Source organism: Gymnodraco acuticeps, unplaced genomic scaffold, assembly GCF_902827175.1.
Source record: "Gymnodraco acuticeps unplaced genomic scaffold, fGymAcu1.1, whole genome shotgun sequence".
In the NCBI taxonomy this organism is placed as follows: domain Eukaryota; kingdom Metazoa; phylum Chordata; class Actinopteri; order Perciformes; family Bathydraconidae; genus Gymnodraco; species Gymnodraco acuticeps.
This window is the reverse complement of record NW_022991632.1, coordinates 1,077,748-1,182,152: the sequence shown is the minus strand read 5'-3', so window position 1 is coordinate 1,182,152 and position 104,405 is coordinate 1,077,748. Positions and strand designations below refer to the sequence as shown.

The following is a 104,405-nucleotide window of genomic DNA, read 5'->3' as shown; positions in this document are numbered from 1 at the left end:
TAACAGATGGGGCTGACCCGATCTAGCTCACCCAAAATAGAAGGACAAATGTAGTATAACATGATATATAGTTCACGGTATGTCTCTGTGCTCATCTGGGGCATTCCCTTCTAAGTTAGAGCTCTGGATCTGGTTCCCTGAAAGTCGCACTTGATATGTCCTGTCCGAGCAGCACAGTATTGAACTCTTCTCCATTAGAGGAATCAGTAAGCTACTCAGCACTTAATCTTCCTCTGAATCTAAAAAAAAGATGTGATACAAGTCGCTACAACACTCAGCTAAAGAAGAAATACACAGGCGGTAACACATTTTTATCATATGTTGTGTCTGATTTAGATCCACATTCAGGAGCATGCATGTTAAAAAGGCTTATCAAGAAGAGGAGGATGTTATCATGAAACTAACCTCTAAAGATTACATGTTTATTTTGGCAGCTCTATAACGTACTCCACGTGTAGCGGCTTGTAACGGCAGTTACTTAACTCACATGAGCTGCTGCGTATTGATGACTCAGCAGAAACACCTGATACTTGCCCTACTGTACAGCACCTGTCTGTGCCTTTGTCTCTAATACTGTCACCTGACATCAAGCATGAGAAAGGATTGAATGTGTTTCGTAAAGCTTATAATGCCAGATGGTCTTGAGGTTGAGTTAAAAGATATTCACTGGTAATGTACTCTGTGAATTAAGTATCACTCTAGTGCTGATTCATTTAAAACCATCAATTTCATATTTCTGGACTGAATGCTTAATTGTCTATGTTGCTGTAGGTCTGTCATGGTCATGTTTTGTTTAAGTGTTTGCCTCTTAGTAAACTGATCTCATTATATTTTAAATACCGTTTCATAAAAATGTGTAATTGGGACTTTTTTTAAATGCCTGTATTAGATATTTGGCAGAAGAGAGAGATGGATGTAGACAGGCAATAAAGGTTCCTGTCTGGACATGTTCCGGGGATGTTGCCTTACATGGTTGGCCCCTAAAGCTCTTGGTCACCTCACATTTTATGATACTTGAAAGATAAATGTACTCTTTCCATTATTGGACATTTTATTTAAACAAAAAAATCCAGGTGGTCAAGAATGTTAAGTTAACAATTACCAATGTGAATACAAATAGCATTGATTTAATATTTTAGGTGTTTAGATGTATTTATTAAGAGGAAGTTGTATGGCAGCAAAACATTGTATATTAGTGTATAGCAGAATTTAACCTCGTTTGTGAGTCCATTTGGCATTATGTTTTCAAGCTGAATAACAGTGTTCAGCGGGATTTACCTTTTTTTTAATTAAATGCTATGCTGCCACCCAGTGTCCATAAATGAACACCACAATTCCTTATATATAAGAGCTAAACAAAAGGGAGGATGTTTTTCTGAATTATTTGTATTACAACCAGATTGGAATGAAATTAAGATGGGGATTTCAAATGTGTCACTCAAAGGTGGTTACATGATTAAGTGTCATGGCATCGTCTGATGACTCATTACTAGCAGAACGTGTTTTCATACATCAGTACGGTAACATTGCATCAGCCTATAAATTCATCCGACATTTCTGTTCAGGCGTCGGACAAGACAAATCCACATGCTCTGTTAAAAAGAAACTTAATAGAGTATATTAATAAAGACACTTTTGTCCATCCAACCAAAGCAGGTATAAAGTCGCCAGCTGTTAAAAGATTAATCATTGAAGTGTTCTTCTCATTATATCATAAAAAGGGAGTCGAGCTTATCGCACTTCGTTTTATTTATTGATCCGTTTCCATGACCACAGATGTACAATACAGTTGACTTGTAGGCAATGACAAAGCAGATTCAAAGTTTGTCCGTGGTGTCTGGTCTCAGTCATAATATAGTTATAAGCGACTGAGTGTGAAGAAACAATAAGTTACACAGGCATATTTACAAGCTGTCCTTCCCTGACTTGGCCCTGACCCTCGCACAAAGGCGCTCCAGCTACCACACTTTCTATACAGTTCAAAACACCTTACAAGTGTCATCCATCAACCCACCAAAACTGTGATCTATTTCATTTTAGCAAAGTTTAAAGTACAATTCGGCAATAGGCCGAGACGTTTTGAAAGGAATGGAGGAATTTCATAAGTTTAATACTAATAATTATAAAAACAACCCTAAAACTCAATAAGGTAAATAGGGGACTGCAATGCATGTATAGAGTGGACAAATGTGTTTTCATTTTATATCAATTTGATGAAAGGAAGAGGAAGGAGGGTGGACACGAACATTTGGTCTCCTTTTTTTTGTTATTCCAACTTTTCCAACATTCCTCTCAGTGAAAAAAAGGCAAAGTAGAGAGCATGAGAGGGACGGCCGGAGAGTTGAACCCCCCTCGGTGCTCTGCAGCCAGCTCATATTTGTCCATGTTCTACACTCTTCTCCTGGACTGGTCTGAACCATGCCGCCATTTATTTGGAGAGCTTCTTCATCCTCTCATCTAGTGCAGAAAAGTTCTCTTCTACAGCCCCCAGATTCTCCTTCATTGTCTGTTGAACCTGGGGGGAGGGGGGAAAAGAGAGTGAAGTTTAAGATCTTCATAGAGCAATGTGGTTCCAGGAGGCTACAGAAAAACACTGCTTCCTACAAAAGAAATGATGTTTTCTGTGAAGCCATGTCACTGATGGATTAAAACGAACCTTCAAAAAGCCAAAGGATGTTTCCCATCAGAATACAATGCAGTGGAAAGAGAGACTATACATCTTCTGACTACAGAAGATTGTAAGTTTCAGCAAAAAGAAGATGAAAGGCTTTACCTGAAAAGGCATCTATCCAGAAACCTTGAACTGTTGGGGCACAGGTTGACTATTGACTGAGGCTTTAGAGAGGTCTCCTTTGTTAGATTATTACTCTTGGCTATGAAAAGCTGCCTCTTATAACACTAAGTTTCATTGGAGGACACTTGATCATTTATTTGTAATAATCCAACCTTTTCAATGTGAAACGGCTTCAGTAGAAAAGCTACTAATCTTTCTAACTCTGAAGATATCGGTTATTTGATTGACTATAGAATGAGATCTGTTCTTGTAATATGAGAGCAATTGAAGACAAAGAGATTGTTTGAAATCTCTGAGTGTGCCCCCAGTGAGACAAGCATGCATTTCTACTGGCCTTGTTCATTTCAAATCGTCCTATTGTTGTAGCACGACGTGAACATTAAACTCTGCTAAAGTAAAATTCCGCACTAAATAGATGAATGTTGTCCCGAAGGTTTAAAGGAACCTGAACGTGTTACCTGTGTTAGCAGAGTGTTATTGTCCTTCAGAGAGTTGTTGATCATCTGCTGAGTGGTGTCCAGGTGGGTCAGCAGCTGGCCAAACTGCATCGCTACGAGACGGTGGGGGAGGAGGGGGAGAATCATGAGGCAAGAGTGAAGAGAAAGAAGATTTACAAATGTGTGGTTAAAAAACTTGCAATGTTGCCTTTGCTTTCAGTGAAGGGGAGTTAAGACAAATGTAACATGAAGCTGATTGCTTAAAAGATTATTTTAGTTTTCCCCCTTCTTCTCTAAAAGGGAACCGGAAAGAAAAAGAAAAATCAGTGCTGCTCGAGTTAAAAACCTTTTTGCTGCAGCCTGTGACAGATTGGTGCGATGAGTCGGGATGATAAATGACTCAGAAAGGAATTATCAATATAATCTATTAATGCCAAGGTTCTGCTTTCATGTGATAAATAATAAAAAGATGATAATGTGATATATAATATCATGCATCTCTTTCTCCCTGAGGGGGTGTTTAATAGTATTACTAGATTTAGTCTAATTCTATTACCATTTTGAGGCTCCCTTCGAGTGTTGCCCTTTGTTAGAATAGAATGCCATGGTTTAGGCTAATTCCATTATCCGTTTGAAACCCAATTTTCGCTTAGTTTTCATCTTTTGTCTCGCACTCAGACGCTCACCATTGCAAATGCAAATCTTCCCGGCCGAGTACTACTTCCCGGCACAGATGCTGTCTGAAATGTGATCGGGTTCACAGCCTGTTATGTTCTGTAGCTACAGTACACCCTACATATTTTGAATCTTTAATGCCATTCCCCACCCCCCACTAACCTACATACATCCTCTCCTTGAACTCTCATGGGTGTCATTCCAAGGTTCTCTTACCCTCACGTAAAATAATAGAAGATAAATTATCAAAGTTTCCATTGTTATGATCCTTATCCGCCCCTAGAGCAACATTGTTACAATGTTGGCAATATGATCCAATTTCTCAAAACCAGTGCATTCATATAATATTATGGGGTAAACTTCAACAAATAGTAGCATCTTGGGTTTTAGAGGATAACACTAGAACACAAAGCAAGTCTTAGGGCTAACACCTTGTTGGTTCTGTGTTACCTTGCTCATGCAGCTCCTTGACAGCGACCAGCCTCTGCACCACCTGAGGGACGGAGGTGGACATGGCGTCCCACTTCTGCACCACGTCGTAAAGCTGCGACACCTGCCAGGTAAACACATCCAGACACATTTAATATAAAGACGAAACCGGCCAGCAACAATAACAAGTCAAGTTATTCATCCATGGTCACAGGTTTGATCTGCTATAACTATTGTACTATAAGTGATACCTTATTTATTGGTATAATAAGAACGAGCAAACTTGACTTTAAAATGCTGTGCTAGCAAATAATAGGAATATCCGTGTTCCTCACACTGCTTGAAAATATCCCTTTTCCAATTCAAGCTGTTTTGTATGGAATGGTAATTGTGGGTCTAATGACTTCAAATACATAATGTCAAGTCATTAAGTCACACATCATATTTACAAAATCACAATAAAGTATAGCAATGTGAAATAACCTTAAGTATCAAGAAGAAACCACCGTGAATGATTTTGTTATTCACTGTGATGATTTAACTAACATGCCCTGCCCTCTACTGGCCTTATAAGTGTACAGCACTCAAGAACATTTACTAACAAGATACACACGTTGCCTGGAAATCATACTGATCTCACAGCAGATTCTCATGAAAAGCTGGAAAAAAGTTTATTTCATTACTAACTGAATTAACAAACTATCAAAAGGACTGTCTGGTGATAAGACTGGTTTAGCGCTGACTGCTTCATGCAATGTAATGCTTCACTGCTCTACAACTCAATGCTACTTTTGAGTACGTCTGACAGGCACTGACAAGTCCTTATAAAATGATTGTCGCTGAGCTGTCTGGATTATTACTATATTATACATTTCTGATAAAAGCTTGTTTTGATTTTAGGCACCTTGCAGCAGGGGGAATTGCTTTGTAAATTGTGTGAAAGCATCTGCGATAATTACTGCCCTTAGTTTGCAGTGATGGATGAGCAGGGATTACAAACCTTGTTTTGTGTCTCAGCGTCTTCAATGGCAGCCTTGTGTTTAGCGATCTCATTCATCTTCCCGAGGACACTCTGAATGGGAAAGGGACAAAAAGTAATCCATTCATTTTGATCGAGAGGTATTGTTTTAGAGGCATGCTGGTACATTACAGGAAAAATACATTTATATGATTAATGCTAATACTGTGACAAATTGACCGTTCCTCCAGAAGGAGCCACAGGTAACCCAACGTTATAGAAATATGGCATAATTTAAAAGTTTAGAAAGTACATTTTCAAAAGTTTAACACCACAAAGCAAATGCAGTGCTCACTTTCTTATCGAGTTTCAATAACTCTCCAGGGTGTGGGGGTGATTGAAAAAGAACAGCACCTTTACGGCCCGTCCACACAGCGGCGTGTGTTGACGCTTGGCGGTGGGCGTGTCTGAAGCTTGGGGATTTTTTGCGAGCAACGCGACCAACAACCAATCACATGAATCTCCCGCCCCCGACATACAAAGCAATAGCAATGTTAAAACGAAGTAAACTGGATATAAAATCCCCAAACAGGCAAAAACCTACCAGTTTCATCCACTGTCTCTGCCTCCTCCCTCCATGCCTGGTTCCTCCGGTTTGTATCCCGGTAGATGAACAGAGACTGATCAAACAGCACCGGGTGATTCACTACCGCTATAATGAATTTTCCCTCCATTTTTTGGAATATGAGGAAATGACCTGCGTAGTCTCTTCCAGCATACACGCGGTTTGATTGGCTAGCGCTTGTACTAGCAGATTTGCATAAACGGGATTTAATTGGCTGACGCCTCCGTCGAGGCGTCAAAAGTTGAACATTGCTCAACTTTTGAAGCCAGCAACGCCAGCAACGCTCCACGTCGCTTCCCAAAATGCAGTTCGGCTAAAAGTGACGTCACCCCATTCAAAGTGAATGGGCAGAAGCGTTGGAAGCTTCAACGCACGCCGCTGTGTGGACGGGCCGTCATAGCTGAAGTCTAAATATTAATAAAAGACTTTCTTGTCAACCTCTTGATTCATTTTAGCTGGCAGGATGCAGTAGGTAACACAAGTCAGAGAAAAGGCTGGTATCTGTCTTTGTTTTTAGATTTGAAAAATTCTTAGATGGATAAAATGCAATCTGATATAAGTTTTCAATAAGCCTCAGAATTGCAGGGACAGCTGTTGCACCTGGATGGCTCATCTCGACTGTACGGAACACAAATAAATGACACCTCGAGTTCATCCTTTTACCCCACCGTAAAAAAGCAAAAAAACTGTTATTTTGGTTTAAACACAATGCAACTGACTTGACTATCTAAATCAAATCCACTCTACTCTACTCTACTCTACTCTACTCGTGCTGGGGTGGGGTGGATTAGTTACCTGCAGTCTGGCCTCCACTTGATCCAGAGTAGCAGAGTCCAGAGCGCTGACCCTCGCCTGCAGCAGCTCTATGGTGTCCTGATCAAAAAGAGCACACGTTCACAGTTTATTTAGAAAGTTAGGAACAAAACTTTGTGTTCTCACTGCTGGCACAGCAACATCAACAAACTTTGAGGAACTGATGTCACTCATCTTTGAAGTATGACCCAGTTCTCTGGCTGCACATCAGATGCACAGAGTTATGAATACAGCCACAGAAAAAGGAGTCTTACCATCAAACTGCCTCCTTGTACGCCAGCACTCAGAGGTCCCTGCAACATAAACACAAAGAGGGAATATCAATGATAAAAGGAAAGAATTAAACCACCCTTATCATTTACATAAATCAAGTGTGAGATTGTATTTCAGTGACATTGAGTGGATGGTTACACGGCAACAGGAGCATGGAAATTCGACTGGTGTGAGTGTGAAAGAGAGGAGGAGATGAACAGAATCAGTGTGAATGAAAGCGAGGTGTGTGTGCAAAGACTGTGTGTACCTGCTTGTCTGATCCTGAGCCAACAGCCATTTCCAGCTCAGCTAGACGCTTCTCCAGTTCCGCCATCTACAAGGCAACACATGGTGGTGAAACAGATCCCACAAGACACGCAAACAAACATCCACGCACACACACTGTGATTTGTCTCCCTTATTTGCCATCAAATATTCTGACATTCCTCTCATGAGAATGAAAACAGAAAAACACGACAGGCTCATTTGTCGAGTGCACTCATCCCAGACACTCGACTCCGCTTCCCTTTCCACTTTACCTTGGCAGACTCATTGAATTTCTCCTGCTCCGGTCTGCTGTGCAGCTCGTACAGAACCACTCCATCTGGGCCCTTCGCTGAGGCCGTGGGCTTGCTGTCTCCTGCAGAGCTGCCACGGCTGCCCTTGGCCACTTCCAGCTGGGTGAGCAGACGCCTGGGGGAAGGGAGGGAAAGGAGACACAAAAGGTGTTTAATATTGTTATTGGCTCCATGTGCTGCTGTGCCCACTGCCTCTCTTTTGTTACAACTCTTTTCAAGCTTTGTTATCAATGGCAAGGTCGAGGTGAGACTGCAAAAACTGCAAATCTAACCAAGTGTAATAATCTTATATTAAGATTCTAAATCTAAATTTGTCTTGATTTGAGTTTAAATAGCTTATCTAGTGCTTTCTAAGGAAGATCTTTTGACTTAATTCAAGTAAATGTTACTTGCCTAGTCTTGATAAGCAACTTTGTCTTTATTTTAGTTATGTTTAACTAGATACAAGGGATCTGTCTATAAAACATCCACTTCAAGGCTATAAAGCCTTATTTTAAGCACTAGTATGGCAAGAAAAAAAAATCGAATTTCAAGCATCAGCTCTGTGGCAAGTCATTTTCCCAGCTGGTATAAAGACAGTAAAACACACAATTCAAACAAGAATAGTGAGGCTTAACATCTCTTTTAATGATAATCACAAAATAATCATCATAACACACTCTCCTAAAGGATATGGACCAGAATAACTGATGATATGCATGACGGTCTCTTATTATCTATGGCATAAGCAATACTGGACAAAGAACAATACATCTTAATTTCTGAGGTTGTGGTGCCTTTCATATATCACACCAAACTTTTTCAAACAATCCATGCCACATTACACATTTAAACATGAACAGCTTAACACACCAAGTATGGCTGAGCGATATGGATAACAAAAATAAATATCACAATATATCTTTGACTCGAGATTGTAGGGGTGACTGTCAGTGCTTTCACACACACCAAGAGACCTTCATTTATCACCAGCATAACAGCTCAATTCCATAACATCATTGAGGTTGTACTTAATTGGAACATATTGGTGGTCTTTAAAAGTAACTGCATAATAAGCTGTAAAATCAACTAGCTTCTCAGCATCAACTACCTCTGTGGCTTGTGCAAGATCAGGGATGTCTACTTCATATGCAAGCAAATCTTTGATGAAGCCCAAAGTGTCATAGGGCTGATATTCAAAGCAGTATAAATAAGTGTTAACCAGCCAGATATCTTTGATTAGCCCAAATACTGGTAGATGCTGGTCATTAAAACCACTGATTATCAATGACTTATGACTCGTATACTTGTTCCCATTAAGGATAAGCCACTTGAATGACACAACAGTTTGCACGTCACTAGTACCAATGTAGTCTCTCAGTTTCGACAGTATATAGTCTGTGTTTACAACTTCAGATGTTGGGCCCAGTTCCTTCTCATTTGAAAAAAATGGGGTGTTGCCTTCCATTCACATTGTGAGAGCATTCAAACCTCTGATTGTGCTGAACTAATGTCTTACAAATGTTCTTACAATTTAATTTTGAAGCCCAGCGCTTAAAAAAACCCTGTTTTGATTCAAATCTCATACACATGTGTCTAATCATAGGACCCAAAGCCATAATTTGTGAAGGAAGATGAAGCAAATGATGTTGTTTTGGTATAATGTTGTTTTCTGGGAAAAGCTGCTGCAGCTTAAATGATTTCAAATGCTGCTCTATCAATTCTTTAAGCCTTGCAACTGTTGTAAGTGAGATGACTGGTGCAAACAGGATCTGTGTTATCTCTACCAATTCAATGATGAACTGCACAAACAAACTCTTTGACGTCATTTAGCAAAAATGGCAATATTTTCAAAAGGATAAGCATTTGTCCTGAAGATTGTTTTAGTCTGTTATCATTTGAGGTCAATGTAGAACCAGTGATGGGACATGGTCTGTCTCTTAGATCATGAGGTGAGTAAGGGAAACAGACCATAGCTGAATTAAATGCATCCAGTTCTATCTGCCCACTAAGAATGAGATGTTTTAGCACACATTTGATCTCCATAGGGGCGACTCCTTCAAGAATAATATGCATAATATCTGTTGGGACTGCTCAATAAGATTGAAGCCAGGAAAATCACACAATCTACTTTTTCTGTTGATCCCATATGTTGTTTTAAATTGTTCTTTACAAAATCTGTGCTGGCCTTCTCAATATCAGAACACTGGCACAGATGTCGCTCTACTGTTCTTTTGTTGAAAAAATTCTCATCAAAGTTATTTTTCATGTCATCTGCATTACACTCACAATGCTTACATTTACAAAGAGCAAAACCAACACCCTCTTTAAAACCTGCAAACTCATGTTGAGCCAATGTATCCCCACAAAGGGAAACCACAGCACCATACATGATCCTCTCACCAACAGCTGTTTGGATTTTAACACCGTGGTACAACACATCTAAATCTTTTTTGATTCTATCTAAAATCACATCCACACCACACTGAGACAGCTCACTTGATTTTGCAATGGCTAGCAATCTAATTGCAGACAGATTTGATCTATACTTAGGATCTATATTTCCTAAAGTGTAATAAACCATTAACAGTTTGTTCTTTCTTGCATGTGCTCCAAGTGGATTGCATATTTCAATTTCGTCAGTATATAAAATTATCTGCAAAGCGGAATGTCTGACGGAGTACAGTGGGTGGTCCCGAAGAAGTTCACCATCAACTATATCTATAAAAAAACCTCTTTACACCTCTTAGGTATGGAGCTTATCATTGTGAATATCCGGGGATCAGAAAACAACTCCTCGAAGCTCTTGAATAATGGCACATAATAAAATGAGTTAGTTTTAATGGTAAGAGCTCTTGAAATTGTTTTCTTAGTTCTATATGCAGTTCGTGATATGACTACCTCCTCAGGCTCAACAGGGTTAAACAAATGCCGAATGCTACTGTCCTGTAGATGCGTAGATGAGAATTTTGAGAAGGGGTCTTTAAAGTCATCAAATACTAATAGGATTTTATTATTTTGTATTATTCTTGCGTAATATCTTCATCATCCATCAAGATTTGAGAGTTCCTAAAAAGTCACTAACTGTAATAAAACAGACTGAAGGGCAGAGTGGGCATTCTTCTAGATTCTAGAGAAAGGTACAATAGGAATTGACTTGCTCAAATGTGCAAAATTACTAACACTGCAGTAGGGGTTCGCTCAGATTTTGAGCTATTATGAGAATTCCAAGAATATAGAGCAGGGGTCGGCATACCCTGGCACGCGTACCAACATTGGCACGCGGCACCGTAACCAGTGGCACACTAGGAATAAGTGGAATAAGTGTGCAAAATATTTAAATTGTATTTTCGGATCCTGAACGAGCCCGCCGCCAGAGCGCGTCTCCCCGTTACCTGCAGAAGGAAGCCATGCACGCAACGCAGCCCCGCTCTCTTTAACTCCCGGTGACTTTCTGCCGCTTTCCTCCGTGGTGCTGATCGTTTCACCACAGAGGAAAGCACTTCACTAATTGCAGTACCCATAAGGAGCTGTACAAATGCCGCAGTTTTTGCGTGGCTGTGTCTTTAGTTGAAAGCCCAGTGGCGATCTGCTCATGGAAATAATATGCTACAAAGGGGCGGACTGGCCATCTGTGTGTTGAACTTTCCTGTTGGCTCCCAGACCGTAGTCGAGGAGGGCAGAGCTTCAGGTTCAATAACCCACTTTAGCTTAAATGACTGGAGAGAGGCGAGCTCTTCTTGGGAGGCCGTTGCATTTATTTAGCTGTTTTTCTGTTTCACAAAATACATCACAGACCTGTTTTTCTGCTTCCTCGTTTCACTTCCAGAAACATACACACGCTCCCTCACTGTCGCTCTACCATCCACACACACACATGCACAAGCCACACCCCTCTCTCTTAAAGGGACAGCGATCTCATCTCACTCTGCATGACCCTAATATCATAACATGTGTGTTCTGGAGAATCACAGAACGGACGATCGTCCTTATTATTATGCCGTTTAAACTAATTATTTAAATGTGTTTGTTAAATTCGGCATCATGTAAGTTGCGCTGACAGGTCCACACACTGCTTCCCCGCAGCGAGGCTCCCCCGCCCTCCTGCTGATAGTTGACGAGCGTCAAGCACCTCAACCCCCCCCCCCCCCCCCCCCCCCGTTGATAATTCTCGATCGTTGGCACGCTGATAACAATTTTTTTTTTTAAATGGCACTTCATATCAAAAAGGTTGCCGACCCCTGGTATAGAGGCATGGGACATTACATCTATGTCTAGTGATAGTCATGCTCATGCTCAATTGTTTGTCCTAAAGCCTTGGATACACTGCACAACTTTTAAAATCTTAACAGATTATGAAAAGACAGGCCATATTACACTAACTGACTGAATTTTGTAGATTTTATTGATTTGATTGTTTACCTGTTTCTGATGAACATTGCTAGTCTAAATGTTAAGCAGAATGGGAGTCTGAAATTGTTTGCTGTTTTCTCTGTATCAAAGTTCTATTGATTTTTACACTCAGGATTTGGACGAGATGGGCTGAATTCTAGAGGCAGGCAACAAGAACTTCACTGACCAGATCAAAGCCAGATGGGAAAGCTTTTGCGAAAATACGCTGTTCTTTGGAGTGTGGAACAAGTCGTTGAAGCCACCAATGGGTCTGGATAAATGTAAGCATAATGCAAATATAGATAACACTGATGTTTTATAGGTTGGGGGTGACCATTTAATGGCTGCATGGGATGTGATTGTGTTATTTTCATTATTTTGATAGGACAGGATCTCCTTTTTGATGACTGAATTATGGCAAAATGGTAGTTATAAGGTAGTAGTGGTCACTAGAGGGTTTAAACACTACTACCTTATGTCATGTATACAGGTGACCCTTATTGTTTTGCTTTCCCTTGTGCAACTGACAAGTGCTTTTTATATCCCCTGCAGTGAAAGTGTCAGGGATATTATAAATTCACCCCGACCGCTGCCCCCCCCACTATCCAGCCAAACGTTCAGTTTGCTGATCCAATAACTGCAATCGTTTTTATTTCACTCTTTCATTTCGCTGTGCACATTCAATATCCCTAGGAGAACCGTTTGATTTTGGTGATCCCACGCTCTCTGTCTTAGCGCAACATTCAGGCCAATTTTGAAAAAGTTTATGTACAATTTCCCAAGGTGACACTAAAATTCATGTTGCTTCAGGGATACAGACATACACTGTCGTTCACCAACAGCATAGTTTTTCCATGATTAGCTTATACTCCCTTGGGCTCTGCACAGAAATATGTTTTTGCTTTTGTGCTTACTTTTCAGTTACACAACACTTAATGTCAAAGTGCCTAATAAAACAAGCACAATGCATTTGATTATGTATCCATATTGTTTTTCAGCTGGACAAGCGATTGCTTTGATGAAGGCACTTCCCTCAATGTTTCCTTCCCCAACTGCCCCACCCAAAAAGCTTGGGTCAGCAAGTGAGGCACTATTCCATGTTCTTGAGGTGAGTCTGAGTCAGTATCAGTTCAACTGAAATAAAACTTGATATGCCCTGAGGTTTAATTTTGTTCTACTTTTTGTCTCTACTTTGTTGCTCTCAGCCATCTGAGGACCCCAATACGTTTCTCCAGAAACGGCCCATCACCAGTCCAGTCATCCTAGACTCTACTAACCTCCTCCTGGCTGTTGGCAAAATACCACTGATGACCCTACCTAGGGAAATGATGCACGAGGCTCCACTCATCCTGATGGGGTGTTTTTCCACCTTCCACCTCACCTACCCCAAATGTGTTGCTACTCTCCTATCCGTCATCCAGACTGAGGTACTGAAGGACAGTATTCACGAGCGTGACCTTACTCATTCATACAAAAAAGCAATGGGCAGAATTCACAAAAAAGTAAAGAACTTGAATTCTGTGTCCAATGTTTGTCAGTTCTCTGAGGATGTATACATGTTGAAGAGCTTTGTTCATTTGAAAAATGATCCTGTTTGTTATGGACTGACTGAATAAAAACGTGTTTTTTGAAAGAATTGTCATGTTTACTTATTTTAAGAGCATGTGTTCTAATTTAGCTCCCCTACAAACAAGAATTTCATTACATGTAACTTGTTATCGCTTTTATCCAAAGTGACTTACATACTCAATATGTGGGCAATCCCCAAAGGAGCACTTTGGGGTGAAGTGTCTTCAGGGACATGCTGACTGCAGTGGGGTTTGAACCTATGCTCCCCTGATCCTAACACCAACGCACTACCCACTGCGCCACACGCCTCCCTAAATTCATAAATCTCATTTTAAGTAATTCGATGCTAAAAGTACCCTAGTTTTGAGTGATAATAGGCTTCTTTTGCATTAAATAGGCTTCACTAGATTGCTTGAAATTAGTCTTTTTAATCTTATTTTAAGATTGTATGTGCTATAATGATAGTCAGACAGCCTGACTTGTTTTAAGACATCTTATCAAGTGAAATTTGCTTACTGCACTGGCAGCCAAATGTGCTTGCTTTAAGTGCAAGCATGCTTATATCTAGAACGTTTGGCCTTACATTTGACAGGGCGTTTTTGCAGTGACCTTTTCATTGCCCTTCTCTCACTGTCTCTTTCTATCTCTACCTTCAGTTGTGGACCGACAGTATCTTTTCAATCTCTCTATGGCCTCTCTCTGCTAATCTCTCACCTGTATTTATGTCCCTTCCTCGATCATCTGTGATTGGTTCTTGTGCTCCCTGGGTAGTGCTACACCAAGATAAGGGGGTTTATGTGAGCAATTGATAGCAGCTGCACTGCCTTGCCCTAGTTGCTCTACGACTCCCTTTAATCTGGGTTACACAAGGCTCATTCAAATCAATTCCCCTTTCTCTTCCCTCCAACCATCTTTTGTTGACTCTCAGGCTTCATTTTTCCCTCTCAGCTCGTTCCATCCATTCCCTGTCTACTACCTTATCTCTCTGTCAGGGTCTCAGGATTCTGACTCCAGATGCTTGTGCCTCTAGCTTTTTTTGTCTTCTCTTGCCCTCTCAGCTCACCTGGCCAGCGCTCCATCAGGGTCAGCCAGGTTGATGTGTGCCTGTGGTCCCAGCAGTGAGTCCAGGTGGGCAGAAACCAGCTGCTGTTTGAGCTGCGCTGCCTGCTGGGCGAGGACCACCGGGGTCAGGCGCTCCTCCGCATTGCTATCCTTTGTGGCAGCCTTTAAACAGACACACACCACGGTCATTGAGTTAATGAGTATTTTCAGTTGCTTTCTTTAAAACAATGCAGAGGCTGATGAAATCGATGGCTGGAAGTCTGTCCAGGCCAGCCAGGTATGTTATTCACAGAGAAAATGTGTTCCATGACAACATCAACAAAAAAGAAATGTATTAATGTAAGCATGCACTTTTGTAAAAGGCATATGAATTCGATTTGTTCTGCTATTTTATTTGAGACAAAAAGCTCTTCCATGTTTCAATATTTTGGGTAAGAATTGGCTTTTCTAGGCAGCTACAATGGTTAACCAAACTAAATAAAAAACAGTTTTCTTCCTTCTTTTACTTTTCAGATTAAGGTGTTTTCTGCATGATAACATAGCACAATATCATCAACCAAATGTCATTTTATTAATTAATCTGGTCTATTTTAGTAAATAACAGTCGACTTTCTCCATTCAATACCCTGACGAATGGCAACACATTATGTGGATAAAGTCATTTATTTCAATTACTCCAATGAGAGCCAATGAAATCTCTTAGAATTTGGTGTTGGGAGCAGAGGACTTTTCTCTGTGCTTATTCAAGTCCATGACACCCAAGGTTGGATAAGTTACTCAGTTAAGGACTCCAAAAAAGTCGGAAAAGCAATACAAAACTAATTTCCAGGGCAAATTTAAGGCTTCGGTGCACACATGATATAAAGCTAACGTCTCAGTAAGAACGGGGGTATACATATTCCACCTTGGTGTGTGTGTGTCAGTTCACCTGAATGGTGTCCACCTCCTGAGTGAGTTCCTGGATCTCGTTGACCAGACGCTGGTACTTCTGCTGAGGTGTCTCCTTCACTCCACAGCCCTCTCCAAGCTTAACAAGGTTGCAGAGAAATGGTATGAATATTACACAACATCAGAAAACACCTCCTAAAAGATTAAAAAGCAAAGTAATGAATTTGTGCTGAACAGAGTGTACTCACAATTTCAAATTCTCCTGACTCATAGCCCACTCTTCTGCTTCTACTGATTCTGTCTGAGAAGTCTGTGAACAGGAGACAAAGGAAAAAATGAAAAAATAAGCAAACTGGTTGTAGGTATCAAGCCAGAGCCAGAAGAAAAATGGGATGGACTTGTTTTCTTGCACCTCCAGCAGAACATCATGAAATAATTTATATTTCTTTATCCATTAAAAGTATTTAAAAGCTTTTCTAGAAAGTTGACAGTATTGTTAAGTTAGTATTAATAATGAACTGGTCACAAGACTGGCATATAAGTCAACCAGAAACAAACAAAAAACACAACGTATTTGTATCTAAAAGCAATGCAGTGTAACAGCAGAGCTTCATAATACCTCCATAATGATTATAAAACATAATAATAAGTAAGTCTTTTTGAAATTGCTTTAAAGAGGTGTTGATTCAATGTTATGATGATTTAGGTGACTGCCATTTGCGGTGCTGTTGAACTGCAATGCATTCTACAGACAAGTATTTCTATTTTTTTGTCCACCACATCTAAATTAAAAAAGGCAGGATAGTTAGAGAAACACCTCTGTAAACCACAATAGTTTAGGAATATGTTTTTATTTGTTGAGTCTCTCAATCTATATGATTAGTAAAGGTGATGGTACCCTTCAAAATCTTTTGACAACAGTAATGTATTTTCCACTATGAACTGACCGAGCCCCTTGGCGTTGACATGCTTGTCCTTGAACTTGTCATAGGCTGCGTTGGGGTTGACCACAATCCTCTCCACACTGTCACTGCAGAGCTCCTCCTGTCATTGAGATACCAGGAAGAACATCAGATCAATATAATGACAATCTTAAAACTGAATGTTATTCTTTACAGACAGAAACGACTTGAAAAATTGCCTTGGCTTACTGAGCCAAAAGTCTCAAAGCCCCAGGTAGACTTGAAATATGTTGACAGGTTGGTAAGATCTGAGAGGAAATGCAATACTTGATCATTGCCCGAAAGTATGATTAAAAAGATGATGAATTATTTGGTTTAGACAATTGTATAATTGCTTACAAAAGTGATATACCCTCAGGAATTAAAGTCATTGTAGCCATGAATCATGAAAATCTGCAAGAGCTTCCGGACAACATTTGAACCAGATTCATTTCAACATAATTTAAAGTACCAGCAGGCAAGAGACAAATGTGAAAATGATATCACAGCTTTACCCAGGCCTGATTGAAGAACTTTAATGTTTGAAAAGGTTTAGCTTTTATAAGAATGTGTCAGCTATACAGTATGGTATAAGTCTACTATGCACTATTAAATCAATGTTATGTGAAAGAAAAGCAGGAAGCCACTAACACCTAATAGACGGTATTTTGATTAGTGGTTCTGGGGAAGAAAAAAACAAACGTGCATCATTTGATCAAAACTTCCTATTGATCAATTACGATGAACTAGAGGCTATGGGCAAGATTAAAACACAACTGACACATACAGGTAGATGACATGAGTCTGGGCTCACACACAGATTTGGATTTTTTTTTTAAAGGCAGACCAACAAAAAACACACACACACACAAGACAGTTTCACAGATGTTAGGAAGAGGAGGAAGAGTGAGGAGGGGGGTTAGTCAGGCTCTTACCAGCTCCTTGGGTTTCCAAAGAGAATTAGAGAAAGTAACGGACGAGCAGAGGGAGAGAAAAAAGTAGGGGGGAGAGAGAGACAACACAGATTAATGTGGTTATCACATGCCATGCACACAGGAACAGTTGGCCAGGGTTCGGGGAAAGATAAGAAAGAAAGCAGTGTTCTGAGAGTTGCTGCTAAAAACCCTGGAGGCACTCTACTCAGACTGCTCTCTCAAGTTCTTTCTCTCTTCCCCGAGTCAGGGTGGTAAGACGGTCCATTTACACAAACAAGCCCCTGTCTCCTTTGATGCCACACTGCACTTTTATATGTAGTGGGATCATATGCCCTTGTGGAGGGCATTGTGGGTCTTTCAACATTAAGCTATCAATGCAGGGGGGTTGGCAGTTTAAAAACAATCCATGATTCAAACTGAAGGGTAACAGGAGGTTGTAGGGTGATTAAAGGGAGTCTAAACAACAGGTCTAAAAAACCCATTCTGTTACACAAATTCTAATCATCAAACATCATTCATCAGGGTGTGTAATTCCTAAAAAAACATGCTAAAGGAATTTGCTAGACTAAGCCAAAGCTGTTAATGAAGTGTATCCAAGTTAAAGTCACAATTACACAGTGTGATTTTAGGGGTGTCCGAGACAAATTGCTATTATTTCTTTGGTCATCAATGCAAGAGGGAGGTCAATGCTGTAAGGTGAGACATGTCTTATCAGCTGATGGTAGACTTAGAACATTGATGAACAAGGAAAGTCTGTGGCAAAGGTCTGAGAGTGTCAAAAATGTGGGAATAAATTCTCTATATGGTTTTGTTAAGATGATACAAGTAAAGTAATAGGCATTATCTAAAAATGTCTTGAATTTGATCATGTACAGTCCAGCACAAATTCTTAATTATTAACATTATAACATTAAACCCCAATATATCCAAGCATGACATGCAAAGAACCTTCAAGATGATATCACACAGTGTATAAGGATCTTTAAAATACCCAGTTAGTCCAAATAATGTGGTTAGGCAGGAAGTGACTGTTAAACATGAAGACAGGTTTAAAAAAAAAAGAATATATCAAACAAAATAGAGAAACACTTTTCTTATTATAGTGCTGCTGAAGACCCATCAAACTAATTATTCCCTTTAAATTGTTTAATTGAAACAACACAAATAAGAGGAAAAGATTCAATTTCCTGTACTTCAAAACAATCAAGAAGTGATGAATTACAAAACAAAAAAGGGCCACCCATGCATACAAAGCATGGCATTAAGCTCACAGAGTAAAATGGAGCCAGTCTTACTTGTACAAGCTAGGCTCCGAGGAGGGGTAGGGAAGAGTCAAAACAAGGGCAAGGGTAAGGGTAAGGGAAGAGCGAATGGGGAAACATGGAAGGGAAAAGGCCAATTAGGAATCAATCTGCTGGACAGTACCGTCCAGACATTTAACAACAATGTTAGGCCAGCCTCCCTTAACTGTTTGCATAGTATTTTAGAAAAGGACTGCTAAAAAATATTTGATCCTAGCAACGCCTCCCTAACTCTGCTTATGTTACAGTTAATGGCAGTGAGAATAGACTTTTCATTGAGTCACAAGACCATCATCATGACATAGTTATAAACCCCCACAGTAGGCCCATGGATGGCATTTATTTTGAGTTTTTCCATCTATTTTATACGTGTCTTCCCTTTGTTACTCACTCATCTTGATGTATAAAAAGGACAGCTATTCTTATATGTATAATATATGGAAGATAAGTAAACTGAACAGGGTAATTGACATTTTTTTATAGAATATTAACAAAATAAACATTTCTCTAGAAACATAGGCTTTTCCTATATATTAGAACGTTTTAATTAAACAAATAAAACCAAAAGCTGATCAAACATGTGATCTTAAAACGTTTAGGATCAGGCTTTATTTTTTTTAATATGCAAACATAAGGATATAGTTTAATTGGAATTTCACAATTATTATATTACGGGTAAGCTGCAATGAGTGCCTTTTCGTGTATTTAGTAATAGTTAGCCAGGCAATTGCGTGTTCAGGTGTTTAATCACAGCAGGGATAATGCAAACCTATCGCAGTAAATGTGTCATATATTTCCGTTATATAAAGTGTCAACACTCGTTAGCTAGTTTGGTTAGCAACGGAAACGTCAACTTACCGACTCAAACTGAGCCTGGTCATCTTCTGGTAGGTCACCGGTCTCGTACACGTCCGGTTCATTAAAGGCCTAATAAAACAGGTAAACAATATTAGGTTAACAATATCAAACGATCAGATATTACGTTTATTGTCAGTAGCTTGGCCAACGCCCCGGCCCATTCAACACCACGTATATGCTAGCCCTTGCTAGGTGGCTTGTATCATTAGACAACACATTAACAATTGTAGCGACTACACATCTACGATAACTAACGCTAGTTAAAAAATGACACGCAGATGAAAGAGTAAACAGCACGGATGTTTGCTAACTCAGGTGTCACAGCTCAGAGCTAGCATTGCTAGTAGCAATCTAGCTAATCTGTCTGCTAGCTGTATCCACTTACAATTCCTGGCAAGTTTGCGTATTTAGGATCAGCCATTGTAAGCGGGATGCAAAGACGAGGTCAACAAACAACTATAGAATGTAATAATTCTACTTAATTATTGTCTATTATAGATTAAACTAATCTAATTGTAACAAAAGCTAGCGATAGATGAGCCAGCAGTCTCTCAGCCGGCGGAGGTTTCCAAGCTGATCTGGTCACTAGCTTGAGATGACAGCGTGTGCGTTTGTTTTCCTGCAGTCGAAGGCGGACGGGCGGGGAAGTACTCGCTATGCCAATAGGAAAGCGCTCACCGGTGTGCAGAAACCAACAAAACAAGCCCTACCAATACATTTGAGCGTTTGTGCAATTGTAGGCTACGTCCTATTGCTGTTGCTTACCATCGTTTTTTTTGTTTGTTTATTATCAAACAAAGAATTGGTTGGGCGCATTCATTTTGCAAAAATGAACTGCCTTCAACAACACTATTCTTTTTTTCAAAATATATTTGGCAGAATTTAGCAAAGTCGTCACATGGTGGCGCTAAAAGTACAGCCAACAACTCAGTCAATGGGCCAAAGACGGTCGATTGTGAAGATGATCACTCTGTCGGTCAAAATTCAAAATTATCTACCTTATCTAAAAGCATTGATAAAGTATGAATGGGTAATGTTGTATGTTACTTTCTTATGTTTAAAATAATAATGATTAAAACACATAGAAAAAAAACGATAGGCTATTGAATAATAATTAAAACACATAGAAAAAAAACTATATTGAAACTACATAATAAGCACTCATAGTCTTCTGTTTCCTGAGACAAATGTGTTAAATGCTATAAAACAGTTGTAATAGTATACATTTGTCGAACTGTGTTTCGTAGTGCATAGCCCTTGTAGCCTATAGCTATTTCAATTCCTATAGCCTAAGTGTTAAACATGTTAGTGTTGAGCACATTTCTTTTTGTATCTGACTTTCTCAGCTCTGATGAATGTGCAGTACATCAATGGAGAACCCTCATTTAATGACAAAAACGATGGAGCCTTTGTTTGGTTCCTACATGACTGCCCATGCAAAACAGCATTGCCATGACTACCAATCTGGTGAAGACGTGGACAAAATTGTTAAATTCTGGACCTAAAAATTACTGGCCACAAAACAAAATCAAAAGATGCAATAAGGAACACCTTCAGCTTGTTGTGCTCAGTGTTCAATTGTTAAAAGTTAACTTCCATGTCAATCCCAGTTAAAATTCAAATTGGCTGAGGAAATAAGTAGCAGAGTTGGAGCTCTCCTCCTCAGTGGTGCTGATGGGAGGATTTGAGTCGCTACTTTCCAAACCCCGCCCCCACTGAGAGAGCAGTGATGACGGAGAGGCATGCTCCCGAGCAGCCTGCAGCCTATCCAGACACTGCCGACCGGACCGGGTTGGAATATACTCACATTTACAACTCTCCATCTGTTCTCCTACGCGAGTTTGGTTTGAGGGCTTTTGAAACTAGAATCACTCCGAACGGGTTGTTTTTGCTTGTGATTTCTTTAATGAATTTGTCTCTAGTAGCTATCTCCCAAAACTAGTGGGTGTCCATTCATCCAAATGTTTCGCCTGCCGGTCTCGCTTTGCATGTAGCCGGTGGTTTCAGCCTGCGCCCAGGTGGTTCACGCGAATTTGCGACGGGGATTTTATTTGTCTTTATATTTGTTGGATAGAGACATCCCTTTTTATTTATTGGAAAGCGTGTACACTATTTTTCCCCAACAATGGCTGATGCTAATGCAGAATGCAATATCAAGGTGTTGTGTAGATTTCGTCCTCTGAACAAGTCCGAAATTATCCGCGGAGATAAATTCATCCCAGTATTTCAGGGAGAAGACACTGTCATCCTGGGGGTGAGTTAATTCTAACCATCTCCTTCCCTTTTTCCTCCTTTCCATGCAGTCGGTGCACGCGAACGCTAGGGGTTACACTTTGCATCTCGTGCACACATTAAATACTGGCCAGACAAGACTAGAGGCTTAACGGCTCCTGCTAGAGATCAAACTAAGTATAGCCCCTATCAATATTCTGACCACCAGCATGTTGCATGCTCAGGTGTGTTGCTGCCATTAATGAGCAACAAGGCAGGCTTAGCCTTGCACAAAAAAAGTCTAGATTAGATTGATTTAGATCGCATGATGTAGTATTGTTAGATGTGCCAAGAGCAAGGACTGTTTTAGGTAAGACAGCTTTTATGTGCGCAGCTCCACTTGCTTGGAACAATCTACAGCAAGAATTGAAACTGAGCAATCTCATTCCTCTGCATGTTTTTAAAGCTAGGCTAAATGAAATGCTCGTTGATACTATGGGCACTTGTAAATGTCTATGACTATGTAAATGTATCCTGTAAATATAATGTATGATGTATTTTATTGTTTTATGTTTCATGTGGAACCTATATACTGCAGGTCTCCCTTGAAAAAGATATCTATGATCTCAATGGGACCAATCTGGTTAAATAAAGGTTTGAAATTAAATGAAAAAAATGAATAGTCATGTCATGCCTTCAGCTAAATTGCCTAAATCATCCTGTTCTTGTTTGAATGAAGCCCACAATCAATACACTCCACAAATCTGAGCTCAGCATTGTGAATAACTCAAATGCATCTGGACCCCACCTTTGGGATCCCACACTGCCTCATTATTTGCTTCTGCTATGGAATTGATCTGCTGGATTTTGGCATTTTTTCTGTCTCAAGAGATCGTGCATGATTGATTGATTGATTGCTTGTTGTTGGTGTTTCTACAATCAGCCTGTAATTCACTGTTGAAGTAAAAGGTGCAATACGTTAATGAGAGTCATAATTAGGCTCCGAGGGCTGTTTCTGTCCAGTAAATGGATTCCTATAGCAGCTGCTATCTCTGCTTTGGAGCTGCAAATGAAAATGGACCAAGCTTTAACACATTTGTCTGATGGATTGTATGAGTCTGAGGTTAACAGCTGGGGATTAAGAGTGCTATAAATGCAAATGTTCTTGTTGATTAAATGTACGGAACATTTGTGCCGAGGTTAACATACACACATATACATAATACACACACACACACACACAAGAAGAGAGAGAGAGATAGAGAGATCCATATCCTTCTGGCCCTAGGGTTGACTTTAAGTGATGATGAAGACAGCAGATGGATGTCTAACTCAAGACAATTCAGTGCCCATTATTCTGATGCTATTGGAGAATAGCAGGCCACCATTACACCAGCTTCAAATCATCCATTCATTCATTCATCTTGGTAACTGTATTTAAGTGTATTCAGGATTTGTTAGAGTGCAGCAGAATAATGAAACATTCATTACGATGTTCTTTCTATAGATTATGAGGCTATTGTCAAGTTCAAATTCTAAATAATTGCTGTCACTCACTACCTATACATTATTTTGTTGATGCTGGTGATTCTGTTCAATTCAGGCTGCAGTGTGTTAGTCAGATGAAATGAAATCCCTTCTTCACAGTACTCTGCATATGATGACAGTTGGGACCATTGTGCAGAAATTGAAATCATGTTACCAAATTAAGGGAACCGTGATCCATCATTATGGTGAAGAAAACCTACGCAGTGCGCTGCTGTAGTTCCCTCTAAGCACTGCTGTATAGCAGCAGGAGCCTACAAAACTGATAATGTCTGGAAACAGATGTGTGCACTGCTTATATTTCCAGTTACTTCATCTATCAACCAAACAGCAGTTTCCTTCTTCTCAGAAAAGTATAACCACAAAAGTATGAACACAGTTTTTTATCCTTCTTAATGAGAATTTAGCTTGGAGGCGTGCAGAATGCCAATGTTTTTTTAAGGTGTGTAATGTATTTATAGTGTCAATTTCCCCTGTGTAGCTTCCTTCTCGTAGCTCTGGAATACTCTAAGAGGAAGTTGTAAAAAACTCTCCTGAGATTTTAAATGTTGCGGCTGTCAGGTTGGATCTGGATGTAAGATATCGGGCGGCAGGTAAGCAGGCTTGCTGCAGCGACAACTGCGTTGTTTGGTAAATGTTTATAAAAGCAATTTACATGCAGGCAGTGCTGATGGCCCCACATTTGTCTGCTCGAGAAAGGCTTCTTATGGAACTTGGTAACTGACAGGGCCAATGATTTGAGCTTCTGAGTGATGGTTTGGCAGCACCTGGGTGGCAGGCAGGAGGAGACTAGGAGAGATTAAAGATCCGGGGAAATGGCATGTTGGTGTGTTCTGAATTGATGAAGGAACGTCTCTGGGGCCTTAAGACATTTCGGGAACAGGTGAAGTCTGAGTGATAAGATATATCACAGTCAAAAAGCAATGACTCCTGAAACATCTTGGATGTGAAATTTGACAACTTTAACTTGCATTTGACCTTGATACATTAACATAGCTATAAGTCCTTTAAGCATCATCCTACATTTTGATAAAAGCATTTGTCAAGCATCTGTTTACAAAGATGTTAGTGTATCTGTGATAAGCTACCATGCAGTGTAACAGGTGCATAATTAGAGAAGACTCTTTAAGATTGCAAACTGTCCTATGAATATTACTTGTGAATTTAAAAGTATATTTGTAAAAGAAAGATTGTGTTATTTCTCCGTCCAAATGTCCATATGTTTTGGTCTCTGCCAACTCCCGGGGAAAATGTCTGGCTCTTTAGCTGCTAAATGCTCCACTATGTTCACCAACGACCTGCTAACTGTGTCCTCCTGCTGTTTTCTGCTGAGCAGTCTGCTTGGCACTGGAAACAGCTCTTATGCAGTTATAAGTAAGGTTTATGAGAGGAGTGAGATTTGAACTGAAAGAAACATTTAAGATGCAGAACATGAAAACTAAAATGCAAGATGCTCAACGCTCCAAAAACTGAGAGAAACTGGAGAGTGTTGTTGCCTGTGAGCAACTTCTGCCAAACATAATGCAGTCATTCAATCCATTGCTAACATAAATCAGATTAGTGTAGCCACTGTACAGTTGGTTACTCAGGCACGCACCTGAGTAATTGGAATATAACTCATTTTGACTAAGACGTTACCACCATGACTTGCATTTCAATCTTAAGTCAGACTTGATATGAGGGTTTTGTGTCTTCACTGCCATAATACAAGATGTACTTATCATGTACTGCATCCTGAGGAATAAGTGCTTTTTCTCTGAGGTGTGGATTAGCAGTGCACAAATAAACGTAAGAGTAGGCTACTGCGAGGGTCTGAAAGCATTAATACAGTGATTGTTGGATCATGAGTTTATACAGAACAGGTTAACCTTTTGCTGCACATCCTGAAGTTAGTCACGTTTCATAGCAGTTTCCACGAAGCACTTTCCAACATTGCAACAGCTTTCTCGCCAAAGTTAATTTGAATGACATTAGCAATATGTCACATCCCCTAATTGTTTGTTTTTTTTGTTTTATTTTGTCTGGTATGCCACCTGTGGAGCCCTTCGGTGCTAAATGGATGTGTGATAGTAATAACCACACTCAAGCTGTACTGCCCCGCGGCTCAGCCTTAGTGTTTGCTTCACAATGGAGTGACACAGCTGTCTCTAGTATTTCACTGTCGGGAATAATGCCACGTCACAGGGGCCAGATTGTCCCTCCTAATCTTCTGGCAGGCGAAAAAGACAGCCCCAATGAATCACGCTTTGGACTCAGTTCTATGAATAAATAAATAACCAATGGATGCCTCAAATGCAGCAAGATATGGAATTTCTCTCTCTTGCTCAGAGGCAGTAACATTTGGTTATCACATGCTAGTGCCATATGTGCTTCACACTGGCTTATTAAAAATGCATTACATGCATACATCATACCAGTGGCCGTATGATGATAAAATATGATTTAGGAGTCTAGATGAAATAACTGCTATTTCAGCCCTGTGCTGTATTCACTCCATGATTGTTTGTTTTCATATCTCTTTATTCTGTGAGAGCTTTAAGGACCTCACTGGTGCTGAAGATACAAAACAGTGTCATTACCATTCCCTTGATGATTAATTTGACTGCTGTTGTGAATATTTGTATCTGCATGCTTGTGCTGAGTTTAATTTAACAGGATGATAGTGTAAAATATAATACAGATTATTTTCCTAAATCCAATCCCAACTATTTGAAACCAGCAAGAAGAAACGCTTAACAGTGAATTTTACGCTGCACTAACTGTAGGTCATGTAGTTGGCTCGGCAAGTTCCTTTCATCATGGAGCATTACTTTCCAACATTAGAGGTACAAGTTTAATGAGCCTGCGTCCTGGAGCAAGGCCAGACTGTTTTAGCTTTTGATCAAAATGCAAAAACAACAGGAAAGTCATTTTGTTCCCAAAACTGTCATCCTGTCAAACTCACTCAACCTTGGATCATGCGTAGCTGTACATGAGTGTTTATGCTGATTTAAAGTTTAAAACAATCATAACCTTTACACCGACCCGCTGTCATTTTCATATTGAACTTGTTCGATTTCTGCCTGTGTTGCCCATGATAGTTATTGAGGAGGCTGAACTTTGCAGTCAAAAGAGCCCCTTGGCACGTGTTAGGGAGTGCAGTTGAAATTAAAATAGCTATTGATTCTCTCTATTTTCTGCACACCATTTATAATTCTATAGATTACTTCTCCCTGGCTGCTGTTCCGTGCCGTTGTTTAATTACAATTGAGAAATACACCTTTTTACATTTTTAGGAAGAATAGAGGATTAGACCAGTCTTGTCAAAAGGTTCACAGAGATGTAGTGTATTATCTACCAAGGCTCACCTTTTATATTTTGGGATTAGCTTAGTTTGAGAAGGCCCTTATTTTCTCCTGGAAGCTTTTTCTGAGGTTGATTAAAAATAAACTAGGTTCCATGGTGATCTGATGCAGAAAATAGGCATGTAATGTTGTTAGACAGTCCCCGATTATTTATGAGCAGAAATTCAAAGATGTCCGTCTGCTTTCTGATGGAGCTGCAGCTCTCTTCCTGTCGAGCTCGGCTGAGTGCTGGTTCTTTTTTCTTCTCCTCTTTCTTTCTTGATTATACACCAAGAAGGAAATCAGCTGCTGTTGAAACAAACTGTTGAAAGTGCATGTCGACGCAGAGTAAAGTCACCTGTTTCGTACATTTTGTATCAAAGTTACATTGCAGCGGTTTTCTCCTTAAGCATATTTGTTTTGCATTGTCTTTCCCTGTCTGCAAACCAAACAGTCGGACATGGAGGTCCAAAGGGCTCCCGCATCCCCACCATGCACGCTTTAGTGCTCTAATTCTATCACTGCAGTGCTCATACCCCATCCAATTAGGAAATGTAATAGGATTGCTGTGTAGGGTCAAGATCAGTGCACATTTCTCCCTTCAGTTGCCTCCTCCTCCAGAGCATCTACCACTTGGGATCAAACCTCATCTTCTCCCCCTTCTCTCTCTCTCTCTCTCTCTCTCTCTCTCTCTCTCTCTCTCTCTCTCTCTCTCTCTCTCTCTCACGCTTCAGTGTATTTGTATCTATCTATAGCTGTGTTTCATGGTGTGATGATTCTGCTGCTTATTTCCTCACGACTCAGCAGCAGTTTTGGAGGATGTGAAGAAAAAGCTCAGCCTCATCTGTCATCTCATTAAGTCAGGAGGAGGTTTCAAGTGTTGAGAGGGAAGCTCCTCAGTCAGGAGTCATATGTTAAAAAATTCTTCCGACTTTGGTGAGTTTATTTCGGCAGTCAGCCGAGAGATGTGAAAACTGACTCACTGAAAGTAATTTTGCTGTATTTCAAGAGTAAAATCAATATTCTAATCTCTACAAGTTTATGGCTAGCTTTTACTTTTAAACTTTAGAGTACCTACTCTATCTACCCATAGCCCATACCGACAAGGGCTAAAAGCTCTCCCTCTCATCTTTTTCATATTAACAACATCAATTTAGTCCGCACAGCCACACTCAGCAACAGCATTTTATAGCTGCCAGTTTCTACAGCTCATCTTTATTGTTATTTAGCCTGCACACATGCTAGGGTTAGATAAGCTTGTGCCAGCCCTTTTCTGTCCCTTAATGACAGAAGTGGGCTGTGACCACCAGGCCTTTAGCTCCGGGGAACATTAATGGAGCATCCTCACCTCATTAGCCATGGCCCTGCCCAGGATGCAGCTTGGTCCCCAAGTCTGCCCTTGGTGTCTGTTGGCAGCACAATGTAACCGGCTGCACATGCTCGCACACGTGTGTGCACATGCCAAGACCCCCGAGCAGTTGGTGCTATATTTGCCTGGACGTAAGACAGGAAGGAAATCCCAGGGATACGATTAGAGGATCCCTGCCTTCTGCAAACCCAGGACTTCTGTTTCCTTATATTGATCACAGTTCAGCTTATTGATCTGACACTGGAGAACAGTGACATCTACCCCGGGTCTCTGTTTATTTATTTTCTCAGAGGAACCAAGCATTCAAGCACATTCTCCTTTACTTTTTTTTAACAAGGTTAATCACATTTTGGTTTTTAGTGAAACTATTACATAACAGAGACTTGAAAATCTTCATAATCTCACAAAGGCTCATTTTAGTCTTTGCTTTGCCCTGGATTGATCTTAACCCAGACTTTTATGCATTTCTTCAGGCTACAATACCAGCTGTTTCTTAGTGTTTGTCAGTAGGTTTAATCAAAACAGTGATTTATTTTGCTCCACCTTTTTTCTATCTTGCAAAGTTTCGAATCTACTCAGTTTTATGCAAATTCCAAAAGTAATAATTCTGGAGGCCTTTTATTATCCAAATGACCTCACTGCACAGATTGGTCATTAGTTGCTGCTGAATAACTAAGAGAATCCCCCGTACCGTGTTGTTGATTTTTAGAGCAAATTCAATTAATTTCTCACTACTGCTCCTTGAATTGTTTTATTTCTACTTAGCTTTTCTTCTACCATCACTAGCTTTAATAATTGTTGTCAGCGTACAGAGGTTGATAGAAATATATGTCAATGTTTCCATACACGACTTCTTCCCTCCTACCCTAATTTATAATTAATTCTCCGCCACATGTGGTCAGCAGCTCTCATACTAATGGTGCAACGTGGCTGGATTTGGTCGATGACTGCATGTGTCTTCCTTTGGAACTATAGGTGCTCTTGAGGATCAGTCACTGTGTGGAGGCACTATAGATTTAATTAGAACTGTGGACCATAACCACAAAAAACTCCATTTCAGTTTGGAGCAGAGCTAGAGATGACAGCATTATATGTTGCCTGCATTATCGTGTCTTTCAGCATCCCTTAATGCCTACATTCAGTCAATACAGTTGCTTGTTTGTGTACTAATTGAATAACTGGTTTGGAGGAATCAATGGCACCTTTTAAGAGCCTTCCTTATTTACATGGCTTTACTTTTAAGAAGAAATGGGCGTCAAGGCAGGTGTTTGTGGAATAATGTTACTCTCTCTCACAAATGTACGATGGCCCTGAAAACAAAATTTCACAAAACATTACAGCATTTCACAAAACACTTAAAGATTTCATAAAACACAACAACATTTCAAAAAACACTACAGCATTTCAGAAAACGCCACAACATTTCAGAAAACGCCACAACATTTCAGAAAATGAAATCTTCTTCTCCAAACACACCCAACTCCACTCCAGGGGGGGCATCAGCCACTCCCAGCAGTTTCACACCCCTAATAATGACCACCGGACAAGTTTAGAATCAGCTCCCGAAGATCAACGTGAGGAAGGCAAGGGGTCCAGACAACACCAACCCCCGAGTGCTCAAGGCGTGTGCCGGTCAATTAGCAGGAGTTTTTCAGCACCTCTTCAGTCTCTCCTTGAAGCTGATGAAGGTGCCGGACATCTGGAAGACGTCTTGCATTGTCCCGGTGCCCAAAAAGACACGCCCCAGCACCCCATGAGACTACAGGCCTGTTGCTCTGACTTCACATGTCATGAAGATCTTTGAGAGACTGATTCTGCAGCACCTCAAACCCCTCGTGTGTGACTCCATGGACCCTCTACAGTTTGCCTACCAGGAAAACATTGGCGTAGAGGATGCTATCACCTACATGCTCCACAGAGCCTACACACAGCTGGAGGAGCTGCACAGCTCACTAAGAATTCTGTTCTTCGACTTCTCCAGCGCCTTCAACACGATCCAGCCATACCTGCTAGCTGAGAAGCTGTCAGTGATGCAGGTGGATCACAGCATGGTGGCCTGGATCACAGACTACCTCACCAGCAGACCTCAGTATGTCAGACTACAGGGCAGCGTGTCTGATGTGCTGCTGAGCAACACTGGAGCCCCCCAAGGAACTGTGCTGTCGCCATTCCTGTTCACCCTCTACACCTCCGACTTCCGCTTCAACTCCGGCTCATGCCACCTACAGAAGTTCTCTGACGACTCCTCCATTGTCAGCTGCATCACAGATGACAATGAGGAGGAGTACAGGGCCCTGGTTGAGAACTTCGTAGGCTGGTGTGACAACAATCACCTCCAGCTCAACATCAGCAAGACTAAGGAGCTGGTGGTGGACTTCAGGCGGAGCAGGAAGAGGCCTCTGACCCCCATCACCATCAGGGGGAAGGATGTGGAGGTGGTGAACAGCTACAAGTTCCTGGGAGTGTACTTAAACAATACACTGGACTGGACAGATAACACTGATGCTCTCTTCAGGAAGGGACAGAGTAAGCTGTTCTTCCTGAGGAGGCTCAGGTCATTCAACGTGTGCACGAGGCTGCTGCAGATGTTCTACCAGTCTGTGGTGGCCAGTGTGCTCTTCTTTGCCGTGGTGTGCTGGGGTGAAAACACAAACACTAGGGACACTGGCAGGCTGAACAAGCTCGTGAGGAAGGCTAGCTCTGTAGTTGGAGTACAACAGGACAATCTGGAGGAGGTGGCAGAGGGAAGGATGAGGAGGAAGCTTGACAGCATCCTAGAGAACCCCTCCCACCCACTCCACGCAGAGCTAGTGAAGATGAAGAGTACGTTCAGCCACAGACTCATCCCTCCACGACAACGCACCAAGCGCCTCGGACAGTCCTTTGCCATCAGGCTACACAATAAGGGGTTAATGATGAAAAATAAATAAAATTAAATCACTGGACATAAATATACACTGTTTCCACAACCCATGCTAGCATATTATTAGTAGTAGACCAAAAAGGTAGATAGATATTATTACATTACATTACATTGCATTTAGCTGACGCTTTTATCCAAAGCGACTTACAATAAGTACATTCGACCAGGAAGACACAACCTTGAAGAAAACAGAATCATATAAGTACATCAGGTTTCATAGAGCCAAAACATTTCAAGTGCTACTCAACTGGCTTTAGATAAGCCAGTCCTTTATTAGTATAAGTGCTTTGTTAATAATTCTATCGCTCGAAGTGGAGTCGAAAGAGATGAGTTTTCAGTCTGCGCCGGAAGATGTGCAAGCTATCTGCTGTCCTGATGTCAATGGGGAGCTCATTCCACCATCTTGGTGCCAGGATAGCAAACCCACATGTTTTTGCTGATGGGAACTTGGGTCCCCCTCGCAGCGAGGGCGCAGCGAGTCGTTTGGCTGATGCAGAGCGTACAGATATGTCACTATGTGTACAGATGTCCATTTTCCCTTTTCACTTGTCACTTTAACTTATTCCGTACTTTATAACTTAGATGACCAAATATGTACATATGCCGACAGTTATTTTACAGTTGCTTACTCTTATTTTTACTCATCTCCTATTTTATAGTCTTTTATTATTATTATCATTTTTGATTTTTTTCTTGATTTTCTTGATTTTTGATTTTATTAATCTGTGTGAATCTTTGCTGTCCTGTTTTTTCACGCTTATCCTGTTGCTGCTTTGTACAACTGAATTTCCCCTCGGGGATTAATAAAGGTTCATCTTATCTTATTTTAGCTTAAAACGCTACAGCATTTCAGAAAACACCACAACATTTCAGAAAACGCTACAGCATTTCAGAAAACGCCACAACATTTCAGAAAACGCCACAGCCTTTCAGAATACGCTACAACATTTCAGAAAACGCCACAACATTTCAGAAAACGCCACAGCCTTTCAGAATACGCTCGGAACTCGGTGCTTATCTTTCTTACAGTGCAGATGCTTTTCTGCTTGCTCCTGCCTCTGCTTACTTTTTATGCTGATTTTCCTATTCTTATTCTCTGAAAACTTCGAGCAGCGGCTCCTGGACATTAACTTATCACTGGGACAGTTCATCTTCGTAAATAGACGGAGGGTCTCAGCCATATTTCAACATTTTTACGACGACGTCAGTCTTACAATAGCGTGGCCTAGCAACAGCTAAAGCCTGGTAGGCTACTGCATGCTATTTAGCTTAAGCTAGTTGGTAGCAAAATGCCTCCGTTCTCTACAGATGACTTCCAGAAACTTATACAGAAGATGGCTGTGTTGGAAATGAAAATGCAACGGTTGGAAGTTAACGTGGAAGTGAATGGACTATGTCGTGGGAATGACACGACTTTACCAGTGTTGCAAAATAATGGAGAAGGGTATGCTAACTCACAGCTAGTTAGCAGCTACAAGGATTCCAAGGAACAGGAGGGCTGTGTACCGGGTAATAAATCTACAAGTGGTAGTCCTCCCTGGAACTCTCTGGGTGCAAAGCCTAAGAGTAAATCATTTCCATGGGATTTGGGAGGACGGATAACAGGCAGAGCCCAGAGCTCCGAAATCTGTGATGCGCCGGCTGGCCTGCATTGTTATCACCCAGGAAGAGCGCCTCTTCAACCCCTATTCATACTAGGAAACAGCAGTGGACAGCTGCTAAAGGGAGAATTACAAACAATCCTCCTAAACCACCAAGTGTGCCAATCCAGAACAGATACGCTCCGCTGACCGAGAACCGGAGATCTGATGACCTGGATAACCTGTCCTCTTCACGCAGCAGGGTAAGGACCAATAGCTACTCTAAAAGTAAAAGGCTAGAGGGAAAGCTAACGACTGGGCCTGAAACTCTGATTGTGGGTGACTCTGCTGTAAGAGATGTAAAAGGTCTGTGTAATAAGAACAACACCAAAGTACTCTGTTTTCCCAAGGATGTGGTCTCTGACTCGGCTGAGAAGATCCTGCATATTGGGGCTGAACATCCGACTGTGAAGAATGTGGTACTGCACATTGGAACAAATTATGTTGTGAAACAACAGTCAGAAGTGCTGAAAGAAGACTTTAAATGTTTGTTGGAAACTGCCAGCTCTCTAAATGCAGAGGTGTTCATCAGTGGCCCTCTACCGCCAGTCAGAAGAGGAGTGGAGAGATTCAGCAGATTGTTTGCACTGAACACCTGGCTTTCAACGGCCTGTACTGACCATTCTGTTCATTTTATTGACCATTTTAACTTTTTCTGGGATCGCAGACATATTTTCAAGGCAAATGGAGTTTGCCTGAACAAGTCAGGAGTGAAATTGTTTATCTCTAACATATTCAACTGCCTGCGTCATCAATCTGTTCCTTCTGCCAAGGACAAGCAGCAAGAGGAATCAAAACAGGAGAAAGACACAACACATCACGCAGAAAACCCTGAAGAATTATCACTGCACCCGCCTGAGGAATGTTCTGATTATGGGAGACCTATGAGACAAATGGAGGAGTCTCCACTGCCCGTCACCCCCCCCCCCCCCCCCCTGTCAACGCCTTTGAGGATACTCCGTTCACCCTTTCACCCTCGCCCACCCTCCTGGAGATCGATGAACACACAAAGGAGATACAGAGGGTTGGCACCGATTCCTTCCTGGAGTTCAAAGACCAAACGAAGGCGATACGCAGGGCTGGCACCATGTCCTTTACCCCCGCTCCTCAACGAAGCCCACCAAAATCACCGCGGAGACGCGCACCATCACCGCGCCTACGTCAACCACCTCCCCCCCCTGGCAGCATGTCCTCTACCCCCGCACCATCTCGCCCGTCTCCATCACCGTGCCTACGTCGACCACCTCCCCTCCCTTCGAGGGGGCATCTGCAGTCTCCGCCTGATAAGGATGTGTGTGTACAAAACACAACAAACTCTTACTGATATGTGATGGGTCCAGGCTCAAGGGCGTATGGCACTCTCAACTCTTTCCAGGACATGTCGGGGCCCTGCCTGCCAGTAGCTTTGCCAATATCTGTGTTGATAGGTAATAGATTAAGAGCGGTGAATCATAGAAACAGGAAGCGCTCAAACGTTTGTGTGAGTGTATCTAATTTAGCAGTGATTCCATGTCAGCCACAGCTTGTTACAAAAAACATGACTGATAGTGTGTTTAACAAACTTAAACTAGCTTTATTAAATGTCAGGTCTTTGGCAGGAAAAACATTTTTAATCAATGATTTTATCACTGAGCACAATCTCGATTTTATGTTTTTAACAGAAACTTGGATTGAACAAAATAACAGTGCAGCTGTTCTTATCGAATCAACCCCTCCCAACTTTAGTTTTATGAGTCAGGAAATAATGCATAAGAAAGGGGGTGGAGTTGCTATTCTGTTCAATGATTCCCTTCAATGCAGGAAGACATCGTATGGAAACTTTGATTCTTTTGAATATGTGGCCCTTCAGCTGAAATGCTCCTCTCGAGCTCTGTTCCTAAATATCTATAGACCACCCAAATACTGTGCAAGCTTTTTTGATGACTTTACTGAACTGCTGTCTATAGTGTGTATTGACTTTGACCGTCTAGTCATTGTTGGTGATTTTAACATCCATGTTGACAACCCCCAGGACAGAGGGGCTAAAGAACTGTTTTGTGTTCTTGATAGCTATGGACTGACTCAGCATGTGACGGAGCCCACGCACAATAAGGGGCACACTCTGGACTTAATTATCTCAAAGGGTCTGAATATCTCTAAGGTTGTGGTGACTGATGTTGCACTCTCTGACCATTCCTGTGTTTTCTTTGAGAGCTCTATTTCTGTTCACAAAAATGTTCAAAAAGAGGTAACCACAAAGCGATATTTAACTGAAAATACTAGGGAAATGTTTACTCAGAATTTCTCTTCCACACTTGCCCCTGCCAACATCTCAGTAAATTAGCTAGTAGATCATTTTAATTCAAAAATTAAAAATGTTATAGATGCCATTGCTCCAACTATGGTAAAGGAAGTGACTGGCAAGAAAATATCTCCATGGAGAAAGGCCATGAGCGTGAAAACAGAAAAAAGAGAATGTCGAAAAGCTGAACGCAGGTGGCGAAAAACAAAACTCCAGGTTCACTTTGAAATCTATAAAGAGAGACTTGGCCTTTATAATTTGGAATTGAAAAAACGCATGACAATCGTTCTTCTCTGACATCATTACCAAAAACAAAAACAACACACGTGCCTTGTTTGCTACCGTCGACAGACTAACTAACCCCCCAGTGTCAGTAGCCTCTGAATTTCTATCCACCAGGGCGTGCAATGATTTTGCCTCCTTCTTCACTGACAAAATTCAGAAAATCAGACAAGCAGTCAGTGCCTCTGCATCAGGAACAGCAAATGTGTTGTCCCTATCTCCACTTAACATCAATTCAGACATCATGACACAATTCCATCAGATTAATGATAAAAACCTAGAGGACATTATACAACTTCTGAAATCCTCCTCCTGCTGCCTTGATATTATTCCAACAGGATTTTTCAAAGATGTTTTGCCTTGCATGGCCTCAGATCTACTTCATATAGTAAACAAATCTCTTCACTCAGGTATTTTTCCACAGGCCCTGAAAACTGCAGTCATTAAACCGCTCTTAAAAAAGAATAATCTAGATGCTTCAGTAATGAACAATTACAGGCCCATATCAAACCTCCCATTTCTAGGTAAAATCATTGAAAAAGTTGTTTTTCAACAGTTGAGTAATTTCTTGCATTTAAATAACTGTTTTGAGGTGTTCCAGTCAGGCTTTCGTCCAAACCACAGCACTGAGACTGCTCTTGTAAAGGTCTTTAATGACATCCACTTAAACACAGACAGTGGCAGAACTTCAGTGTTAGTATTATTAGATCTCAGTGCTGCGTTTGACACTGTTGACCACAGCATATTACTAGACCGACTGGAAAACTGGGTGGGACTTTCGGAAACAGTTCTGAATTGGTTTGAATCCTACTTAAAGGACAGAAATAACTTTGTTTCTATAGGTAAATACACATCTGAGTTGACAAATATGACATGTGGGGTTCCTCAAGGCTCCATCTTGGGGCCTCTTCTCTTTAACATCTACATGCTACCACTGGCTCAGATAATGAAGAACAACAAAATAAGTTACCATAGCTATGCAGATGACACACAAATTTACGTAACAATTTTACCAGGAGACTATGCTCAAATTCAAACACTGAGTAAGTGCATTGAACAAATCAATGACTGGATGTGTCAGAACTTTCTCCAATTAAACAAAGATAAAACTGAGGTAATGGTTTTTGGAGCCAAGGCAGAACGTATCAAAGTTAGCGCTGAGCTTCAGTGTGCAATGTTCAAAACAACAGATACAGCCAGAAATCTAGGTGTAGTCATGGACTCTGACCTGAGTTTCAACAGTCACATTAAAACAGTTACTAAATCAGCCTACTATCACCTAAAGAATATATCTAGGATTAAAAGACTAATGTCACAGCAGGATTTGGAAAAACTTGTCCATGCTTTTATCTTCAGTAGACTCGACTACTGCAATGGTGTCTTCACAGGTCTCACTAAAAAATCTATTAGGAAGCTGCAGCTGATTCAGAACGCCGCTGCTCGAGTCCTCACTAACACTAAGAAAGTGGATCACATCACTCCTGTTCTGAAGTCTTTACACTGGCTTCCTGTGTGTCAAAGAATAGATTTAAAAAATACTGCTGCTGGTTTATAAAGCACTGAATGGTTTAGGCCCAAAATACATTTCTGACCTCCTGCTAAATTATGAACCATCCAGATCTCTCAGGTCTTCAGGGACTGGTCAGCTTTCTGTCCCCAGAGTCAGAACTAAACATGGTAAAGCAGCGTTCAGTTATTATGCTCCAAATATCTGGAACAAACTCCCAGAAACCTGCAGGTCCGCTGCAACTCTGACTACTTTTAAATCCAGGCTGAAGACTTTTCTTTTTGTCGCTGCTTTTAATTGAACTATTCATATCTTAGACTGCACTGTAACTTTTATCCATGTACTTTTTTCTTTTAATGTTTAATTGACTGCCATGTATTTTTTCTTTTAATGTTTCTTTTATTAGCTTTTCTTTTTAATGACTGATTTTAAATGCCATTTTCTTAATCTCTTTCATTTTTTGTAAGGCACTTTGAATTGCCTTGTGTTGAAAAGTGCTATATAAATAAACTTGCCTTGCCTTGCCTTACAGCATTTCAGAAAACGCTACAGCAAAACCCTACAACATTTCAGAAAACACCACAGCATTTCAGAAAACGTTACAGGAAATGGGGGACTCTGATGTAAACAAGACGAAAGTCTTTCTCTGGTCTGCATCCCCTTAACAATTGTATGTTTTGAGCTGTACTGTACTGTACCCAATATGCAAGCTGTTAATAAACTTTTCAATCAATCAATCAATCAATCACAGCAGTTCACATTTTACGGAAAGGGTATTCTTTAGTTTAGGGAGAACACTTCTTGTTTGTGATTGGACAGAGACAGCCAGAGAAGCACTGCTATGATTGGTTGTTTTTGCTGCCAGTCAAGAAATTACGGTTCGTGATTGGTCAGCACCCGGCCAACGGCACCACGTATTTTCTGTTTGGTACTGTTCAGCTGTTTCTTCACGCATTTTAAACTGAGTATGAAAGAATGGAAGAAGAGATGGAAATCTTAAGGGAATATTTTAACGAAGGATATAGGCTACATACGATGTTATCCTCGACATGCTGTCAACCCATCACGACATCAACATGTCCCTTAGAACCAGGGGTGTAGTAGTGCTGCCAGAGCACCGCTCCGGTTGTTAGCATCTGGTTAGCTAGCTATGCTAATGTACATAAGGAGTTGTTTCTACAACAAGGTGGAGGAGAGTCCTCTCCTGTCAGACTGAGAGGATCTTATAACTAGAGCTCAGTGAGCTAAAGGACTATCTGAGTGTTTAGATAGTTAACTTTAGTCTTAAGTTATCTCGGTGGGTCTCAAACGGTTTGGTCACCATTTATGTAAACAAGTATTTCCAAGGCACACCTTTTTTTATGATCATGATAGTTATACAAAGTAAGAGAATAAATGAAAAACAGGTATGAAAGAATTCCAACTCATACTATAGGACAGTAAAACTAAAATACAGTTTAGAAGGGGAGTGATTAGTAAGATATGCTATGCATAAAGAAAAAGTACTTCTGTTTACAGTTTCACATGCTGAGAGATGTATCCATAGTCCCTAACTTTGCTCTCAAAGTGCACCAGATTGATGCATTTAACTTCAACATTTAAAAAGAACGACACCCCTGCTTAGAGACCTGAAAGCGTGGTTTAAAGAGTTAGGACTGAGGAGACCTCACTGAGCTGTAGTTATAAGATCCTCTCAGTCTGACAGGAGAGGACTCTCCTCCACCTTGTTGTAGAAACAACTCCTGATGTACATATAACCAGATGCTAACAACCGGAGCGGCGCTCTGGCAGCACTACACCCCTGGTTCTAAGGGACATGTTGATGTTGTGATGGGTTGACAGCATGTCGAGGATAACTGTTATGACATTTTAACGAAGGATATACATACGATGTTATCATAACATCGTATGTATATCCTTCGTTAAAATATTCCCTTAAGATTTCCATCTCTTCTTCCATTCTTTCCAAATCAGTTTAAAATGTGTGAAGAAACATCTGAACGGCATACATGCCAACCTTTCCAAATCCAAAAGAGGTAGGTTTGCGCGTGGCAAATGTGCACGCCCAAACTATATAATCAGAAGAAATGGAACCCCAGTAATTGCATGTATAAACCATGTAAATATTGCATAATTGTATGCATTTTTCAGAAAAAGTGGTAGTTTGGTAAACAGTGACATCAACGACATGTTTGGTCATAAAATGTCCAAAAGTAAAAGAATGGGAGATAAATATCCCAAAGTCTCCACATTTTATATATTTTCTGTATGTTTCTGGTCCTCTTTCAGTTGAGACAGTGTATGAAGGATGTGTAAGGATGTAGGAAAGCCAGAACTCTTGTGTGAACATTGGATAAAGCCAGGTTCATATTCTTGTTTCATGTTGTTGACAATATTAGTCAAAGGTTTGCACAGAGCGATATATCTTTGTGATGCGCCATAAATGAGAAAATACTGCATTAAAAAAGTCATTTCCTGCATGTTTTTGCAGTGTGATATAAATAATGCACAAGCTTTCAGATTGCTGTAGTTCACTAAACAGAGACATCAACGACATGTTTGGTGTTGAAAATGTCAGAAAAAGTGAAAGAATGGGAGATAAATATCCCCAAATCTCAAAATGGTATTATATATGTTGTGTGTTTGTGGTCCTCTTTCAGTTGAGACACTGTAGGATGCTTCCGGAAAAGACCAAACACTGGATGTCTTTCAGTCGCCAACATGTGTTTTCGAGACACTGATATTAACGGGGAAACCCTGCAGGACTCAAATGACTCATCTCTGTTCCCCTAAACTCATTTGGGAGTGATGACTGATTATTATCAGTCCCGGGGGACTGCGGCAGGCTGGCTTGACTGTGTTTTCCGAAGTGGAGGCTGGCTTGACCGCAGTCCCGGGGGTAACGCTGCCCTTCCTCTGCACGTTGTTTCTCTTTCAGAAACACAGAGGACTGTTTGTATGATGCAATCGGTTTCCGCTAAAAGTCGAGTCCGTGGAGTGTCATTTTTATTTTTTATAATTTGGGAAGAATGACATTCTGGGAAAGCCTGCTAAATCGGTAGGTGGTAGAAACATGTCAAAAGCGGTAGACTACTGCCCAAATTGGTTGGATTGGCAGGTATGGAACAGTACCAAACAGGAAATACGTGGTGCTGTCGACCGGGTGCTGACCAATCACGCAGCGTCATTTATTGACTGGCAGCAAAAACAACCAATCACAGCAGTGCTTCTCTGGCTGTCTCTGTCCAATCACAAACAAGAAGTGTTCTCCCTAAAGGAATACCCTTTTTTCCGTAAAATGTGAAATGCTGTAGCGTTTTCTGAAATGCTGTAGCGTTTTCTGAAATGCTGTAGCGTTTTCTGAAATGCTGTGGCGTTTTCTGAAATGCTGTAGTGTTTTTTAAATATTGTTGTGTTTTAGGAAATGTTGTTGTGTTTTATGAAATGTTGAAGTGTTTTGTGAAATGTTGTTTTTTTACTTGCACTTCAGGGCCACCGTACATTGGGCACAATAGCTGTTTTTTTAAATGGTACTTGTGATGAATTGATGCACTCTTCTTACAGGGTTTGTATGTTTTGATTTGATTATCTTAGCACATAGACACGATGCTATTATAAGGTTAGCTTGCCGGCTGAAAACACGATTTTACTCTGTATTAAATGCTAAATGTTTTTGTCCTTGTTTTTCCGAAGCAGAGCAGAGCAGACAGAGACAAAGCTGCTGGCAGGAGTAATCCTGTACCTTGTGTGAATTAATTCTGACTAGATTAGTTTATATGCAGTTTTAGCTGAAAGCAAATGGCTGTTGGCTGAAATACAGCGGTAATGACTTACAAGACCTCAGATATTTCCTTTGATATCACATATGCCCTTTGAGAGCAGCTAATACCATCTCAGGTTGTGATTAAAGCTCTGTGCTCCAAGCTGAGGTCGTTGGTCCCTTTTCATCTTAAACAACTTGTTTCTTTGTCAAGGACCATTTCTGTTTTCTGTAACATTTCTATAAATCCATGACGTAAATAACTGGAAGGATGTGAAGGGTGGAGGCCCAATCAATCGTGATGCTAGACGAGGACAGGACAGTGAAAGTGTCAGTTAAATAATGAGGCGTCTTCGTCATCTCTGACATGTGTTTTCCTTCTCTTTGCTCTTTCCTTCACTCTTTCGCTCTTTTTCACTCTATGTTGTACTCTCAGTCTCGGTAGTATCTGCAGTGCAAGCCTATTTGGGTGGACTTTCAGTCTGCCTTTCTGGTACTGGTTGTCTTTGGCTCTCCAATTTGTGCTTTAGCTTTTTTTTTCCAGAAATAAAGACAGCAGTGCTGTATTATTTTAAATATTGGGATTATAATGGAACAAGACACCATTATAATGCACCATTGCTAAAGTTTATACCAAAATGACATTTCACTTGTTACCTCATGAGGAAAGGTACAAGCACTTGTTTCTTTAGAATCTTCCTTACTTATTCAAGAATATTAGCCAGAGTTCTTAAACTATTCCTGTATTTTTTACATAAGTTTTTGAACAATAACTTATTCGAAGTTAAACTATTGAGATTTGTCAAAATAACGTCATAGTCCACTTAATCATTTAATCACACAATCTTCATCAGTAGAAGGAATTTGCTCAGTTATTATGGAATTGTAAATGTTAAAATTCCCTTTTTCTCTTTGCACTTTAAAGGAATACGTTGTATCACTTTCTGCCTTTCTGCCATTCCCTCACATCACATTCCCACTTCCTCAATCATAATCCTTGCCTTTCTCTATCGGTCCCCCTGTAGTTCTCCTGTCCTGTCACCTCACCCCACATTCAGCCACTCCCTCTTGCCCTGCAGTAACCCCTCTCCCTAAGGTCCCAGTCACCTGACCTTCCCCGCTCACCTGTGCCCACTTTCTTCCTCAGCCCGGCAGATATTTAGGGAAAAACGTCCTTACAAAGAGTTAAATGAATGTGAAGATTGATAGCACTTATGTATATATGTCTGTATGATAAATATGCAGCTCATATTTAGAGGTAACAACATCTCTTTATCAGCCCCACTTTAGCTCTAATTAACACATTATATCTTGCCTGGCAACCTTACAGTGATGACAAAAAGACTCAAGGAAGTCACAGCTTGTAACCTGCTATATTTTGTATGATAAGGTATCAAATGACAACATAAAAACAGTGTGAAAATATGTGGTTGCTAATAGTGATGAACCTGTACATTATCGCCTACATCTGCATGATTTCCACCTTGGTTTCACTGCAACTTTACTATTTTAGTTCCCTCAAAGATGTCATAGTGTTGTTACAGATGCAGCAGCAGGCCTTTGCTTTCAGCTAAACGCTCTAGCTTCTATATACCATGCTTCATATGTCAGTCAAAATAAATAACTTATTGCCGTTTTTAGGACCTAAAGGTTCCGTTTTTAGAATGTTTTTGAAGAAATTAAATGTAATAGTAATACAAAAATAGTTTTCTTTAGTGTACTTTAATCTGCAAATGGTTGTTCTTTACATAGTGAGTGGATCCATGTATACCAAAGTCCACTGTGTTGCTCTACCATTTTACAGACAAGAAAAATACAAACCAAACCCTAGCTATAGAGAGGGCTTTTCAATTTTAGGTATTTAGCTATTTCACAATCTACAGCCTCATTGCTAGATGACACTAAATCCTACTGGAGCTTTTATTGCCAGAATTGACCCTGAGGTGAGATTGTAATGTCAACTGCTGTCTCAAAGGTCAAGAATACACTTTGAAATTCATCTCTGTCAGAATTGTAATCCATAATAACTAAACAAGATAATGATCATGCCAGATTTCAGGATTTAACTGTCACACTCCTAGGTTTATGTACTTGCGTACCATGCTGCGAATGGATCTGGCCCTTCCTACATCCAGGACATGGTTAAACCGTACACCCCAGCACGTGCACTCCGCTCTGCATCAACCAAACGGCTCGCTGCACCCTCGCTGCGAGGGGGACCCAAGTTCCCATCAGCAAAAACACGTGGGTTTGCTATCCTGGCTCCAAAATGGTGGAATGAGCTCCCCATTGACATCAGGACAGCAGAAAGCTTGCACACCTTCCAGCGCAGACTGAAAACTCATCTCTTTCGACTCCACTTTGAGCGATAGAACTATTAACAAAGCACTTATATAAATAAAGGGCTGGCTTATCTAAAGCCAGTTGAGTAGCACTTGAAATGTTTGGCTCTATGAAACCTGATGTACTTATATGATTCTGTTTTCTTCAAGGTTGTGTCTTCCTGGTCGAATGTACTTATTGTAAGTCGCTTTGGATAAAAGCGTCAGCTAAATGCAATGTAATGTAATGTAATGCTCTATGAAGCCTGATGTACTTATATGATTCTGTTTTCTTCAAGTTTGTATTTTGTTGGTCGAACGCACTTATTGTAAGTCGCTTTGGATAAAAGCGTCAGCTAAATGCAATGTAATGTAATGTAATGTTTATGTCACGGTTTTGTAAGTCTGTTTTGTCTTCCTCCTTGTGTTTTGTCTGGTCCTCCTCCCTGTCGTTAGTTTCCCTGGTGTGTCTGATTGTCTCATTGTGTTCACCTGTTGCCCTTGTGTTTCTCCCTCCCCTGCCCAGCTGTGTCTTGTCGTGTGATTACCCTTCTGTGTATTTAGTCTAGTTCCATGTCGGTCCATTGTTTTCCCTCCATGTTATTCCATGGTCCATGTTCCTTGTGCTGCTCATTTGTTTTGGGATATTTTGGATACTGCCTTTTGACACAGCTTTTATTATTTAATATAGCTCGCTTTTTGTTAAAATTCTGCATTTGGGTCCTACCTTTTCCACGCACCCTGACAGAATGGACCGACCACAAATGGACCCAGCAGATGATCCATTTGAGGTAGAATTACAGCATTTTACCTTTTATCTGGCTTGCTGCTTTGATTGGTGGAAGGGAGCGTCCAGTGTTCTGCAGAAGGGGGCCGCTCTGGTAGAGGCGCACCGGTTGGCTATGAAGAAACCAGGCTTGGTGAAATTTTTACCTGGCTGGATTTTGAACTTCCTCTGGGTGTGTGATTTCCAGCCTGCTGACTACAAACGTCTCGGTGCGTTCCGTCCGGAGTCAACCCCTGCTTCTTCCCCATGTCCTGCTCCTGTCCAGGAGCCGTTCTCTGGAACTCGTCTGGCTTTTAGAGGTCCACGAAGCCTCCAAACGGCTCTTAAAAGAAGGAGTCGCAAGGCCAGGCTAGCAGCCAGAGCCCCAAGAGCCATGGTTCCGGCCCCAGTCCCGGCCCCAGCAGCCATGGTTCCAGCCCCAGTCCCGGCCCCAGCAGCCATGGTTCCGGCTTCGGTGCCGGCCCTAGTAGCCATGGTCCCTACTCCAGTTTCGGCTCCAGTACTGGCTTACCGGCCGACGCCAGCTCCCCGAGTCCTGTCGGCGTACCGGCCAACGCCAGCTCCCCGAGGCCTGTCGGCGTACCGGCCGACTCCAGCACCTCGTCTCCTGTTGGCTCTCCAGCCGACACCAGCTCCCCGTGTCCCGTCAGCGTACCGATCGACACAGGTCCCCTCTCAGGTCCCCTCTCAGGTCCGCTCTCAGGTCCCCTCTCAGGTCCCCTCTCAAGTCCCCTCTCGAGTTCCTTCTCAAGTCTCCTCTCAAGTTCTTTCTCAAGTCCCCTCTCGAGTCACCTCTCAAGCCCTCTCTCCAGTCACCTCTCAGATCCCCTCTCGAGTCCCCTCTCAAGTCTCCTCTCGAGTCTCCTCTAAATCACCTGTCTCGCCGGGGGTCCTGCCAACTCCTGGTCCTCTTCCGTGGGGGATCCTGCCGAAGCCTGTCCCACTGGCTCCGGTTCCTGTTCGGCCGACACCAGGTTCTGCCCGGCCTCCGGAGCTGTCTGGTCTTCGCCCTCGAGCCCGGCCCCCTGAGAGCCGCGGTCTTCGCCCTCGAGCCCGGCCCCCTGAGTGCCGTGGTCTTCGCCCTCGGGCCCGGCCCCCTGACTCTTCCTGCCGCTGCCTTCGCCCTCATGCTCGCCCCCTGAGTTCGCCCGCTGTGGCCTTCGCCCCTCCATGGTCTCTGCCTTGTCCCCGGGTCGTTCGCCCGAGTTCCCCACCTTGGACTCAGCCTTGCTCCCGGGCCGTTCGCCCGAGTTCCCCACCTTGGACTCTGCCTTGCCCCCGGGCCTTCCGCCCGAGACCCCCTCCTTGGTCTCTGCCTTGCCCCCGGGCCGTCCGCCCGAGACCCGTCCTCCACCCACCCTTTCTTGGCCCTAGTTATGTGTTTATTCAATTACATTCATCAGTTTATTGCTGTAATTTCTGTTATTCTCTGTCAGTCATTGCTGCTCACCTGTCGTGGTTTGAATTATTTCTGTGTTACACTCTCCTCAACTGGATGCTGCTCTCTTTTTTCTCACTCCACCAGTGTCCACAGGGAGGTCCATGTTGCTCCTGTTTTCTGGAACTTGGTGAACAAACCCACTCATCCCTTCCCTCTGTTCTCCACTCCTCTGACTCCTGCTTCTCTCACTCCTGATCAATTGTGCAGTATGCACTATTTCACTTTGATGGGGGACTAATTGCTCCACTTCAATGTGTGGATTTTCAATAAACAACTTGACGAAGGGAACTAAATGAAATTATAAAAGAGTTTTAACAACGTAATGTTGGGTGGTGTACTTTGGTTCCCTTTGCTATTAATTAAGTGAAACACTTACCAAAATAGCTAACTATAGGATATCTGCAAAAACCTTTAAAAATACTACCACAATGTGTCCCTGCATTTAGTCAACACTGAGAGCCGTGTGGAGGAAACTTCTGTGTAGCAATGCAGTGGGAGTCACCGACTCATGAAGGAGACACGGGATGAGCAGGAGTTCTGATGTCAAACACTGAGATTTAATACAAGCATCGGCCGGAGAAATTCACATCACAAGTCACACAGTCAAAGGTTCTGACTGCACGGGTGGTTTGCCATGTCAAATCTGATCAGCCTCACATCTTGGTAGACCTTTTAACTAGTTTACAGAGAGTCAAATCCACATATTGGGGATGGGCGTAAACCATGGCGTAAACACATCTGCAGACACAGGAGATGTCTCTCCCATCTTTGGAGCTTAGAAACTAGCGTTCTCACACTCGCAAAACCCTCCATATGCCCTGTAGGTCAAGCTGTAAAACCTAGTATCAACATACGACTGCATTATCACATTCCTTACGGGAGATTAGAAGCGGGGATGTCAACACACAAAATAAAGTTAAATGTCTAAGGAGTAAAGACAAAATTAATCCCTAACAAGCCGCTTTGTGCACGAGGCAGTGTGCCAGTCGAGTCTGATTAGACTTGTCAGCACAGTGAATTAGAAAATACAGTCATGTTTAGTAATATTGTGTGAATGGAGCTTTTGCAGTTGTAAGGGATTTTTCTCTTGTCGAGAGAATCGCTAATGATGCTGTTATCTGAGGCTCAAAGCCTGATTAGCTTGGCGTATTGAGCAGACATTGGCAGCATGAATTCTTCTTTGCTGTCAGTCTCACTGTGCTTGTATGTGCATGTATGTCTGTGAGGAGAAAGACGGGCAGTGGATGAGTTTGTGGGGCAAGGGGAGAGTGATAGAGACACACACACACACACACACACACACACAGTCTGATAAGGGAAATGGGTCCCCCTCCTTTTCCTCATCTGCCCTCAGTCATGCTCACACGCCAATACTAAACCCCTGCAAAAGGAGCCATGGAGCAAAAAGTGAGCAGTCGCCTGCTTGCCTGACTGACAGCCCGCCAATGTGTAGGAGGAGGAACACATGTCTAATCCTCTTATCATCTCATCCAGCTCTGCATTTAAATATTGAGCTATATGTCTCCTGGTTAGTGGGAGGGAGACTTTGGATTTAAACTAGATGCAGGAGAAGAATGTGACATAAATTAAACCTCTCTGAAAGGGTTCAAAATGTGTGTGTATTGTTACTTTGGAGCCAGTATTGGCAGTTACCAAAAATGTATCATATGCAGGTGCAGTTTTGTGTGTTGGCCTTTTCTTGTGAATATTTTTAGTTCACCTTCAAGTCTGTCCACACCACAGTAATGGAGGCATAGGTCCATTTGGCAAACACTTAAAATGAGCAACATTATCCTGACAAGTGACCTTTTTGTTGTGGTGTGTGTGTTATACCTGTTGTCTGTCAGAAGCCAAGGTGGATGTAGCATGCGGTAATTGAGCCTCTAGTGCAGCCAGACCTCTCAGGGAGAATGTGGTGGAACATGGTGAGATTAACCCAGTGTGTGACTTGACATCAGAGAGTGCTTGTCGCCATCCATGCCAAATGTCTATCGATCCCATGAAAACGACTGTGTAGTTTAAACCATCTCAATCGTCTCTCTTTGGCCAGAAATTGCCCTGTGCAGTTTTGTGTAATCTTGATGCCTTACAAAAAATCAACCTTTATTTATGTATTCATTCTATATCCTGTTTACATCCATCTAAGTACCAAACAGTCTTTATTGCCTTTTCTTTTAATAGTTAAATAATATGCAATCAAAATAACAGTTAAAAGGACATAACATAACCTAAATCTTAATCCATAATGTCCAGCCTAATAGCTGCTAACATTAGACACATGCTGCTATAATATCATTAATGTTTCTTACTGCACTGAGACGCCTTGCTTTGTCGTTTAGCTTCATCGCAAGGCATTGTTTGTATACAGACATGTGCATTATTTCAATGTGTCTGTACAGCATGTGTCTGTTAAAAGACCCATGCATGGAACCCAGACATCTAGTGGACCCTCACAGGGGGTTCCAAGCCCTCTGGTAAGAGAGGAGCATCTTTGGTCCCAGAGGTATTAAACCCTGTGTACCAGAAGACCTCCATTTAAATTCAACAGCTGCTGCTAGAACACTTCACCCTCTCGTTTCTCTTTTTTTCTTTCATTGCCTCTTGTTAACTCGTTTTCTTCTCTTCAGTCGATTGCCTCTCTTGTTTGTGTATGTTCTCCACCTCACTCCTCAGTTGTTTTTGATCGTGATTGTATTTCACACTCTTTGTCTCTCATTTAGTTGCTGTTTTTAAGGCTTATTTTTCCTACTTATTATTATTCCTTCTCAGTGATTATTTTCCCCTTGTATTTGTTTTGTTCAGCAAAGTCTTGTTTTTAGGCTTTTCTTTGCCGACGGCCATTGCTTCTCACAGATTCTGTTGATTTATCAGAGTTTTTAATTCTCTCTCTCTATCTCTTGATCTCTGCCTGCAAACCGCTTATGTAACCAACTCATTTGATTCACCCCAATGAAGACCACATCATGATTTCTCCCTCACTACCTGCATGTGAGTACTGTGTAGCATTGCATGGCTCAGTGGGTACATATTCAGTGCTAATCAGCTCTGATGGGGAGCTTGTTTGTACCTGCAGCTGTAAATACAGCACTTGAAAATAATAGCTAAGCAGTTTCGCTTATTAGGAAATGGAGGAGAATAATAGCTAAACTTGAAGCTTGGATTCTGCCACCACTCTCTTTCACAGACAAAATATTTTAAGCAAAGCTAGCTCTATAAAGTCAGAGTTCATTGTGGAAAAGATCTTATTCACGTCTTACACTGTGTTAATGCTGCCTCATTTTCAACTACAGCTCTTGGGAGTGACACAAATGGCATTTAAATAGGTTGAGCAGAAACACTGTGTGGCATGAAAAAAGCATAAATAATCTTGGCAGACCAAAATAGCTTAGCTCAACTACTCTCACTATATCATCTTAATGTAACTGTTTCAAAATATTTTCTTAAGCTGGGAAATGATCACAAGGTTGAGTTATTTAAATACTAGTCATTCACTTTTTCAGTGTATGAACTGATGGAGCAGTATGCTACCAGGCCAACACATCCTCACTCCCAGGTCGGCCTATGTTGACGTTATGTCAAGTCCCCTGTGTCGGCTTTTTCCAACGCAAGGGGGGCCCTTAGCGTCCATTTTCACCGCAAGGGGGGGGGGCCTTAGCGTCCATTTGCAGCGTTCCGGGATGTCCATATGCTTCTATGGACGCTCATGGAAGCACGGCATTCGTTTGTGTCGGCTGCCCTTAAAGCCAATGTGAGCGTCCATTCTCATTGGATAACGGATAATTCTACACCCGGAAGTAAGTATTCCCCTTAATGTCGATTGATTTTACAGCAGTGGCGAACCATCAGGGCCTTCAAGGTATTCAGAGAATACCCAGCAACACTCAGATAAAACAAACAAAAAATCGATTTAATTATATAAATAAAATGTAATAAAATGTATATAAAATGAATAAATGAGTATGGTATCTATGTTGTTGATCTGTAATATTACAGTGTTACGTTGATTTGTTTGTCCTTCTCGGACCATGCACTACGCATTTCAGTGGTTTTGTGTTAGAAAAGAAATCAACCAATCAGATCTTGTTCTGGGTCTCTGGGTAGAATATCCTTCAACCAAGGTATTCTACATCCTTGATCGAATGCCCTGGCCGTTGCACTGAATGAGAGCGTACGTTTGGACTGACAGTTTGATCAACCAATCATATATTGATTTGTAACCAATGGGCGTATTCTTTCAGAGTTCCCCTCGGTTCCAGGGTATTCTAGAAGGCCCGCTAGTTAACTGGCTCGAGACAGAGGATAGATGAATGCAACGAAGCAATTCATGCCGTTTTATTTTTTTTAACGTTGAAATGGCAAGTGCAACAGGTGAAGATGAAGTTGTTGCGGAATTGTTGTGAGTACCCTTTTCAAGACGGCAATTCAGTGAAAAGACGGACATTATAACAGTGGGGGGGGGGGGGGGGGCTGGCGGGGGGTGTGTGTGTGTGTATACAGAAGGTCCAGTTGTGATAGACACGGTTCGCCACTGTTTTACAGTGATATCTGCACTACTCATCGACTAAAAAACACCAGATTATCCTTGTTAATTACACAACATTGATTGGTTTAAATTGTGTGCAATGCTTTTGTATTTTTCCCCTTCGATTCGGAGAAACAAATATTTTTTCGGAGTAAAGGATGGCAGAAGACACTACACTACCCAGAATCCCCAGCTATCGTTTGGACTACACCATGTGCTCTGTTTGACGTCACGTAATCTTCAAATTTCTCCCTGCAGAAAAAAAAAACATGGCCGAACTTCGTTTTATTCTCGGTGGAAAATGCCTATTTTAAAGTTAGTTTGGCCATTAAAATGCGTTTTGATGTCATTTGATGCGAGAAATATCAGTTGTTATTTCAGATTATGTGTGCAGTGGATGTACATGATCTTTAGTTTGCTAGTTATTACGAAGATTACTTCAGGAAATTGCGTCCATAACGTTTTCATTGTTACCAAGGTGGTTGCTAGGGACGCTGCTATCGATATTATTTCTGTTATGTTGTGTAACTGTTTAATGGTGTTATCTTTATTGCTACCCCCCTTCCCCGTCAGTGTATAGTGTTGGTCCACAGCGCAAACATATTAGTTTAACAAAATCCGCATCTAAAGATAGCCTACGTTATTTTCCCCTGTGCAATTCCAGTCTCACATCTCAGAGCACATCGTCATTAACAAATACCGGAAACAGACCGAAAACATTTTTTTTTAAAAATACTTTATTCCGAGTGTGCTTGCTTTTCTCTTTGGAAGTCATCACATAACGGCATTGTAATACACGGTTCGGCTGCATTAAATATTACATATCTGCCGTAGTTCTGTATTTATAGAGCCCTGATGAGAAGACTTCTAGACAAACATGAGGAACTGAAAACGTGACGTGGATCATAAATATATCAGCCATTAAACAACATCTTACATTTCTTTTCACACAATACGTCTCCTTGCAGTATCAACACTAATTCGGCTGACTTTTATATTTGATCCAATTGGTAGATAGGCTGTATTTACACCATAAAGGTGCACAGCTGATATAAAGGGACACCTAGTGGTTAAAGCATGTTATTGAATTTCATTATTTTTATTATTAGATATTAATAGGATCCCTATGAAGTATATTCATTACTCGTTATTCTCTACTAATAGTTAATTAAAGACTGTATATAATGACTATTTTGCACATCCCTTTCAAGATTTCAAGATTTTCTAAGGTTTATTGACATATCATATAGGCCTACACAACTATGGTGTAGTTATGCATTGAATGAAAAACTTGGGTCGCAGGTTCCTCAATAGCACATTACAAGACATCTATCAATATTTGTGTATACCTCCAGCAATGTTAACTATGTTGAAGCACTTATTTTAACTGATATTATACATAATGTATTATACTCTTATAAGATGTATGTAGATATTTCATCTCCGGCCTTGTCAGGTATTGAACAATCAATAAATAAAGAACACAGAATTGTTGAATATAAAACACAGAATTTGTGTGATTATACTAAATGATTTACAAATAAACACCACTGCATATTTAACTGGTACACATGCTGATGTAACGCAAATGTTCCAACTTGAGATCAATAAAGTATATCTTATCTTAAGCTGATCGATGGCTACTGCCATATTTGCAAAATGTGCCTCTGAACCTTGACAAGTGCATGTTTCAGGCTTATCAATTAATGTAATGTAATGTTATCAATTAACAACAGGGGTCACAAACATAAGACCAGCTGTTAAATAAAGCTCTTCTGACCTTAGCTGGCATGTGTGTATATATATGAATGCTGCCCATTATGGGCACAAGCAATTTTCACACATTTATTAATTATATGTTTTAAATGTGAGTGTTTCCTATCCCCTAAACCTCCATGGATGTACACAGTTTAATACTGGCAACTTCTTATTATGGGAAATACGAAAACGTCTTTTAAAACTACAACTCCCAGTAGAGACGTGCCATAGATAAAGAACATGTTGCGAAACAGAATAGCCAGCATGTGTAGTTCTGGGGACGGGGTGGGGGAGGGGGGGACGCGGTGGACCCGTTCAAATCCAGTTATGGACAGTCTGCCGTGGTTCCATCCCATTTCAAGTGCTGTTCGAGGCTCGGCGTAACCCTCGGAGCACACTCTCCAATCACAGAGCTTGAGGACTATCACAGGGTTTGTCAAACAGAGCACATGGTGTAGTCCAAACGATAGCTGGGGATTCTGGGTAGTGTAGTGTCTTCTGCCATCCTTTACTCCGAAAAAATATTTGTTTCTCCGAATCGAAGGGGAAAAATACAAAAGCATTGCACACAATTTAAACCAATCAATGTTGTGTAATTAACAAGGATAATCTGGTGTTTTTTAGTCGATGAGTAGTGCAGATATCACTGTAAAATCAATCGACAGTAAGGGGAATACTTACTTCCGGGTGTACAATTCTCCGTTATCCAATGAGAATGGACGCTCACATTGCCTTTAAGGGCAGTCGACACAAACGAATGCCGTGCTTCCATGAGCGTCCATAGAAGCATATGGACATCCCGGAAAGCTGAAAATGGACGCTAAGGGCCCCCCCTTGCGTTGAAAATGGACGCTAAGGGCCCCCCCTTGCGTTGGAAAAAGCCGACAGGGGACTTGACATAACGTCAACATAGGCCGACCTGGGAGTGAGGATGTGTTGACCAGGCTGCATGTTAAACCATGGCAACACTAAAAGGGATTATGACTTTCGGTCCATAACGGTAGCCTGCCCATATCCACTTTTCATATATTTAAACATATGAAATGCATATAACACGACTACATTTACATGCACACTAATATTCCACTAAAATTTCAGATTTGATATCATGGGTCATATGGCATATTTGGAAATAGGCCTTATTCCGAACGTAACATTTTCCGACTAAGACATGTGATAACAATTGTTGTTCTTGTTTAAGGAGCCTTATTTGGAACATTTCAACATGTAAACAGTGCATTCTGAATAATTGACCTAATGGGGTTTTCACTCCAGTTGACACACAGCCATTTGCCTATTTACGGCCAACGTTTGCATGCCTGGGTGGAGCACAGAAAAGTAACATTTTGTTTGTAAAAATGTTAAATACAAAATGTTTTATTCTTGTGTGACTTACTAGTCAACAAATCATTGTTACTCCCTTGGTTGTGTTGTTACTGCTGTAAAATATTGACTTTACTATTTTCATTATTTATCATCACCTCCCATTATTGATTTTTGATCATATACTGTAAACAATAAACACTTTACTGCCACATATTAGCCGCTTATAGTGCAAAGCCTTGTACATAAATGTAAGGATACATGCACAATGTTAAAATGGCATGTAGAAACCCAACATAATATCTATGTGCTTGTGAAATAAGAGAGCAACACAGTGAATTGTGATTTACACAACAAAAGAGCCAATTCTTAAAAGCCAACGAATGTATTATTTAAGCCACTTAGATTTGTGTGCGTTGGGATTTTGTGTCAAGCTTGTTGTTGAATGTGTCATTTAAAAGGCTCAGAAGCAGCGGGGCAATAGCCTATGTAATACTTTGAGGTGCGGGGGATTATTGATGTATTTTATCCCAGACTGCTGGTGCAGACATAATCACAGTTTTTAAATTAGCATGGGAGTTTGAGAGTGTATTAAAACCAGTCAAAAATGCTTATTTCTATGAATGTGCAACGTGTGGCATGTTGAAACGGGTCTCAATTTCATTCTCTTTTCAAAACGGTTTTAATGCTTGCCTTTCTTCCTATGATATCAATACATTTCCATATTTAAACCATAGAAGCAATAACAATGTGTTTCCTTGTAGGGACATTATCCCCTCTTGCTTTGAACAGGAGCATGAATAGAACAAGACTCATGGATTTAATGACGTGCTTATGTAACATGGCGCTCCCACTTCCTGCTCCCTATACAACCCTCAAGACAATAAGGAAAGAACAGCCTATACTAGGGATGGTTTGCGGCCAAAGTAAATCCTGGCCATTAGACAGTACATCCAGATTACATAAGAGACCTTTGCAGATCTCTCAAAGGGTGCGTCATCTTCTGCCTGACACAGCCTTTCTGCAGGCTTGAAGGAAAGTTCAGACACCCGAGTATGTATGTATATATATATATATATATATATATATATATATATATATATATATATATAGTATATGGTCAAGAAGACCAAAGATGAGTTCCATGTCTGGTTGCATTAGATTGCCTACACACAGTCAGAGCTGGTTGATGTCGCCAGGGAAAGTTTGGGGCTCTCTGCTGGAACTGCTACCCCCCGCGACCCGACCACGGATAAGCGGGAGAAGATGGATGGATGGATGGACACACAAACAAACATTTATTTAATCTGCTTCCATGGTGATTTTGACCCATAATGCCTTAGTTACATGTTAGATCCTCAAATAAAGCGTTGCATAGACAGCTCTTGATTTTAAACCAAACATTATTTTAAGGTTGTATCAGATTACAAGTATTTTTTAATTAATATGTGAATTTAAAAAAAAGTATATAACATAAACATCTACATTTAACATTTCCATGAAACATGTTTTGAAGACTGTTTTATAAATAAGAAAAAGAAAAGACACAATACAAATGTTTTTCCTCATCAAAGTCAGCATACCTTACATACAGTAAGTATAGTTTGTTCGTCATGCGACCAACGCATCACAAAGAGCATACTATAATAAAACCTGAGTGAAAAATAGCTGTGAAGGTAAGACAGCCTTCTACTGTGTTTCTTCTTCTCTCAGTGGATGTCTGCAGGTTTGTGGGTGGTCTAGGCTGTCTTGTACAATTGCACACACTGCTAGAGGAACATTGTATATGCATCCCTACACCCACCACACACACAAACTGCTATCAGGCATGTTTTAATAACAAGACTAGACTGCCTTCAGTTTCTATCTTTTTCACATACTGTGTTACCTCATATGTGGTGTCTGTAAAATATGGAAAGTGGCTTTTCAGTGGAATAATGCTAGTTGGATAATTAACTGGCTGAATGGCAACCCATGTCTGTGTCTGTGGGAAATTGGCAGTTTGACTTGTAGCTGATGGACGTCTGATTGGCTGTCTTGTTTCTCACTAAGGCTGCTTTTCCGTCTGGTTAACCGACCCACTGATTCAGTATAAAAAAACCTCTTTATAATATATATTTTTGTACTGTTTTAAGTACAGTCTTTCTTCCATGCCATTACTGCTTTCAGGTCATCTACTTTCTTCTGCTCTCTCTGGATTTGCAGTCCCCTGCTCTACTCCTCCACAACATCTCTCCTCTCCACTCCATCACTTTACTCTCCAAGTCCTTGAACGCTGCCTCTAATGGCTTCACCTCACATGTGATCTCTTTCTCTGTCTCTCTTGGGGTTGCACAGCCTTTTACCTAAGGCTTAACAGTGCACTCATACAAAGCATCCTCTGCAGTAGCACAGAATGTACACAAATAAAATACATAGTGACAAACACAGAAAGCATAGTATTCAAAGGAGACATACTGGCCTCAAACTGTGATATATGCACTGCTATTCAGGAGAGATGGACTCAGCGTCCATAAAGCATGTTTATGAATTAAATATGGATGTAGCACTTTTTTTACAGTCTTTTAATGATAAACATTATGTGTGAAGTCTCTCTCACATTCCCTGCTCTGCTTCACAAACTTCCAAGGAAGGGAGTCACAGGGGATGATGAAGTGTTGGCACAAATCAGAATCTCCAATCTGTCTGTGTTGTGGTGTGGCTGACTGTGTGTGTTTGTACTTCACAGGGGAAGTCATACGTGTTTGACCAGGTGTTTCCTACGAACACCACCCAGATACAGGTCTACAACACCTGCGCCAAGCAGATTGTCAAAGGTGAGTCATGTACTGTTTGCCTTTTCTTTTAAACCCGAGACATGTGAGTGACAGAAAAGCTGAGGGAGAGAGTCAATACTCTTTCAATCTCAATATCCTTCGGTTCACCTTTACGGCTTTGTCTACACACTGACTGAATGCATTCAAAGCTGCTTAAAAGCAGAGAGAAAAGCAATTTCCATAACATGATGTGACCACACGACTTTCAGGTGTGAGCATCAACATGCACACATTAACAAGATGCATACTAATCAAAGCAAAGCGGGACTGGTGTATCCGAAGGCCCCTAGATCAAACGAAGCCAGAGGAGAATCGAATCTTCTTTCCTTCGCCCCTCCCTCTGTCTGCCTCTCCCCCTCAGGTCTCCTTTTTGTGCCAACATCAAAGTGAGTGTGAAACTTCACTAGCCCTTCTGTAGATGGAGCATGGAGCAAAGAGATTGATTTGCTAGGAAAGATTACTTAGACCGAGGAAGGACGGTATAACACGGTGGGATGAATTGTAGGGCAGGGTTGGAAAAATCCAAGGTTAGGGATTTGGCAAAATAAAGGAATGAGATCTGAAGTGAGATTTGAAATCTGTCGGAGGATAAGGGTTAAACAGCGAGGCCAGAGACATTTTTATATTGACTTTTTTTGTCCTTTTTGGTCTTTCTGGTTGTCAGTTCCTCTACATTTTGCTGCATCTTTTTAATGCTTTTTCATCTTTCTCTTATATTTATGCACTCTTTCATCTCCCTCTCTTCTTCTTCTGTGTTTCTCTTTTTGGTGGTCTCAGCTGTTAAGCGATCTCATCTCTGTCTGTCTTCATTTCCAGACAGATTCTTTATTCTTTGTTCTATTATGTGTCATGCAGTTTTTCGGTCCCACCATGACCTGTGCGTGCGTAGGAAGAGACGTTGCTGAGCTGCGAGCTGCACGAGTAAAGGAATCACAGAACGAGAGGGGAGCCTCATTGTTTCAGATCAGAGCCTGAGAGATTTGTGGTCAGCTTACCTGAGGCACCTGGCCTTTTGGGGCGAACATTTTTTCTATATCACTGTTATATATCACGGTTTATTAGCTCAAATGTTGAGGTGTTGTTTCACTTTGGCTTCCATCACTGTTGTGCACCGACATAAATGCTAAGAGAGGTTCATTTTCATGTTTTTTTTGTCACTCACTATTTATCTCTCATTCCAGGGTTGCGTTCCGATAATCCAAAAATCAGCTCCTAAATTCTGACCCTGTCTCCTATTCCTTGACCTCTGAGTGAAACGTCACGGGGTTAAGGGATAGTGGATAGGAGAATTCAAAAGGACTTAGGAGAAGAGACCGCGGTACTTTAGAGAATCCGAATGCACTTTCACTATCCGACTGTTTATGATGCGCCAGCGGACGTCATGAATGTGCGTCTGCTGCTGTGGGGAAACTATGGAAACTACAGTTGTCTATACAGCGGACTACAACATGGATGTTTAATAAGAACGAGGGACTACTGTAAACTCATCTAGAGACTCTGCACCGTGCTCTGATGCTGTTGCTTTATGCTTTATGAACGTGGACAACAGAGAAACATATTCTCCATGACCAAAGTTGGAATTGAAATAAAAAAGGAAAGTGAAACTTATGCTCGCACCCTCTCCCTCCGGTCCACATTAATACAAATGATCCCAATACGTATGATTGTTTGAAAATATCTTAAAATAAATACAAATGTATTTATTATAAACATTAGTCCTTAACATCTATCACTGTGTATATCACCATTCAAACATCTTGAGTTGAACAAACCCCACACAGCTCAGTGAAGACTGTGAAATGTTGACTTTATTTGATCATTTCAGTAAAAACTAACGTTCATATTTCTCTTTTTGATTATAATACTGATGAACGTTCAAAACAAAGCACTTTGGCAAGTTACCACATACGTTTTAAAATGCTTAATAAGCACCGTAACTTTCATGATATAATTTCTCCGTCATAATCGTTGACTGTTGTGTGACGGCAAATGCTGCGGCTGCAAGGCATTGTGGGGCAGCATTTTCTCCTCTCCTTTCGGTAAGGGAGGTCCAGTGGTTCCTAAGCTAAAGGAGGTTATAAAGGAAGTTTGAAACCTCCTTTCCTTTCATTTAGAGAATTGGAACGGCACTTATCATGGCTGCCACTGACGTACTTCCGGGTCATTTCACTTGGTTAGGAAGGTTCCTAAGCTAAATGGACTATTGGAACGCAACCCAGGCTTCCTGATTGTCCACCCCTTGTGTGTCTCCTGTGCTCATCAGCACCAGCCTGATTGTTTTCACCTGTGTCTTGTTGTCATGTGTTTAAATTCCCCAGTCTCCCAGTGTTCATTGTCAGTTTGTCTTGTCTCATGCCAAAGTCAGGGCTATGCTCTCTATGTTATCTAGAAAAGTTTTGTTCCTCACAACGTGAGCGATTTCTTTTGTTCTCATTTTGTCATCTCATCTGAGATTAGATAGTGATCATTTTTTTGGAAAAATAAAGTATCTTACAAATACTTTACCTCTGTCTACTCTCCCGGGTCGTGCAATTGGGTCCTATATCCTGAGTGTCTGAGTTCTTAACAATCATGGAGGGAGAATAACATCTTGGTTGGTACTATACTAGGTGCCTCCTGGAGAATTAAACGTTGCAGGTATGATGTAGGGCTGCACGATTTGGGGAAATAATCTAATTGCGATTTTTCTGACAGATATTGCGATTGCGATTCGATTTGCGATATTTGTTTTTAAGCGACCCAACGGAAGTTTAAAATGCGGCCATATCTCCGGTTAGGAAGGTCGCATCAACATGCTCCCGTCTCTAGCACCCCCGCAGCCCGAGCTACGAGTGAAAGAACTAAACTTACATGAAACTTCCGTTGGGTTGCTTTAAAGTCAAGCTTCAGTTTAAGATTCACCCTGTAATAGATGTAAAGCATGTGATGGAGCATTACCAGGGGCGGACTGGGGGGAAAAAGTGGCCCGGGGATTAATTGACAGACAAGCCCACTTAATGCAACGCATGTATCGGCCGGCCGGCGACGAAAGTATGTTACTTAACAAAAAACCCTATGCATTTCATGTTATTTTGGACCATTATTCATATAGTAATCACATTACCTGAGCAGCCCTTGAGTTGCCTAGAGCAAAAATAGTTACGGCATATATTTATTGATTCTAATGTTAACAGATCATTGATGCAATAACATTTTGACCCAATTTGCCTGACTTGACGCATGGAATAAAACATGGCGTAGGAAGCATCCTCAATGTGGGTGAGACAATTTAACAGGGGGTGTGGGCAGGTGGTGGACCTCACCTCCTCTAGGGGGGTCAGGGGGCATGCTCCCCCGGGAAGATTTTTTTTTAAATGTTGAAGTTAAAAGCATCAATCTGGTGCACTTTGAGAGCAAAATTAGGGACTAAATCTATGGATACATCTCTCAACACCCATATTTCATGTTCTTCTTGAGCAGGGGAACTTGCGGGCGCTGCAGGGTTTGATCCATTATGGTGTAGTGTGTTACCAATAGTTTTCTTGGGTCTGTGGTCCCAGCTGCCTTGAGATCATTAACAAGTTCCTCCCTTGTAGTTCTTGGCTGATACCTCACCTTTCTCATGATCCTCAATAGCCCAAGGGGCGAGATCTTGTGTGGATTCCCAGAGCGACGGTGATTGATTTTTTTCCCTTCCATTTCCGAATAATCACACCAACAGTTGTCACCTTCTCCCCAAGCTGCTTGCTGATGGTTTTGTAGCCAATCCCAGCCAAGTGCAGGTCTACAATCTTGTCCCTGAGGTACTTAGACAGTTCTTTAGTCTTGCCCATGGTGGAGAGGTTGGAATCTGATTGATTGATTCTGTGGACTGGTGTCTTTTATATAGGTAACAAGTTGATACGAGGGGTACTTTCCTAAAGGAAATGAACTTATGTAACCGGTCTGTGGGAGCCAGAATCCGTGTGGGATCAAATACTTATTTCCCACAGTTAAATAATTTGGTATCTTTTATATAATGTAATTTTCTGGATTTTCTTTTTGATATTCCTACTCTCACTGTTAAAATAAACCTACCATTATAATTATAGACTGTTCATTTCTTTGTAAGTGGGTGAATTTACAAAATCGGCAAGGGATCAAATACTTATTTCCTCCACTGTAGGTGTCATACCCGTCCTGCCCGAGTTTCTCAATCTGGTTCAGAGTGTCAATGACTGCTGCATCGGCAAGATCTCTAGTATTCAGTACAAGAAGATATTCACTGCTTATTTCACAGAATGGATTGCCCATGTCTTATATATAGCACCAATTAGTGCTTTAACATCTTGTGCAAATGCCATTTGCGCATGTTTGGTCTGCTCATGGTGCTGGGTGTCAGTCTTCTTGCTCTTCTCAGTGGAGGCCTCAAACTCCCCAACCACACGTGCCATCTCGGGGCCAGACACCATCCAGCGTCGCAGAGCTGCAGGGTTCTCTGTCAGGCCTACAGCACCACCATCACCTTTCACAGAGGCATTGTTCTGCTCGTGGGCCTGGTCAATGACAATGACAATAGCAGAGAAGCTGTGTGTCGTCTTCTTCACAGCAAAGTTTCCTTTCAGAAACTGCCCATGGACATCAGGATGGTTATCTTTTAGCACAATCATGTCACGTAAGTGGACTGGTGTCCATCCGGCATAGAGATGGATACCAGTCCCAGAGAAAGGAACCAAGGCACACTCTTGGTCAAGGCATTTATGTAGAGTAGGAAGTCGGCCTCTCTTATTGATCGCACATAGATCATCAACTCTATTTCCAGCTGCAGGATGATAGACCAGAAGTGGAACTGGGAACACAACACTGCTCTTCTCCACCCGCTACCCCTCCAGGAGGTCACCTTGAGTACTGCCATCTCAATGTGAAACCCAACAAACATCACAATAAAATGATCTTCACTGTGAGTTGCTGGCCAGCTCCACTGGATTTGTTTAGCCACAGCGTATAGAGGTTGATCCAGAGTGATCTGACCAGGATTCAGAATCTCTAATGCCTGCCTTACCTCATCGATGGAATGACGAATCATGGCCACATATTTGGCCTGTTCGTAGAAGAGGGGAAGTAGAGAAGTGAGTGTGACACTGCTCTCTGGTATTGTATGACCGTACTAGCAGCCAGGAGTCAGTCAATCCCCAGGTGACTGGGGGTGGAAGAGGAAGGCCACAGCTGGATGGGAAGTTTACTGGACCACATTACCAAGCCTGTTGTGAACTCCTCTGCTGTGGATGCAAAAAGGGGTGCAGTGGACAATGCAAATGTGTCAAGGCAGCAATTCAGTGCAGTGCCCTTTGCCATTGTGGTGGACTGTGTTTTCAGAACTAACTCTGCATTTAGTTGAAAACCTGTAATATTACATATATATTATGTAACATGTATTATTACTTCACCATAATAAATATGTTAATGTTTTACTGTGTATTTTGTTCCCTGAATACCAGATACATATAGTTAGCTACATTCTAGCATGTTGTAAATAGTACCAATGCACTCCCCATCCTTGAAAATGTAGGATTAGCCACCAGAATCAAGTTCCTAGGTGGTCTAGATCCTAAACTACTGGTAAAATAACAACCAATGGACAAATTTGCGATGGCCCTATAGCCAAAAATCTTCCTTAGGGCATGCTCTAACAGTGTGCCAAATGTCATGCTTTTATCATCAAAAGCACAATTCTTTCAGATATTTCACATATCTGCTGGACTATATGAAACAGAACTGTAAACAGATTTACTTTTTCTTTCAACATTTATTTGAACAGCAAGTGGAGGCAAAAGTGACTGCACCCAACACAATAAACCTGCTAGCTAACTAGCCTAAACTCAGGAACAGAATGTGGGCAACACGTTCTTCTCCACAGCCGCGCGACCTCTGAGTCAGACGTCACTTCCCCCTTTTCTATCCTACGGGTACAGCCACTCCCCCTGAACCCCGTTTCCCTGCCACCCCCCCCCCCCCCCCCTATGCAAGCCCCTCCCTCTGAACCCAGGGCTCGCTACAATACTGTATACACAATACAAAAACGCCTTTACGCTTTGGAGCTTGTTTATCCATCTGTAGGCAACTGCCAGCTAGGTCTCTCAGTCACTCATGTGTGAAAGTGAAACTGATAGATAGAACATAGGTAGCCTATCAAAACGGCCCAGCCCAGTGGGGTGTGGGCCACACCCCTCCAGGTAGTGGCTGGAACACTTACAAATGTAGGCCGGTAGGATTTAGGTAAGCAAAAAAAAAGAAAAAGGGAGTGGCCGGAACATTTACAAATGTGGGCCAGAAGGATTTTGGCAAAAAAAAAATAATATTTATTTAAATGTAAAACATTTTTTTGTTTAAACTGATTTATCGTTCAGCCCTAGTATGATGTTGTTTATTGTGCGCAGCCACTGAGGTCGTTCAGCAACAAACCAAACCTAAATGCTGCGTACACCTCTCAGTGCACACAGTCTTTATGTGGCTCAGTCTGACCTGTCTTTGGGGGCCAAACATATTTGTTAGATTTATTTTAGTTTGGCACTCTTATACCAATACTCTTTTCCACTGTAGGCATGGTACTGTATGATGTGAAAATGTTACATCCTTGACAAAATAACTTTGACTTGCATGAAATGATCCTGATAATCAGAAGTTTAAAACTCTTAAAATGGCAATAATATCATAAAATTGCTTTACCTTACATATAGTAAGGAAACAGGTAATTATATTTGTCTGTATAACAGACACACATCATTAAATGTATATATATTTATTTTCGAGCAGTCTTTAATGAGGTTATCATACTGTACATAATGAGGTCTCTGCATTGGCAAAGGTTACATAAATAAAAAATAGCAACATTGTGTGAGTTTCTTAATCATGCTCTATTTTCCACTTCTTTACCATAATATCGATCCAGACAGCTTTTTTAAAGTTACTCATGTGAGGATGTTCAAGATTATCCCAATTATGTAAATTCATCACAACTACTTTGCACCATCCCTTATTTCTAAAATGTTGTTCTTGTTTTTTGTGTGATCTTTTCTCATTATAGATGTTTTGGGTGGATACAATGGGACTATATTTGCCTATGGGCAGACGTCCTCTGGAAAAACACACACCATGGAGGTACAGCATCACTAAATTATTCAAAAGGCACACACAGGCACACACACATTTGTATTTTATATTCTCCCATGCTCTCCTCTGACAGTACATCTCCCTCCATAACTGTCACTGCTCACTATCTCTCTTTCCCAGCCTTTGGTGGGAACTAACCTCCTTAACAACTCCCTCTGGGCAATAACCCTGTTCTTTTTAAAGTCAAAGCGTCTCTGCTCTTCTTTATTTTACTTTTCTCTTCACTGTATTCATCCCAGTGTCTGCATTTATCCTTCTTTTTATTCACATATACTGTTATCGACTCTTTCTTCTCGTAGGGGAACCTTCATGATCCCCAGGGAATGGGAATCATCCCCCGGATCGCAGAGGACATTTTTGAACATATATTTGCTATGGATGAGAACCTAGAATTTCACATAAAGGTTGGTTTGAATTTCCATGTGTGTGCACGTTTGTTCATGCGTACAGTAGATTGCACACTTGTCTCCCAGGGATGAACATGCTCTATTTTACTCTGTGATACCTAGGGAATACAGCCTGTGTCTCTGAGATAATCCTCACATGGATTGCCGTGTGGAAACCGCCACGCATCAATACATCATGATGTATAAACCTTGAAAATGCTTCTACATGTGTTGTGCTGTTTCCCCTTTATGCAACAGTCTTAGAGGATAATACAGCTGCACCCACTGGAATACAGATTACTGCAACATCATTTTGCATATTTTCACAATGATCCTCCCTCACTTCCTTTCTCTGAGAATCTCTTTTTTCTGTTCCTCCTCTTTATTCCATAGATCACCTGCTTAATGTTTTTTTGCTTTGTTTTAGGTCTCCTATTTCGAGATCTATATGGATAAGATACGAGACCTGCTGGATGGTGTGTTCATGCATCAAACACTTCCTAGTGAAAACACATCACACATTTATTAACACTGTACAGTTCCCTTGCGATACACAGTGGGAAATGTAAACATGTAAGCCACACCTTGGTGCATAATAATAATATTTTCATTAAGGGTGTAATGTCTTTGGGGGAGTGGGGGACATTTCACTTTTGAAATCATGTTTTTCCACTTACTATCTTGCTGCCAAAATCCTAATGAGAAAAGAGAGGAGAGAAAAAACAGCCATGCTGCCAGTGTTTGACTGTAGAGGTTACATCCTGTCTGACCTGCCTTATTAATGGAGGGTGTTTGGGCTCTCAGCCTGAGAGGAACACTTCAGACAAAACTCAGGCCTGATAATAGTGCCTAAAACTTATAGCGACACAAACCAAGGACATTTATTCACAGCTACTGCAACATTGTGCAAGAAATAAGCTAAGCACAACAAAGAGAGCTAAGCTTGGAGCGTTCGACAAAAAAAACAAATAGGTTAACTGCAGTAACACATAACATACTGAGTCTATATCATTATGAATGTATTGTGTTATGGGTGTGCGTTTAAAGAAAACAGTAGATTGATATTTTATGAAATATAGTTATTCAATTTATTTTTTGAATGATTTTTGATGCTGCTGCGCTGTCATATATTCTTTTAAATATAACCAGGCAGGCAGCAGGTGATTAGCTTGCTTTTTTAATAAATAAAAAATAAGCTCTCATTGACCATTAATCAGAACAAAGGGAGCAAGCTTGGAGCGTTCGACTCAAAAAAAGCAAATAGGTTACAGTAACACATAACAAACTGAGTCTATATCGTTATGAATTTATTATGGAAAGCACATTTTCTTTAATGTATCCCTGCTTTTTCTTATACTTTTTTGCTTCAAATAATAGAAACAGGGTGGGGGGTTTAGTTATTACACACGAAAGCAGCACAAGATTGAAGTTCATAGTCCTATCACGAGGTGTAACCAGTGTGAAATGATGGAGAGGCCTGGACAGGGAGCTGTAGGCAGCATCCTTGTGATTACATCTTTAATCGAGCCAGAGACAGTGGCAAAAGCCGCCATTTGTATGCAGGGAAGCTCACAGTAGCTGAGGAACATACAGCTATGAACATCAAAACAGAAGAAAACAAGTGAGATGAAGCGAGAACAACACCCTGTGGAGGTTTTCCCAAGAGGAGAAAGTGGCTGTAGTGCGATAAAACACAATGACACGGACACTCACAAGCACACAGTCTCCAGGGGAAAAACGGTCTCCAAAATCAAGGGAAAGTTAAAAAATCAACAACATTATATGACTTTTAAAATGTGAGATGATTAATGCAGACACTCAGGCAATAGTGTTTTTTTCATTTTATTAGCTGACATTAGCAGAGTCATCTTCTTAACCTCTCAACGACGAGAAAAGTTCAGTTCCATAAATATCGTTCATAGATGGAGTGACATGTTTTTTTCATGCAGCATTAGCACAGTCTGACTCACTAAGAGAACATAGTCAGGTCTACATTCACATGCAGATGCTTATTTGCTCTCACATGTACACACGCAGATAATGCTTTGGGTAACACAATGACCTCTTTTTATCAAATCCTAGTGACCAAAACCAACTTGTCGGTGCATGAAGACAAACACAGAGTTCCTTACGTGAAGGTGAGTCAGCAGCCGTTTGACATGATTCAGTTTGAGTTTTCTCCTTTTACTGTGTATTTATAGTTTATGTTTAAAGGAAACAGTAGTTTGACATTTTCGGAAATACAGTTATTCACCTTCTGTTGGAAAGTAAAATGATTTTTGATACTGCTTTCATATATTCTTTTAAATATAACCAAGAAGGCAGCGGCCGATTAGCTTGCTTTAGCTTAAGGGTTTTGTCAAGATTAGCCAACCAGCACTTTTAAAGAAAATGTAACATATTATATCTTGGATTTGTTTAATCTATGCAAACTCATGTTGAAATTAGGTAATGACTTGAGACAATTATTGGACTAGTAACTCCCTTTCACTTGTTTCCATGGTTGCATGTGTTTAATTCCATAATTCCACATTTTTGATTTTGTGTGTTTAAAACAAACAAATATAATATGCTGGTAGGTTGGATTTGTTAAAAATTACTTCAGTCTCCAGAAAGCAAATGTGCACATTTCCCAAAATGACAAAACAGTGCTATACATTTCAAAGTTATAGATTTGAAGTAAAGTTAATGTCAAACCATTTTCATGTTCGTGTGTCTGTGTTTATATATTGTGCAAATTAAAATGATTTCATCAGCAGATGCAGTATTTTTGTTGGTACATGTGCTGTATGAGTGTATGGTTATTTTTATAGCACATATAAATGTTTGCACGTCTTCTCTTCACTAAGGGCTGCACGGAGCGCTTTGTGACGAGTCCCGAGGAAGTGATGGATGTGATAGATGAAGGGAAGGCCAGCCGTCACGTTGCTGTCACCAGTGAGTCACGCTGTTGATCTTCTTTATGTCCTGACACTCACTCTGTCAGACGTTTTGTGTGAGATTTATTTTTCACAGTGAAAGTATGAAAACTTCAAGGTGCAAAGGTGAGAAAAGCATGATGAGGTGCAAAAGGAACATCTACTGTAACAACTCTGTCGATGGGAAGTGATGAATTGAATGACGTTCAATATAAAGAGTGTGATTTAAAGCCTCTCCTTCCTTTTTACACTTTAGACATGAATGAGCACAGTTCCCGCAGTCACAGCATCTTCCTGATAAACATCAAACAAGAAAACGTGGAGACAGAGCAGAAGCTGTGTGGGAAGCTGTACCTGGTGGACCTCGCTGGGAGTGAGAAGGTAGGACAAATGGGGATTCCTTTCTGAAACATTAAAAGTAGGGCTTATCACGGCAAACAATTCTCAACATTCACCGTCAGCAGGATTTTTGCAACACTGGGACCAGAAGCCTTTTCTCACAAAACGTGTTTTTCAGACATCAAAGAGTCAGATAAACAATGCAGTAAAGCTCTGAACTTTAAAGCATTTTAAAGCACTCACTTTATAGCACTGCACTTTGTTTTTATTGAAGTCTACATTAAAAAGAATCTGCCTGAGAGGGTTTAGTCCGTCGCTGATGCAATATCAGGGTTAGTGTGTGTTCATTTTAAGCAATGCAATCAGTTTAGCTGATAGAGACAAAAACTTTGTTCTTCTTTGAAATGATAAACTCTGCTTTTATTGGTTCAGAAAAGCTTTAAAGGAGGTTTTTCGGCCGAGACAGAAGTCAAATTGAGAGGAGCCACCAACAACTAAGTGTGTGCTTGTTCCAAGGCCTTTTAGATGAAATCACTGCACCATCCATAAATCCCTTTATCTCCATGACATTCTCTTAAAAACGGATTAAAACCATTTAAAGACAGGGCAGAACATGACCCTTGACACCTAGCTGTAGTCTACTGTTGATGCAAGAACTGGGTGCACTTAGAGGAGAAGATCTGGATAGATGCTGACAGCAGCTGTTTGGAGTTAATAAGTGCTGGTGCTGCATCCGTAAGTTGTTTTGGTCATCCCTGGAGGTGAAGGAGGAAATGGTTGAGCTCCAATAACTTCTAAGACTCAGACAAAATATTATTGACTGAACAGGAAGCTGGTACATGCTTCACAGAAGGCTAACATAGCATATACTTTGCTCTCTTCTATAATTAAGCTCCTCATTATCTCGCCATAAATAATTGTATCCCATGACGATTATAACACGGCGTGACTTTCCTATTTCAGTATTTTTGGCATAAACCTTCTAAAAGCTTCTCATGCTATTTTAACAATTGACAATAGAATGGATGAATGCTTCCTTTTACAGGTCTTTCATTTGCATCATTCTGTTTTCCCCAAAAAGACAAATGTAATTTAAATGACTTAATATCGGGAACATGGTTAAAAGTTTTGAGACAGTTGTTCAAGTTTACTTAAGTGTGTATGCTTGCGTAACATTTCACATGCATGCTCAGCTGAACTGCTGTGTATTGATTAAAGGCTTCCTTTGGTTCAGCTGGCAATTCATCATAATTGAGTAACTGGTAGTGTACCAGCTGATCACTGTCTGCTTTTCACTGTAATTTGTACTTAATTGCATTTCCCCTTAAACAAGTACCAGATTTTCCCTGCAATAAGTTCTAATGACAAAGTTATTTCCTGGAAACTTGCGAATTCTGTTTTTTATTCCAGGAAATTAAAAGTGACTGCAAGACTTTGGAAATAAAACATTACATACAAATAAACGTGGTTTTCCCATTGACATTTGTATGCTGATTAAGTACTTACTTACCTAACTCCTCCTGTGTGTGTGTATCTGTGTCAGGTCAGTAAGACAGGTGCAGAGGGAGCAGTGCTGGATGAGGCCAAGAACATCAACAGGTCTCTGTCGGCGCTGGGGAACGTCATCTCAGCCTTGGCCGAGGGAACGGTACAGTGGAGACACTTTTTATATTATTATCTTTTCTATCAGGCTGCTAAAGAATTGTAGCTGCCTATGACTTGTCTAATTCATTGTTTGTGTTTCGCTTAACATAATTTTTCTTAAATTGAATCTTACCTTAAGGAATTAGATTGGAACATTATAAATGTGTTCAAGGTCGATCCCAGGCAAATTACACACAGTAAATAAGACAAGTGTCCCTAGGAGAGTAAATGATACCGCTTTCAGAATTTCTTCTCATGCGAATGTCACAAAATATCAAACTGTTCCTTTTATCATATTATATTTGTCATAACAACAATCTTTTTTTATAATGTTAACACTACCATCTTTGTCATGTGAAGATGTTGTAGAAAACAAGAATTAAAAAAAATATTGACAATAGAGGTAAAATACATTTATAGTAATAGTGGTTCTGCAGAATCTTATAATAATAACACTCTTGTCTTCCATTATCAATAACACTGTTACTGCTTGTAACTTATTTCCACATGTCACCTTACTCAACTCGAAAATTCACACAGTCTTTCCTGCCAACTCTACAGTCCATCATAGTAATACAAAATATGCTGTTATTATATAACTCAGGACGCTCAGGTATCCCTATAATCCTGATGGATTGGTTTATAGACTGTAAACACCTCAAAAACACTTCATAAATCTACTGGTATTCATTCTTTATTCATGGGTGAGGACATAAATGTATTTTTGAAGGCAATACAAAGGAAGGGAACAATGTGAATGAATCAGAAAATGGAGAGAAATCTCTTCTTTCTTTGTTCTCCACTGATGCTCACCACACACGTTTTTTGTTTTTGAGAAGAAAACATCTGCAAGATGTAACAGCATTTCAGGATGTCCTCCAGAGGCTTTTAATCCTATTCTACCTGTCTGTTCTTTCTTCCTCTCGTTGTGTCTTTGTAGAAATCTCACGTGCCGTACCGTGATAGCAAAATGACTCGCATCTTACAGGACTCACTGGGCGGGAACTGTCGCACCACCATGTTCATCTGTTGCTCTCCGTCCAGCTACAATGATGTGGAGACCAAATCCACCCTGATGTTCGGCCAACGGTAACGAGCTTTCTGCTATGTAGCGCTGTGCTGCTGCACTGTGCATCTCTGTCTCGCTCAGCTGCAGCTGTTGGAATGTTTTTCAGCTGAAATGTGTTCAACTCTGATATGCTATTCGTGTGGTTTCTGATCGTGCTGGGAATGCTTAAAGATATTTATTTAGTCAACTTAAGGGCAAGATGCTTTCACAGAAGCAAAGATTTGTTTTGCTTGTCAACGCTCCGCTCCTATTGCTCACAATCAACACAAAAAAATCAGATAGAAAGATTGTGAAAAAAGCATCCTTACCCATCTCCATTCTCAACAAGAGTGTTGGTTGAAATTAATAATGTATGATGGAGCAGATATCTCCCTCTGCCAGCCACAGTAGCTTTTAACACCGCAATTAATCTCTTTCTCAAAATCAATATGACACCAAAAATATGATGACGTGATATTAAATATATTAAATGTCATGACATATGACAAATATTTGTCAAACTTTCCCGTTATCAACGTAGCAAGTGTATTATTTGAGATAAAGGTCCACAAATATACAGGTTTGTGTAGCCACCAACATTGACTTTATGATCACCTGATGATTGATTATCAGCATTGCACTACCCAAATACATTTCTGATGCAATGACACAACTTGAGATAAGGCTGTTTGTTGTGCTAATCGAAGGGAATAAATGAATGGAGGACCACAGTGTTTTTTCACTGAAGTGTGAAATGAAGTGATAGCCAATGATGTGAGTTTCACAGCCGAGTGCTGTGGCTGTAGCATCATGAATGTTTAACTCTGTGATGCCATCTTCATGCGTCACGTTTGAGAAATAATTTATGCTCACATACTGTACTCTCTCCTCTTATGAAATGTATGTTGCTATATTTTGATGTGTTTTAAGAGGTCTGAAGGGCTTTTACAGTTTGGATTCCTGCCTCCCTCTCCTTACATGTACCATCAAACACTGTTGGCTGAAACCCAATTTGCATACCAATTAATGAGATGCGAGCCCATTTTCATTGAGCAGCCAGGGCTGAAATTCGCTTGTTGACAGTTTCTCTGTTCTCTCACACTTTCCTTTCTCCCTTTTTCTATGTGGTGCTCACACCCTGTTCCTCTCACGCTGTTACCTTCCTTCACTCTCTGCTGGTGTTTCTCCCTGCATCCCTCCAATTAGAGCCAAGACCATCAGAAATACTGTATCTGTGAACCTTGAGCTCACAGCAGAGCAGTGGAAGAAGAAGTACGAAAAGGAAAAGGAGAAGAACAGGTTATTGAAGGAGACTGTTCAGAGACTGGAGACTGAGCTGAACTGCTGGAAGAACGGTAATACTGGCACTGAAATCACGCGTGCAGCTCACTAACACATGAAATATCTAAGTCTTCTGCCACCAAAGGACTGTGAAATGTGTTGCCCAGACATGTTGGCCATTAACAGCGCATTCATTTCTTACTGTCATATTAATAACAAGTTTATATTTTTAGACACAAAAGCAGGGTAGCGGTTGGTCAGCCTATCAGGGTTGAAATAACACAACCACTATTTAATGGATTCCCATAAAAGTTGTTACACATAGGATGTTTGGAATAACTTATTTCACTCACGAGAGGTTATGGTTAAGAGCTTTTTTATAACAAATTCAATGTGATAGTAAAGCCTTGACAGAAAGGCTTCGACTCATACGGATGGATTTGTAATCTAGGGGTGCCTGGCCATAGTGGCAGCAAGATAAATCCACCCCAAGGAGTCTGATCCCTGCAGGTGGTTGCTGATGATCCTGCTGAGAGTGGTAGGCTGATAACATGATACAACTGATTACTGTGTGGGGATGGGGGGATGAAGGGGCTCCGGTAACAGCAGCATGAACATACTAAAGGTGCCTAGGAATCTTGATTTAAAAAGAGACAGCAGCAAACAGAGAGGCTAACGGCTGATATCCAGTTTGGAGAACCGAACATTGGCAGCAGGAATTTACGAGTTGGCATGTGAGAGGAATGAATGCCAGGATATTGGTGAAATAAAATAGTGGCACCCGGGCCTTAATTTAAACGAGCACCATCTGCAGATGTTTTCATTTTGTCAAAATTAGATTAAATGAGATTGGATTCAACTTTATTGTCATTACACATAACACAATGAAATCAAGTTTGCATCCAACCAAAAAGAGCATAGAGAAGATGCTCTTTTTGTTTGCAACTCGATTTTGACAGGAAAGCAACTGGAGACTTCTAGAATTGTGTGAGTAACATTCTGTTTTTAGACTTCTCTGTTTCAGTGTGTGTACTCTGTATCAATGCTCTGTAGTTGATCTGACTGAAATTGTGATTTCAAATCTCAAAACCGCTACAGTATCTGTCAGGCAGAAACTTGGGAACAAGTAATTTGACTGAAACCTTAAAACTGAACTAACTGACTGCTAGGGTTAACTTTGATTTAAACATTTGTAGAATACTAAGAGCTTTATTGAGTAGGTGTAACTGTATTAAGGGTTAAACTTTATAACTTTTAATGTAATTGACTTAAAAGACAATAACAAGTCAGGAGGAAGCCAGTCTAGATTTCCTTTTGAGGGCCACCAGCTGCAGAGAGTTAACCAATTAAAGGGACGTGGCCATTTTAGGTAGCACTTTCCTGGAGCGTCAGCTTCAGCGTCAGACAGAGTCACGAGGGAGGCAAATCCTACTTTGAGTGAGCTAAGTATCGCTGGTGTTTTATTTTATTTGGTTGTTTAGCCCCTCATGCTATAATCATGTGCATTTTCTCCATTCCTGTTTATGTGTCTTCTCGCAATTATCACTGGCCCCATGTATCTTGTAATCGATATAGCCGACCTGCTCTCGTCTATCCCACATGCTCCACTGAGATCCAACATCTAGTTTCAGGCGGCTTGTGGAACTGCCAGTCAGCTGTTCCTAAGGCTGACTTCATCTCTGGCTACACTTCCCTGCAGTCTCTGGATTTCCTTGCTCTCACTGAGACGTGGATTACTCCATCCAACACATCCACCCCAGCAGCTCTCTCCACAGCATATTCCTTCTCCCATACACCCAGACCCACTGGCAGAGGAGGTGGCACTGGTCTCCTGCTCTCTCCCAAATGGAGCTTTTCCCTCTTCAAGCTACCTAACTTCACTCCTTCCACCTTTGAATTCCATGCCGTCACAGTAACCCATCCTATACAATTAACCATTGTTGTTCTCTACCGTCCACCAGGCGCCTTGGGGGACTACTTGGAGGACTTCTTGGAGGAATTAGATCATCTCCTCTCACACATCCCTGAAACTGGTCCTCCCGCTGTACTTCTCGGAGACTTCAACCTCCAGACAGGGAAGATAGACGAACTAACATCTCTGTTAACCGCCTTTGCTTTCTCACTGTCTCCGTCCCCACCAACTCATAAGGCTGGCAATGTCCTTGATCTCATATTCTCAAGGAACTGCGCTACTTCTAACCTCTCTGTAAACCCGCTCCACACATCCGATCACTTCTTCATTTCATTCTCTCTACCCCTTTCCAAACATAACAAACTAATCTCTTCTCATCCTGCACCTGTCCGCCGTAACCTTCGTTCCCTCTCCCCCTCTACCTTTGCCTCATCGGTGCTCTCAGCCCTCCCTTCCTCTGACTCGTTCCAATTGCTGCCTCCAAACTCTGCTGCAGAAACTCTCCTCTCTACTCTCTCATCCTCTCTGGACTCTCTCTGTCCTCTCACATCTCGGCAGGCTCGTCAGTCCCCTCCTGCTAAATAATGCACTGCGTGCTAATAGAACCGTCCTTCGGGCAGCAGAGCGGAAATGGTGGAAATCCAAACACTGTGACGACCTCCTAACCTATCAGGCTCTCCTCTCCTCTTTCTCTGCTTCGATCTCTCAGGCAAAAAGCACTTTCTTTCAAGATAAGATCCAATCTTCCTATTCCAATCCCAAACAACTATTTTCCATCTTCTCCTCCCTCCTGGACCCCCCCAAAGCCCCTTCCCCCTCCTCCCTTCTGTCAAGCGACTTTGTTAACCACTTTGAAAAAAAGGTTGATGATATTCGCTCTTCTTTTTCTGACTCACCTCTACTCACCGCTGGGTCACCAGACCCTCCTTTCACCCACACACTGACCTCCTTTTCCCCTCTCTCTCCAAGTGAGGTTCTTACCCTCATTACCTCTGCCCGCCCTACCACCTGTCCTCTGGACCCTATCCCTTCAAACCTCCTTCAGACTATCACTCCTGATATTCTACCGTTTCTCACCCATTTCATCAACACTTCTCTAACTTCTGGTCACTTTCCAAACAGTCTCAAGGAGGCAAGAGTAAACCCTCTCCTAAAGAAACCCACTCTCAACCCGTCTGATGTTATAAACTACAGGCCTGTCTCTCTCCTCCCGTTCCTGTCTAAAACACTTGAACGCGCTGTCTTTAGACAACTCTCCTGCTATCTCCATCAGAACAACCTTCTGGATCCGCACCAGGCTGGTTTCAAGGCAGGTCACTCCATAGAAACTGCCCTCCTTGCTGTCACTGAGGAACTGCACACTGCTAAAGCAGCCTCCCTCTCCTCTGTCATCATCCTTTTGGACCTGTCTGCTGCATTTGACACGGTGAATCATCAGATCCTCCTTCGCACTCTCCAAGAACTTGGAGTTTCAGGCTCTGCACTTTCCCTCCTCACTTCATACCTCAAAGACCGTACCTACAGGGTTACTTGGAGAGGGTCCGAGTCCGACCCTTGTCAATTAACTACAGGGGTCCCTCAGGGCTCTGTTCTTGGTCCCCTCCTCTTCTCCTTGTACACAAACTCGCTCGGATCAGTCATTAGCCCGCATGGTTTTTCTTACCACTGCTACGCTGACGACACCCAATTCATTCTGTCCTTTCCCCGCTCAGAGACCCAGGTCGTCGCACGCATCTCTGCTTGTCTAGCTGACATCTCTCAGTGGATGTCTGATCATCACCTCAAGCTCAACCTTGACAAGACTGAGCTGTTCTTCCTTCCGGGAAAAGATTGTCCCACTCTTGACCTAACAATCAACATCGGCACCTCTGTTGTTTCCCCGACTCAGACTGCAAGGAATCTGGGTGTGACCCTAGATAACCTGTCCTTCACTGCAAACATCACTGCTACAACCCGCTGCTGCAGATACACGCTTCACAACATCAGGAGGATGCGTCCCCAGCTGACCCTGAAAGCGACGCAGGTTCTGGTCCAGGCTCTCGTCATCTCACGCCTAGACTACTGCAACTCCCTCCTGGCTGGTCTACCTGCATGTGCCATCCGACCTCTGCAGCTCATCCAGAATGCAGCGGCTCGCCTGGTTTTCAACCTTCCTAAATTCTCCCACACCACGCCGCTCCTCCGCTCCCTGGCTTCCGATAACTGCTAGAATCCACTTCAAGACAATGGTACTTGCGTACCATGCTGCGAATGGATCTGGCCCTTCCTACATCCAGGACATGGTTAAACCGTACACCCCAGTACGTGCACTCCGCTCTGCATCAACCAAACGGCTCGCTGCACCATCGCTGCGAAGGGGACCCAAGTTCCCATCAGCAAAAACACGTGGGTTTGCTATCCTGGCTCCAAAATGGTGGAATGAGCTCCCCATTGAAATCAGGACAGCAGATAGCTTACACACCTTCCGGCGCAGACTGAAAACTCATCTCTTTCGACTCCACTTCGAGCGATAGAACTATTAACAAAGCACTTATATACTAATAAAGGGCTGGCTTATCTAAAGCCAGTTGAGTAGCACTTGAAATGTTTGGCTCTATGAAACCTGATGTACTTATATGATTCTGTTTTCTTCAAGTTTGTATTTTGTTGGTCGAACGCACTTATTGTAAGTCGCTTTGGATAAAAGCGTCAGCTAAATGCAATGTAATGTAATGTAATACAATTTAAACACATATGTGAACTAAAGTGAATTGTAGCTAAAGGTTGTGGCATATGTAATACATGTTTGTTTACATTTAAAATACTTACAAAAAAGATAGAAAAGTAAAACCTCATGTTGCTGATAGCGTGACTTAGTCCTGTTAAATTACTTGTATGAATGTCATAAAATGAATGAAATAAGGCACCAGATTTCCTTTAAAAAAAATCCCTATACCAGATTCAGTTCACAATAGTAAAGGCACTTACTATCAGGAATGGAAATGTAACCAGCCTGCAGACATTCTTTTTCAGACAACGTAAGTGCAAATTTAAGATGCCAGTGTTGATATTGGAGGAGAGTAGCCAAAAAGACTAGCTGGGCTTCTGCCCAAAACACTTAAAAATACCTTTCTGGCTTTTATGTTTAGAATTTTACACTTTGTATAATTGAATTCCCCTCTCACTGTGCTGAAGGCATGCTGGAGGCTTTATGTTTTATGAATCCTCATGTATTAGTAATCCACGAGGCGACAAGGGTTAATCACATTTACAGAAAAGGGTTAACTTGCGCTTCTTTTCTGTGTCGGCACACACACAATGTGTCAGGACACACTCTGATGAAGCACTGATCCATCCCTCTACACACACACTCCTCGGCCTCCTCCCCTTCTGGGCTGTAGGTCAATTAAAATGGCACTGCACTGAAGGGTCGTGATCGGTTGACATTCAACTCTGTAATGAATACTGTCCGACGTATTACTTGTAGATCATCCTCTCCATGCTTCACCTGATTTTTTTTAATGCTGTAACACATCTTTATTGAACAGCTATCATTGAAAATGATTCCTTTTATAACTACATCTTCATCAGTTACACTCTCCCTCTCTCTCACGATGTATTACTTTTAATTTCCTAATGGATCATTTTGGCATTATGTTTTCCCCAACACTGCTCCCTCTATTGTTGCCCACCTCAGGCCAGGACCTCCCTGAGTAAAACGTGTTTGACCTCCAACATGTCCCACATTACCTGTTTTTAGTCAAGGATGGCCCAAAGGCAGGAACAACTGTCTCATACATGAATTCTCCTCGATGTTCTCCCTCCACAGAGGAGATCTAGTGTGCAACCATTTCAGGGTTGTGTTGCATTGAACCAGGCTGATAACTAGACGAGAAGAGATAGGTATTGTTTTAACTATGGATTCATTTGACCTAACCACTCAATTTCCCAATTGATCCTCTTAACTCCAGCTACAATACAGTATATCGGTCAAAGCAGTGTTGTTAAATCCTGGAGGCACAGAGAAGTGGTAGAAGTAAGCTTCTGAAATGGTTAAGCATAAACCTCCTGATGCTGCCTGAGGAGGAGAATTACAATCACAACACATTACAGTCCAGAGTGTCTGTCAGTCCAAGCTATTACTCCTGTGTGTTATGAAACGCATTAAGGGCTTGTACACAATTGAAATACAGATTTCTGCATTCGATGGTTCCCCTCGTTTTCTTCATAGAATACTGTCGTTGTCTTAGCCAAAGCACGAAACAACTGACATACTGTTATACAGTTCTGGTGTTTTTGACTGCACGTTGAGTCTGTAGAAAAGAACAGCTACTTTATCGAACAGAAATATAAATAACCTGAGATTTTAAAGTATTCAGGACTAAGGAAAGAACATGCTTAAGATATCCCTTCTTATCCATTTTATGCATTAATACATGGTCGTACCAGAGAAACACATTTACAAAAAAATCCAATATTTCGTCTCTTGTTCTTAGGTGAGGCTGTCGAGTTAGAGCAACTGAGCCCTGAAGACATCCCCCTGGTTCCTCCTGAATCTGAGGAGCCCGTTCCCGACATATGCACCCCCTGCAGTCCCTGCACCCCCTGCAGCCCCTGCTCTGTTGCCTCTTCCATTGTGGTTCACATCTCTGAGGAGGAGCGGCAGAAATATGAGGCGGAGATCCGCAAGCTTTACAAACAGATGGATGATAAGGTGATAAATGAATGTAACATCGGGACCATTTGTGTGCATGAATTATAGACTGTGTATATAGGCCTGAATGCAGAGCTGTTCGGTGGATGAGATATTTGTAATGGTATACACACATGCACACAAAGAGGATATCATACATCTATTATTCATTTGAATGAATTCAGGATCAGACGCATAGTAGTGACTAATGTAGCAACGCATAGGAATATGTCATTGGGGAATTCAGGGCAATGTTCTACATTGAATGGCATTAAAGCTCTTATTTATTTTACATATCATCTGTACTCATGTGTGCTGTTCTCCATGATGCTATAGTGTATAATGTCATTGTTTTTATTAACAGATAAACGGATACATATGCAGAACCAACTTTACAATGCTCATGAGATGCTCAGTTACAAAGACTTCTTACATCATTATACAAGCACGCATTTTCAGGTGTATTGCACTTATTGTACAGGATAATCTAACTGGATGCATATTTCTCTACTAATATTATACATTAACTGTACACCTGATGCAGGCTATTCTATGTTACATTGTAAGTGTATACACAGGATGATATTTGTCATATTACATGCGTTGTTTCTGGTTGACGGTAGTTGAGTTAACATTGAGAGAGCATTCTTTTCCCCCTACGGTACACAGCTTTTTGATCACATCCTTATTAATCTACTGTTATTTTGTTAATGGTTTTAATTAGATGTGTTCCTATGAGTTAAGTACAAGCTCAGAATGTATAGTTATGGTTGACATGGAACCCAAAAGTACACCATATGGTAGTATCCAGAGAATCTGTACTGTACCAGTGTGTGTGTAATACATAACTCTCTAAATCAAATATTTATACTTCCTTTGCCTTTCTGCCTCTCAAGGATGATGAGATCAATCACCAGAGCCAGATGGTGGAGAAACTGAAGGAGCAGATGCTCGACCAGGAGGAGGTAAAATACTATATATTACATCTATTCATTAGTTTGGTTAAACATCTCAAGGTAAGCTGCATGTGGCAATCAATAGCACACTTTGACTAGAACTCAGCCGTGAGAGCTTTATTAAATTGACCTTGAAATGCCTTTCAGGTGCCAGAAAGAACTTGAAGGACCTAAAAGGTTATTGTTTAATCGTAAGTGTTAACAGCAGTTTAGAAATAGAACAGGTCTAGTGGTTGCACAGATGGAAATGATTGTAGTAAAGGATCAATACAAAGATAGAGTAGGCGTGCCGCGTGTGGCCTGATGTGAAAATGAGAAATGAAGACCATTGTTTCCCATTTTACTCAGCATGGCTCACATTGTAGCTAATAGGCAGAAAACAAAAGCTCTACAATTATCTCATATGTGCTTTTAAAAAACTATGGATCAGCATGTCTCATTGACATTACATTTGGAAACCTTAGAACATTCAACACTCAATCTTATGTAAAACAGGTTTACCCGCCTGTAGGCTATATGCTTCTTGTCTGAAGAACAGCGATTAAAAGACTCCATTAAAATGTCATCTTAAACAGTATTTACAGCATGTATTAACAAAGGTGGCTACACAGTAGGCTAAACAGCATGAAGCAAGCTTTGGGATTTAGTACACTTCCAAGTAAAATACTTCAGATTTGCAAAATTACTTCATTTATATCATAAAATGGGCTCCGCTGTGGGCTGATCTGACTTGATGGTAACTACCTTAGCCTTGTGTAGAGTAACATCATTTCACATTCATTTTGCAAAACAGAAGCTGTATACTGCAGTGTGATTATGCAGGCACCCGGGGAAGAGACACATCTACATTTAATGATATCCATTCAGTACAATTGCCCACAATGGGCTGCAGCAGTACACATAGAGGGAAACATCAAGGTGGCCAAATAATGTCCTCTCTTACAGCATCATGTGAACGTTTTTAGATTTAAAAAAAAGTGTTTTCATTTTTAATTCACACCTATATTAAGTAGCAGGGTTTGTTGTCAGGCTTATCTGTTATTAACAAGATATACTTTTTTCTAATTAAAACCCAGCAGCTCTGCCATGTGAATTAAGAAGATGCTTTACCCAATGCTCATATACAATTACATTTCTCTGTCACTTTTTTAAATCAGTTTCTATTAAGTTGTTGTATCTCTGTGTTGCACAGCTTCTGGCATCCTCCAGGGGTGACAGCGAGAAGGTGCAGTCAGACCTCGGCAGGCTGCAGACGGAGAATCAATCCGCCAAGGCCGAGGTGAAAGAAGTCCTCCAGGCTCTGGAGGAGCTGGCAGTGAACTACGACCAGAGGAGCCTGGAGGTCGAGGAGAGGAGCGTGCAGAAGAAGCTGCTGGCTGAAGAGCTGGCCAAGAAAGTGGTGGGTGTTTTCTTCTTGTAGGCTCAGTTTTATGCGACATAGGAGAAGGAACAGTACAGCTAAAAATGGTCGAACAGAGAAGGAATGATGAAGAGAAAAGAGAAACAAAGAGGCAGCAAAAATGAAGGATTAACTGATTAAGGCAGGAACAAACGGCACACTGTGTTATAGTGTATTTCTAGGAGGAGAGCCCATTAGGAAGAAGGAAAAAACGAGTTTTTAGGTATAAAATAATCTATTCCATTTTAAACCCTGTCTTTCAAGAATATGAAGAGCTACTGGTGCAAAATGCAATTAGAGAGATACTGAATTACATTAGAGAGTTTTGTAAATGAAAAGATAAGAGAGGAGATTCTTATAAACTGTGCAGCCAGCGGTCATGAATAGATACATGTATGAAAAACTAATAATCAACAACTTGAAGGAAAGCCTCAAGTATTGTCCAAATGACAGCAGCTACAGCTATGAACTCATTCATTCTTGAAAATGTGGCTAGTTGTTAATGTGATCACATATCAACTATTAACAACTAATTAATTACGGTCAAAGTTATTTCATAAACTCTCTTCAGAAGCCTTTTATCTTTTACTGAATAGCTGTTCACATGAGGACAGTATTCAGTGTTGACATAGTTACTATTAATTACAGTTTATTTGCAGAAGCCTGTGAAATGTAGTTATCAATGATATTCTGCTTCTATTCAAATAATCATTTTAAGGTCTATGTATTGCACAGTGACCAGACATATTTATTGTCAGTCTTTGAAAAGAATGAGCAACATTTGTGTGGTCTTAGTGCACTGGAATTTACTTTATAAATAAAGGTAATAGAAAGGCCATTGGCAAAGCTCAGTCCTTAATGAAGTTATTGTGACTGGCTGAGTGGACCATTATTCACCTTCTCAAAACCTCTTCAATATTTCATGCACCGTTTTACAATCTGCTCCGGCGTCCTCTCCTCCCTCTCTGTCTCTCCGAAGGGGCTCCAGGAACAGATGAAAGGAGGTGACAATGTAGCGACCCACTGCACAGTTTATCCTGCTGAAGCCAGCTGAAACCTCTTTTCCTTCCTCTATCATCTCACTAACGCCTCCTCTGTGGACGTTTCCTCCTGTTCTGTCCTAACCTCTCACCGGACATAGCTTCCACTCAGGGACGCCGCCTTAGCAGGCTGACGAGATGTGAAACTGAATACAAGAAATCATACAGTGATGTAAAAAAAAGAATCCCATTATACCAGCCTCTCAGGGCCTTTTCCAGCTCCATCCCCCATGACTCTTTATTACAGATTCTCCACTTTCTGCATCCCAGCTGTTATGCTAATGTGCAGTGTTGCTGCTTCATACATTTTTTGGCATTGACCTAGAAAAATGGTGCAATGGATTACATTCATCACTGTCTTTAATCCACCACCTCCTTAGCTGTCTTCAACTTCGATTCCAGTGAAGGCTCCTCTCTTGTTCTGCAAAAAACCATCGCTCACTGTCTTTCCATTCATCTGCTCCTTTAAGCACCTTATCCATCCATCCTTCCACTTAAGCATTTGATATCATTACGATTAAGTCCATTCATCATTTAAAGAAAAACATCTCTTCCCTTTCATATCTCTCCATAAATCTTTCTTCAACTTCACTGAGCCTTTTTCATTAACCACCCTTTTTTTCTTTTCTCAGAAATGGATCTATTTCAGTAAATTATTTACATCCTTCTATGCTAAATCAATGTTTTGACATGGGAAATGACCTGGAAAATGATGACAGGGCTCAAAGTTAATGAAGGGGATGAAGATGAAGAGGTTGATAAAGGCGTGAATGTTACTGTATTTGTGAATGTGGTTAGTTGTGCTTTAAAGCGACTCAACCATGAAATGCAGCATTACAAACCTGTCATCTGTGACAATAGTTAATCCACTTGGAATGAAAGAAACACCTTCAATGAATTTTACACCACTTCTATGGAAACAGACTCGTGCCAGAAAAGATGACATGGTTTTTGTAAAATTGGTTTAGACAACTTGAGGAGTTTTACATTATTCAATTACACACTAACAATGTATGGTGAGTTCTGTAGATGGATTTTGCTCTGCATTTCAGGCTATTTCTTAGGCCCAATACCCCCGGATTATATTCAAAATGTAAAATAGCATATCAGTAGTATTGTGTGTGAGGCAGTCATTATGGTTAAGCCATCTATATTAATTAATGTTGTATAAAAACGTATTATACGTGGCTTTATATAGGCTAGAGAGTTAAAACAGGTAGGTGAATTGATAAAATGTGTCAATTTAGTTTTAGTACTTACAAATTGTATGGCAAGTAAAGGATTACTTATGGGGTTAAGGTAATTTAAGAACAACAATATCATTAAATGTTTGCCGTTGTTTATTATGTAGAAAAAATTGTGACACAGATTTGCAAGATCAAATAATTTGCATCCATAGTATAGAAACTGCAACTCCCTTCTTCTGTTTGACTTGGATTGAGCCTCATGGTTTCATTGTGTTCGAGCATTTGAGGTTACAGTATTGTTTAGGAGCCTGCTGTACGAAATGGAGAAGTATTAAAGAAAGCATTATCATCCCCCCGGATCCTTTCATCCAGCCCCGATGCCATCAGCCCCATCTCAGTAGTTAATTGATTTCTAATATGCCGGCCATGACGTTTTAGCTATTTGGATTTCTTGGATGGTAATGAGGTCAGGGGTTAAAGCGAGTCTCACAGCTGTGTGTACTCGCGGATTAAAGGACTCTCAATCCTCCTCTATTTCAATCTTCTTTTACACAATTTAATCCCGTTATTCCCATCTCTCCTCTTCTCACTGTCGTCATTTTCTTTTCTCCCTCTACCGAACTCCTCCCCTCTCTCTTCTTCCTCTGTTTAATCCCTCATTTCGCTCCTCTCCTCCCACAGGCTCAACTCAAGGCTGTAGAAGCAGAGCTGTCTCGCATCCAGGAAGTGAGCGGCCATCAAAGGAAACGCATCACTGAGATTCTCAACAGCCTGATGAGGGACCTGAGTGAGTTCAGCACCATCGTTGGGAACAGGGACATCAAGCTGGTGAGTGGGACGTACAATGCAAGCTTAGAGTAATATACCAGTTCAAAGGAACAGATAGTGTTTGAAACTTTGAATAACAAGCACAAGTCTTTCCCCTAAGTCATAAGAAACATTTAACTAGCTGGGAAGAATAGATGACATTAGCATAAAAAAACACTTTACTTACTTGAGACTAAAGTACACAGATATATGTTTAAAATCATATTAAACTAGCCTTTCTTATTGATTTAGGCTCCATAAAAGGTAGTTACATTTATCTTCTTCATGTTGCAGATGACATATAAAACAAGGTTTGGCTCCATAAAGCTTCCTACTTACATCCAAATCAATGAAGTATTTTTTTCTATAAAGTTTATGACCTCGTGAGCGGAAGCGACCTTTTGGTTGAACAGATAGGTTGCTCCTCTGCATCCTCCAATCCTTTCTACCCGACATCAGACACCATCAAAATAAAATCGTTCGTGTCATGCAGGGATGTGTGTGGGCTCCCTTTCGATATTACTTAGTTTCCTCAAGCGGCAAGCCTTTGGAACATTAACTTAAGGAGACTACCTACCTTCAAGGACAGACGGTTATCTGTCCAATCTTGCTCAAGTGAATGCTAAAACAAATGACGCAGAGCATCAGCTTAAATAAAACCAGGATGATGGAACAGGGCACCAAGACCTCCTCTATCTTCATCAACATCAACACATACATATTGTATTGAGCTGTGGATGGTGATGGATGGTCCAAGCTGTAAGCACTGTCACTCACCACCACCGCCAGTAACATGTCACTCAACACTGAACTCAGCAGCTGTATCGGGAAAGCAGACTCTGCTTTAGGACGCTCATAGTTAGACTGAGGAACATGTGCACAGACGCTGTGGTTTAGCTCATCCCTGTACGGTCGTTAAGCTTAGACCTCATTCTTACATCAAGAGCCGAGGATAAACAGCTCCCATCTGTGTTGCCTGAGATGCAAACTGGGCATCACCTGGATGGACAGGATTACACACAGCAGTCCTGGAGAGAGCACAGCTTTCCAGTGAGGACTCCCTCCTTAGGCAGCGACCTCTCCGCTGTCTGGGCCCTGTCCAAAGGATGGACAACAGACAAATCCCCAGAGACATTCTGTAGCTGTCATCTGGCCGCCCACAGTTACATTATAAAGATGTCTGCAGGCAGGTCTTCAAGTCCTTCAACATCAACCGGGTCACATGGGAAGATGCCCTTAACTGTTTTTAAAGGCAGGAAACTCTCCACACTGGATTGCTGACATAGAACACCATCTTGACTCCGAGAAGCAAAGACAATGGAGAGACAACATTATTATCATGAGGCTTCTTATGCAACATTTGCTGGTCTCCCAAGCCTGCCTTGTTGATGATTTGTTTTTCCTCTCCTCTTTTTCTGTGTGATAAAAACCTGCCGACATAAAAGGCAGAAAGTCAAACGGTTTCAAATTGAGAGAACCCTTTTAATCTAATTTTTGAAAGGGTGAAATATTAAAACCAAAGTTAAAGTGGAAGATTCATAATGGCTTATGCATGATTTTCTTTCCCTTTCTCTTTTTTTTTATATGATCTATCTTTTAGATTTTCAATACACAAAGACAGCAACAATACAATACATTACATTTACCCTGCGATTTCTAACAAAACAACCCAAAGAAACAATACATCAATTATAATTAGACAATAATGTAATAATGAAATAAAAATATATATAAAAAATACACATAAAAAATAAATAAATAAATAAATAAAAAACCTGAAAGTAATTTTGTGAGCATTCCTGTGAACTGTTACATGGGGGCGACTCAGCCAATGGGGACAGGCTCCAACTGGAGGGACTTAACATGTTCTAAGAAGGGTAGCCACATTTTTGTGAACTTTAAGTCTGAGCCCCTAATACAGTGTTTAATTTTTTCCAATTTCACAAAGTATAGGGCATCCTTTATCCAATGTGTATGAGAGGGGGGACGAGGACACTCTTTCTCTTTAATTGAACCTGACATTTGCGAAATCCGTGGAATTTTAGGAATCATGTCTTATTTCTTACTGTTAGAAACCCCGCTGAAGGGCAACGCATTACACATTATAGTCATTATTTGTAGATCCTTGAATAATTTTTTTTTCAATATAACACCTGAGAAATGTAATAGGCATACCCACTGATGTATCTTAGCTATAATATTTACATTTGTTTTGATATGTGGGAGTAGTCTGTCCTTTACAGTTTATTTCGGAGCATCTGCTAAATGATGCTTTTAACATAACGGATGTGCCTACAAAATGTCAGAAAGCGTCCCTGAGATGCCTCTCTCTCTCTTAAACTTCCCAGCTGTCTTTAAACAGTCCCAACTAAATCTTAAGCTAACATCTTCACTACTCTTTTAACGATCTCTCCTCCTCTCTACCTCATTTTTCTTCAGCCCGTGGAGATCACCGGTTCAATCGAAGAGGAGTTCACAGTGGCCCGCCTCTACATCAGTAAGATCAAGTCTGAGGTGAAGTCCATGCTGAAACGCTGCCGTCATCTGGAGAGCCACCAGATGGAGTGTCACCGCAAGATGGAGGAGACAGGCAGAGAGCTGTCCTCCTGTCAGCTCCTCATTTCACAGGTGAGTGACTGATTGAGAAACTAGCTTCAAACATCCAGGGTAGGAAAACGTTTGTAAATCCAGCAGGAAATGTTGGTGTTGATGTGGGGTAAATGAGGACAATCTGCAATGAAACCAAGAGTGCAAAATATTATTTATCATCACCAATGAGTGATTGACATTTTGAATCAGAAAGACTTTGGCCTTTTTTTACGATACTTATTTTTGAGTAGGAGCAGTGTGCTCAAAATGTCACTCAACTGTTTGTGGCATCAACACATCAGCAGATTTTATTGTCAAAACGATGTTGTGCATTCTTTGTTGATTGCTTGAAACCCTTCATGTTGTGAGTTCCACTATCGTCGGTATTTGAATTTATATCCCTAATGACGGCTTCATAAATATTCAATGTAAATCATATCCATTTCACAGCGAGTAGAACTTCTATCCTTGGAGTAAAAGCCTGTGTCGAGGTCCTGTGCTCATTAGTATACATCCTGCATCTGAGGAGCTGTGTTCTGGTTTTCAGCACGAGGCAAAGATCTGCTCTCTGACGGACTACATGCAGAATGTGGAGCTGAAGAAGAGGAAGTTGGAAGACAGCTATGACTCTCTGAGTGAAGAGCTGGCCAAACTCCAAGCTCAAGGTAGACTAATGTAATCATGATGGTAAAAAAATCTATCATAATTAAATAACCACAGTATCAAACAAGACTAATAGTAAAGACAATCCAGACTTTTCTTTAGCACAGCACTGCTTTGAGCCAAATCCAATGACGCTGATGTTAAGAAGGTATACTGTGTAATCATTACATCAAGGCAAGCAGGTCATCGGGTTTCATCCTCTGCACACCAAACTGTATATGTCTTCACAAAATGTCATGGCAATCCGTCCTATTTTGTTGCAGACAAAACGATCACAGTGGCATTCATGTCTAATCTCAATGAACTCCTCAAAAGTATTTAGAAATGTGAAAATACACAGTCATGTTAGACGTTTGCAACAGTAGATTAATCTGTTTTGAGGTGAATTCTAACTATCTCGCTAAACCCCAAGGATCAATGTTGAATAAACAGAGTCAGCGCAGCATATGTAAAATGTCTTGCTTCTGTTTGTGTGATAAAAATGTCTTTGCCCCAGGCTCAGGTTGAGATATTTTCCCTACGTGATCAAAATAACAAACCAGGAACAGAGTGTCTCCCATTTATTCAGACTCAAAGGTGAAGCAGGAAACAACAATGCGGTGAGAAAAGCTATGCAACAGATTTATGGCTGATAAATTATACAATTGCTCCAGGAGCAAAACTAATTGACAGTCATCAAAACAAATATGTATTCAATAAATCAAAGAATACTGCAGGTTAAAGTAGAATATTTATCCTATAAAAGCACACATTTTTACAGAGACAGTGTGCCAAAGCGATTGAAGTGATGGATAATAATCTTCTGTGTAACATTCTTGCTAAATACAGAGTGAAGGACAGCATGCAGGTTAAACCACTCTGTACATATCCAGTTAAATTGATGACTTTGGCCAAAGGCAGATATTAAATATAAGTTTAATATTCTGACAGAGCAAAACACAATCCTTTCTTGAGGAAGTAAACAAAAGACAACAATGTGTTGATGTATTTCCGCTTCACCGGACTGGAACTGGGAGAGGATGCAGCCGAAACTATTTGATTTAATACAAATTGAAGGAATCCGATGGACTCTTACTCTCTGTGGGTAAATTGCTCAGGACCCAAAGAACTGAGAGTGCAGGGAGTTTTTGGATCACTGGCTCTTCAGAGCGGGCACGGCGTGGCTTCAATGAGAGTTGTAGTCTCTGCCAGAGGCCTTTCTGTCCTGTCGAGAAAAATTGGGTAAACACTGACAGACTTAAGCTTCCAAACATATCACTGCCCCAACATGAACAGATTAATGGTACATTTGAGCGTCGGTCATCTAACTGCAGATACTCTCGGTATACTGACACAATTCACAAATCAGACAAAGGCAATGTAAGTCCTAAATATCCTGTAAAAAACCTGTGGATTAAATCCAGGTAAATCAATTGTGTCCGTATTTAAGCCAGGCACTCCTTGAGTCATTACAGAAGTAGATAAATACAAAGTGCTGCAGGTTGTGTTGAAAACACAGCAAAGTAAAGAGCTCCGTAATTTCATCATCAGACAACGGGACATTTTAGGAAGAGCAACGAGTTGTCGACAGATTAGATCAGCATGATACAGTAGCTGTCGTTCTCAATAACAGGTATTATCACACCCGAGGCACGAGTAGTAGTTGACCTCTCTGTCAAATGAAGCGTGGTGCTGTTATGCTGTTATGCTGTCAAAGTCATGTCACTGTCACCTCTGTCATCTCAATCAAGGTGTTTTATCTCCCTGCTTCTCTCTTCTCGTCCTCCCTCTGTCTTGTTTGATCTTACCGTTGTGTGTGTGCATGTTTGTTTTTAGAGAGCATGGCACTGGTCACCAGCGGCGAGAATCCCTCTTCTGTCCAGGATTCCTGTGATATAAAGGTAACCATGACTACAGTGAGAGCAATTTAGTGTAATGACCTTTTCCTCACACCGCCTCAGCACTCTGTAGCCTGTGTGTGTGTGCGTGTGCGTGTGTGTGCGTGCCTGCGTGCGTGCGTGCGTGCGTGTGCGCGTTAGTGAGCTGTGGGTGTGTGTCTCTGCGTCTTTGAGTGTACATTAATGTTTCAGAGCACGGTGTCAGTACATCATAATGGGAGTGCAAGTGTTGTTGCATATAAAGTAGGGCTGCAATAGTTATTTAAATGTTAGATGGATTCATCAATTGTCTTTTTTAAGAAATAATTTGACATGTAAAACTGGAAATATGTTCTTTATGTGAAACAAATGTCTTAGTGAACTTTATGTGCTGTAAGAAGATTTTATTTTTTGGACAAAGCTATGATAACCCTTTCCCCTCGTGTCCAGTCTATTAATGGTTACATCAACTGGCTGCTACATATTATTATCATACAGAGAGGTATCAATATAGCTATCTAAGACTTAGAGGAAAGCATTTTCCTATATTGTACAAATTGTTTAGCTGTTCCTCATTCTTTAAATAGCTCATCTTAAGTAAATGCCCAAACTCCAAAGATACAGCATTGAATGTACAATGACACAAAATATAAACAAGCAGAAAATCCTCAGATTGATGATTCTGGAAAACTCAAATGCTTTGTACAGTATTATAAATGTATTATTTTATACATTTTATAAATGTATTATTGTATTATGTATAAATGTAGTATTATATGATAAAAAGGTATCAATCTGTTATTGAGTGATTATTATTCGACAAATCTGTTAAGCACTAACATGCCTTGGTTTAACTGTTTGGGGATCCTTTGGTCAAACATTTGCTCCTGTGCCGCTGTTACCCCCAATCTGCCAGAGCAAACAGCACACTCAAGCCAGCCGCTTCACATCAGTATACTGCAACACTACCAGGCCTTTGGTTTTATGTCAGTCAGTTTGTGGTTATTTTATAAAACATAGGTTATTTAGGAAAATGCTCCATGTCCTCACTATTGAATCTAAAGTAATAAGGTGTTAGTAAACTATTTTTAATACAAGTCAAAGCCCTTATACAGAGGAGGTTTTGCACGATCCAGTGGATTTTACTCACGATGTCCACTGGAGGCTTAAATACTCTCTCTCTCTCTCTCTCATTATGTATGTATGTCTCCCCTCTTCTTGTTGCCCATACCTCAGAGGGCTCTGGAGCAGCAGATGGAGTCACATCGTGAGTCGCACAGCAAACAGCTCGGTCGCTTGCGAGATGAGATCAATGAGAACCAGAAGATCATCGACGACTTAACTGAGTCAGTGCTTCATTATTATTCTTCACCTTTTCAGAGAAACTTAATAAGGCTACAGATACTTAGCTTGTACAGGAGTACGACAATAGGAGTTCAGGAGTGTTTTAAAGCAGGGGCCAGTTGCATGAAAATAAACTAATTTATTTTGTCTTAAATGTAACTTTTAGTCAGCATTGCTTTACAGTACATAGACACCGGTATTAAGCTTCCTTATGAGTGACTAATGTAAGAATGACTTAGGTAATCTGTTGGGCAAATTCATCTGGGGTAATAAAAGGCACTTTGTGATCAATACACTTTAAACTCACTGAAAACCTAAATCACAGTGTCTTATTTAGTACTTCCCATGATTTAAATGTTATCTGATATCATTTGAGTATACAAAATGATAGGTTATTAAGGAAAAGGCATAATAACTACTTTCTTTGACCCTGGACTGTGTTGCATTACAAAGCAGGTTTTACATGGCTCCAAAGCAGACAGCTTATCCACTCCGCTGGCTGTAGGCTTAAATCTTTATTCCTATTCTTCCGTCATATGCAGTGTGAAAATGCTAAAATTGGGGATACAATGTCTCAGTCCATGAGTTCTCAAAAAGTCTTGAAATCAATATGTGTGGAGGTTGACATGCTGAGGAAACTGCAGTGTGGGAGGACTTTAGATGCTGCTGCTGATTACCACATATCATTGAAAAACCCCAGGCCTTGTTTGGGCTCCTTGAAAACATGCCCCTTCAGGTGCCTTGTTTTGAAGATTTCTGTAACAAGCATGAACGTCTGGGAGTAGACTGCAGGGCAGAGCCTTGAGAAACTAAAGTACATTTCCCAAATGGTAATGGTCGAGCTGCAGAGGGGTGGGGTTGCTCTGCTTGTCCTGCTGACATGGCTTGAATTGGATAAGCAGCTTGAAAATGGATGTATGAAGGGATTTAAGAAGAACAGAAATGATCTGGAAGCAGTAGTGTGGTTATTTTGATCCTTGCAGCAGAACAGAAAGGTATAATACATATTTGTCCAAGATTTAAGGGTCAGTAAAGTGGAGCATGATAAAATAAACTGTTCAAATTGATGGGGAAACCCTATTTTAATCTGTACCCTAATGTGACACTAAGAGCTTGGATGTGACTATGAGGACACACATCCTTACCCTGCAAAGAAATATTGAGCCTTCTCATCATTTGTGATCATGCCGCTTTGAAAGTCTGTGCATGCCACTGAGCTGAAGCGTTACCCCCCAGAGACAGGGAAGACAATTTATTTTTCGCATTTGTCAGTGTCAAGCTGAGGCCAAAACAAAACTCATCACAATACAAGCAATTGTCAACAATGATTCTCTTAAATGGCATTTTATACCAGTTTACAAACATCTAATCAACCTCTCTCGTTGTCCTGTAATATTTATTGGAAAATGCATAGTGGTTAAATTCTAAGAACTTAGATTAAATAGCAAAAAAATGTAAGGCACATGAGGGTTCATGAAGTTTGACTAATATGTTTTTTTGGTGCTGCTGACCTCCATTTCCAGATTGAACCAATTGTATTACATATTTTACTTTACATTTCCCCAATTTTGCATTTCCTTTAGGAGAGAGAAATGATGTATACGTCTTGTTAAATGTTGTACTTTTTCAGTTGTAACCAGAAGCAGGAGCTGGAGTTGGAGCAACTGCATTACGACTTTCAACATCTCAGGAGTCAAGAACATCACAAGAGCCGGCAGCTGGAGGAACTGACGTGAGTCTCTGCTGTTCTGTCCTGGCCAGCATTCAAACACTCCACCATATGGAGGCCCAACGGCGAGCTGCCTCTTTTGATTCACATCTTCCATTCCTCTCTGTCATCCGTCTTCGCTTTGTCTATTTATTTTCCTCTCTCTCTGCAGCTCTGTCATCCTATTTACAGTATACGTTTATCTCCCTGTGGAGGAGTCAAGTCGTACAGTTTGTAACTAAAATGAACCCTTTTAACCCCTTTCAGTTTTTGGAAAGGTAACAGCTGGCTGCTAATAGGTCAGTCTGCACTGCCCGTTGCAGCGTATTGCATCAGATGGCAGATTGAAGCCAGAGTTAGATGCGATCTTTATTCATGATTTAATCTGGCAAAAATATGCTGTAGGGAGAAGTTTTTTTAATTATCTATCTTTCTGTCAATATATAGATTTCTCCATGAGCGACATGAGCAGTCCAAGCGGGACCTCAAAGGGCTGGAAGACACGGTTGTAAGTCATTATTTGCTGTCACGATTCACTTGGCTCCCTCACGGGCCAATGATCCACTAAATACTCCCTAACTGCTCTAACTGCACTATTTCCTCTCTCACTTTATTCTGAAGGCTCGTGAGCTCTACACCCTGCACAACCTCCGCAAGCTTTTCGTTCAAGACCTCACGACCCGAGTTAGAAAAGTAAGACGGAAACAACTTCTTGAATCTTGAATCCTCCAACTTTTTTGAACTGCAGTATTTCAGAGGTTGAAAGTTCTTTATTGTTTCTGTCCACAGAGTGCACAGTTGGAGCTTGATGAGAGAGGGGGATATATCAGTCAGAAACAGAAGATTTCCTTTCTTGAAAACAACCTCGACCAGCTTACAAAAGTTCACAAACAGGTAACAGCCCATATCAAAATATAAATGATAGTGAGAAAACAGAACATGTTTTATCCATCCAACATTTCGTTTGAAACTAGGACAAATAATAGTGTTTCGCTCAGCCTGTAAATGTGATTATCACCGTGCCATGGCGCAGCAGTGTCGGGCTGAAACGCTTTACCAGGATAGAATAAATATGAGCAGAGCACAATTAAAATACAGAACATTGTTGTCAGTGTTGACAAGAGTAAAGCAGGCACCATCAATCATTTTACTATTGCAACTTCAAATATAAGTCTCCTTGAAAACAGAGCAGAAGCAGGTGTTAAAACACGCTGCTTTCAGGGAGAGGAAGCCCGGTACTCAGTCGCTCAGAATTGATAAATGCAAAATAATTCATCATGCAGGTGCACATAAAACACGCCTTTTATCCACTCTGAATCTGACGCACACCATCTCTCAAAGTCAACCTTGCGCTCAAAAAGACGAGACACAAACACTCATATACACACAGACACACACACACACTTCACACATCCAACTTTAATATTCCTAAATGGACTACACCAGAGCGAGTGTTGATGTGCTAAACGCTCTGCAGACTGGCACACAAAGTCGTGCTGGCAGATTGGTGAGCGCTGCACTGCAGCAGTGTCAGAAAGCCAATCCTAAAGTGGCTGCTGGGAGACTCCATCCCATCTACCCCCTGCTGATACTGTAGGAAAGGAGATGAAAGTCATGGTCATAAATCAACAAGCTCCCAGAGGAGAGTGATAAGACTCCTAAAGACAGGCAGTGGACAGCGGCTCTGATCTGTCCTGCCCTTGTACAGACACAGACTGACTGTATTTCCATCTGGAAACACTCACAACTGTCATGATTTCTCTTATTACATCAATTGGAAAATAGGAGTCGTGCCTCTATTTCCCATTTCTCTTCAAAATGACTCTCAACCAAACAATAACATAGCTCTGCCAAACCTGAATCTAGGATCCTTAGCCTGTTAGATTACTTGGATACAAAGAGTATTATTCTTTCCACAGTGCACCACAGGATTGTGTCTCTAAACGCTTGTAACACATGTGTAAAAACATATTGGTGGGGATGAAACATTCCGTCAGTTTTATGCTTTACTCCCACAGACTCTGTCATGGCTGACACTTTTTTTCTTGATATCTAACTTCTTTTTAAAATGGTTAACTTTTTTGGACAACCTTGACAACACAACGTTACAGAAATACAGATTTAAAGTTGATACTTTGGTTCTGGGTTCTTTGCTTTTAACAAAACTCACTACCACATATTATTCTCTTTTTTTGCTTGCCAGATTAAATGGAATAATTGGATGAATGGATGAAACACGGAGCACTGTATATTCTTAGACAATTTTTCCTTAAGGCACTTTTACTCCGCTGAACTTATTTGGGTCTAACTAATATAAATGTTCCAGGTAAAGAGATTTGTGAGGTCACTTTGCTACATCTGTTGTTGTATGCTTTACCTATTGATTTCAATGTTCTCTTCTTGGGGACAAAAGGTTGGATCTCTAACAGTGAAAAACTGCAGGATCATTTTCCTATGGAATGGAAATGGGAAATAAGAAGATAGTTAATCCCCGGGTTTATGTCTTCTTTTGTGTGACAGCTGGTGCGTGACAATGCAGATCTTCGCTGTGAGCTTCCAAAACTGGAGAAACGTCTTCGGTCTACAGCTGAGCGAGTCAAGGCTCTGGAGGTCGCGCTGAAGGAGGCGAAGGAAGGAGCCATGAAGGACCGCCATCGCTACCAGCAGGAGGTGGAGCGCATCAAGGATGTGATGAGGGTCCGCAATCCCTTCCGCCGGCCCCATGCTGCACAAATAGGTAATACATCATCCTGCTCACTGACTCACACACTCAGAAAATACTTCAGAATAATTTAACAGCCATCAGCAGTGATCTACACACTGTATTACATGTGTCATTTCAGTAAAAGCTATGTTATTTCATTAAATGATCTTTCACTCTGTGTGCAGTCAGTGATCCTCTGCACCTCTCTATTCAAATCTGATCTATGGGTATTAATATGCAATATGCACTATTACGTTTCTTTTTAGGACATTAATTGCATTTCATTGCCTCAGTACTTGTACAATATGCAATGACAATACAGTATATCTGCATCTTATGTAATTCAGTCCACGATCAAATTACACACAGCCGTTTTCATGACATTAAGGTTATTTAGAGGCATATTACAGTTTTTCTCAATTGCTTAAGTATGGCTTTTATTACTTCTCAAATAAATAACAGTAATGTATACTGTGCAGCACAACAACTTCAAATGACTCCATCTTGCATGAGGTGAATTATTCTGCCAGTGCATCTCAATGCTTTCAAAACAAAGGATTTGTATGTTCAAGGAAACGTGTCAACATGAGTCCACTGAAATTATTTGACATCATTTTATTTTATGGAAAATTTGAAGGATAATTTCTCTTTCAGCCAATTAAACAATATCCATTCAAACTCATGCGGTATGGTTTTAACTATTCTTATTCATTACAGTGTGCATCTTATTTCAACAGTAATTTCAAATTAAAGTAAATTATAAAGACAAATGTCTCAATATTCTGTTTAGATTTATGCAAATCATTAATATGTAAAATGCTAATTCTCTCCACATCCGCTGCTAAGGTTACATATACTAACACCCTTCTCCATCTATCCGCACCTTTTCTTCTGCTTCTGATATTCAATTTGCACTTGGAATGTACTGCGAGAATCTTTTATCATGGTGCAAGAATTCCTTTCGTGACATTTCCAGTACCTACAGTATATTCTTCCTCCATTCTCATACTCCACCTCATCATGCATGAGCAAGGTCCTGAGAACGTTTTTAAACTAAATTCAACAACATATATGAGTTGCCAATAATTGTTACAATAATTATAATACCAAACAGATAGATGTGATGGAGGGCTGCATTTTTTTTTCGAAGGATTTACACAAAGAGCTCTTTCGAGAGAAATGCAATGATTAGAAAAGCATTGTAATCCATTGTAATCACTAAGACTTGCTTCATCACTGTGTCTATCGAAGGTAATTGGACTCATGCGTTTGAATTCTGTGAAATAAATGAGATGCCTACAGTATGCTGCTGTGAGAAAAATTAGCTATTGATTTGAGAGTCTTTAGAACAATGATTTTCCAATGATTTTCTAAAGCGCCTCAGAATAACTGTGATGTGTTGGTGTATATTAAAGTTATAAAGGAAAAAAAAGATCTTGCAAGAAGTGTGTTCATGTTTGGATGTTTTGAAGTTGGATCAAAAAGACTTCAGCTGGATAGCTAATGTGTGTTTCCTGTGTTGGAAAACAGGCTGATAAAATGGTGATTTTACTGCTTTATGCTAAATTTGATGGGCTACATAAAAACAAGGTCTCCATCTAAAGCTGCAACAATTACTAAATCGGTCGATTAAAATACAAATATAAGCCAACTATTGTGATAATCAATTGATGGTTAAATTAATGTTTCTACTTTCTGCTAAAATGGCAGAAAATGCTGTTTCCAGCCTCTCAAATATGAAGATGTGCTGCTTATCATACTAACCTTGGACAGATTTGGACGGACAAAACCAGACATTTAAAGGCATCACCTTGTACTTAAAAAACGGGATGGACATATTTTACTATTTTCTGAAATGTTATAGACCTGGAAGTATAATGGTTTCTCTTTTTATCTCTAAGGAAAACTTTGAGAAGTGATTTATATTGTATATTGTAATTTGTGTTTGATTTCAGCCCTTATTGTATAACTTATCCGCAGGGCACCTTTGTGAAAGAGAGCATTGCAGTCATTTGGTTTCCCTGATTAAAAAAAGGTTATCTATATTCAGTGGCAGACAGTTTCACTTGGACTTTAATATATCCTCAGTATTCAAGTCACATTAAACGTATGACTCTGTCCTAGAGACGACAGGTTAGCGATACCCCTTCTGGGCAGCACAAATATGATGTTTTTTGTCTTTTATGGTTGAATGGATAAATCAATAAATCATTCTGTTTTATCTCTAGCCAAGCCTGTGCGTGCCGGCCACTCGTGCTCTCCCACTAACCCCTTCTACATCCGAGGCTACAGCGATCACCCCGTTGCCTTCTATAAAGCTGACTTCCACAACAGCAGCATGAAACAAGAAGCTGCTCCTGCTGCTCCTGCTACACCAGAGAGTGAGCCCAGGTTACCTGAGGCCAACTCCAAACAGAGCAGCCCCACCAAACACCCCCACCCCCAGGTCGACGACTCACACGACAACGAAGCTCAGGACAGCGACTCACACGACAACGAACCTCAGGACAGCGACTCACACGACAACGAAGCTCAGGACAGCGACTCACACGACAACGAAGCTCAGGACAGCGACTCACATGACAACGAAGCTCAGGACAGCGACTCACACGACAACGAAGCTCAGGACAGCGACTCACACGACAACGGACCTCAGGACAGCGTCGGTCAGGACAACATGTGAGCAAATCCAGCTGCATGTGTATAATTTATAATTTAACATCATGGAGTAATATCCTGCAGGTGATTATACACATCCTTGAACATAATGGTTTGGACTACTTCATTTTTTTACATCTTACTAGTTATTTACAGAGATGTTGTATTGGCAGTGCAGTTATCATGACTATCCGCTGATAGTGAAGACAATGCAGTTGAATGCTTGAGAAAAGCTCTGGAAACTGCTAAAAGGGTGATCTTTAGTTAGGACTATTTTGCCAACCATTGATCATGAATTATTTTCAAAAGTCAGAAATAATAGATCACGCTCAAGGCAAATAATGATGTTCTTATACAAAGTATACTGTATCTAGATCTATCTGTGTTCTTAGTGCAAAGCTTAAGCAGCCCAGCTTTTTACACTTTAGTGTGTTAGTAGAAAAAAGCATTGTGTTTTATGAAGACACATTTGCACATCTAAATGCGTTGAAATGCAGACCAGTGATTCTTCAAAAATAAGAACCAATATTAACCAATGACTAACCTTTTAGTCACTCTCAACCTTCGTCGAGACAGTTTAACACATTTCTCACACTGCTGTTTTTAAATAGATCCTGCTCTACCCACTCTGTGTACAGGAGTGGGATAATTGTTCTCATGTGGGGGTGTCTCATGTGACAATCTGCCACATAATGTTTTTTACAGAAAACAAAAAAAACGTCAGACTCAGAATCACATAATTAAATCTATTTACAAGAATAAATACAGAGCTTGCATCTCTGATTAAAGAAAACGTTGGCCTTGCAGCTTTCATAAGTCATTTAAAGTGTTGTAATCATATGTACTACTTGTATATTGAGTTTACCATGCAGCAAGTAGGTCACCTTCTCATTTTACAATCCTCTAGTCTAGGGGACAAAGTTTGCTAATTAAATATCCAGTATACTTCTCTTCTATCGAGTATTGCATCAATGTTGCCATTTCTTTCTTACAGTCAGTGAATCCGTTTTGACATTGATTTATTATTTAGTGGCCGAGTGAGCACTTGGGTACACTTTTATTTTCAAGTTCTCATTTAACTCAAAGACCCTATTGATCCCGTGATTTTGAAACTAATATCCCAGAGGCAAAATGTACATAAACATCTTTGTCTCGTTTGCAGGCTTCCTGCTGAACCTCAGAGTCGAGCAGACAAGAACACGGCAGAGATGCTCGATTCAGAAAACGGTGAGCCTTGTTCACATGTGCCTTTTTATTGTAATGTGAAATATTATGATGAAGATCAGTGGGGTCGAATTCCCTTCTTATTAGGACCTCTTTATATTTAGTGGTTGCTATAATGGCTGTAATGCTTTCATACCAGCCATTATGTTTGAATGATGATTTATATACCATTACAGAGTGGTGGTTGTTAAACAGTTTACAATGATTGCATGCTGCTATCAATCCACCCTGCTGTTATTTTGTTGTCATTTTGCTTTCATCTTCTTGTAACAGGCTCAGGACAGGTTAATGGCCTTGGGATAACATTTATTTATGGAATAAAGCCTTGTTTTTTATCATTCACTGAGGAAATTCTCTTTGTTGTTTTGAGGACATTGCTGCTGCTTCTTGAGACTTTTCTGCACCCTCATGTTTGTGTCTGCTCTCATCAGCAGGCGACTCTGGGGGAGATAGATTATCCTCACAGAGTCATTACTCAGCCGACAGATAGGCTGCAGACAGACTGAGAGCCCACCTCAGCCCCTGACCTAGCCATGACAGTTGTAGAGTTGTGTAACAACACCCCGCCTCCTCAATTCCCCAGGAGTGTCAATAAAAGTCACAAACTGGGTCACAGCCAACATTTGACTTTGCTGCGACATGTACCTTTCTTTTATTAAAACACTAATATCAGTGATGCTAGCCAGTGAACACTCATTTAAACAGGCTGCTCTTATTTTGTCGCTTCCCATGATGGTGGTTCAGATGGTTTTCACCACTGCCAACAACAACATACGGAGAACACTGATATTTCTCTCCTCTTGGCATAAACATACTCTTTTCAATACCGACAGCTGCTTAGAAGCTATGATTCATCTCAAGAGATTTGTGAAGATTTTTTTAATCAAGGATAAAATATCAGTTATTTTAGATGAACTCAGTTTAATTTCGTTTTTTAACATTTTATCCAGTATTTTCCCCCAAAATGGTCATTCAGTGTACTGTATGGCATTTTTGAATGAAAGCGCTCTTGCTCTGTAATGCCAGTCAAATTCAGAGGTACATTTCTTTCTGGTCCCTCACCAGTCATTTTCACTCTGGGATATAATTATACTGAGTGTCACGCATTTCAAAAAGAGCTTATAGGAAGGTAGCTTTGCAAGGCTGTACCTCAAATGACTTACTTTCAGTATTTTGAGTCTGTTGAGGTGTAGCCCTGACAGTTCCTGTAAGGATTAGATTTTTATGAACTACCAATTTAATTTTTTTATAAATAGATTCAATTGAGCAGCCTTATCATCCAGTCAGGCGCGAGGCTCCCTGATAGCAGCCAACTCATCAAGTTTAAAGCACACACATTTAGTAAACGCTCTTCCATGAATATCAATGAATCAGTGCACATAGATTTCTTAATGTGTGGCGCTCGAAAAACAGCTGAAACACCTTAATCTGGATGGCAATATTCTTCACATAAAAAGTCAAGTGAATATTTTGAGAGATGAATCCCTCTCAGGGTAGCTCAGGGAAAACACAGACCTTTTAAAGACTGGTTTTTCCAGTAGCTGCTATAGAAAGACATTTGGCATAGCCATTAAACCGCCTAGAAAATAAATGAAAAATAATTAAAAGAATGCAACTATGATGCAGAGACTACAAAGTGAGCCATAATGGTGTGCTTTTATTAATGTAAGTGCCATTCTGTGCTGCTGTTGGTCTACCTGTATGACATCTGTTATTGGTAGGGCCGGGACTCGATTAAAAAAATTAATCTAATTAATTAGAGGCTTTGTAATTAATTAATCGAAATTAATCGCATTTGTAATCACATATAAATATTTGACCTGAGAACAGTGAGAAGCAATTTTTTTCACATGGATTTTAGTATATATATATATTCTGCTGCCTGAATTTCGAAAATGTGCTACTGTTATGTTTTCTTCTAGCTTGTTGGGTTTATTATCAGGGAAATGCACATATGGGTTGTTTGAAAATGACTGCCAACACTGTCTTCAGTCATGTGTGCATGGGGTTTGAGAACCAACACATAATGCAGCTGCTTTTTCAAAGCCATATCTCCAAGGGATTTGGGCTGTTTCAATTAAACTATGTTTATTTGAGAAAAAGTCACTTCTTCCCTAATTTGCACACCACTAACACTCTCACTGTGCACCTGCCTGCCTCCTTATGCACCTCTCTCTGTCCACAGGAAACACCACAGATATAAATGACAACAGGTAAGACTGCTGCACCCTCGTTGATTACTGCATAAGACACATTGCTGTTAGTTGTCGTCTTACTGATTTTCTGGAAACTGATTTATTTTAGAGTTCACGTCAGGCCTTTTAATGGCCTTATTGCAGCATTACATGAATGTCCTGCAATATTTACTTCAAATGGGAGATAGCTTGCATCCAGCATGATGATAACAGTCAGTGATAGGCATAGATCATTATAAAGTGTGGCACTGACACACTCCTGCATGCACTGTTCCCCTTTGTGTTTTATGACTAATAACTATAACATCACTGATTTGCTTTGCTCACGATGTCTCTCTGCTTCATTGCTTCCCTCTGGATGCTGTCACTGCTGCTCCTCCTCCTCATCCTCCTGTTGCCGCTCATGAATCTGGTGCCGGGGCCGCCTGTGATTCTGATGTGTTGGATAGTATGTGTCTGAATGTGAATTCTGTGCTCAGAACGGACGTCTGCGACAATCAGGATCCAGCCAAACTCTACGGCCTGCATCCCGAGGCCACGACCAGCTAATAGTCCTGAGCAGGTAAGAGAACGGAAAACACAGCAACTCTTTAATTTATCATGAATCATGGTTCAGAAAAAACGTACAAATCTCATATTTCTGAATCTAAAAAATGTATTCGGAACACAGCTCTTACATGGGTTGTAAGTATACATTCGCTGTGATTATTAAAGCATTTGCATTTAATGTTAAAACGGACCCCCTGGACTTTACATTTAACAGCCCTGCTCATCAATTATTACTTGAATAAATGCAGATTGATTCATACTTTGAGTTCTACAAGGTCTTTACTTAGCTACCGTCATCATTTTTTCATCAAATATGAAAGCAGTATAAGCAGGAATGTATTGGGTTGGGAGCAGAGCCTGTGTTAGAGAATAAAAACATCACTGTTTTTGAGGTTATTGGGTTTCGGCCCTCAGGTGCTTTGCAGAGTTTACAGCAGAAAAGCTGCCATCTGCCAGTGTGAAGGGACGGGTGTTGTCTGTGAGGTTTCCCATGCTAAAAATAACAACTCTGGCCCGGACTGCACTGTGAAGTACTAGAGGCACAAACATACCAAACAATAGAGTCTGTCTCGGATCAGCACTCTATGTTTTTTGTTTTTTTGCAATTACTTCATAAATCCAAGCTGAGGTTTAAAGATTATTCATAATAAATTCCCTTGGAAAGGCGCATATTACAATAGGGAGTCAAATGAATACCGCCTTTGGGTTTTTACTTCATCCTACTACTTTGGCTGTCACATTCTTTATTCAGTGGTTCCAGTGAATCCTATTAAACATCACCTGTCCCAGGGACAACAGTTCATTTATTTGGAGACTCAATTTGCAGGAATAATGCTTTACTTTATTCAAACCTTAATTATTGTTCTACTTTAGGTAGAACTAGTCAATGTGGTGACACTTTATATAACACTCAACCTGCAGACTGCTTTCCAAGCTCTTTATGTTGAAATGTCAGGGCAAGTGTTTCACAGTGTTGGTTTTACATCCTATGAAGTCTAAGTTTGGACCCAGAGTGTTCCATGCAGTTTCCAAACACAAAAGGCTCTCAGTGAAGACACCCAAAATAAGATGATTTGAGACATGTTCCTTCTAGCTATTTTGGCATGACTCACCGGCTGCTGTCTCTCGTTCCCTGTTTCTCTCAAACGTATCTGACAGTTGCTCTTACTTTTTGTTTCTCTGTTTGTCTCTCTTTCTCTCCAGGCAGATGCTTTTTCTGAGGCCTCCTCTGTAAATCTGCATGCAGCTGATCACTGTCCGCCCCTCCTCTCCTTCCCCTCTTCTCCTCACCTGCTGTAAACAGACCTTTATCTCTCCTCTGTCCCCTGTCCTTCCCCTGCTTGCTCATCCTTTTCCTTCTTGTACAATGATGTGGGGTGTATGTGGGTATCAGTAAGATCTGTGGCACTGCGTCTCAAATGCCCGACCTGGAAGCTTACAATAATAAATATTGCTGCACACGCTCCCTCATGAAAAGGGGCCACAGAGAAGAGAAGGTGCAGTGCTGTAGGTAGCCACTAGTGTGTGCTGTTTGTCTCAGTGACGGTATTACGGTGGACAAAACCAGGACAACTGTAAGCTAATGTTTGACTTTGTCATTATTACCATTCTAAAACATTTATATGGAGTTGAAAACTCCATGATGTACAACATAAAACAGTGAACCTCAAGCTCACGTTACTAATATTTACACTTTTTGACTGCATGTTGTTTTTTGATGTTGGTCTTTGGCTTTTCTTGGGAATTACATGCAATAGGAAGAGAGCAAGTGAGGGTACATATTACCATGAAATGTCTAAATTTAGTCAGTAAGTCAAGTTAAAATGGGCATTCTTAAATGTATTTTGTTAAAGGGTGATATAATAAAAAATATATATTGTCAACAAACCTCGTAAATAGAGCAAAAAGCAACAGTTGTTAATTCTGTCTGAGTATTTTATTACCTGCCGAGTCTGTCTGTGGCTTTCAGTCTTAAGCCTACTGAAGAATACGTAAATCCTTTAAAAATAGGCCCAGAAAATATTGTTGCATTCGTAGTAAAAGGCTTAATTATTTTCTTAAAACTACTAGCCACTGTATTATTTAGGAAACACTTCTAAAATAGAAATAAACAGCGCATTTGTAGGGACTACTAGCAGCCGTAGAATAATATAGTGTTGTGTGAGTTTTTACAGCAGCAGGATGGTGTATGTGGGATTGATTGGTGTAAATGGCAGTGCCCTTTACATGGTAATGAGGAAATATGTTATCCAATGCAGCTGTGTTTCTCATTGGTGTGTTTTGAAACAAGGGAAGTCCTTTGCACAGAGGAAGCAGCTACTGTACTGTATATCAGGCTTAACAGTAGATTCCTGTTTCTACTAATCACTCATTTCTATACTTATTGCTGTTTTTTGTCTTTTGGTATATTTGTTGACAATTAGAAAATATGGAATATCCCCGCACTTATCATTTAGAATAAAACTTTTGGACATTTGGGAGAAATACAAAATAATAATTTCACCAGGCTGGTAGTAGTCATAGGAGCAATATATAATACTTTATGACATGTAGGTAGACCAACACACACTAAACTAAACATATGAACACCTGCCACAGTTTAAACTTGGCGAGGCCTTAATTTAGACAGCAGACAATTTCCCACATTAGCCCTTTTGTACTCAAATAAACAAAGGACAATTAAGTGTATGCTGGATATACAGTCTTTATCTCCTCAAGACTCTATAGTTTTGTATTTTGGTACCCTTTAAGGATATGTTTCAGATACTTACATTCCATATTACACTGTGTTTTCCTCTAGTTCAATAAAGAAACAACTGTCAGCCTAAAAAGTGTGTATCTCAATAAAGTAGCAAATAAATCACACTTTTTGTAAGCACTTATAAGGCTTGATTGGTTGTAGTGCTATCTCACCTAGAAAATATGGTCAATAAGGTACTAGGCTAAGATTGTCTAATATAAAAATGTTCACGTTTTCAGTGGTTAACGTAAGTCATCACCGCATGTTGGACTGTTGGTACACTGCACTGGTTTATCGGAAAAGCAACTTAAATGTGGGGTAGGTAAGTTTGAGAAACCGGTTTGAGATACACTTTTTGTTATATTCCATGGAATGCTCTTAACATCCCGATAGCAATGAATATCTTAAGTGCTTTGACAAAAAATCCATAAAAAAATGTCATCTGTGGAAGCCTTAGTACTGTAAAAAGCACGACCAATCATTTGAGCCGGCCCGGCTAAAATAACTGGATGGCCTACCTGCCTGTCAGCCTTCCATCTGTGCACAAAACTTATCTCGTGCCCTCATTGGTCATGTGTGCGTTCGTGTGTGTTGGAGGAGGGGCTCTGTAAGGAAGTGGCAGATTTTTTCCGGTTGTGTATTTTCAAATTCTAGCGCACTCGAGCTGGAATTTCTCCAAAATTACCTACCCCACCTTTAAATAAAAAAGTTAATTTTAAAACATATTTTTCCTGAGTTTAGAAGACTGACTGTCATAGTAGAGAGACTTTTAAACTGTAAATCATACAAAAAATGGCCTGTCAGGGATTGTCTGTGAGATATTCAGTCTTTATCTAATATGTCAGTCAAAAGCATGGAAGAGTGGGAAAAAAAGAATTGTGTAGCAACTATTTTTATACTGCTAATCCTAGTTTAAAAGAAAAATATATATTATTTATAATTTGTTCTATTTTAAATGTAAATGATATGCTATGTATTCTTAATTTATAGCAGTTGTTGAATGTGAAATGTTTGCATATGCGTGCTTCAAATGGTTTGGATCTCAGATTTCCAATGTGTTATCATTGAATGAAAATGTCATTCCAATATGAATTTGTCTAACAGAGGACTATCGTTCTTTACGAACCTCCTCAGATTGAAACCAAAACGCTGACTGAAGTGAGTCAGTTAAAGAGGCGGTCTATGAAACATAAAGTAAGGGTTACTCTAGGTTATCTTCTGTTACAGCCCCATCTTATCCCTCTCTTCTCACACACACACACACACACACACACACACACACACACACACACACACACACACACACACACACACACACACACACACACACACACACACACACACACACACACACATACCATGTATACATCACTTCAAGGGACATTACATTGACTTACATGCATTTCCTGGAGACTTATCCTAACCTTAACCATAACCAACACATGCCTAGCCCTTACCCTTAACCTTAACCTTACCCTTACCCTTACCCTAAACCTAACCAAGTCTTCACCCTAAAATGAATGATTCCCCTCATGGGGACCTCCATTTTGTCCCCATGAGGGAGGCGAGTCCCCACACGTGACTATGTAAACAGATTTAGGTCCCCACAAGTATAGTAATGCTAGGCCACGCACACACACACACACACACACACACACACAGTTAAAGTGCATCATCCGCCAATAGGTGATTGACCTTTGTCCCCAAAATATAGATGTATTGCATACAGTCTAAGTTATCTGAGCAGATAAGTTGATTTACAGTTTACACACTTATAATGCCCTTCAAACCATAGACTGTATATAGCTTCAAACTCATAACATTTCTGGTCAACCATTCAGGATGACGGAGTGTGTGCGTGTTTGAGTGTGTGTGTCTGCGTGCTATATGTGTTGGGAGAGAAAAAGGAGGTGTATCTTCTAAGCAGACTCTCTCACTCTTTGACTTTCGGCCCTTGTTTTTAACAGAGCAGACCCGTAACGCTTTATATTACAGCCTGCCGATATAGTGCACATAATTTGTATGGTGCACTCACTGGGTATAGGCACAGGGGACGAGGTAAGAGGGTTTGTGTTTAGAGGGGATCTAGAAATAAATTACACATAAAGTATGTTTTAATGAATTGTTACAGACAGGGGACCAGCAGACTTGGTGTATGTGTTG

General features: G+C 40.8%; 2 protein-coding genes across 6 annotated transcripts; one reads left to right on the top strand and one right to left on the bottom strand.

Annotated features, from left to right (window-relative positions):
* Nucleotides 1–1,731: 1,731 nt before the first annotated feature.
* Nucleotides 1,732–20,141, bottom strand: dctn2 (dynactin 2 (p50)). 4 transcript variants are annotated; one of them, XM_034198365.1, is made up of 16 exons: nucleotides 19,872–20,141; nucleotides 19,487–19,555; nucleotides 18,623–18,631; nucleotides 17,328–17,333; nucleotides 16,399–16,495; nucleotides 15,700–15,761; nucleotides 15,492–15,590; nucleotides 14,565–14,725; nucleotides 7,523–7,676; nucleotides 7,252–7,317; nucleotides 6,986–7,024; nucleotides 6,714–6,791; nucleotides 5,336–5,407; nucleotides 4,357–4,459; nucleotides 3,253–3,344; nucleotides 1,732–2,515 (listed from the first exon to the last, which is right to left on the bottom strand). In XM_034198365.1, the coding sequence occupies exons 1-16, from the start codon at nucleotides 19,905–19,907 to the stop codon at nucleotides 2,429–2,431; spliced, it is 1,230 nt and encodes a 409-aa protein (XP_034054256.1). In that variant the 5' UTR covers nucleotides 19,908–20,141; the 3' UTR covers nucleotides 1,732–2,428. The 4 variants fall into 4 exon arrangements, with proteins under 4 accessions (XP_034054256.1, XP_034054257.1, XP_034054258.1 ...); XM_034198366.1 differs by lacking the exon at nucleotides 17,328–17,333; XM_034198367.1 differs by lacking the exon at nucleotides 18,623–18,631.
* A 1,123-nt stretch (nucleotides 20,142–21,264) lies between these two features.
* kif5ab (kinesin family member 5A, b) lies at nucleotides 21,265–103,588 on the top strand. 2 transcript variants are annotated; one of them, XM_034198390.1, is made up of 29 exons: nucleotides 21,265–21,740; nucleotides 55,208–55,295; nucleotides 62,338–62,411; nucleotides 62,723–62,827; nucleotides 63,237–63,285; nucleotides 64,892–64,947; nucleotides 65,659–65,746; nucleotides 65,984–66,108; nucleotides 67,610–67,714; nucleotides 68,651–68,799; nucleotides 69,965–70,113; nucleotides 76,427–76,644; nucleotides 77,520–77,588; nucleotides 78,772–78,978; nucleotides 81,887–82,033; nucleotides 84,452–84,640; nucleotides 85,149–85,266; nucleotides 87,080–87,144; nucleotides 88,357–88,466; nucleotides 90,095–90,196; nucleotides 90,620–90,680; nucleotides 90,794–90,865; nucleotides 90,962–91,066; nucleotides 92,693–92,909; nucleotides 95,105–95,555; nucleotides 96,697–96,761; nucleotides 98,944–98,971; nucleotides 99,455–99,515; nucleotides 100,706–103,588. In XM_034198390.1, the coding sequence occupies exons 1-29, from the start codon at nucleotides 21,612–21,614 to the stop codon at nucleotides 100,799–100,801; spliced, it is 3,498 nt and encodes a 1,165-aa protein (XP_034054281.1). In that variant the 5' UTR covers nucleotides 21,265–21,611; the 3' UTR covers nucleotides 100,802–103,588. The 2 variants fall into 2 exon arrangements, with proteins under 2 accessions (XP_034054281.1, XP_034054280.1); XM_034198389.1 differs by having other exon boundaries at nucleotides 99,403–99,515.
* The last annotated feature ends 817 nt before the right edge of the window (nucleotides 103,589–104,405 follow it).

Coding starts and splice junctions, on each gene's coding strand:
- dctn2 (XM_034198365.1), bottom strand. CDS start 19,907: ATGGCTGATCCTAAATACGCAAACTTGCCAGGAATT. Junction 19,556..19,871: donor ACGCAAACTTGCCAGGAATT/GTAAGTGGATAC, acceptor CTGTTTTATTAG/GCCTTTAATGAACCGGACGT. Junction 15,591..15,699: donor AGTCAGGAGAATTTGAAATT/GTGAGTACACTC, acceptor AACCTTGTTAAG/CTTGGAGAGGGCTGTGGAGT.
- kif5ab (XM_034198390.1), top strand. CDS start 21,612: ATGGCTGATGCTAATGCAGAATGCAATATCAAGGTGTTGTGTAGATTT. Junction 70,114..76,426: donor GCTGAACTGCTGGAAGAACG/GTAATACTGGCA, acceptor TCTTGTTCTTAG/GTGAGGCTGTCGAGTTAGAG. Junction 76,645..77,519: donor ACAAACAGATGGATGATAAG/GTGATAAATGAA, acceptor CTGCCTCTCAAG/GATGATGAGATCAATCACCA.